General features: G+C 44.6%; 1 protein-coding gene across 2 annotated transcripts; it reads right to left on the bottom strand.

Annotated features, from left to right (window-relative positions):
- Positions 1-28,514: 28,514 nt before the first annotated feature.
- On the bottom strand, positions 28,515-132,291 carry LOC147712348 (von Willebrand factor A domain-containing protein 5A-like). 2 transcript variants are annotated; one of them, XM_086920318.1, is made up of 6 exons: positions 132,169-132,291; positions 117,075-117,115; positions 48,209-48,295; positions 43,274-43,410; positions 38,642-38,768; positions 28,515-28,748 (listed from the first exon to the last, which is right to left on the bottom strand). In XM_086920318.1, the coding sequence occupies exons 2-6, from the start codon at positions 117,100-117,102 to the stop codon at positions 28,669-28,671; spliced, it is 459 nt and encodes a 152-aa protein (XP_086776444.1). In that variant the 5' UTR covers positions 117,103-117,115; positions 132,169-132,291; the 3' UTR covers positions 28,515-28,668. The 2 variants fall into 2 exon arrangements, with proteins under 2 accessions (XP_086776444.1, XP_086776445.1); XM_086920319.1 differs by lacking the exon at positions 132,169-132,291 and adding an exon at positions 123,693-123,711.
- Positions 132,292-144,179: the final 11,888 nt, after the last annotated feature.

The following is a 144,179-nucleotide window of genomic DNA, read 5'->3' as shown; positions in this document are numbered from 1 at the left end:
GCATACGATGGAGCTAGCCGGGTCAGGTAAAACCATTTTTACGGCCAGCAGGCTACAGCTCGTTTTTCAGCCCTTTCAGGGGCGCCCCACCTGAGGAGGGGTGGGGGGAGTGGGGAGAGGACAGGCGGGATCTAAAGGGGCCTGTTCAGACTACAACAAAGGTTTGTGCACCAGGGAGTATAGCAGGTTTCGGCATGAATGCTCAGGATGTGGAGGCAGGCATGCATTGGTCAAATGTTGGGGAAGGACAGGGTCAACAACAGGGGAACCAGCAGTGGCAGGCCGGGGGGTTAGGTCAGGGAATCAGCAACAGCTACAGCTCGCGGGCGAGTGGGCAAGGGACCTGCGCCAAAGGGCTCATACAGTTGACAATTTGGTGGCAGCCCTGCAAGGATATACTAACGCAGAGGCTGCAGAACGTTTGAGGTTGGGGTTTCTGGAGGTTTTCAGACTGGGGTACGATGAACCTAGGACAAGACGGTGGGCTGACAATTTGAGGTCAGCAAGGGTTGTTTTTGTCAAGGAGTAACGCACTACCTGGTTGACTTTTTCTTTGTGGGCACCCCAGGCTCCACGGACTGCCAGAAGGCATGGGACAGGTTCAATGAGCTCATGGGGGAACTAGGTGTTCCACTGGCGCCGGAAAAAATTATGGGGCCCTGAACGGCTCTGTCTTTTTTGGGTATTGAGTTGGACTCTAATGTGATGGAGGCACACCTTCCGGAGGACAAAAAGCAGCAAATGTTGGGGCTGCTGGCAGCTATGTTGTCAAGACATAAGGTCACGGTGACGGAGATTCAGGTGCTATTGGGCCCCCTTAACTTTGCTTGTAGAGTGGCGAGAGTAGGGAGGACTTTTTGCAGGTGACTGGGCAGGGCACTAGCAGGACAGAGACCTCCGCATCACCATGTGCGACTGTCGGCCGGGGTGAGGGAAGACCTGAGAATGAGGCAGTTTATCCTACAGAACTTCAATGATATCCCCCTGATGCGGGAGGGTGACATGGTTTGGGATGTGCAGATCTTTTCTGATGCGGCAGGGAGCGAGGGTTTTGGACTTCACTGGCAGGGTAAATGGTGTGCAGAGCAGTGGCCCCCTGAGTGGGCGGGAGGGCGACGGAGCATAGCCTTTCTGGAGTTCTTACCGCTGGTGGTAGCGGTCATGCTATGGGGGATCAGCTGGCACACAAAAAGGTAACGTTCAGAGTAGACACATGGCAGTAGTGGAAATTGTGAACCGCCAGTCAGCTAGGGATGAACAAGTCTTAAAGTTGCTGAGGGTGTTTGTGTTGGGCTGCTTACGGTACGATATTGACTTTCACGCAGTGCATGTGCCTGGTGTGGACAATGACATAGCCAATGCTTTGTCTCGTTCACAGACTGGGAGATTCCGTTGGCTAGCCAAGGACACGGACAGGACCGACTAGTATGCCGCAGCATTTGTAGTACAACACAGGATCTTGCAGCTGGTTTTAGGTTCTACAAAGGTAACATAAGGGACATTATGGGGGAATTTTTTGCGCTCTGCTGCTAAGCGGCGTGAATCGCCGGAGCGCCGTCAGGAGGATGTGATCCAGTTTATTCTGGATCTGATTGAGAGGGGACTTATGAAGGTGACAATAGTGGGTAAATTGGCAAACATCGCTTTAGTTGGGAAGTTTTTGTGGGGTTATGCGCCATCCGCGGGGGAAAATAGGGACGCGCATGCTGGAAGGTTGGGCCAGTGAATGTGGCTGGGAGTCTCGGGTAAGGAATCCCTTGTCATGGGAGCTACTGGAGAGGGTGTTGTAGACTTTGCCGGGGATATGCAAGGACGGGCTGGAGGTTTGCCTTTTTTCTACTTTGATGTTGTGGATGTTTTTTGGGGCTTTTCGGGTTTCGGAGCTGTTGAGTTCAAAATGGGAAGAGGGGCTGCTATGGAGCGAGGTCTCCCTTAGTGGCGGTAGAGTCAGCTTATGGCTTAAGAAATCTAAGATGGATCAGAGGGGCGGGGTAGGATGGGTCTCTTTGCAGGCTGCAGTACCGTTGCTGACTTGCCACTACAGGTGGGGGTTGAGGTGGAAGTCCTTGGCCCCAGATACGCGTGGGTTAGTTTTCAGACATGGCGACAGGCGGGTGGTGAAGTCTTCCCAGCTCTTGGTGGTATTGCGGAAGGGGCAGTTCGGGCTGGGAATTGGCGGTAAAGGTTTTGGGACGCATTTATTTAGAATTGGGGCAGCGTCCGAAGCAAGCATTAGGGGTTGGGGTGAGGGGACATCATGAATTTGGGGAGGTGGTCCTCTGACTATTATCAGCGTTATGTGCGCAGTGCAGCTGGTTTGTTGTAGCGCAGCATGTGATTTTTCCCTGTGTTCATTCCTGTTTCTCTTTTCAGGTTCGGTGATGGGTCCCCTCGCCAGGGAGATGTCCATATGGATTGTGGATCATTCTTTTGTGAAGTGGGCTCAGGTCCAGGCCAGCGCAAACTACCTCGGGGAGAATCTTGGTTTCAATAAAGAAATATTTACTGTCTGTTGGAAGGGAAAGGGGGTATGTGCTGGAAGGAGTTGCTACAGGTCTTGAATGGGCTTTTGGTGGCGGGTAGGTGCTCCGATGTATTGGTCATTCATCTCGGTGAGAATGACAGGGTGAGGGAGACGGGCTTGGTGCTGATGAGAGCTATGAAACGCGATTTTGATTTGATCAGGCGTCTGTGGTCTAGGTGTGTGGTTTTTTGGACGGAGTTGTGCCACGTAGGGTCTGGAGGGGATCGATGAATCCTGGGACAGTGGATAAAGCCAGGAGGAAGTTAAATACAGAGATGGTGTGCTTTTATCGCCAGTTAGGGTTTGCTAGGATCCATCACAGGGACATCAAATATGATACGCCAGAATTTTTCACAGGTGACAGGGTCCATTTATCCAGGCTGGGCATGGACTTGTACTTATTAGAACTTAGGGAAGTCTTGGCAAGAGCATTGGGAGTGCACAGAGGCTGAAGGGGGTTTCAGACTTCGGGGTGGGAGGGCAGGGTTCCAGATCTAGTAGGCGGGGAGGCAGGAAAAGGAGGAGGCGGCATTTCCGCCTACCATCCCGCCTTTCCTGGGTGGCGGGGTTGTTTGAAAGCTCGCCAAGTTTGGCTGGAGTTTTTGTAGTTTCTTCTTAAGTGTGGGGAGTTTGTAAACAGGAGCAGAGAAAGGGTAACCAGGTAGGCTAAGTTTAGATTAGAGGTTCGTTAGTTAGAGTTGCATAAAGGCAGGTAGGGGTTTGGGTCATGGGAGGTTAGGATTTGTAAATGCTATATGGTGTAAGATTGTGTAGTATTATTGTTATGTAATGTTATTTATTGTATTTTGCAGGGTGGGGGTTCTCATGTGGGGATCGTAGGGGTGTGGGGGACTAGGGGTTAGATATTTTATGTATAGAGAGGTTTTAGTTTTGTAAGGCACGTGCCAGTGTTAAATAAATTGTGATATGCACCTGTTTCAATAAAGCGGCCTTTTACACTCACAAACTTGACTCGGTGAGTCTTGCCCCCCTCCCTCCCAATTTGTTTCTCCTTATAGCATGTAATGGATCATTTTTGTCTCGCATTAAGACCTACGTTCAATATGTTCCCCTGCCTATCACAGGCCACTACATGTCGCATACTGGCATCTGAGGCAGAACCACGTGTCAGTATCATCCAAATGGGGGTGAGCCAGATCGGAGGGTGGGGGGAGGGAGGGATGGGACAGTTGTGTTGCCACTTTGACATTATCTCTAGATATATTAAGCCGGCACCAATGGGAAGAACATGCAGACTGCCAAACTGTGAACTCATGTAAGATAATAACCGCCTGTCGGCTGTAACTTCTTAATATCCAACCACTCATGTAAAAATGTGTTTTCTAACCTATCTATGTACCCATTGTACTAATGATTGCACAAGGCTCGCCAAAATATAAAATCAATAAAGTGTGTTTTAAAAAAAAAAGTCTTCCTCGCTTTTCAGACTACATTTATATTGTACAGTAGACATAGAAAGGGGGCTACAAGTACTTATTAGTCCTAGTAATGATACTACACACACCCAGGGCCTGTAGATTAAATGTTTCAAGAGTACTATAGCACTCATTGTACTTCGCACTAAGGTAGCACTGTAAAAGATGTCTGAGACCTGTTATCGCAGCAAGCAGTGCAGTTTTAAACTGCCATTTCGACCTGGCAAAATAAACCTTTTGCCAGGCCTAAACTTTTCATTTTAATTACCTACAAGTCACGCTTAAATTAGGCCATAAAGGCTCATAGAGCAGGGTGCACTCTATTTATAAAGTAGGACATGCGTACCGTATATTGTACATGTCTTAACAGTGGAAAAAAATAAAAGTACATTTTCACTGCAGCAAGGCTAGCTCTCCTTTACGCTAACATTGAGTTACCTTATTCCATTTAATTAGTAATAACTTGAGTTTGGGAACAGTAATGAAATAATTCTTGCACTTGTTTGAAATGTAATTTAAAATCCTCTTTAAGGGTAAAGTCAGATTTTAAATTTCTATGCTGAATATGCCACTTTTAGAAAGTTAAACCAAAGAGGATGATGGACGGAGTGTTGAACATTGCAAGCTCTCACCCCAGTCTACTCATATGGGTTTAATCCATCATCATTCTTTAGCTCACTCCGCCACCCCAGTTCAGACATGGCCATATGCAAATCAGTCTGACCCTGTGCCTCATGGGAACATTCCAGCCCGAACTGCCAAGCCATGTCTTCCCTGGACCGGAAAAAAGCATCCTGGGACCGGTTTCTGGCTAATCAGCCGTCATCAGCCAGGCCAGCTTGAATCCAGTGGCAAAGTGAGCAGGGGACCAATGTCTGGGCATACTCTGCCAACTTAGGACAAACAAAGCAAAACCAAAGAAGATGATGGACGGAGTCAGACTGATTTGCATATGGCCATGTCTGAACTGGGGTGGCGGAGTGAGCTAAAGAATGATGATGGATTAAACCCAGATCAGTTGACTGGGGGTAAGTGCTTGCAATGTTCAACACTCCGTCCATCATCCCCTTTGGTTTTACTTTTAGCTTTTCTGCCTAAACCAAATGTACCTTTCTGCCAGTATCCAGGGTCACTCGACAGTTAATTGCACTTCTGTGGGGTGGTGTGTATTCCTTCGAGAGAGGAAACAAATGACCTTGGGTGTAGGGAGGGTATTTTTCTTGTGGACAGAATGTTCTACGGGGATGTACTCAGCCCTTTGTGAATTTCAAAGGGTACCTGGAGGGCTGTACCCACCTCCTTTCAGACTTCTGAAGATGCCTGCACTGTCTGCCAGACGCACCTGGGCATGTCTGCCATTTGTTTACCTATAAAGATTGGAGCAAACCCCAGGAAAAAGGGAGGAACTGACCAGAACCAATTTAGGGTTACACAAAGGGGGTGCCCCCACACAGACTGCCTTGCTGTCTGAAGCCTTAAGGAAGACTGGACCTGCTTGGTTTGACCTCAGGACCTAGCAGTGACTCCAAGGGTCAGTTGGCTGACCTCTTGTTTGTGCTACATGGACACAACGCGCTTCTAGAGGCCTTTACCTGCAACTGCCAAGATACTCATTATCTATAGGACCTACCCGAACCCTGTTGCTGTCCTCTGCTTGAGTGAGTCAATCAATCAATCAATCATGGCATTTGTATAGCGCGCAACTCACCCGGGAGGGTCTCAAGGCGCTGGGGGGAGGGGTCCGTCACTGCTCGAACAGCCAGGTCTTGAGCTGTTTCCGGAAGGAGAGATGGTCTTGGGTCAGCCGAAGGTGGATGGGGAGGGCGTCCCAAGTCTTGGCTGCCAGGTAGGAGAAGGATCTTCCTCCGGTTGTGGCTCTGCGGATGCATAGTACGGTGGCGAGGGCGTGGCTGGTCGATCGTAGCTGGCGGTTGGGTGTGTAGAAGGTCAGGCGGGCGTTGAGGTACTTGGGGCCCAGGTCGTGGAGAGCCTTGTGTGCGTGGGTGAGAAGCCTGAACGCGATTCTCTTGCTGACGGGGAGCCAGTGCAGGTCTCTCAGGTGGCCGGAGATGTGGCTGTGTTGGGGGATGTCCAGGATGAGTCGTGCGGAGGCGTTCTGGATGCGTTGGAGTCTTTTTTGAAGTTTGGCTGTGGTTCCGGCGTAGAGGGTGTTCCCGTAGTCCAGTCTGCTGGTGACGAGTGCCTGGGTGACGGTCTTCCTGGTTTCGGTGGGGATCCATCGGAAGATCTTGCAGAGCATGCGCAGGGTGTTGAAGCACGATGAGGAGACGGCGTTGACTTGTCTGGTCATTGAGAGGGAGGAGTCCAGGATGAAGCCCAGGTTGCGCGCGTGGTCCGTTGGCTTGGGAGTGGTGCCCAGGGCAGGGGGCCACCAGGAATCGTCCCAGGCGGAGGGCGATGATCCCAGGATGAGGACTTCCGTCTTGTCTGAGTTCAGTTTCAGGCGGCTGTTCTTCATCCTCTCGGCGACGTCTTTCATCCCTTCGTGTAGGCTGGCTCTGGCGGGTCGTTGGTGAGGGAGAGGATCAGCTGGGTATCGTCGGCGTAGGAGATGATGTTGAGGTTGTGTTGGCGTGCGATGTCTGCGAGGGAGCTCATGTAGACGTTGAAGAGGGTTGGGCTGGGTGATGATTCTTGTGGTACGCCGCAGATGACTTTGGTGGCCTCGGATCTGAACGGGGGGAGGCGGACTCTCTGGGTTCTTCCGGCGAGGAACGAGATGATCCACTCCAGTGCCTTCTCTTGGATTCCGATGTTGCTGAGGCGCTGCACTAGGGTGTGGTGGCAGACAGTGTTGAACGCTGCAGAGAGGTCCAGGAGGATGAGGGCTGCTGTTTTCCCGTTGTCGAGCAGGGATCTGATGTAATCGGTGGCTGCGATCAGTACGGTCTTGGTGCTGTGGTTGGCTCGGAAACCGGATTGCGTGGGGTCGAGGGATCCATTCGTCTCGAGGAAGGCGGCGAGCTGTCTGTTGACAGTCTTCTCTATGACTTTGGCAGGAAAAGGGAGGAGCGAGATGGGGCGGAATTTCTTGAGGTCGGTGGGGTCCGCTGTTGGTTTCTTTAGGAGGGCGCTGAGCTCGGCGTGCTTCCAGCTCTCCGGGAAGGTGGCGGTGTGGAAGGAGGTGTTGATGATGTCCCGGAGTTGGGGTATGATAATGGAGTCTGCCTTGTTGAAGACGTGGTCGGGCAGGGGTCGGTTGGCGATCCAGAGTGGATGGTGTTCATCGTGCGGGTGGTGTCTTCAGTGCTGACCGGGGTCCAGTTGCAGAGGGTAGTGGTGGCGGGCATTGGTTCGGTGCTTGGGTGCGTGGTCTGTGCGCCGAAGCTGTTGTGTATGGTGATCTTACGGTGGAAGAACGAGGCGAGTGAGTCACAGAGGGCTTGCGAGGGGGTGAAGTTGTTGTTTCCGGCGCTGGGATTGGACGATGCTGAAGAGTTCCTTGCTGTCGTGGGAGTTGTTGTCTAGTCGTTCTTTGAGTGCTGTCTTCTTGGTGGCGCCGATCAGCTGGTGGTGCTTGCGGGTGGCGTGCTTGAGGGCGGTCATGTTGTCTGTCGTCTGGTCGTGGCGCCAGGCTTTCTCGAGGGTGCGGCAGTTCTTCTTGGAGTCCTTGAGTTCGTTGGTGAACCAGGGGGTCTGCTAGGATGGTTCTTTAGTGGTGTGAGGTTGTCGGCACAGGCGGTCAGCCACTGTGTGAGGTTGCTGGCTGCTTCGTTGGGGTCCGTTGTGCTGGTGGGGGGGTTCTGGCTGAGGGAGGCAGTGAGCTGCTCGGTGGTGATCTTGCTCCAGTTCCGGCGAGGAACCTGTTGCGGGTGGTGGTGGCTCGTGGTTCTTCTGAAGCTGAAGTGGACGCAGCGGACGCAGCTGTGGTCAGTCCAGTGAAGACCGGTGGAGTGGCTGGAGGAGATTTGCTTGCTGGCATAGAAGACGGGGTCAAGCGTGTGGCTGGCGTAGTGGGTCGGGGTGTTCACCAGTTGCTTGAGTCCGAGGTTGTCCAGCAGGGTGGTGGTGTTGCTGTCATTGTTGTTCTCCAGGTGGAAGTTGAGGTCTCCTAGGAGGATGTAGTCAGCGGAGGGGAGGGCGTGCGGGCTGATGAAGTCTGCGATGTCTTCGCTGAATTGTGTCCGTGGTCCCGTGGGTCTGTAGATGAGGGTGCCTCTGAGGGTCGTCTTGGGGTCGGTGTGTATCTGGAAGTGGAGGTGTTCGGCGGCGGTGAAGGTGTCGTCGGAGTTGGTCGAGATGCGGATGGTGTTCTTGTGTACGATGGCGATGCCTCCTCCCGTCTGGTTGACGCGGTCCCTCCGGGTGATCTTGTATCCGTCCGGGATGGCTGTGGCGATGTCGGGCGCTGAGGAGGCGTTCATCCAGTTTTCTGTGAGGAAGGCAACTTCTGGTGCTGTTGTGTGGAGCAGGTTCCAGAGTCTGACGGCATGTCTATGGACGGAGCGGGTGTTGAGCAGGATGCACTTGAGGTGGTTGTTGCTGGGGGTCGGCTTGGCGGGAGCGGTGTAGGTCCAGAGGCAGGTGAACTTGCAAGTTTGGCAGGTGAAGGGTCCGTGGGGGCATTTCAGGCTGGCTCGGCAGCAGGAGGGTTTCGGCTGGCGTTGAGTGCGTTGAGGGTGGCGGCGTTGTAAGTCTGTCGTGTGGGCTGGCATCCTCGGTGGCCAGGGGTCCTGGCGCTGGGCGCGGTCCAGGCGCGGACGGGCGCAGACGGGCTTGCCTTTGGCTTGCCTTCGGCGCACAATCGGCACACCGAAGGCAAGCCTGTGCGTCCGTGCGGTCTCCATTTAAGGCGAAGTGGGAGGGAGGGGCAGCTGGAAGGCGGGAGCGGGGTGGACACAGAAAAAAAGGGGGCGGGCCGCGATGTCACGGCGGCGGGAAGCAGGATGCGGGGGCCACACCAGGGGGGGCAAAGAACCAGGAACAGAGGCAAAATACAACACAAGATACAGAATACAGCAGAGGCAGGAGCAGGAAATAACAGGGCACAGGAGGGGACAAACTGCAAGACGTAACTACGAGCAGCAGCGAGGGGGCACAGGCACAGACACTGCTGGAGGGCCGTGCGTCGCGGGGGTGTCCTGAGGACAGGTCACACTCACCTGCGCCGTGCGGTCTCCATTTAAGGCCAAGTGGGAGGGAGGGGCAGCTGGGAGGCGGGAGCGGGGTGGACACAGAAAAAAAGGGGGCAGGCCGCGATGTCACGGCGGCGGGAAGCAGGGTGCGGGGGCCACACCAGGGGGGGCAAAGAACTAGGAACATAGGCAAAATACAACACAAGATACAGAATACAGCAGAGGCAGGAGCAGGAAATAACAGGGCACAGGAAGGGACAAACTGAAAAACGGCACTACCAGTAGCAGCGAGGGGGGGGGCAATGAACCAGGAAAACAGAGGCAAAATACAGCAGAGGCAGGGGCAGGAAATAACAGGGCACAGGAGGGGACAAACTGCAAAACGGCACTACGAGCAGCAGCGAGGGGGTACAGTCACAGCTGTAGGGCCGTGCGGCCCGGGGGTGTCCTGAGGGCAGGTCACCTAGTGAATCCTAACCCCCAGCGATGCTTCCCAGGTCCTGGACCTTTAACTGGCATTAGAGTGTACTTCTTCAAACCTAAAATTGCAAGAACTGAACCCCAGGTTCTGGGCTTGTCACTTCGAAAACAGACTTCCCGGTCTCCTTGCGTATGTGAGGTGGACTTCCATTGAGGCCAACATGCGACCTGCATCTGACTGCCGACAAAACGTTCCTGGACACAGCCTCCAGGTTTTACTGCAAAGAGTTCTTTGCATCGACAACAATAGCCCCGCGTTTCTCACCAACGTAAAGTTCCGATCATCGACCAGCTCTTTGCGCAAACAACGAGCACACCATCAACGTGAGGTTCCGACCAAGGCCTTGGGGTGAGATACTGGTGAAAAAAATAATAACTACCAACTCAGCATGGGAGATAATGCCCATAGTATGTAGGCATTATCTTTTTATTTTCAAAAACAAAACTCCATTTTAAGAAATTCTTAACCATGGCGCAGACTACTCTGTCTTTTTCATTGTTAGACGCTTCTGACAGTCCGGCAGAATAAGGGCAGTCAGAGAATTGGCTATATGTCCAATCGCCCAATAAGGATGGGTGGATATATAGCGATTTTTCTTTTTTTTACTGTCCATCACCACCCCTTATTGTTAAATAGTCTATCGCTGTCAGGCAAAACCTGGGGGTGGGAGACAGTAAAAAACAAGTAAATCCCCCCTCGCCATGGGAGATAACTCCTATGGCAAGGGGCATTAACTTTATATTTTTAAAAACTAAAAAAACTCGATTTCAAGCTTTTCTTTTTGAAAATAAAAAAGGTGTTTGGTGCAATGCTCTGTCATGTTGATAGAGCATGCAGCAAACTTAAATACAGGGCCTTTCCAGACAATACTTTATAAATGACCACCTGCTTGGACATTATTTATAAATCTGGCGGCCGGAAACTCCATTTCAAGATTTTGTTTTTGAAAATAAAAATATTGTTTTGAGCAATGCTCTGTCATGTTGATGGAGCACACAGCAAACTTAAATACAGAGCCTTTCCAAACAATACTTTATAAATGACCACCTGCTAGGCTCAAAACTCTACTCTATACCTTGTAGGGCTAGGGGTTCTGTAGTGGGTGGTTGTGAGTAGCTCCATTCAGCGCGGGGACACGCCGTGATGGCGTTACTGTGCACTTTTTAAGCTCTTTATTATTATTATTATTATTATTATTTATAAATCTGGCAGCCGGGACCTCCACCAGGGCAACGGATGAATTTGCTTCCTGGCCCTGGCAGAACAACAGCCCGACCACTCAGAAGTAAATTAGGAGTAAGTTAGAAAGTAATCTTTCCACCAGGACAAACCTGGTGCCTGTAACTAACTTGTGCTCCATCGCAGTCTACTTTAACTTTTGGCTATGACACAGTCCAGTGACCCAGTTAACCGCGATTGGCCCTTGCGCTTTAAAGAGCTATTTCAACTGAAAATGTTTAAAATTCATATCGTCGGTTCTACTTATTGGATTTTTTGTTGTCTTTGTGTCACTTTATTAAAATGTTCTCTATTTTTTAAATTGGTTTGGGATTCTTCTTGTGTTGTGTTGTCACTTTCTTACTGTTTGAGGGCTATATAAATACTTTACAGGTTGCCTCTACGTTGAGCCTCACTGCTCTTTTGCCAAGCTACCAGAGGGTTTAGCACAGGTTTATTTGATGACTTTTGTGTTTCACCTTGACAAGGATTTTGTTTATTACATGAGTAGAGCACACAATGCTCTCAACAAATAATACAATTTGTACAATTTGCTGGAGAGATCTGTGTGGAGTCAGGTTCGAGCCATCAAGTTTCAATCCATGTAATATAGCACAATGAGTCATGAACCGGCATTATTGAGTTGCAAGCAAACTGCAAGAAACATAGTGTTTTTTCTCAATGATTCATTATTCAAAGGTTGTTGAAAACAGCTCCTTTGGTTAGTGATAAAGAGATAACTAGAAACAACCCCAACCACTGCATTTTTTCAGCTCCCACACAATCCTGATGTATTTCTCCAGGACCAGTGCTCCTAATATGTCATGCTTATCAGTTTGGATCATGAATGACTCCTACAACTTGTGTCACGACTTGCTCCCTGTGTTCTTGTGCCGACCAACAGGGGGCTGAACTGTGGTACTCTCCAGTGTTCTAATAAGCTTCCAGACCCTCCCCTTTATGTACATACTGACTTCCAGCCATTTAGACACTATTTGGGAATTGACATCCATTCCCAATCCATGCCGGGTTTTGTGGAAGCCATTCTGCTCCTGTCTGAAACTCCATTACCTAGAATTCCCTGCTCACTGCTTTGTCTCCTTGCCTGCAGGCCAAGGATGGTGGAGGAATTCAGCTCACCTGTGGCTGGCTGCTGCTAGCCTGCTCACATCTGATGCATGTGATTACTGTGAGCTCTTTTAAGCCCCAGTTACCTTCAGGCCAAGGTTGGTCATTGTAGCTGTACACCGCGAGACCTATCCTTGTTTCCAGTGTTTCCTGAGCCTTTGTTATCCTTGTTTCCAGTGATCCCTGAGCTATAGTTAATCCTTGATTCCTGAGCTATAGCTAATCCTTGTACCTGAATTAGCACTGTCTGCAGTGCTACCTTGTTTCTTGAGTTCCTGAGCTAAATTTATTCTTTGTTCATGTTCCTGGGCTCCAGCTATTTCTTGTTCCTGGTTTGCACTGCTTGCAGTGCTCTCTTGACTCCTCGTTTCCTGAGCTGTAGCTATTTCCTGTTTCCCTGAACTAGCATTGCCTGCAGTGCTACCTTGACTCCTAAAGCTTTACTAATTCCCTGTTCCTGAACTAGCACTGCCTACAGTGCTATCTTGACTCCTAAAGCTTTAGTAATTCCCTGTTCCTGACCAGCACTGTCTGCAGTGCTACATTGACTCCTGAGCCTTAGTTCAAGTCTTGTTCCTGCCCCAGCACAGCCTTCTATGCTAGTTTGTTTTCTTGAATCCTTAACATGCACTATTCTAGTCCCATAAAAAAATCTAAGATCTGAGGGAGCCCTGGGACCCAACGGTCTGCCAAATGCTCTATTTCGGCAGGTCCATAATTTTGGAGCGGTATTCTCACCCCGTTCTTTACACATGCTCTTGCAACTGGCTCAATTCCAGACTCATGGTGAGGAAGCATTATAAACCCCATATACAAATCAGGCCCTCGCTCCGACCCTTCCAACTACAGAATGATAGCACTAATCGATGTTGAGGCTAAGATATATGCATCAAATTTGTTGCTAGACCTAAAGGATTGGGTTGATCGAACAAACACACAAACGGGATTTGGGGCAGGAATGGGCACACTTACAAACATCTCTGCTGTAACTCTACTAGCAAATCAAGCATATGCAAAAATCCTGCACCTTGTATGCATGCTTTATCGACCTCAAAGCAGCATTCAACAACGTTCAGAGGGCAAAGTTATGGGCCAAAATGCAAAGTTGGGGGGCACCCACCAAATTATTAGAGGCCATAATCAACTTGTACTCTCACGTGTGGGTCCAAATTAAGAAACGTGACGGGCACACAATAACCAAAAAGATTCAAACATCCAATGAACTAAAACAGGGGTGCGTTCTGGCTCCCTGCCTATTTAACATCTATACTGCAGACCTTGAGAAGTACCTCCAACTCACACAAACTGACCCCCCCCCCCAAAACTGGGCAAATCATCGATACCTAGTCTCCAATACGCGGATGACATAGTCCAAAACTAGCCCAAACACCTATAGGCCTACAGCGATCGATATCTCAACTAGGTGCCTACATTACTTCCGCCCGACTTTCAATCAATCATCAAAAAACAAAGGTGCTATGCTTTTCAAAACATCATAAAAACAGGAAAAAGGAAAATTTACCTGGAAGCAAATGCGAAACCAATATTCCAGGTGGACTCGTATAAATACCTGGGGTTTCATCTTGATCATAATCTCAATTTGAAGTCACAACTGGATCAAGGAAAAACGAATGCGAAACAACTCCTCTTCGGTTGTAAAACTGTTCAGAAGAAGCTAACAGGTTGCTCAACAGGACATCTCCTTAAAGTAATCACTGCTAAATTCCTCCCCTCGATATCCTATGGGTCGGAAATCCTGAAAACAAAAGATGCCACTGTCCTAAACCTAGCACAATCCAGTCTTTCCAAGAGACTGTTTTCAATTCCCCAACACATATCTCAGGCTCAAATTCGACTGGAATACGGACTCAAAAATCAGATTCCTGCTAGACAAGGGGCAGTGGCCAAATATTACTGGCGGATGAGGGAAGCTGAACACTCTGGCCCACTTCTGTTGGGAAGAGATAAAAAAACAAGCCAGGCTACAGAATTCAATTTTTACCATCCTAAAAGAATCCCTCCTGGCCTTACAGCTTGAGGAGGCATGGCACACAATCACCACATACTGTGGGAATTCAAAACTGCAGCCAATAACACAATTAAACAGGTGTTGTTGCTAAAGGACAAAACTATCCCTGCCAGGAAAAGTCACGCATGGGGAGTGACACAATCGTTTCAGTCTCTGAAGCCCCAAGCGTACTTATCCGAACAGTTTTTACAGCACAAAAAGCACTACCTGATGCTGCTGCGGCTGGGCTCTTTCCCTACGAAAGACTTAACTTCGAAATGGAAATGTAGCTGGCCGACCAAAGAAGGCCGCCTCTGCGGACATGGAGAAGAATCACTGCTACACCTTCTATGCATTTGCACCTCATTACTAGAAATCAGAAAAACACTGCTCCGGGAGTTACTGAGGTAGGCACAAACAAGGACATGCAGAGGGGCAGTCATTCAATGTCTCGGAAGCTTGTCAATTCAACTATCTTGTAGAACTATAACTTTCTGGAAAACGGCGGCAAAAGAATTGGATAAAAAAATACAAATGTACCAACTGGAGCAGCCCAGAACTGAACGGCCTGCCTAATTTTCAAATAGCACTGCTCTCTCTTATTTTTATTGTTCATAAATTTTTATAATAATATTTTACTGTACAATCTGATAATTTTTAAATCTAATTGTCGACAACTGTTCAAGTACTTGATTGTGTCACATGCGTATTTCTTGTATTGTCAAAAATTCCTAACCTAATTTACAATGTACTATGGTGGTTTGTATACCTTTTTATGATTTTTAATTAAATCAAACAAAAGTATGACTCCTGACTATTCTAGTATACCCTTGTAGTCTCCCCTTCTGTATATCCCTTTCCAGTCCCTGTCTTTCTTCCCATTTCCTTGGTTCCAGTTCTAGTTTGCTGTCTTTCTACGCTGCTGTCTTACATCTGTTACCTTGTATGTTTGTACCTGCTTTCTGCCAAGTTTGCCCTGTGATTTCCTTCCTTTCCTGTTAAGCACTCCTCCTTGCTAGCTCCATGTCTATTGTGCTTGTATTTAGTTCTACACAGGCGCAGTGCGTCCATTGGGGAGTGGGGGCATAGCCCCCCGCCCGCAGCCGCCCGCAGCTTCCTCGGTGCGCGTTTATCTGAACTTAGTTAAACTGAGTTTACTTAAGTTCAAAGACGCGACGCAAGCCAAGGCGAGAACTCAACTGACAATCATGTCAGTCAGCATGACGTCAGAACGCCCACCCCCTTCAGAGCCTGAAGGGGGTGGGTGGTCTGGCATCATGTTGATTGACATGATAGTCATAGGGCAACAGCCAGGCAGCAACACAAGGGGACGGAGGGTGAATTTTTTACCCGTGCCCACTCATGCGCACTTGTGTTTGCGCTTTTTTGCGCATGCCCATTAGGAGCCCTTCGGTCTCCTAATGGGCGTGCTGTGGGCGAGTAGTAAGCTGTGCCCCAAGCAGGATTGGATGAGAGGGGCTGCCAGTCCAGTGCCACCATTCGTGACATGAAGGCGCCAAGGGGAGCAGAGGTGGCGCGAACCCGGACCAGCGGTGAGTGAGGTAAGTTAGTTTTGATTTTGTTTTATAATTCTCCCTCCCCGCGTGACAACCCCCCCTCAAAATCCCCCCCCCCCCGGCGATCTGTGACTGAGCACGTGTATGGCTGTTGATAGAGATTTCTCCCGTTATCAGTCTGGGGGAGGGCGAGGTTCCAAATTCACCAACCATTACGCTAGTGTCTGCCAAAAACACGTTGTCAAATCCAGACTGCTTAACTTATCTGCCAGTGCCTCTGTTTACCTGTTTGTGACCTCTGTCTTTCTCTGGTTGTCACCGATAGCTGTGTTAAAGAAAGGTGATTATGTCTGAAGTTGGTAAAGGGGACGGGGGCTTTGAAAGAAAGAAAGAGCATTACTCAGCGCACATTTTCAACAACACTCCTCCAGCGCCTTTTGTTGAGATGAAAACTTCTGTTTCCATACTCTCTTCCTCTTGATGGAGCCAGCAGAAAGCTCTTTATATTAATATTCGGGTGTGCCTCTCAGATGAATTTTAATTAAAGTGGTGGCCCATCTGTGTGCAAATCTCTCAGCATGTCTTGTTGTTGGGAAGGAGAATGAGTGAGGTTGAAATGGCCCAGCTTACAGGGTCAGAATTTGTCTACGTCATGCGGTCAGCATTTTAAGGGAAACAGGTAAAATGCCACTTGTTTCAAAGTTGTGCCCATGGATTCATAGGAAGATGATATCACACATTTTACTCCTGAGTACTATATGAACCATTAATAAATTGTTTTCTAGAAAGTGATTCCCACTGAAATTTTTGTAATAAATTACCTTTCAGCGGCATCTGTGTGCCTACGAACCATTCCTTCTCATTTTACATTTGTTCCGTACTCGTGGATTCTTTGTAATATGCAGCCTCAGTAGTCATCACACCAGATATCATTATCATACCAAATCTCTTTATTGATGTCATAACTACACTTTCACAGTTGCATCATTATCTTCCTTGCTTTCTCAGATTTGTTTGAAAGTCCATCATTTGCAGACTCCTTTTTCTAAATTTTCTCAGGCGTAGAACCCCCCCCAAAACCTCTGTATAGCAGTCGGGCTTGCTCCCTATGCTCACTCGCCACCAGCCACTTACCCAAAACTTTTACGTCCTACAACTTTCAAATGTCACCAGCCACCACTGGTTCTACACCTTTATTGTTGCTATCTTTCGTGTTCCTGTTTGATCGCCAGGATCCATGGGCACAGCTGACTACCTAGGTGGTGTTTCTTGTTCACTGTGAGTTCAGTTGACTACAAGATGGGTGTCCATTTTGTGCACCTCTGTTAGCGTCTTGGTGAGGCTATCATCCATTTTGGCCCCCTCCCTCGGAAGTTGATGAAGGGCTCCCCCTTCCTTGAGCACTAGGTACGGCATGCCATGGAATGAGAAATAGGACTGCTCCATTCCCAGCTGTGGCAGCCATCTTGGAGTGGGTTCTTCCTCATGTATTCCACACAGTGGCTCTCTTAGTTTGGCCCATCTCCGCAGAGTGGCAGATGGCAACTTCCTCTATGGGCTTTCACAAAACAGCCAGCCTGAACTCCTTACCTGCTGAAGTTGTAAACTCCAGGATTGTATGAGTACAACAGCTCCTATAGTGTACATCGAACTGACCACGCTCATTTTCCCCACCTGACACCCTCCTCCGGCTCACCCATCAGGACATGGAATCTATGAATCTTGCCAATGACCGTAGAGACGTACTCTTTTTTGGCCGATGCCCAGTGGAGCTACTGTTTTAGCCATAGAGGAGATGAGCTGCTGACTTCAACTTCAGTTGTCACCTACCCTGCCGGACATTGGGCAGACTCAACATGCTCTACATGCCAAGAACTTCGATGCTCGTCCGATTTTCCTATTATGGCTGCCCTTCGATACCCACGACACGGAGACACCATTTTGTTGTTTCTTATCCTCTCCCTCGGGCCGTTGGACTTCATCCTGTCGACCCTCAGACGTTGCTCCTCGGCTGGACTGCCTTATCTCTTTCTTCCCCCCAGGCCCCGTCTCTCCTATCACCTATCTCATTTCCCCCCCTCCCTCTCTCTACCCCCTTGGATGTCTTATTTCTCCGTTCACTCTGTAGATAAGTAATATACAATCATTTTTAGCCTAATCTTTGTGTAAATGGAATCCTGAGTAAATTTACTATTTGCATAGTTACAACTCTAACCACTAGTATATGTAGTAGTTCTTTGTACCTAATATCACTATTTTGTGATTCTGAGCTTTCCCGTTTGCATCTCTCCCCTGAGTGACTCTACAACGTATACATTTCCTTTTCTGCTATATGTATCTCTTCCTTGTGAGACTCTTCAACTCGCTGACTCCCTTCCTTTGCTCTCCCTAACCCCAGCCTTTCGTGGATTCTGTCTTTTTCTGGATCGCTAATTTGCCCTGGTATTGAATGTGTTTTCTTTCTGTAATAAATGTGATTTTTTTCTTTTGCCGTTTGTTTCCCCTCTGTTGACCTGCCAGTTCCGACCCGCCTCCTAGCCCCCTTTCCCTTGTAGCTCTTTGACTAAGCACTCCTTCTCCCGTTGTTGGGGAAAGATCCCATATTCATACTCTGGAGTCTCAGTGACCCCTCTGAGAGAGTCCACAGCATCAAGGGAGTCACGCACAGTTGAGGTATGTTATGGCGCCCCTTGCCAAAGCACTCCCTCTCCCCTTGTTGGGGAAGTATCCAGTAGGTAGGCCTTCGAGTCTCAGAGACCCCTCTGAGAGAGTCAACTGCGTAAAGGGAGCCTCACGCAGCGGAGATGTGGGAATGATACCACTTCCCCGGGATCACAGCTTACCGGACCTTGGATGCGGCTTTTACTCCTCTACCAGTTTATGCCCCCTTCACCCTCCCCCTCCTCCTTTATGCTATGTCTCTCACTCTCCCCCACCGCTTTCCCTCTTTCTTTCTTTGTCTACTTCCTCTGCTCCTATCCCTTCTCCCCTGATTCTCTCACCTTGTTTGCTATGCCGCCAAGCCCCCTGTCCCGTGTGCCCTTTGACTAAGCACTCCTTCTCCCCTTGTTGGGGAAAGATCCAATATTTATACTCTGGAGTCTCAGTGAACCCTCTGAGAGAGTCCACAGCGCCAAGGGAGCCACTTTCAGTTGTGGTATGGTATGGCACCCCTTGCCAAAGCACTCCCTCTCCCCTTTTTGGGGAAGGATTCAGTAGATATGCCTTGGAGTCTTAGAGACCCCTCTGAGAGAGTCCACCGCGTAAAGGGAGCCTAGCGCAACCGAGATGGGGGAATGATACCACTTTCCCTGTGATCACAGCTTACTGGACTGTGGACGCAGCTATTACTCGTCTACCGGTTTATGCCCCCGTCACCCTCCCCCTCCTCTTTCATGCTATGTCCCTCCCCCTCCCCCTCCTCTTTCCCTCCTTCGTCCTCTGTCGACTTCCCCTTCTCCTACCCCCTGAATCTCTCCCTTTGCCTGCTTTTTCCCTTAAGTATATGTCCTTATTGTTTGCCTCTCCCCAACATGTAACTATGTAGCTATGCTCTAAAACTTTGTAAACTTTGTAACAATGTAACCTTTAGCTATGGTCTGATACTCATGTAAAGCGCTCTGATACCCACGGGTCTAGCCACTGCTACATAAAACCTTTCAAATAAATAAACAAATGAATAAAATTGCCTTTGAGTTACAGTTATAACATCACCATAGGTATAAGCTCCACAGACCCTGCCTTTGCATACATATCCTATATGTGGGTACTTTCAGTTTCTATCTGTAATAGCAATTGTGGGTGAGGAACTTACTGCGCTTCAGTCTTACTGTGTGGAACTCATGAGTGCTTTACCCCACATTCCCTTTGTTAATGTTGTATTATATATATGTCTTGCACGTCCCTCCTGAGAGTACTTAGTCTGAATGCTAAATTGCCTTGTGAGTGCCCTTCCTTTCTCAGTCTTAGCCATCTTGTACAGGCTTCTCCTTTGGATCCCTTTTTCTCCTCTGACTCCTTGTGCGATCCTTGGCAGCTCGGTACTACTCTTTCTGTGCACGGCACGTTTTCCACCCCATTCCCTGTCCTTGCCCAAGTACCTGACTGTGTTCTTGACATAGTCCCGGACAGCCCTTGACACCTTGTAACTGCCCTGCACTTCAAGACCCCATCTATCTGGCCCGCAAACTAGAATTATTGGGGGTGGCCAATCCGTCTCGAAGTACAAGCTCACTGCTCCTGAAACCACAGCTTTTCCACAAAAAGAGATCGAGTAACAGAGCTTTCTCTGGCATTGCCCCAAAGATTAGGAACTCTATTCCACTGGACTTTGTCGAATCCCATCCACCACTTCTTTCAAAAAGGAAGTGAAAAAAATCTTAATGATTAAGTTCTTGCCCTAAGGGCCTTGGCTCTGCTGCTTCATTACTGCCATCATTTCTGTTGCTCTGTTGACTGATTACATGGTTGTACACCTAGGAATAAGTGTTAGCAGGCCATTGCACATATTTGTATTGTATATGTTGTTTGTTCTTCTCGCGTTACCTGATCAGGAAGTATTCAGTGATTATCTGTTACATGCATGGACTCAGGTGTTTAAGTTTTGTCAGGCTATGCACATATTTGTATTGTATGTTCTTCTCGCATTACCTGATCAGGAAGTATGCAGTGATTATCTGTTACATGCATGTACTCCGGTGTTTAACAGTGTTGGCAGGCTATGCACATATTGGTATTGTATATATTGATTGCTCTTTCCCCATTAATGGATCCGCCCGATCTCAAATGTTAAGCGCTCTGAATCGCGCTGGGGTCAGGTTCATGCCTTGCACTTATTTGTAATGAATGTTCTTTGCCCACTATTGTTTCCTACCTACTTTAATTGTGAATCACTCTGATACCTGCCTGGATCATGTTTGCGCTATACAAAACCTTATAAATAAATAAATAAATGTCTTATGTAACATTTTCTATATATATTGACTCACACTTGTATTATTTATTGCTACGGCATAATATTTGTGTGTTGAAAAGTCCTCTGACGCCCTACATTGGGATGAGCAGCACCATAAAAGAAAGTAAATAAAGAACAGTCAAATGAATAAATGCTACGTAAATGGTTAACAGCGTAAAAGGCATACAGACTGAAACATCTGACTTCCTTACAGTGCATGAATATGACCCACATACAGGGATTATAAAAGTGAAAAACCTGTCTCCAATCATAGTTTGTCTCTTAAGCACTGGTGGAGTGACAACAAGCTGAGGTGTCTGTTTCCCTCCATGGCATTGGGACCAAGGTGTTATGATCCAGCTAGCTCCCAGTCTGGGAAACAAAAGGAGTGCTGAAGACCCTTCAAGTGAGGCTCATTCAGTGTGAAAAGAAACCTTTCCCAGGCGCTGCAGGTTTAACTGCTCTGACCAGAATTCTTCTCCTGTTCGGAATCTGAGTCTGAAGTGAAATACTGAAGGAATGCGCAGCCACAACTCTAGACGCAGCTCTTTGCCCTCCACAAAGACTATCCGACATTAACCACTTTTTAACGTGCTTTGGATGATACACTGGACTCTGTTATCTTTACTCATTTTTCTCAAACTTCGAAAAAGTCTTGAGGTGACGAAACGTGTTGGCTGTGCTTCTGCTGAAGATACAAGTTTACTAACCATATGTCATAACAACATGTATTTGTGAACCACATTCATACATATGTTTCAAAATAAATTAGAAACTGCCTGTTGAGAAGTCTGTATTGTTTGGACATTACATTTTCTATTTTAATACTGTGGAGAATGCTTCGGTCTTATATATGACTTATGTTTCACACACTGATTTTCTGTCAGTGTCTTTCTGCACCTTTGGAAGTAGGGTGCTCCAACCAATGTAGCACCTCCAATATACTTGACTCTTCTCCCAAATGCAATTTTTTCCCAGAAATTACTTTGTTGCTTGCAAACGAGGTGCGATAATTGTTACCACTAATACTGATCTTTGAATTGTGAGCAAGCTCATCATGTAGGACTTTTGCCAAGATACAAAAGGGGATGAGAAGGATACGATGCAGCATAGACTAGCATTGGAGAGTGATTTGGTAATTGAACTCAAGGATAGATAAGATGTGGGTATATTTCTGCAAGCAAGCCAAGATTGTCTCCCCTAATCATAGAGATACTATCAGCCAGATTCATGAAGGTGCCATTCTGCGATTAGCAAATTGCGAAAAATAGCGATTCGCAATTTGAAAATCGCAGAATGGCACTCATGTAGAAATGCGATGCAAAAAAGCGATTCACAATCGATCGCAATTGCCGATTGCGATCTTGCCACAATCGCATATAAATCGCAGAATCAGAATTTTTACATGTAGAAATTGCGACCTCGCAATTAGCGAAATCGCATTTTGCGATCTCGCTAACTGCGAGATCGCAAAAACGGGAAGTCGCATTTTGAGCCCACTGATGACATCACAACCAGGAAGTAGGCTTACCACACCCACAAACAGAACACAGAGCCAGAGAGTGGTAGCAGGATACTGAAGAGCTCCAAAGCCCCAGACTGTGCAGCACCCCAGGAGGACAAAATTCACCAAGATGTCACAGGATGCAGCAGGGAGCAGTGGGCAGGAGAGAAAGCGAAAAATCAAGTTTTCAGAACTTGAACTGGAGCATCTGATTGAGGGGGTCTCCAAGGACCATGCCCGGCTCTTTGGCAAGGACTCCCGGAGGGTGTCAGAGGCAGATAAGCGCAGGATCTGTCAGCGCATCCGTGCTAAAGTCAATTCGGTTGGGGTGACCCAGCGGTCAATTGATGACCTTAAAAAGCGCTGGTACGACCTGAGAGGTCGATCCAAGGAGCGTATAGCCGAGAGGCTTGGGGAGCGACTGGCCACCGGTGGAGGGGAACCTGTAGCCACACCGAACACCCCATTGGAGGACCTGATAGAGGACACCATTGCACCAGAAGCCTGTGTGGGGGTCCTGCAGCTGGACTCGTCTCGACCCAGCCAACAATCTGAAGGTAAGTGCCATGCGACTGCGACCCTGTCCCCCAACAATGCCCATGACTCCTGAGCTAGCAATATGACATCCCCAACAATGCAGCCCATGCACACCTGAAAAGCCCCATTGCATTGTGGTAGTTGTAGTGAAATCATATACCCCCAGTTAGCAGCCAGAGCAGTAAATTCCAAGTAAATCCAAAAGCCAGTCAGGGAAAGCAAGCCTGCATGCATGTATCGACATTGCTTGTGCAAGATACATAACATTAATCATGCACCCTTTCACATTACAGGTGCAGTTGAGCAAACCAGCACAGATAGCGAGGCCCTGCACATCGCCGTCACCCAGGAGGACACTGAGGGTGAGGGCCAGTCCACCCAACAACCCGGCCCATCACAGCCACCAGCAGTTCTTCCACCACCACCACCCCGTGCGGACAGGGCCACACCTGCAGCCACTGTTGTGCAGTCAACACCCCAACAAACAGCCACAGCAGTGGTACAGGCCCCACCACCAGCGCCTAGGAGGCAGACGAGGCGCACAGCTGGAGCCAGATCACACACCAGCGCACTGAGGCGCGAGCAGTGTCAGGGCTCAGCAGGCACGGGCAGGGCACTCCTACTACCTGATCCTGGCCTGGCCATTGAACGCCACATGCTGGCGGTGCACCGTACACAGGCGCGTCACCTGGCAGCTATTCACACCCAGCTGCAGGCGACAGGCCAAAACATTGCCCAGATGACCGCTGCTGTCCGAGAGAACAGCCAGCTGCTGGTAGCCCAGCAGGACATGACCTGCCGACGCCACCGCCAACTACTGGCCCGCCTATCGGCCTACACATGATCAAACCATGTAGTTGGGAATGCAACATCACAGCTGGCACGCAGGTCACTCGCCATGCAAGGCCAGATGGTGCAGTGTTGCCACGATGTGGCCAGGTCTCTAGATCTGCTTACGGCAGCAGTGCTCGGCAGCCAGTCCACTGCCCATGGAGAAGCACAGGGGCCTGATAACGTGAGTGAGGTAGAGTCAACTAACAGCAGTGCATCCTTGCCACTGATGCCTGTACGTCGCTGCAGCAGCAGGCCAACAGAAGCAACTAGGGCCAACACCGTCCCTCAGGACACGGATAGACGACTTGGGGCGTCTCGTCGTGACCGACAGTGAGGACTCTGACACTCTCAGGGAGGCCATGCAGTACACCCCTGCAAGCCCACTACCCCCTCATGGGGAGGTATGGAGTAATACTCTCTTCATGAGACACCTGAATTATTAATGGCCAATTTATTGTGCATGAACAATAAAGATTAATGGTCTGACTTGATTCACACTCATGTCATTATTACATTTGTCATGCATGAGTGCAGTGTTTTGTGAGGGGAATGGGTGCACTAGAAACAGTTTATAGTGATGTGGTTGCGGTGCCTGTGTCCTTCAGCAGGATATTCTCCGCGTGCATGACGCACATGTGGAGGCGCGCGGTTGTACCTTTCCGACTCACTGCCAGATATCTCCACTGGTATCCTGCGCTTGGTAGCAATGTTGTGGAGTATTGCACACATGGCCACGATGCAGAAGCAGACCTCAGGTGTGTATTTGATGGCCCCACCAGTCTTGTGCAGTATGCGGAAACGGCTCTTCAAAAGGCCAAATGTCCTCTCAATGCAATTTCTTGTTCTCATGTGTGCAGCATTGTAACGCCGTTGCTGTGGTGTGGCAGGGTTGAGGTATGGGGTGAGGAGGTACTCACGTAGACCGTAGGCGCTGTCACCTGAGGGTAAGAAGCACAGGGTGAGTGCCTGTTCTGCGCAGATACATGATCACAGTGTACTACTTGGGGGCATGTGTACTTACCTAGTAGGTGTCCTTCGCCAAAGTCTCCCCTGGCCAGTCGTGTGTGAATGCCGACGTGCCGGAAGATGAAGGAGTCATGTGTGCTGCCCGGATAATATGCCACTATGTCTTTGATGTAATTCTTGGCGTTGCACACCATCTGGATATTGAGGGAGTGGTAGGACTTGCGGTTGCAGTACATGTATTCCATTTGTGCTGGTGGGCAGATGTGGATGTGGGTACAGTCAATGCATCCAATTACATGCGGGAAATGTGCAATGTTGTAGAATTTCAGCTTGGTGTCATTCAAGTTCTCTTGGGTGGTGGGGAATGATATGTAATGGTGTAGCCGGGTCAGCATTGCATCCAGGAAACTCCTTAGGCAGCGGGACATAGTGGGCTGGGATATCCCCCCTGCAATAGCAACTATCGCTTGGACGCTTCCGGAGGCCAGTAGGTGCAGGCTGCACAATACCTGTACATGGGTGGGAACAGCATTGGTCTTCCTTGTTGGATGCTGCATCAGGGGGTCTAGGTCCTGGATCAGCTTAATGGTCATTGACCATTTAGGTGGTGCTTAGCATAGATTTGCTCCCTGGTTTGGCCCAGAAGGGTAACCCGCTGATGGATTATCCGCTCCTGGATCTTACGTCTGTTCCGTGCTGCTCGCTGTAGCCTACGCCGCCTGACCACCATGTAGAGTCCTGGCATTGTGAGAGTTCTCAGGCTTTTTCTTTGCTGGTAACCACCTGGTTTGGGTTCTCCTTAAATTGCCCGTCGCAAATAGCGATTATCGTGTTTTTCGCAATCTGCGATTTTTCTTGAATGGCGATAGCGAATATTTAGCGAGTTCGCAAATGATTTCGCAGAATCCATGGTTTCTCGCTATTTCTAGATCGCAAATGGGCTTGTTCCAGGATTCTGCGATTTTATTTGCGAACTCGCAATTTTGATTTAGCGATTTCGCTATTTTGCTATTTTCTCTATCATGAATTCCTTTTACACGATTTGCGATCGCAATTGCTAATTCGCAGCTATTGCGATCGCAATTTGGCTTCATGAATCTGGCTGTATGTTACACTAAAAATATTTGTGTCATGCATAGAGTACTCCTGAAAAAACAAACTACCATAGACCTGAGCAGATCACAAAAATGCCCATGTTGCTGTGAGGACGATGCATATATCCTGCATATGGCATGCCTGTATGCGTCACTGTTGGAATATTGGAGAGAGATGTTTAGTTGCATATCAATAATAAGTGGCAAGTCTGCTGGTGGCATTATTTAGCTATGTTAATCTAACTCCTAGCTACGATAGAAGATGTATTGTCGAGGCCTTGTTGCTCGCCAAGTGAACAGTTGCTATGTGTTAGGGTAGAATGTGGTCTCTCCTGTACAATGACTAGTTCAAAGACATGGTTTTCTGCAATGAAGAATCAGAATCAGAACTTTACACAAGTCTACAACCTGTCACTTCGAGACCCAAAGATATATGGGACCTGTATAGATCATTTATGTTGCAGAAGTTGGGCATACCTGCCTAGGTTATAGTGCCTGACAGTCCTACATTAAAGAGATCTACAACCACACACAGACTCTGAGGTCACAATGACATTTCTGGGACTCTGGGAATAGGCACCCAGGAACTAGTTCAAGCTATGTTGAGTTTTTAGTCTTCCTTTCGAAGCCTCCTACAGTGTGGACACTGAAAATTACAATACCCTGGAATGTCCTTAGCCCTTGTCAGATTATGAAAAGCTTTCGTTCTGGGGTTGAAAATAGACTATCCTGGCGTTGGCTGCCCATACAACTCTACATACTTGTTATTGGAAATTGTGTTTTGGGATTCAGGGGGCGTGAACACCCTTCTGAAGCAATAACCACAATCCCTGTCAGGGTAAATCACAAAAGTCACAAAATTAACCCGTGCTAAACCTCTGGCAGCTTGGCACTAAACGCAGTTAGGCTTAATTTAGAGGTAATGTGTAAAGTATTTATGCATCACACAAACTGAAGTAAAGAGAAAACACAGCACAAAAAAAATCCCAGTAAGGGGCTGGGGGCACACTGCCTCACATCCCAGCACAGTTCGCCCTTTTGCATCCTCGTAAATGCAGTACAAAATTAGTGCTTAATTAAAATGTAGCTGTAGTTTGTCACCAAAGTTGGTGCAGATATTGCTGTATATCTCTAGACACGCGTTTCTGGGTTCAGCCCTTCTTCATTAGAGAGCAGCAGTAGTAGAAAGCAAAAGAAAAGTCATCTGGGATTGTTGGAAATGCTGCCAAATTCGTCTCAGGTCACAGTGCTACTCACAGGCACACAGGAGCATCTCCAAAGCTTGTCAGTTTGCTGGCACAGGGGAGCCTTTTTAACAGAAAGGGTGCAGGGAGCACACTGCTTCACATCCCAGCACAGTTCGCCCCTTTGCATCCTGGTAAATGCAGTACAAAATTAATCCCAAACCAATTTGAAAAATAGAGAATATGTTAATAAATAATCAGAGACAAAAACAATAAAAATCTAATCAGTAGAATCTGAGATATGCAATTTCACAGATTTAAGTAAGGATAGCACCTAAAATCACAAAGCTCGCCTCATGGTGATCTGGACATGCTAGATCAGGGGAAAAGTCACAAGTTCAGGCGGACATTGATGGAGAGTTGCCCGGATGAAGGGACCAGGTTAGTAATGCTAAAAGAGTTACCCTCTCAAAGTCCGACTCGAAGAGTGCAGTTCGCGGTGGGGAAGGCCCTGTGGACCGAGGAGAGCGCTGCTGATGGTCATGCTGATGCGCAAAGAACATGTCTGGTGTTGGTGATTATCGCTGTTGGAGCTTTGAGCTGATTGTCAACGCTGGCTGTCGTCACTGTAGCGCAAAGTGCGGATTTCGCATAGTCCTCATCTTTAAAACAATTCACCTTAGCTCCTCTCTGTCGGAGAGTTGTAACCCACACCAGGTTCTATTGGTCATGGTGTGAGGAAGGAACCCAAGCATGCCACCTTTCACATACAGCGACACTCCTCTCTCTTACAATTCATAGTCTTTGAGATTAATACTGAAAGAGAGCAGTACGTAGCTAGTCGGGTTGTGAACTACCACTACACCACCCCTTGTGTTTTATTATATCTGTAAGCCTACTGGAGCAGGAGGACAGTTTGGATTGAATCCCTCAAGTTTTAGTGAAAGTGTGGTGTTGAGCTTTATTTGAAGCCATTACAATTGGTGGAGAATTTAAAGTCCACAGAAAGGGAGTTCCAAGATTTAGCAGCAAGATGAGTGAAACAGCTGCCAGAGCCAGCTGTGATGAATGTGAGGGAAAGTCAGAAGATAAAGTGATGTGGATTATAAGGAAGCACCCTCATTTTGATGTGCTTTATAGATAAGGCGCAGAGATTTGCAGGTATTATGCATGGCAACAGGTTACCAGTGCAAGCTTTTAAAGTGGGAATCCAAGGCCCAAGATGGGCACTGAGAATGGCAAGTGCTGTGGGTTTTAGCAAATTTGAATATGTTGAATGAAATGCATTTTGATAAGAGCAAAACATGTTGCAGGTACTATCTGAGTAGCAAAGGACAACTTATGGTCGAACACAAACCCACGAATTTTAACCAGAGTAACTGGGGCGGTCGGTGTTTCTAGTTCACAGATCAACAGGTAGATTACCAGCTTTTCTGCTGTTCATTTTGAGGCACTTAATGGTCATTGACTATGTTACTGCTGGCATGCAGAAGTTAAAAGCACCATGCTTAGCAGAGGAAGTAGCTGAAACATTCAGGATAATCTGTGTATGATCCGCATACAAATTGATATTGAATACACAGGACTGGAATAGTAATGCAAGGAGGCAAATGTACTGTACTGGATAAACAACTTTATGTTTTTTTGGATTTATCCTCACAAGCTGTGAACTTTATTTTTATAGAAATGTGTGTATACATACGTATGCACACACACACATACATACACACACATATATATATATATATACACACATGCGTGTGTGTGTGTGCGTATTTACATCCAAGTGAACCCACAATTACTCTGGGATTATCCTCAGCATAAATGACGGAACAGGTTTTGTAGACTCAGCACATGTTAAATGGCCAAAAGCTACCTTCATCAAGTTGTCAGTAGGACATTCCATGTGAACAAGGGCTAAAACATAAAACAGTAAAAGACCAGCAGTGGTGAGAGTGCAGGCAATGACTTCTCCATCAATGCCTATAAAGTGATAGCAAAAAGAAGCAACTATTTCACCACACTCCTTTGATGTACGTTTCACCTGTTTATTAATTCATCAAAAATGACACATATTTTGATCTATGAATTCTTCCCATCTTTGATCTTCTGTAGGAGCTCTAGCTGTGGGTTTGGGACTCATAGCTGAAGGGTGAATGGCGAAGGGCCTACAGTCAGCCTATAGACTCACAGTTCCAACACGCTGGAATCCACAGATGTGCCGAGCAAGGTGTTTCCAGCTTCTACACACTCAAGCAGAGGCAGATCTAGAACAAAAACCAAAGACTCATCAGAGAAGAGGAGATGAAAGGGAAATGGTGGATTGGGCAGAGAGGGACGCGCACAGGTCAAGATAAATATCAAGGAAAATGAAATACAAACAGAAACACTGACTGCTCAGGCACAAGATGCAGACAGACATGATCCACATTTGGGAAAGAGACACAGACTCCAAGGTTTGGTCATAGGTGATGAGGGACAGACTCCCTGTGACAGAGATAGGAGTCAGATCCTCCAAATGAAACCCATATGGAGTCAAGAACAGTAATGCTCAGCAAAAGAGATATAGCGTAAGGGTAAGAGACACCTTGTGACCAAGAAATGGTGTAAGGGACAGACTGATATGGGATAAACCTTATGCACAGGGATACTGGTATGAGAAAATAGTCAAAGACTCCCATTGACCAAAACATAGAGTACGAGACATACACTCTGTAACAAGGTCCAGGACAATGACTAAACAATCCCTGTGACTCACATATGCGATGGGAATCATCTCACACTTTGGGGGACCTACCCGAAGAGCAGCATCGAGAACCAAAGAATGAAGACATCAGATGCATGTTGCATTCATTAGCCCCAGTTTCTGCCCAAGTTTGGGAAGATTCCTTTCATTTACCCAGTGACTGCAAACCTGCCTTCCCTGGAGCATGCAACAGAATGAGTACGTAACTAATCCACTAACTTCATGTGTTCTGGTTCTACATTGAATTAAACATAACATCGAACCCAGAAACAGATCAACTTCAATGTCAACGTAACAACATTCGCTCCACTGAAAAACAACAGGGAAGATACAGTGTGATTGATGCAAACTATTTTAAACAGGTGGAAAACAGTGGTCAGGCACAGATGTGTAATTGGTATTACTCTTTTTGTCTGCTCCATACGTTTTATGGCGCATCGGATGAGTATTGGCATGGCAATGCCAGAGGGCGCAGGTTCTTGGAAATGTGCAGCCTCAGAATGGGAGAATGATGAAGAGGGCTGCTCTACCAGCATCTTCTGGTTCTCCCATTGCAGCATGAAGGTGCGAAAACTAATCTACAGGGTTCTCCATTCTGGGACAGTACTCTCTGACCTGACGTTTCTGTAGACCGGAAGACGCTGCCTGAGGACCTGGAGATCTCTTTTTGAGTTCACGAAGACCGCGGCTGCGGCTCGTTCTTTACCAAAGGACGGCCTGAAATTGACCCGCCCGTGCATTACCGAGACGATCATGATGGGATAGGACTAACTGTATTAGCAAGGATCGGTATGCCTTTCTGAGCCCCCTTGACAACACTGAGATGAACATTACGGCATTTGACTGAAATTGACCCGAGGAGCTTGATAACTCAATTAATAAGTTGTTCTAAGTTCTCCAGTTCCCCATTGGAGCCAGAGGGCCCAACTATCCATGAATTACACGCCCCTCTTGATCTCCCTTGTCCTGATGAAGACCCCGTCTTAAGGTTTTACGTATACCTACCTTTTCGCTTTGGGGTCGAAACGACGACTGCTACAACCCCACACCAGCCGGCGCAACCAACATTTAGATTATTAACATTAGCGGTGGTAGCATGGTTTCATGTTAATTTGTAGAGCATTAGCTACTCCACCTTCATATACTGGCTCAGTGCTCTGAAGCCAGATTGATGTTATTCCATGCATGTTTTATGCTTTGATGTTGTTGCTTGCACTATGACCAATTCTGCACATCCCTCTTTTTTCACACAAACACCCCATCCCACCCTTCTCTTCCCGGGGCACTTAAATAATTGTGTTGCCAGAATGATATATGCAGCTTAAAAAGACGTTGTGATTAAATAAAAGTGTGTTAATTTATTTTCTCCTTACTTTTATTTTGCAAAAATACATATAAGAATTTTTCATGTGTACTTTTGATACCTCTTACTGGGACCCCTCTTTATATATACCATATAGCACCCAGGTCCCAGTGACTTTATTGGGTACAACCCCCCTCTTGTGTAACGTTTCTGTAACAGCAGCACCCATGTTTCATTTTGGGACAGTACATGAGGACCCGACTTTTGAAGCAGGAATTGTGGTCTGTAGTTATTTGCAACAAGTGTACTGTGCTGTAAGTAAACAACTCTGTGCAAGGCTGTGCGAATATTTAGGTCTGTGTGATAAATATGTTTTTTTGTTTAGTCACCGAAGTTGGGTTTCCACCGAAGTTTAAAACCTCATTTTTTAAAAACCTTTATTTATAAAATGTTGTAATATAAGGGAGAAAGGTGGAAATAAAAGAGGATAGTGGAGGTTCCAGGTTCGTCGCCGTGCCAGGGGAAGAAGGGGAAAGGCAATGAAGGAGACACAGTCATCACATTTGCAGTCAAAACAACATACAGTACAGCACAGCACAGCACTATTACCGAAAGGACCATCAAGCAGGTAGGTCTTTGGCACACAGAATCGTATGAGAGGAATTACATCATAGGGATTTATCTTCCTCCCCTGCGGATCTGCTATCTTATAAAGACAGACCACCCAATCGGCTTGTAGAATGTTTGGAATGATGGTGGTTGGATTCACCTCTGCTCAGTCCTTCTTACAAAAGTTTTGAAAGGCAGCCAAGTGCATTTAAATGTATACATTCTGTCCATGACTATTACGGTCAAGCGTCCCATGGAATATATGGGCCACACCTTGGAACACCATAGGGTGCGGCTAGAGGTGGGTGGGGATTCTTCCAGGTATGTGCTATTGGCAATTTTTGCAGCTAAAAGGAAAAATAGCTGAGCAATTTGGCCCTAGGGGTAGAATATGGGTAAACCGAGTCTTCTCTGACTTCTTCCAACGAAAGAACCAGAGGGTGCATCGACAGAGTCACTGAACAAATCTGGGGGTCAAGAGAAGCACCTCCACACAGGAGCATTTAACATGTGTGCAATGGCACATTTAGGCAGGTGCCCCTGAATTTACACTTCCTGCAACAGAGGTTGGGAGTCCTGATCATGGCATGCAGTTGTATAGTGGGAAAGTGCCATCTTGTAAGGAGTTTTTACAAATTAACCATTGTTGTAAGCAGCTGAAGCTCTTGGCTGTGCCTTCTCAGAGCTTCTGCCAAGTGCCGCTTGCAATAATGGTGCCTAGGTCTTGTCTGGAAGGGTTGTCGCCCTGGCTGTAACAGGCCACATAAAGTGGAACAGAGTTGGCTAATGCCTTTCTTAGTGGACCCCTGTGCAAAGAGCAGTTCGAGAGATGTTTTGGCTCTACTGCCATGGTTCTTTATTGAAGGTGTGTTTGCCCAATGGAAAATTTGGTTCCAAACCTTATTTGTAAAAATACAGTAACCTGTGCTCTTCTTTTCAAAGTGCGGAGAATGATTTTGTGTTTGCAGACTGAACTGGACTTCTAGACAGATATTACAGCCAATAAGTGACACTATGCTTTTCCTGGCTGATAAAAAAGAGAGGGAGCTGGGAAAGAATGACTGACGCTTGTCCATTAAGAATAGACGTACAAGAAAAATATTTTAGGAAAAAACACATCCAGATGTGTAGGTCTCTTCCAATCACCCACCCCCTTGTCTTCACCAGTCCCACTGCTCTAGGAGCCAACAGCGTGTTACAAGCAGAACATGAAGGTAGGCCTTGTAGAGGTGGGTGAGCCCCTGAAGGCTCAAACGTGGCTCGAGGCAGATGCTTGGTTGTGGCTCAGCGTGAGTTCCTCTTGGACCCTTGAGCCAAAAATGAGCCAAGCCTAGCTCCTCCTGGTTGAGATTATTCCATTCGGGATCTCCTCGACTCCCAGTGCGCCTTCACACTTCACATGTTAATGGTAAATAAACAAAAGGAAGGCTGCATCTACAGAGTGCCCTCATCCTGAGGAGAACACTGGCAAAACTAAAATGTTGATTCTGCCTGTCAACCAAGTACTAATCACCTTTTACAAAAATGAAGGGCAGCACACAGTATTTGGACAAAATATCGAGTTTAAATATCAAGTTACAGAAATATCTGAAAAAATGTTGAGATACAAAAATATCAAAATGCAGAAATATTGTTGTCCAGAATATCGATTTTTTTCAGGTAAGTAATATCGCTTTCAAGAATATCATTCGTTGTAAAACATTGTTTTTCTTCATGCATTTTAGTTCATATATCAATTTTCCATTATTATTGTTTGTATATTTGTTAACAATATTTTTAAATATAGCCAGTAATTTCAAGAGATTTATAATTTTTAATTTAATTTCTAATAGTAATTTATAGTGTTGTAGCGGGTTGCTAGGCTTGTAGGGGCATAGGCCAGGCAGTTAATTAAGTATACTTAATTAACAATTATTTATTGTTATTTAATTGAATATTATGTTAATTGTGTAATAATTCAATTTAAATCAAATATAAGGTGCCGCTGTTGGTTTCTAAGGGTACAGGGAGGGAAGGTAATTCAGTAATAATGAGCAATTAATGTATTATTTATTTGATTACTCATTATGAAAATAGTGTATAATTATATATTTTTAGTTATATTTGAAGTGTGGGCTGCTAGGTTTGTGGGGTTATAGTGTGGGAAGGTGAGTAATAAATAGATAAAACGTTTTTAAATTGATAATTAATTATTACATTGTTTATTAATAATGTAAATTGTTACATTGTTTTTGATTTTAAAATAAATATTTAGTTTTTGGTTCATTAATAAAGTTTGTATTAGGAGTTTTATATTTGTTGTAAATTAATAGGGTTATTCAAATATGTTATGTGTTTGAAGTGAAGTACTTTTCCTACTGTTACACAAACTGGATTGGGAATAGTAATTTTAACCCCTCTGAAGTCCAATGCTTTCCCTCCTGTTGCACAGACTGGAGTGTGAATAGTAAATTTCACCACTCAGAAGTCCAACACTTTCTCGACTGTTGCAGAGACTGTATTGGGAATAGTAAATCTTACCCGTCCAAAGTACAATGCTTTCCCTACTGTAGCACAGACTGGAGTGGGAATGGTATATCTATTATTCCCCTACTTCAATACTTTTCTTAATATTGTTTAAGTATATCCATTATTGTCATTTGTTCAAATATATATAATAGCGGACTAGCTGGGTGGCAATAAAGAACATTTTATACCGATTTAGGTCCTCGCTCGTTTTTCAAGGTTGGACTAAAAGATGTACTTCACTTTACCCTCTGTTCTCCTAAGGTTTCTGGCCAGTTTTCAAGTCCAAAGTGAGGGTGCAAACAAGGGGTTGCCATATGCTGCTAGTAGCAGAGGCTGGGGGGGTCACATTACAAAGATGGTAGGCCTTTGAAGCTTCCCCATTGAGCACTGGCCCATCCTGGAGGAGGAGGTGTGACATCTCTGCCCAGGATGTGAATTGTTTCTGATGCCAGGGAGCAGAGACGCTCTACCCAGGGGACCAGAAATATGTGTGTGTGGCAGGTTGCACAACGCCTTTTAGGGGCCACACCAGGGTTGGTAGGGTTTCAGGGGGCACTTCTAAGGTGTCCTCTAAGTACATGGTGTAATAAATCTCACACTGGGATCGGTGTGGATTTATTACAAGTAGTTGTTTGGTACCAAACACTCCTGGTTTCAGTGAAGCCATCATGGTGTTGTGGAACTCAAGTTGTTGAGTTTCCAGCTGATGTCCTCTTTATTGGGTCCCTGGCACTTACAATATTTAAGCAGATATGACCTCACCTGCTGTATAGTGTACCTGCCTTAGGGCTGTAAGGCGGGCCCTCTCAGAGACCCCCAGCACTTCAGCGAGCCTCGCCTAGCCAATCGCGGTGCAGGAGATCGGAGCGGAGTTGGCGGCTGAGGATGTGCTTCTTGAGGGGTGAGCGCAGAGCTGGATGCATGGGGTCTCCACTGTCTGCTGTCACGCACCGCGGGATGGTAGACAGTGAGCAGGGGCACAGCTATTCACCCTGGTGTTTTCCCAGATGTTCTGGTATTGATGGTGGGGGGCTCCGATGACCTGTCCCCCCCTGGCCTTGAACTCTCCGGGTCAGATGCACACTTGCTGAGCACAAGATGGCGGAGGGCTCCTCTGCAGCGCTTGCTGTTTAACGGCTTCCCTCCTCATTCATGGATTTTGGCCTGAATTCGTCACTGTTCCCAGTGGGGCAGGCAACATGTGGGACACTCTTCTATTTCGGTCTCTGTGGTCCCTACCTATTCTGAGGCTCGCTCCAGTTCTCGGCTCTCCTTGTTGCACGGGTCGTCAGCCTGATGCCCTTGTGGGGTTGTGCCTGTGCACGAAAACAGCAGATATTCTACTGTCCTCCCTTGGTGCTGTGACTGCGTCCACCCTCCGACCCCACTTAATGGAACTCTGCTCTCATGGTTTTGGGTCCTGAACAGGGTGCATCTTGCCATCTTGAGATGGTTTCCATCGATTCCCACAACCCGGGGCCGCCATTTTGTGGATTCTTGTCCTTTCCTTTGGTCCATTGGATTCCATCCTGCCAACCTTGAGTCGTTTCTCTTTTTCTGGACTGCCTTATCTCTTTCTCCCCCTCAGGTCCCCCTCTCTCCTCTCACCAAACTCAGCCTCCGACTCTTCTCCCCCACCTACCCCTCTCTACCCCTTTTTTTATTTTTTTTATTTCCCTGTTAACTCTGTAAATATGTGATATATATTTGTCCAGCCCTGAGCAAATCTACTATTTGTATATATATATGTATACAGAGATAACTCTAACCACTAGTATATGTAGTAAACCCTTGTACTCACTACCATTCCTATGTGATTCTTAGAGTTTATCCATTTGTTTCTCTTCCGTGAGTGACTTTACAACTTGTACATTTGCAATTTTCTGATTGTATCTCTTCCTTGTGTGACTTTACAACTTGTACACTTGCAATTTTTTCTGTTTGTATCTTTTATGTTACTCTTGTAATCCTAAGTCCTTATGTATCGCAACTGGTTCTTTTGTAAAGCGCTCTGACACCTTCGGGTCATGTTCGCGCTATATAAAATCGTATGAAATAAAAAAAAATTCTAGAGGGGTGAATTACCTACATCTACATGCAGTGCTGGCTGGCATGGCACCCAGACAGGGTGCCATGTTGACTTTGTTGTTTTTTCACCTCAAAGGGGCATGCCAGCTGCAAGGGCCGTGGCATGGTCCTAGTGGGGTGAGCCCAGGGAACCCTCTTCAGCTCCCAGGCCCTAGGTACCAAGGGTACCATTTACTAGGAACTAAGAGGGAGGAAAAAGTACCAATTGTGGATAAGTTTTAGGGAAGAGGCACTTGCACAGGGGACCTGGTTGGCAGGGACCCTGTGCACTACAATCAAAGCCACATCAAAACTAGGCAAAAGGTGGGGGCTGACCATGTCAAAAGAAGCGCTTTATCAAAGCCACCAAATAGTAGTGTGTGGAAAAGGTTCGAGTATTCCTGGATATTTAGATTCAATTTCAAGTCTGAAATTGAGGTTTGTAAACTATATCAATGGTCAACATTTCTATACATTTATAGATCTAATACCTTTTCACAATTCATATTTATGAAAACTACTGAAGTGGAGTTAGATTTTTGTGTCAGTTTTAGTGTACATCTGCTTAGCGGTTTTTGTTACAGTAGAGAGCAAACATCTTTCTGACCTCCAACTCTATACAGTTTTAGCATTATTCGACCAATCAGAGAAAACGTTTAAAGGGTGAAACTTAGGAGGATGGGCTAAGTTGCTGTTGAATTTCTTGAACATTTGTGAAACAGGGCCAAGGTTGCCGGTAATCAACAAATGTCAAGCCTTGCATGCAACGGCGGTCTGAGCATGTAAGCGCAGTGGGGTGGGGTGGGCAAGGGGGGTAGTTGATAGACAACGGAATAGGGAAAATTAAATATATAAATAATTCCCATGCTATCGTTTATGGACATCCCCCCGGCCCTGCCCACCGTGCTTACCTGCAAGGACCTCTGCTGCTTGCATGCAAATGTTGCAAGTCCATTCCCGGCAGAGAGTGTAGCAAGGGAAGCATGGTCTGGCCAAAGGGTAAACCATGCCCCAGTAGCCTGATGGTCATGGCCAGCAACCATGTAAAGCAGGCTCAGATGAAAGTGGTTTGAGCTTAAGGCAGTCCAAAGACAGTGGAGGAATGGTGTCACTAGAAATGTCAATGGTGATGCCAATTTGATAAAACAAAAGGGAGGGAAATGTGCATGCTCTTGTGACCCGATAACAAACCTTACACTGTCCCTCAGGAACACTTATTTCTGCTAGGCTTAAACCTCTTTATTACATCTCCCACTAAGTGGGACCTTTACTCACCTTTGACAGATGAATTACATTATTACAATGTAATAGTATACAAGGAAAGACAAACAGCACTACTATCCTCACAAAGTAGCAGTGCTTTTAAGACAATTTTAAGCTTACACAGAAAATAGGTCATAAGTAGTTAGCTTTGCACTGAAGGGCAGTGGCAATACAAAACAACAAAAAATGATAAATCGAATGGTCCAAAAGATTCTAAAAAGGAAGGCAACGCCAGCAATTAAAACATTTCAGCGTTGAAGACGGATTTTATCTGGATGCCCCCCATCTCTGAAGCCATCAGCCAGGGAGAACAGGGATTTGGAGGCAATTCTGGGTGGTCCTAAGTTATGTTCAGTGACATGTCGTTCCTTGAATGAGTCAAAACCCAATGAAACTGGGGAAGCTGACACTTTCCGGTAAAATACCTTATAGCCCCTTCATCAGGACGGACACATCTAAGAGTATAAAATAAGCAAATGGGACATGGATAGCAATTACTAAGATATGAGATATCACCAATGATGCTACCGAGAAGCCATTAAACAAAAAATTATTATCCTAGTTACATATTAAACTTTCAAGACCGCGCCTAAATTACAAGGTTGCACCAAGACAGAAATTCAAACTTCCGGCCACATGTCACTTTGATAAATATCCACTTTGACTCTACAATCCTTTAATTGCAAGTAGGTCACTGAACTACTATAAAATGGTGCTTCTTTCTAAGGCTATTCTGTCACAACATTATATGACAATTCCAGTTTCTTCACTTTTGCCAAGCTCTTAAAACCTGTCTTTTCAAAGCCTTTCCTCTAGTTAAAGTTGAAGGACAATGCACTGTTTACGGTCCAGTCTCAGGTCTTTGCGCGAGGTGCTATATGGCCTAGGTACCATACACCCACTTTCAGTATCATCAAAATCATAAAATATCAAAGATGGTACAAAGGACTAGGGAAGGGTGAGAAAAGGACAAGACCCATCGCGGCTTCAAGTTAGAACCAGAGTGAGTAAACTTATACTACGCTACATCGTGGTGGAGGTGAAGGTACTGCTAAAGGTCAGAATAGGGGCAGGTTGAGTTGCGTACAGGTAATTCTGTGAATTTCCACACAGACTGCGATAAAGGGTTTCTGGGTACAGTGTCTCCAGAACTAAGGATTTACTATAGCTCATACAAGCATGGGAATGCGAAAAGATGCAAAGAGATTTAGGGGTTTTATAAGAGATCGGGAGAGACAAAGATCAACAGATGAGGTAGTGGAAAGTGGCATATATAACTGGAGATAAAAAAAAGAGATAAGAGAGTGAGAATTGGGCAAAAGACGTGGATCTACAGTGGATACAAGTAAGAGAGAGTTACAGAATTTATGATATGGGACAGAGACACAGAGAACTGCAGATAAAGGAAAAAGGGAGACAGAGCCACATATGGACAGGGGATAAAGATGCATATATAATTTACAAATAACAAGAATATAGGAAAAGATAGAGAGAGAAAGAGTACAAGCAGATGTCACGTTTTCATTGGCCCTTGATTAAGCATTGAGAGGTGCTGAATGCAGGGCATAGGACAGGGCAAGAGAGAAGGTTAAGATAAACCCTTTCTTGCTTGCAGGTGCTCAAGATTTTCCTTCCTAGCTCAGTTCTATACTCTGGGGTCTCACCTTGTATGGTTCGTAGCCAACAGAATGCGGTTGCCTTTAGTATCTCCCAGTCATCGTAGCAATCCTGGCTGGTGGCATGTAGCCAGATTAGGGCGAGGATTGTGGCCCACACAGTTGAGTCAGTGTTCTGAGAGAGAGGAGTAAGTGAAGAGTAATTAGAGAGAGAAAAAGGTAAACAAACTGAGTTTCAAAATACACAGACATCTTGGGAAGACGAACATCATATAAAATGAGTTAAGGAGTTGAAGAGAGAGGAGGGAAGAGTTGGAGACACAAATTTGGAGAACTTGAGGTAAAGCGTGGAAGTGCTGAATAGAATGGCATGAGACAATTGGTGGGGGAGCTAAAAATGAAATATGGGCACGGTACAGTTAGGGCTGGAGACAAAGGGTACAAGTTATAGATACAGAGAGTGCTAGAGAAAGGGCTGTAGAGTTGGAGACAGAAATGGTAAATCATAGACACGGGAAGGGTAGCTGAAGACAGAGGCTGTGGCATACTGGTAAATATGCCCTAAACATGGCAGACTTCCCAATGCATGAGAACTAGCCTCCCCTGGAAGACTGGCTGTTGTCTTTGATTGACTTCCTGATCGTACTAAATCCACTCAAAATCAATCTTTGTTTCCATCCCAAAATCAGCCACTCATTTGTATATCCAAACTGCCAGTCTCACAACCTGCCAACCTCTAAATGACTCCCAAAGTGGTATTGTCTCAGGCGCCACCCACACAATTTCATCCTTTTCATCACAATCTAAAGCTAAAATCTCACACAAAAACTTTAGAGCTTCCATGCCCAGGACTCTGCAAACGTTTGCTTGGTGCAGAGGGAGATCATTGGATTGATATGTGTAGGATCATCTGGGATGCTCTTGGATAGATTGGAGACAAATTGCGCACCTACTGAATGGACAACTGAATTACTGTGATTTCTATGATTAATGGTTCCATCGACCAACTTCCTTCATTAGTTCTTTGGTACCATCCACTTCACACTTCACCCTTTGAGTGGTATGTGATATTGGTGTCTGTGCAAATGTCACTCAAAGTAGGCTTTATGGGTGGTGTCAAGAATATACCCGTTACCTGGCGGTTAGAGACAACAGGTCTCGTTTTCCAAAATAGTATAATCAGCACTTAACAGTTTACTGGCTTGCATGGGTGTAAATTTAGTATTGTAATGTAAATTTGGCAATTGCAAACCTCATCCAGTAATGTCTGGAAACCTGTATCTTTTGCCGATTTCCAGGAACAAGCTTAAAGAAATTTGTTAATTCTTTTTTTCTCAGGTGTATATATTCATGTGTTTGAGGATAGTCACAAATTCTAAAAACATTTGCCTTGCACAGTCCACTCCCCAACGATATGAGTAGATTTAATCACAGGGAGACCTATGAGTGAGTAAATACAACTCTAGGTATGAAACCAATGTTTTAAAATTACAAACGTACTGTTTTCTTATTTAAACGTGAACGACAAACTTAGACACTGAAATAAGGTGTGAATTTGGCCCAGTGTGCGTTCGGCAATGTCATCCACAGGACATACCAGAACTGTTATTCATTTCAGCCATGTATCTGCACATCTAAACTGTGCTTGATGTACAGTACGTGATCTGTTCTGTCTAATGGGTTGTGTTGAACATTCATACATGGCATCTTGCAGGCAAATGCTACTGAAAGAGATGTGATAGCTAACCGTAAGGTTAACTGTGTGTGAGCTGTTTTAACTTCAGTGTTCTGTTCTTTTAGTAACAATGCAAACTTTACTTAGGTCAATTATTGTGTTCTAGTTCAGAGAGGGCCTGGCCTTGCTGTTCAGGCTGGACGTTTTCCATTATAGCAGGGTCAGGACTGGTTGCGTATGGCTGAGCCAAAACTGAAGTGGCATGGTGTGCAAAATAACGATGGACTGAGATGCATTGCCAGTGGTTGAGATTAATTCAAGCATTACATCCTTCACTTTTTTTGCATACTTCAGTGTGATGCCCTACGTGGGGCAGGTGTACCCTCACGTGGGCGCCATACACACTCTGACACTGGACTTAAACTATACCAGATTGTTCAACTCCAATAAGAACAATACAGGTCTTGTGCTGCTTGTTTTCTGGTTGAGGAAAGATTTGGCCTAGCAGTTCTGGCTTGACTGTTCCCACTGGAGTTGGCTTAAGACAGATCTGAATATGATTGGGTGGCATGATGTGAAAAATAATGATGGACTGGGATGTGGCTTTGGGAAAACTATCACTAGCTGAGATGAATACAAGTATTCTATGCATAACTTGTTTTGCATATACTTCTGTGTGACGCCCTAAGTGGGATAGGCATGCCCAGATGGGGGTCCCATTCACACTGTAATTGTAATTGTAATTGTAAAAGCATTTATAGAGCGCGTTGCTGCCCAAGAGCGTCCAAGCGCTGAGTAGAAGCAGGAGTACCTGGAGGGGATCTAGGGGGAATCGGAGTTAACGAACAGCAGGGTCTTCAGACTTTTACGGAACGAGAGTAAGTCCGGGTTGGACCGAAGTGAGAAGGGGAGAGCATTCCAGAGCTTGGCGGTGTTCAAGGAGAACATCCTGCCCCCGGACCTGGCTCGCTTCACTCTGGGAACAACCGCGAGGAACGCGTCTGTCGACCTGAGGTTCCTGTTAGGTTGATAAGGAGTGATAAGGTCAGTATTGATGGCTGGGGCTGTTTTCCAAAAGGCGCGGTGCGCCAAGCACAGTGCCTTGAAGGTCACTCTCTGCCTCACTGGCAACCAGTGGAGAGTTTTCAGAGCAGGTCTGGCTGATTGAATGCGCGGGAGTTCCAACACGGTGCGGGCTGCGCAATTTTGGATGACCTGTAATTTCCGGAAGGTCATCTCTGGTGCCCCTGGATACAAAGCATTGTTAGAGTCCAGACGAGACTGGATAAGGCCTTGTACCGCCACCTTTTTGGCCTCCAGGGGGAGTAGCGGGAGAACCTTCCTCAGGATCCTAAGTAGGCCCAAGCAGGTGGAGGACAGTTTTTTGGCTTGAGTAGAAAAGGAGAGTTTGTTGTCAAGCCATATCCCCAAGCTTTTAACGCTGTCCTTTGGGGTGGGGGGAGTGCCCAAAACACTGGGCCACAGTGAGGTGAATGGTACGGGAGAGGTAGGACCCAGAAGCATAAGCTCCGTCTTATCACCGTTGAGTTTTAGGGAGGAGTTGGACATCCATCCCTTGACATCCACTAGGCAATTTAGGAGGTCGGCTGCGGAGTGTCTACTGTTCTTAGTGGCCAGTGAGACCACCAGCTGGGTGTCGTCGGCATATGACACAATTTTGATGTCATATGGCTCGACAACACCCGCCAGCGGCCCCATGTAAACGTTGAACAGTACAGGGCTTAGAGAGGAAGTGCATTGTGCCACTGGAACTAAACTATACTCGAATGTCGAGTTCTAATGAGGGCAAAACTGTTCGTGGGTTGCTTGGGTTTCAGTGGATGGAAGACCTGGCCACGCAGCTTGGACTGGACTGTTTTTTTTCCACTGAAAAAGAGTCAAGACTGATTTGCGTATGGCTGGGCCCGTACTGAGGAGGCATGGTCTGTCACTTAGTCACATTTGTTAAAAACATTTTTTTTAAATGTGGTCTTGTTTTGTGAAGGATCATTTTCCAATCTTCACAAGATATTTTCTTTACCAAATCCTAAGTGGCATGTGTGTTTTCCATTAATCATATACAATTCTGTTTAGTATGCAGAAAGTATTTGTGTGTTTTTTCTTTTTACATTATTAGGGTTGGAATTTTCCTGGTGCAGTATTGCATTGGTTGTTGCCAATTTGCTATGTATGGAAGGACAGATTTTGTTATCTTCATATTCTCTGTTCAGCTTCTCACACATCACACTACCCTTACTTTTCTCACACAGTCTTCTTGCTGACCCATAGCCATGCTTAGTCTAGGAGCCGGTCATGGTTGGTGGGCTAGGGGGTCCAGTGCTCAAGTATGTAATTATGATGGGAAATCTCTTATAAGGGAAATGATAATGTTCTTCTCACTCATTCTCTGGCTTTTAACTATCATGAAATATCATGTTTTCTAGCATAACCCTTGCATTTAAGACCTGGGCCTTGCTGTTTTTCACAACTCATTTGCACTTCAACCCACAGCCCTTTGAATTTTCACCAAGCACGTATTCTTCTAAACAGAGAGAGCACTTTTACAGTATGCATTACTCCACTCACTTCCCAACTGTCTAGACAAGAATGTAGGGACCTTTTATATGCAGGTCCCGCATTTTGGAACTGCCCCTCTTTTGAAACTTCAAAAAGAGTTGTCTGATTCATCCTCAAGGACAAAATAAATACTTATGTGTTCCCAAGATACAACCATGTCACTAAAATTTTCCGTTCTTTGGCCAGGTCTATGGAGGTGCCCTGAGAAACCCAATGTTGGTTTAGCTCGAAAGAAAACTTATATATTAAAGGGAACAGCATTCAATAGGGTGGTAGAAGTGGAAAGATGGTACCAGACACCAATAAGACACTGAGTCAAAACTCGAGATATAGGGTGGGAGAGCTGAGAAAAAAAGTTGGAAGCTGAGGTAAGAGTTGGAACAAGAGGATGGCAGATAAGAAGCAAATGCCAAACTAGATAACTTTACCTGGCCTGGTATGTTTGCCTTGAGCTCCTCCTCAGTGGTCTCAAGGGCAGAAGCCAAAGAAGCATTCAGTGTCCAAGAGCCATCGTCATTCTGTGCCGCCTTGAGTTTTGGGACAGGATCTTCCTGGGCTTTCTTTACTGAAACCAGAAAACAAATGGAATGTTGAGGGGAACCGGATATGAATGGGCCCCCTGCAAAATATAGCAGGGCGCCCCTGAGATTCTGGCATTCTACAACTGTACAAAAGTCATAGCTAAATGAGTACTCCTGAATGGTTTGTAGTTAATTTTGGTTGCAGGGACCTGTGTTGCGCCCGTAGGACTGCAGAGGGAACAAAAAGTAGCAGTCAAAGGTAGCTATAATTTTCTAAACTGTATCTGCCTATGGCATCTCTAACTGGGCCCAACTGCTCCTGCATTTCAGTATTGCGTTCTTGTATTCTGCACGCCGTCTCCCAGAGTGACCATTACTGAACAGCAGCCAGATCATGCATGTTGTCTAGGTGTAGAGGCACCAGTGCAGAGTAACTCCTAGGGAATCACTCATGTGGGTGGGTGGAGCATCCCCATCGTATGGATTCCTCACTAAGTATGACAAGAGTGTACAATCCTCAAACAGACAATGGGATTGAACTGTCGGGAAACATCCATGACAACGCAGTCAAAACACTGCGCTGCCATTACCACGCGTCTTTTACAACACAAGTTGTTACCATGACTTGCGCTGGAGGGCGCTCTAGACTAAGGAATAGTAGATTTACTATTCCAACACCTTCCCTACTGTACGTACACTGGTGTTGGAATAGTAAATCTAACTATTCCTAAGTCCATCACCCTACAGCGCAAGTCGTTGTAACGACATGCGTTGTAAAACCTGCATTGTGATGTACCGCGATCTAAAAGATCGCGTTGTAACATCATACAACCGAACTGTCCTTTCTTATAACTTCTTTTCTCCAATGAGCTTTGTCTGCAGCTACCGCCACTTGCACTACCAAAACTTTAGACTGTGCAGTTCACAAAAATAGCCTGCCATGCTTGGACTCTTAACAGAACTTGACTGAGCCTATGGTACACACCACTCCTCATCCAAACATGCAAAGTATTCCATGCACCTCCTTAAAGTTGGCAGACCACAGAAACAAGGAATGAGCTGTCTCCTTCATCCACTTCAGGAAAAGGAAGGGCTGCAGGTGACTAACATTGAATAACAGAACTGGACAATTCAGATGGGATGGAATCATCCGCGGAGGGCAGGTTGTTTGCTAGCTTCTGGTAGACTAATGTGGTGCAAGATTCCATAGCCAACAGGGAAGTTTAAAAGTGAAACATTAATTTATTGAAAAAGCAATAGCATTTCTACAAGAAGCCCTATACAAAGTATGTCAACAGTAAATAAAGCCATTATCTGTTCGATGTGTAGAACTGTGAGGATGACCTTAGGAGAGATGATGATTTAGAACAAAGACAAAACATTACTCACTTTTCTAGGAGAGTGATGTCAGGTGAAATTGAGGTTTGGGAGAAAGTAATGCGATTTTATTACAAGAACGGAAGCTACCATTATGCATTATTTTTTAATGGACAATCCTACAGCACCTTTAAAGAATTACTTTAGTACAACAATATAACAATGCAGAACTGGAACTTTAACAAACCATAAATACTCCCAAAGTAAGAAAACTCTCGCTAGTTTCCCCTTACTTATACATGTTAAACATAAGGTAATACTGCACATTTAAACTGTGGTAATAGCAACATCTGTGGTACATCCACAGATTTAGCACCAACCCCAACATGAGAGCCACAATCCATATCAGAGCCACTCATGAGCACACACAAACATTCAGACGATTTTAAGGGGGAAAAACATATTACAACTAAGAGGATGAGTGAGGGAAACACAAAATTCATTCTCTTCTTACATGCTCAGCACTAAATCCCCACCTTGACACGGGTGGAAAGAATTGAAGATGCATCTCCTCAAGGAACACTACGTCCACAGGTACTTACATCGATTGCACCCTGCTCACTGTGACATCCTACATCAAACTCCTTCTTCAGTCACCTTCCTCTTCTACGGTGCTCTGGTGCTTTACAGGTTGGTCCGCATTTTACATCTATGCACAATTACATACATGCATGCTACATCCACGCACTCATACAGCTCTCTAGTATGAATACAGGCAGGAAAGATTTCAAAAAGGAGGATGCAAATACAAATGCAGAAATCTACAGGTGCAGCACACGTATGCAAACACAGTATATTTTGGGGAAAAAGCACAAACATAGATTACAAACACATGCACACATGACCGACCCCCAGGCCTAACCTCCTCCCCTGCCCCCCCCCCCCACCCCCTCAAATTCAAACTGGTAAATTCAATATGTCTGGCTATGAATTTGTCTGCATTGTGGGAGGTACTTTAAACATATCAAATATTCTCTTTTTTAATTAAGTGTTTATATATGAAAGAGCAAAATGAGATGTTGCTAATTGTTTTATTTTGTGGACATACCCAGTCCATCTGCAAGCACCAATAAAACACAAATCTGAACTGAATGATCACCCTGCCAACAAAATTAATGCTTTCTACAATATGCAACATAAAAAGTTGTCTTACAATCGGTAGTTTGCCTCTTCACTTAATTTAGAGGCATTAAAAAAAATGGCAATAGAGCACACCTACTGCGGACATCTGAAGGTCAGTGGTTGCAATCCAAGCAGCAGAGTTACTGAATGACTGCAGTAAAGGCAAAACAACAACTGTAATATACAGAATATAGTAAATAGATAATCTTTGTTTTGAATCCATGTGTGAAATAAAGTACAGGATAAGATAAAGAGTGTGATGATTGCACCAGTCAACGTATACTCCCTACTGCATTGCAATAGGGGCTCTTCATAGAGTGTAATATGAATATTTATAGAAGAGTGGTATGGTACTAAAATATTGAGTCTTGTAAATGTCCAGTATTTGTAAAGCGCAAACAATTACCCGAGGGCTGTTGGGAAGATTTAAGCAAGTTATTTCCCAGAGTCACATGGTGCTGGACGATCTGCCACTGGCGCTGGGGATCGAACCGTGAGCCCCCAAGTTAGTTGCCCTGGCCGCTGCGCCAAACATCTTCCCATCTTGAGTATCATCTGACAAAAACATTGTGTCTTAAATATCATTTACAAAAATAACGCACAACTGAAGCAAATAATGAAAAATCTACGCCAAATGGAACAGTATTTTTGTAAACAATATATAGGACACAATATTTATATCACACAATATTCTGACAACCTACAAAAGCAGTGACAAGAGCTCTGAGAAACAGCTACGCTACAATGAGATGTACAAAAAACATACAGAAGAAATATTAAGGACAGACGCACATTTATCGATATATATACACTAAAATGGACACATCTATAAATACAGAGTGCAGACTTCTGGGAGATGCACGCAAAATAAACACTGAGAAATTTAATGGTGATCCACATATACTATAGCATTAACTGAAGGAGACTCACTTGCTCTCAAATAAAGAGAGTAGATTTCAGTGAGAGGCAGCCAACAAGCAGCAGCTCGCCAAATTCCTGGAACTAAACCACCTACTGTATGCCTCACAATCAGGATTCCTTGCAAACCACAGCACTGAGATCACACAGATGACATCAGAACACTCCTCTGCCGAGGAGAAACTGTGGCGCTGATCCTCCTTGACCTCTGTGCGGCATTCAACGCAGTCTCCCACAACTACCTCATCAACAGACTCTACAACAAAGCATACAGCAAGACGCCCTCAAGTGGATCGCCTCCTTCCTTACAGGACGCACAGAGAGCATCCAACTGCCTTATTTCACCTCCACATCCAAAGACTTCATATGCAGAGTACCACAAGGATCATTCCTCAGCCCACCCAGTTCAACACCTAGATGATCCCCCTCGCAGATGTCATCAGATCCCACAGACTCAATATGATCTCCTAAGCAGACGCTCACTGAGGACCCATTCAATGCCAAAACTAACTTGTGCGCCACCATGACCAAATTCGCCAAATGAATGAGAGACAACTGCCTCTAACTCTACTCTGATAAAACTGAAGTATTGATCTTCAGGAAGAACACCTCCACATGAGAACACAGCTGGTGGCCTGCAGAATTCAGACCCACACTGTCCAACCGTCTGCTTTATCCTCGACAGCCAACTGACCATAAAACGCCAAGTCAATGAAGTCGTCTCCTCATGCTTCCACACACTTCGCGTGCTCCGCAGAATCTTCAGATGGATCCCAACCAACAGCAGGAAGACAGTCACTAATGCCCCTGTGACCAGCCACCTCAACTATGGCAACATCCTTTAAGCCAGGATCTCCACCTAGCTCCTCAGAGGACTCCAGTCCATACATAACATGTCAGTTGGACTCATCCTGGACATTTCGCTACGAACCCACATTGCCCCCCACCTGAGAGACCTCCACTTGCTCCCCTTTCAGAAGAGATAAGAGATAAGAGATAACAGTTCTAGATCCTCACGCATGCCTACAAAGCCCTCGATGACCTAGGACCAGCATACCTCAACCATTGACTGAACTTCCACCAACCCTCCAGACACCTGGGCTCCTCTTTATTCGCGCACACACACCCTGCACCCGATGCAGCCATAGTGGTGGCCGCTTCTTCTCCTGCATTGCTGCCAACACCTGGAATGACCTTCCCTCTTAGCTCCATACAGCCCACTCGCTGGCAGACTTCAGAAAGAGAATCAAGACTTGGCTCTTCAATGAAGACACAGCACCCAGATACCCCCTTGGGTGACAGTGTTGCGCTTCACAAATGCGGTTTGATTTGATTTCTGAAATTTTAGTGAAACAGAAGAGCTTCTACCCATTTATCTCACACCACTAGTATGGTCTCACCACACCACAGATTCTGGTTTATTACCTGGTATAAGAATGCCAGGGGGTGCCATTGGAACGGGGTGGCGCTTTGTAAAATGGCATACTGCTATCTCCGGCTTGAATATATTCACTGCAAAACAAAAATGAAGAAAGTTACATAAGGAATTCATAAGTACAAATGCCAGGGAGAATGCTGCACACTGCTGGACATGCCAAATTAGACAACAAGTAGTAATCACAGTAATCCTGATAGGTGTACAGTAAACCCTGAAGTCAGTGCCTAATGAAGACTATGGGGCTCATTAGGATGGCGGGCGGACTTTGTCTGCCCGCCACCCTAACGGAGAATGGGACCGCCCGCCAGAAGTGCGGGGGGTCCCGTAGGGGGAATTAGGATGTGCCCGCCACAGTGGTGAGCACATACTGTATTTTCAGCTCTCTGCACCGCCCGCCACAATATTAAAATGATATGCACTATTTGCATAACCAAAGCGGCAGGCACCGTGTGGTGCCTGCCATTTTGATTATGTAAATGTGGGGGGGTACCACAGGTACCCCCGTGTGCACACCCCCCCCCCCCCATTCTCCTTCACTCTGGGGGCCCGCAGGGGGCACCCAGAGTGAAGACCTCCTGCCTTTCCGTGGCGGCATGCCAATTTGCCCATTGTAATATGGCTTGTGGTGTCTAACAGACACCTATCCAAAAAGATGGAGGGACCCCTGTTAAATCTGACAGGGAGGGGGATCTTAACACTAGAAAAGAATTTGCAAACCCTGTCTTCGTTACGGTAGGTTAGATATCCTAGAACATATCTCCAATAGAAAGTGGTATGGATTCTTTCTAACCTGATGACCAGGTAAATGAAGAAATAGTACCAAAAGCAAGGCAGGGCAAAGTAGACAAAGGAACAATACAGTTGCTTAGGATTAATAACACTAAGTGAGCAAAATTTGTCAAAGGTCAAACATAAAATTTATTACCTCCCGAACGGGTTACAATCTAAAAAATGTTAAAAACAATTAATACAAGCCACCAACAGTGGTCAATTCATACATTATTATGCAATCAAAGGTAAAACAGTCATCTATAGTCAAGAGTGAAAACAGTCGACGCGGCGTTTCGGTGCTTTGTTTATTCTTCACACCTTCTTCAGGACGTTCACAACAATTGACTTGATATCTAAGAAATCAAAATAAGAGTAATTAAACTACTTGTCTACATTTAAGAATAACTCTTGCTCCTGCTCCCCTATCAGTGTTTTAACTATATAGAACATGATATCATACCCTGTTATTCAACATATATTAGTCACCTGGACCAGAAAGCCATAGCGAATTTCAAATCTGGTAATCTGATGATGTTAAGTTTCTTTCCACTTCTGAACTCTTCTTGTATCAGTTAAATAGCCAATTGGACATAGAAAATTTAAAATCTGGCCACCAAATACTGTTAAGTTACTATACCCTTGGGACCTATTGCTATAACAGTTAAACTAGTCAACTGAACACATGGCCTCTGTTTACATAGTCATAATTGTAAAAATCTCCACTGACAGACCAACAGCACTCCATTGTTGCATTTAGCATTAATTCTCTGTCTAGGCGATAAACTCTGTACGCGAATATCTTGTTTGTACCTGAGTTGTCTTTTGGACGAATATATCAATTCTTTTCAGCTGATTTTTAATGATTTCTTAGCGGTTCTAAACTCACTGGAGCTGTATGCCGAAAAAACACAAAGACTGTTCAGTGGTCTGTTGTTCTATTTTAATAACGGCCTCAGTAGGGATTATAATACAATGGATTACCTTCAATGTAAATGCACGGATATTCAGTGTGCACCAAGGGGCCACCGAAGATGAAGGACGTAAAATCCTAGAAGGATATGGACCAACAGTTATCTTAGCACTCTAGTTAAAATTTAGATAGTCTTATCTATTTACAGACTTATCACCAAACACTTCTACTAACCTGTTTTTATTTCAGGTTCATGATAATACTCTCTCGACCCTTGATAATTGCCGATTCAGAATACTCTTCTTGAAATTTGAAGAGACAATATGTGGCTCTAGGATCAAAACGTGGACAATATTTTAGTGTTATTATTATTGCTAACTAATATCTCTATCATGTGTTTAACTTTACAATTCTCTATGGTCCAGGAACTATAGTAATGCTTATAACGAGTTGTAGACTAGTTCTCAATATCATTTTACCCGTAGAGGTTCAATACATTGCCTCCAGGGGTCGGTATGTCTAGTAAGCGCTGGAACCAAACGGCTGAAATACCCTATCCCTGAGTCATCTAATGTAATAATACAATAGCGCTCAATCTGCTGTCCAAAATGGTAGAGCCAACTGATATTTAAATTTTAATAATCCTTACTGGTTGCTAGTTTTACGCTATCTATCCCAGGACCCACGGGCAGAGTATCCGCATACCTGTTTTAGCGATTCCGGGCTCCCTTCTCCTCTGTGCTTTCGTGTATATTGATGCCTTCGTGATGGTGCGAGGTCTGAAATCGTCCATTCAAAGCGGCGTCTTTATGCTGACGCTGCTGATTTAGACCCGGAAGTCGAAGGGCGAGCTTATTGCGCTAAAATTATGATTAACGCTACTAAAACTGAAAATAAGTCTATGTATAAGGATTAATGTTGGTGAATATTATCTCCAAATCATTCAATTTGGAAATAGCGATAGATTTTAAATAGACGAGCCGTGTGACCCGGAAGTTGAAAGGAGAATTATTTGTTTTGATACATTCGGAGTGGATCCCTGATGTCAGTAATCGCGTCTTACTTGCTTTTAAATTCGCAGACGCTGTATCACGAGTCGGATATTTCATTAATGATTATTAATCCATATTTACGGTGATTTATTGCGGTAAAGTTATTTCCTGTGGCGGCCATGTTGGATTGGGATCATTACACACTATGATCCATACAACATCCTTTGTACATTTGTGGCCCAGAACACTCGATATTCTATCACAATTTTGCCCTTCAATAATATGTACACAAACCACTCGTATAACAAGGTTAAAAACCAGGTAACTGCTGATGTACATCATCGTACAGACTATCTCACCAATATAGAGAACATGTCATTGAGCCTGGCATTAATACATACTAAATTCATTGAGAAACGATCTTAATTGTTTATCATCAAACCCAGTCTATAATTACAGTATTGTGCGCATGGGTGACAAAGTTAATACATGTACAACAATAAACCAATACTATTTCAGTACAATCTATATAACAAAGAGGTTGACTTAAAAGTTGACTTAAGCAGATTGAATCAATATCTCATATATCTACAGGAATAGTGGCGAAAAATATTTAAGTCAAAAGACCCAAGCTACTATTTTAGGAACAGAGCTTTGGATTTCAAAATTATAATCCACTATCAGTTTATTATTAGATTAGAGCAGATAGGAATGGATCACTGATTGCCTACAAAATTAATCTTTCCCACTCTTCTCTGTTATTTAGTCCAGTGCGGAAGGTGTTGAATAGGGACATATAAAACTGTTCTCTTTTCTTTCTTTTATTATTCCCATTACCGCCTCTAGTGCTGTGTGTTATTGTCTCTATGACGCACCACCTCAGATCTTCTAATTTGTGGTTATGGCTTATCCAGTGTTCCACAAGAGGGGCTGATTTCTTTTGTGTCCTAATAGCAGACTTATGTTCCGTTATCCTAGTTTTAATTTCTCTAGCTGTCTCTCCAATATATGCTTTATTACATGGACATTGTATCATATAGATCAGATCTTTCGTTTTACAGTTTACGAAGTTTTTTATTTTGTGGTCTCTTCCGTTATACTGTATTGAGTTACCTTTAATCATCGATGTGCAGTTTGAGCACATATTGCAAGTAAAATTCCCCGTAGGCAAAGGGGTATTGTTGATTGTGTTCCAGGTATTACGGTTCTTCTCTTTAAAGGTATGAACCAGACAGTTTCTGATTGTTCTGTTTCGGCGGAAGCTGAACATAGGTTTAGGGATATTTATGCCTGGTCTATCATTGAGTAATGACCAATTGCGATTTATGATGTTTTTTGTTTTATTACTTGCTATACTGTAGTTTGTTACAAAAATTAGTCTGTCATTGGTTCTTTTGTTTTTGTCTTCATTATTCTTACTAAAGAGTGATTCCCTATTGTAATATTTAGCACGTTTATATGCTCTTTTGATCAAGTTGTTGGGATAGCCTCGATTCCTAAGTTTCTGAGATAAGACATCAGCATGTTTATTATAATCTTGTATATTGGTGCAATTTCTTCTGATTCGTAAAAACTGACCAAATGGTATATTATCTTTCTGGCTGTTAGGATGGTTACTTTTGTAGTGAAGCAGTGTGTTTCGATCTGTTGGTTTAGTGTATAAATCGACACCCAATACTGCATTATCTACTCTAATTTTAATATCCAAGAATTCTATTGCTACTTTGTTGCGGTTAGAGGTGAACTTGAGGTTTTGATCACCCAAGTTCAACCAAAGAATAAAATCATTTAATAATTCTAAACAACCTGTCCAAATGAAAAAAATGTCGTTGATGTATCTCGACCAACATGAAATGTTTTCACTGAATGGTGCCATGGTGTTAAAAATATGCTTTTCTTCAAAGGCCGCTACATATAAGCAAGCTAGACTAGGGGCACAGGTCGCCCCCATGCTGGTCCCTTTTATTTGTTTAAAAAAATTATTTTTAAATAAAAAAATATTATTTTTCAAAATAATTTCTGCGCATTCAAGAATGAATGTTGCATGTTGGTCTAAATCTTCAGTATCCTTTTTTAAGAGACCCTCTAACATCCTGATGGTGTCATCCTGTGGGATGTTGGTGTAGAGGGCCTCTATATCCAACGTCACTAGCCATTGTGTGTTGGTATCATAAGATAGACCCTCAATTTTATCTATCATACTAGTTGTATCTTTTATGTATGCTTTTTGTGTTACCAAACACAAGAAAAGGTCCCAGGGGTAAGTTTATAGACCCTGTCTGTTAAGCCCCCTGAACAGAATTGACACCAACCTAGAATTAACAGAGAGTCCAACATGAACAATGTACCTACATATACCTAGGTACATTGTTCATGTTGGACTCTCTGTTAATTCTAGGTTGGTGTCAATGCTTTTTGTGTTACAACAATGGGCTGAAGAAACTTGTCTATGTATTTACTGAGAGGCTCTGTGATGGAATTAATAGATGACACGATAGGCCGCATAGGCGGGTCCTGTATGTTTTTATGGACTTTAGGAAGTCCGTAAAGGGCAGGGATGGTTGGTGCCTCGTTTTAAAAAAAATTATATTCATCTAGACAGATTATCTCATCCTCATGTGCAAATCTAAGGAGAATATTTACTCTATGTATCAACGCATTCCATTCTTGTCTACTTGAGGGGCAATAATGTTCCACATTATTTAATAAAGACATCATTCTGTTATTGTAGTCTTCGGTGTTCATTAAAACTATACTACCACCCTTATCACCAGGCTTTATGGTTAGGAACTCATTATTTTCTAGATTCTTTAAAGCGGCCCTTTCTTCTGCGCTTAAGTTATTAATACCAGTCAGTGGGTGCGTTAGAAGTGAAGAGATGTTGCTTTCTACCACTTTCTCAAACAAGTCAACTTGTTTATTTACCATCCCTATGTTAGGTGTCCAGGTTGATTTTGGTTTAAGACCCGATTTGTTAGTAGGTCCTTCTTTTGATGGTTTATCTCTAAAAAATTCTTGAAGCCTAATTTTTCTAAAAAATCCCTGGAGATCTCTTTCTAAGTTATACTTGTTAACTCGAGAACTGATGGCAAAGCCTAAACCCTTTTCTAGGACTTGTTTTTCTGTTGTGTTGAGTGTGATATCTGAAAGATTTATAATGGATGCTTTCTGTTCTAATCCCATTTTTGTTGACTCCTTGTGTAATATCTCCTCTGCTGTTGAGGTTGAGGGTAAAACTCCCCTCTCCCATTCCCTCTGGGTCGGTTGTGATTGTTCCCCCGTCCCCGTTGGCCTAAAAAAGGTAATGATTCTCTATTGGGGGTTGATGTTGACTCCACTACTCTATTTGTGTCCCCTGTTTTTTCATGGTCAGAGTCATTTCTCGTGTATGATGAGTCTGAAAAGGTCACTCTTTTTTTGGGGTAAGTACGCCAAGGTTGTTGCCATTGGTTTCGGTTAGAGAAATGTTCTCTCGGGGGGTCAAAGAAATCCTTCTGTGTGTAAGGATAGACAATCTCAGTATTATAATTTGAAACGTCTTTGTTGAATTTATTGTTTTTTTTACCAAATAAATAATCCCTATATCCAGAAACGTCTCTTTGAATGTCCTCTAGTTTTTTCTTAGCATCTTCTAGAGCAGAGGTGTCTAGTTTTGCTTCTAGTTCAGCTATCTCTTTCTGATCTATATGATACAATGTCCATGTAATAAAGCATATATTGGAGAGACAGCTAGAGAAATTAAAACTAGGATAACGGAACATAAGTCTGCTATTAGGACACGAAAGAAATCAGCCCCTCTTGTGGAACACTGGATAAGCCATAACCACAAATTAGAAGATCTGAGGTGGTGCGTCATAGAGACAATAACACACAGCACTAGAGGCGGTAATGGGAATAATAAAAGAAAGAAAAGAGAACAGTTTTATATGTCCCTATTCCGCACCTTCCGCACTGGACTAAATAACAGAGAAGAGTGGGAAAGATTAATTTTGTAGGCAATCAGTGATCCATTCCTATCTGCTCTAATCTAATAATAAACTGATAGTGGATTATAATTTTGAAATCCAAAACTCTGTTCCTAAAATAGTAGCTTGGGTCTTTTGACTTAAATATTTTTCGCCACTATTCCTGTAGATATATGAGATATTGATTCAATCTGCTTAAGTCAACTTTTAAGTCAACCTCTTTGTTATATAGATTGTACTGAAATAGTATTGGTTTATTGTTGTACATGTATTAACTTTGTCACCCATGCGCACAATACTGTAATTATAGACTGGGTTTGATGATAAACAATTAAGATCGTTTCTCAATGAATTTAGCATGTATTAATGCCAGGCTCAATGACATGTTCTCTATATTGGTGAGATAGTCTGTACGATGATGTACATCAGCAGTTACCTGGTTTTTAACCTTGTTATACGAGTGGTTTGTGTACATATTATTGAAGGGCAAAATTGTGATAGAATATCGAGTGTTCTGGGCCACAAATGTACAAAGGATGTTGTATGGATCATAGTGTGTAATGATCCCAATCCAACATGGCCGCCACAGGAAATAACTTTACCGCAATAAATCACCATAAATATGGATTAATAATCATTAATGAAATATCCGACTCGTGATACAGCGTCTGCGAATTTAAAAGCAAGTAAGACGCGATTACTGACATCAGGGATCCACTCCGAATGCATCAAAACAAATAATTCTCCTTTCAACTTCCGGGTCACACGGCTCGTCTATTTAAAATCTATCGCTATTTCCAAATTGAATGATTTGGAGATAATATTCACCAACATTAATCCTTATACATAGACTTATTTTCAGTTTTAGTAGCGTTAATCATAATTTTAGCGCAATAAGCTCGCCCTTCGACTTCCGGGTCTAAATCAGCAGCGTCAGCATAAAGACGCCGCTTTGAATGGACGATTTCAGACCTCACACCATCACGAAGGCATCAATATACACGAAAGCACAGAGGAGAAGGGAGCCCAGAATCGCTAAAACAGGTATGCGGATACTCTGCCCGTGGGTCCTGGGATAGATAGCGTAAAACTAGCAACCAGTAAGGATTATTAAAATTTAAATATCAGTTGGCTCTACCATTTTGGACAGCAGATTGAGCGCTATTGTATTATTACATTAGATGACTCAGGGATAGGGTATTTCAGCCGTTTGGTTCCAGCGCTTACTAGACATACCGACCCCTGGAGGCAATGTATTGAACCTCTACGGGTAAAATGATATTGAGAACTAGTCTACAACTCGTTATAAGCATTACTATAGTTCCTGGACCATAGAGAATTGTAAAGTTAAACACATGATAGAGATATTAGTTAGCAATAATAATAACACTAAAATATTGTCCACGATTTGATCCTAGAGCCACATATTGTCTCTTCAAATTTCAAGAAGAGCATTCTGAATCGGCAATTATCAAGGGTCGAGAGAGTATTATCATGAACCTGAAATAAAAACAGGTTAGTAGAAGTGTTTGGTGATAAGTCTGTAAATGGATAAGACTATCTAAATTTTAACTAGAGTGCTAAGATAACTGTTGGTCCATATCCTTCTAGGATTTTACGTCCTTCATCTTCGGTGGCCCCTTCGTGCACACTGAATATCCGTGCATTTACATTGAAGGTAATCCATTGTATTATAATCCCTACTGAGGCTGTTATTAAAATAGAACAACAGACCACTGAACAGTCTTTGTGTTTTTTCGGCATACAGCTCCAGTGAGTTTAGAACCGCTAAGAAATCATTATAAATCAGCTGAAAAGAATTGATATATTCGTCCGAAAGACAACTCAGGTACAATCAAGATATTCGCGTACAGAGTTTATCTCCTAGACAGAGAATTAATGCTAAATGCAACAATGGAGTGCTGTTGGTCTGTCAGTGGAGATTTTTACAATTATGACTATGTAAACAGAGGCCATGTGTTCAGTTGACTAGTTTAACTGTTATAGCAATAGGTCCAAAGGGTATAGTAACTTAACAGTATTTGGTGACCAGATTTTAAATTTTCTATGTCCAATTGGCTATTTAACTGATACAAGAAGAGTTCAGAAGTGGAAAGAAACTTAACATCATCAGATTACCAGATTTGAAATTCGCTATGGATTTCTGGTCCAGGTGACTAATATATGTTGAATAACAGGTTATGATATCATGTTCTATATAGTTAAAACAATGATAGGGGAGCAGGAGCAAGAGTTATTCTTAAGTGTAGACAAGTAGTTTAATTACTCTTATTTTGATTTCTTAGATATCAAGTCAATTGTTGTGAATGTTCTGAAGAAGGTGTGAAGATTAAACAAAGCACCGAAACGCCGCGTCGACTGTTTTCACTCTTGACTATAGATGACTGTTTTACCTTTGATTGCATAATAATGTATGAATTGACCACTGTTGGTGGCTTGTATTAATTGTTTTTAACATTTTTTAGATTGTAACCCGTTCGGGAGGTAATAAATTTTATGTTTGAACTTTGACAAATTTTTCTCACTTAGTGTTATTAATCCTAAGCAACTGTATTGTTCCTTTGTCTACTTTGCCCTGCCTTGCTTTTGGTACTATTTTTTCATTTACCTGGTCATCAGGTTAGAAAGAATCCCTACCACTTTCTATTGAAGATATGTTCTAGGATATCTAACCTACCGTAACGAAGACAGGGTTTGCAAATTCTTTTCTAGTCTAACAGACACCGCCACCATATTAAAGTTTTATCCGCCCCGGCCGCAAGGCGACCGGGACGGAAAACAGGCGGGCGGTGTTTTACACCGCAGCAGTCCCCCCGCCATCCTAATATGGCGGGGGGGAATTGGGCAGTGGATGTCGGGTGGATTGCCTCCGCCAGGCCGGTGGAAGCAATCCGCCCGACATCTTAATGACCCCCTATGTCTTAAAAAATCATCAATTGGCCACTAGAACTACGCATCAAGTAAGGTATAGAAGTACTAATGCCACAAGACGTTCACTTAACCCGGTTTCCTTAACAAACGAGTACAACACATTTTAGATACGGGTTTTTTAAATTTTGTTTACCACACTTATTGCACTGAGCAGAGGCTGACGGCTCACTGGACTAATGCATTTACCGCAGAGTCCTTTTTTTTTACCCCATGACCACAAGTTCATACCCCTGTGGTTCAGCTTAGTCTTTCAGCCACCAAGGTTACTTAATTTTCCCCATATGAAACTATCAGATGTATATGGGTGCTTAGTAAGTGACAGACTCTGCCCACTTCCAGTGCACTTTTACATACAATACTGACTTGAAACGTTTAACATACGATTGAAACATGTGACAAACTGGTAATTGAGTAATGGGCCTGTCACAAAATTTGAACAAACCCTTCAAGTGGTTCAGATGCAAATCTGTCATGTGACTGATAATTTTAAGTCCTACTTTTAAAGGTGATCTTGGCATGTGAGTGAAAGTGGTAAAGGTGACAGGTGACTGACTCTGCCTTCAAGTCTGTCTGTCTTTCAAGATGATCCCAAGAGTGGGCTGCTGATCTGCTTAGCTGCCCCTGTCACGCTTGACATAATCAGCCTTCTTGCTTTTAGCCAGCAGCACTCTGCCTTCAGTGACTTGCACATTTGTATTTTCCCAGTAGTGTGCACTCTCAAGTTTCTATTGGTGAAGGGTAGTTGTGAAAAGGCCAGTTGAGCCTCTATGGAGATAGGTGACTGGCTTCTCCCCCAGGCCTATATGCTCGATGGGGGTCTCCAGAAGTGATTTTTAGGAGGGACATACACTGGGCAACAAATAAAAAAACTGGTGGGGCCTACTGGAAAGGGAAATTGTAAAGACTGGGTGCCTGCATGTGTGTGTCATACCTAATAGACAGGGCCCGGTTCCAGTCCTGTGTCATATAATTCTAATTCCCATACCAATTCCAAAGATTGTGGGTATGCCCTACGACCTGCACATCTAATAACAGTGATATTTAATTGCTTTCAGCCATGCCCTCGAAATAACAATATATTAGGGTGCTCTTGTGGTGTCACAATACCCACCCACCAGGGTATGCTTCCACTAGGACTGAAAACAGCCTAGAACAATATTTAACCAAAATACACCAAAGCACACCAAGTGGTTGTAACTGTTATCCAAAATTTCCACTAGGACTGAAAACAGACTAGAACAGTATTTACCCAAAATACACCTAAGCACACCAAGTGGGTGTAACTATTATCCAAAATTTCCACAATGTGTGGTTCAACCCGTCATCAACAAATGTCCTTTTGTTGAAATCCACAAAGAATATAGAATCTGGTCCTTTTACTTGCTTTCTTTTATTTTTTATACATGGAAAACAGCAGCAGCCAATGTACGTTTTGCCCCCCTGGGCTTTCTCAAGGCTCGGATTTGAAAACTGAGTTTATTTCCGTATTTTCAATTGCATAATCGTAGATAAATATCCGCAGTCATAATCCTTCCGAAAGGAATTTGTTTGGTGCCATATCAATCCGACTGACAGTTGTATCAACTTCTCTTTAAAATACGTACATCTCCTCTCAGAGATATGCTTGACGATGTTGCTCTATTCTAGACTCGGGACCTTGATACGTCCTCTCTTTGTTTCTCTGTGATCTAAGCTCCTCGTAAATGGCAGCAGCGAGAGAGGAAGAGAGGACGTTTCACATTGTGAACATTTTGGATAATAGTTACAACCGCTTGGTGTGCTTTGGTGTATTTTGGTTAAATATTGTTCTAGGCTGTTTTCAGTCCTAGTGGAAATTTTGGATAATAGTTACAAACACTTGGTGTGCTTTGGTCCAATTCCCATACCGTAGCGCGCTCTAACTAGAGGTTCTCTACTACAAAGCGGGAATGTTTCTGAATCTGATGAATCGAGGTAGGGCGACTTTCAGAACCACTGCAACCTATTGGGTGCGGTAGAGCTCGCTGGGCAAATTACCAGTTTTACTGGATACGTAGATGCTGGCCATGCAAAGGAGACAATGAAGAACTGTCAACAAGAAGCTGATAGTTATGAGGAGGATAACCAACTAATCATGCTTAAACTAGGGCAACTGTTAAGAACTCCTTAAGTTGGGACCATGGATACCAGGATATCTCCTGCAGTGCTGTTCTTGCTATTCCATGTATGTTTCTGCTTCCTACCCCTTTATGGAGTACTCTGTAAGTGTGACCGGGAACTGTAGCTGTGTAGTCAACCCCTGCCCCCCTAAAGTGTGAAGCTGGAAGGAGACCATGGGGCAGATGGGTGAAAGTTTAGAGCTAAGATCATGCAAGAATGTTGATGTTTCTAGTAGCACAGGAGAAGAGATGGGTAAGCACAACAACAGAAGATGCCCTTGTGAAATGAGACACATTTACAAGAACTGAGGGCAAGACAGAAGCGCTTGCTGGGTGAACTGGACATTTTAGAAAATTTGTAGATGAGTACCTGCCAGGGAGGAAACTGCACTACTAATAAAGATGTGTGATGTACCCGGATAACTGGCACACAAAAGCCAACTTGGCATGGCTGATTAAGGAAAACTGAAAAAGCTTTGTTGCTGGTTTTGGTGCGTACAGAAGCAGAGTACAAAATGTGTTAAGAAACTTGCAAGGAGGTCATGTGGGATCTCTGGTACTTCTGTAGCTCAAGGAAGACAATGGTAGAAGGATGCAATGGATACATTAGATTTTATTTATTTGAGTTTTATATAGCGCTGGCTAGACCCGGAGGTATCAGAGCACTTTACATAAGGAACAGCGAGTTACAAATTAAAAACAGTGATTGAACAATAAAAGCAGTTACAATAACTTAGCATAGAATATAGACATGTCCAAAGGGGTATGTAAGGAAGGGGGGAAAAGAAGAAAAAAAAAAGGGGAGGAAGGAGGATCGGGCCAGGAGGAGCAGGTAGGGATGGAGGTGCTCTAGGGGGGATCAAAAGACATTAAATCACGGTGACTGAAAGGGAAAGGAGGGAGACCGGGGGGGGGGCGGGCAGGACAGAGTAAAGCATGGGTACTCATAGTACGGCCCGCGTGCCGGTGGCGGCCCGGCAAGCCTTCCTTGAGTGTCTGCTGCAGCGCGACTCTGAGAGTCTCTGCTGCTCTGTGGGGGGCGGGCGATTCTCGCATAGCCAGAGTGGAGCTGCAGGGGCCTAAGATGAGGTGAAATACAACAAAGCCTCATTAGCATGCAAATGGCCTTTAATGACCTGTGAAGTGCTTGGGTGCTGTGTGTGTGTGCGCCTGGAAGCTGTCTCAGCCCAGGCTGACATACAGGCAGGGTGAGATGACAGAGGGCGACAGAGGGAGGTAGAGAGAGGGAGGGAGAGAGGGAGGGAGGGAGGGTAAGAGCGAGGGAAAGAGGGAGGGAGACGGGGAGTGAGACGGGGAGTGAGAGAGGGAGGGAGACGGGGAGGGGGAAGTGAGGGGGGTGAGAGAGAGGGAGAGTGAGAGAGGGGGGAGTGAGAGAGGGAGGGAGAAAGAAAGGGGGGAGTGAGTGAGAGAGGGAGTGAGAGAGGGGGAGGGAGTGAGAGAGAGACAGACAGAGGGAAGGAGACAGAGAGAGACAGACAGACAAAGGGAGGGAGACAGAGGGAGGGATGGAGAGAGGGAGCGAGGGAGAGAGGGAGAGAGGGAGTAAGGGAGGGGGAGAGGGAGCGAGAGAGGGAGAGGGAGCGAGAGAGGGAGGGAGAGAGAGAGTGAGAGAGGGAGGGAAAGAGGGAGAGAGCGAGGGAGAGAGGGAGGGAGGGAGAGAGGGAGTGAGTGAGAGAGGGAGGGAGGGAGGGGGAGAGAGAGAGGGAGGGAGCGAGAGAGAGGGAGTGAGAGAGTGAGAGAGGGAGTGAGAGAGTCAGAGAGAGAGAGGAGGAAGAGAGAGAGGGTGGGAGTGAGAGAGAGGGAGTGAAGAGAGAGGGAGTGAGAGGGAGTGAGAGAGAGAGAGTGAGTGAGAGAGACAGACAGAGGGAGGGAGAGGGAAGGAGCGAGGGAGGGAGAGAGGGAGCGAGGGAGGGAGAGAGGGAACAAGGGAGGAGAGAGAGAGAGGGATTGAGGGGGAGAGAAAGGGAGTGAGGGAGAGCGGGAGGGAGTGAGGGAGAGAGGGAGTGAGAGACAGAGGGAGTGAGAGAGAGCGGGAATGAGAGAGACAGACAGAGGGAGGGAGCAAGGGAGAGAGAGAGGGAGCGTGGGAGGGAGGAGAGGGAGAGAGGGAGCGAAACATGGAGCAAGAGAGGGAGGGATGGAGAGATGGAGGGAGTGATGCAGGGAGGGAGAGAGGGAGAGAGAGAGAGGGAGAGAGAGAGAGGGAGGGAGTGGGGGAGTGAGTGAGCGAGTGAGTGAGGGAGTGAGTGAGTGAGAGAGAGAGGGAGTGAGAGGAAATGAGAGAGACAGACAGAGGGAGGGAGCGAGAGAGGGTGGGAGCGAGGGAGGGAGAGAGAGAGAGAGGGAGCGAGGGAGGGAGAGAGAGGGAGAGAGGGAGCGTGACAGGGAGCGAGGGAGGGAGAGAGGGAGCGAGATAGGGAGGGAGAGAGGGAGAGAGGGAGGGAGAGAGAGAGAGCAAGAGAGGGAGTGAGTGAGGGAGGGAGGGAGATGTGTGTATGCCGGGTCTGGTGGCTCATGCATCCGCTGCAGGGACCTGTGATCAACCTCATGGTCATAGTTTTTTTTTGTTGATCAAGCCCGCACCCTCCCCCACTGACCCCGCCCCCACCGGTGTGGCCCTCGGACACAAACCACACTGTAAATTTGGCCCCTGAGAGAAAGTTTGTGAGTACCCATGGAGTAAAGGTATAGTCTGTGCCCGGCCAAAAGTGCATAGTCCGGCAGAAGGTGAGGCGGATGAATCCTACAAGATGGATGACTCGGGATACGGGCACTGAAAGCTAAGTCACAAAATGGTGATGCAGCTCAAGAGATCCACAAAATAACGAGGGCGCTGGAGCTACGGAGTGGGGGGTGTTAGTCATGGGAGCAAGAGGGGAATGGATTCGGGGATTGCCAAACATAGACAAACGAGCCAACATTTAGGGTTGCTGGGGCAGCAGAGTTGTCGAGGGTATTGAATCCAAACAGTCTGTCTGGATGCACAGGCTCTGGGTCGCGAGGGCAGCAGTGCTGTCGAGCTGCACGCCGAATGTATGGGGAAGTCCGCCTGGGTGCCGGGGACAGCGGTCTTGGAGAGAGGGAGGCAGCAAAGCAGTGCAGGAGGTCACGCCCCCCAGGCTGAGATAGCAAGGAAGAGCCGGGGGTGTCACGCCGTAGAGTTGGAATTCTCCCCGCAACTGCACCCCTGTACCTGGCAATAGGACTAGCCAGTCCCGGACGTGAAGCAGGAGGGCAGGCCAAATGGGGGTGCAGTGGTCGAGTCCGGAAGGCATTGGGCGGTGAGACCTCATCCCCGCCAACCGGAGAAACGCCACCAAGCATCTGCACTGCCAAGATTGAATTCCTTTCACGGCCTGCCATCATCGATTCATCAGTATGAAGGGGAGTAAAAGGCAACAGCAGCGAAGAAAATGCATAGAAACTATGCCAGATGTCCGGCTGGGTAGGTCACGGCCCCAGCTACAGCTCCACCGGTCATCGGCCATGTTGCTCGGGCTCCGCCGGCCATGGAAATGCTCCCAATTCTCTCCGAAGAGCTTGAATCCAGGAAAGGAGATTGGAGCGATGATGACAGCAGTCTGAGCACGACCCTGGTGAGTAAAGAGGGACTGGGATGGGGGGAGATTAGCGATTAAAGCCCAAAACAGCAATACCGGCCAGGGGGTTCGATCTTGCCACAGTCCCACTGTTATATTAAAATAATTGTGGAGTATTAAAGCAAGTGGCTGAAGTAAGTATTACTGGAGTGTCTGATACAGGACAGTCTACACAGCTCATGAAGAGTATATTTACATGTTCTCAGCCTGAACTTAAATTGTGGAAAATAGTGTGGTAAAGAAAGAGAAGAGTTATGAAGAAGAGACGCTCTATGGTTTATCATAAAGAAACCATGGCCATGTGGAATAAACAAATAAAGAGTAAAAAGAACGTACCTTTGCCTTGAGGGTATGCAGTCTGTAATAATGTGTGATCATATTACAACACTACATTCATCAAGGACACTAACCTCTTTGTGTGACTAAACTGTAACTGATCTACTATGGTATTGTGTGAAGGTGAACATTATTGGGTGAGGGAGTGGTAGAGGCAGAGGATGAGCTCAATTAAGAGGAAGGGCCCAAGTTACAGGAAAGGAACAATAGAAAATATGACAATATGTTCTACGTGAAATAGAGTGTGAGGAAAACAGGAACAGGGCACAAAGATACAGGTTTATCAAAGCTTATAACAATGAACAATATTGGAAGTTGAGTTGTGATGACGAATAGGAGATGAGGGATTTGGCCACGTGCAGTATGACAACAGAAAAGGAGACTATTACGTTGCACTTTTAAAAACAGTCTAGGAAACAAAGGTCACTGTGATGTGAGCTGCATGTCCCCTGGACGGAACAGAACAGAGGGCATGTCCTCATTGTTGAAAGACGAGAAAGGAAGAACAAGACGGAGAAGAAGAAGTGTTTCCATGGAAGTTTCATGATGGCATACCATAACAAGCTTATATTATGTGTCATTAATGTTATGTTTATATGTAAAGCGTGCTATCAACAGGAAGGGGAGGGTATCCTGTCAGTGTGTAGGTGTGAGTCTAGCCTCATCTAGGGTGGGTAGAGAGCCATTCGATGAGCCAGGTCTTTTGTTTCCTGTGGAACTCAAGAACTGAGAGGGAGGTTCAGAAGTGGAATAGCGATGTGGGCGAAAACGTGAGCACCGAATCTGGTTTCCCATATACATAGGATGTGTGCCAGTAGGAGTACAAGTGAGGGGATATGTTTAAAGGGTTTGTGAAAGCAGATGCACTTGAGGTATTGAGTGCCCAAGTTGTGGAGAACCTTGAAGGTGTGAGTCAGGTGTTTGCAGTGTGCTCGTCTGTGAATGGGAAGCCACTAAAGCATGGTGTGGGAGGTTGAGAGTGATGAAGACAGCTCGGAATGGTCTGCCTCCTGATGAGAGTGATCATGTAGTCCAGATTGCTAGTGTCAAAGGTGGGGTGATATTCTTTTGAGTGTTGTTAGCAAGCCACCTAAAAATCTTCATAAGTATCTTCAGGGTATGAAAGCATGAGGCAGTGATGAAGTCATTCATGCCGAGTTTGTAGTTGATGACTATTCCTAGGTTCTTGGCATGGAAGGCCGGCGTGGGTGTAAGGACTAGCTCGATTAGCCATCAGGTTGAGTCCCAATGAGAAAAGCATTTCCTGAACATCCCAACTTCGGTCTTGTCAGTGTTCAGCTTCAGACAGTTGGACTTTATCCAGCCAACAATTTTGGTCTTTCATGCTATGAACTTGTCCCTTGTTCCATGAGGGAGGAGGTAAATTGCATGCCATTGGCATAGGAGAGGATGTGGATGTTGTGGGAGTGGATGATGCTGACCAAGGGGATCATGTTAGCTTTGAAGAGGGTCGGGCTCAGGACGGATCCTTGTGTTGACTTTGCAGATGCGGTCACAGGCTTCTGTGTTGAAAGGTGTTAGGCTGACTGGGTCCTGCCAATTAGGTAGGAGCAAATCCAGAGAAGCGCAGGCCATTGGATTCTAATTTAGTGCAGTGGCTGAATGAGGCTAGAGTGGGAGACCAAGTCAAACACTGTAGAGAGTTCCAGAAGAATACCGCTCTTCGTTTCTCCTTTGTCAAGGATTATGTATATGTCATCTGTGGGGTGAGGAGGGCAGATTTAGTGCTGTGGTGGTGTCTTAATCTGGGTTGAGATGTTGGTTGTTTATTGAGGATTTTCTCTAACTTGGCCGGGTACTGCAGCAGGGAGATTGTTCTGTAGTTAGTGAGCATAGAGAGGTCCGTAAAGGATTTTGTCAGCAAAGGAAGGACGGTGGTATGTTACCAAATGTCTAAGAAGGTTGTTGAAGAGATGTAGGTGTTCAGGATGGGTGTGAACATCATAGGCAGAAGAGTTCTGGGGCAGGTGTGGTGGGCCCAAGGGTCTGATCAGGCCCCAGAGTGGATGATCTTTACAGTGGTGCTGTGTCTTTGGATGAGATCAGGAGTTTATTGGCGTGGTCTGTCAAATCCGGTTGTGGGGTGAGATTGCTGTAAATGGAGGTGATTTTGTTGCTAAAGTATAAGGAATGATTGTTGCAGAGGTCTTAGTAGTGGTGGCAGAGTTTGAAGAGGCTGCTGCAAGGTGACATTTTTTACGATGGCATAGATTTCCTTGCTTCTGTTGGCTTTGGCGTTGATGCGCTCCACCAAGGAAGTTAATTTGGTGGTTTTTATCTATTGGTATTAGTGTCACAGAGCAGACTTGAATGTGCTTATTTAATTGTGGTAATGTATTTTATTATACTAGTGGGAGGAACAATGCTGAAACCTACTAAGGACTTAGAGATGCTATCTGCAACATGGAGTAACAAAGGTTTACACAGCCAGAGCGTTAGAAGTGGTAGTGGTAGTTCTTTGAAAGATTTCTATTGGCATTCTAAAGGAATATATCATAAACCCTTCAGTAGGAGTCGTTGTCAGGGGTAAGATCCCAAACAAATAACACTGAAATGTTACTAGCATAGCACAAATGCTCTCCATATGACTTCACACGTGAAATGACAGCCGATATGACAAATGACCTCATGTCACGGATGACATTGCAAATTACCTCAGTGAAGTGTACTGACAGTGGCATCATAGCCTTGTTTCTATAGTATTATTTGTGAGAACCTGTAAATCTCTGCATTAGTACTGTGGCTACACAACTAAATGTAATGGTTGTTATTACTACAGTGGCATTTTTCTCTACAATCTATATGAGGATAGCTCGGCCTTATTATAGAATGGGCACACTGTCCATTGCTGAGCCGGTCTAACCCCAACTCTCCCAGTGCTCACATATTATACTCGACTTCACTCTCTCTCTATCAAATATTGCTAACCATACCCCTAAGCTCTAAAATTCTTTCTTTTTTACATTGTGCAGTATTTCCAAATAAATCTAAAATTTCTGAATGCAAGATGGTGAAAAACATTATCTGAAGTTGCTCATCAGCCAAGAGCAAGTTTCTGATCCAGGGTCCACAAATTCAACCGTCAAGATACTTTCAATTTTAGCTCTAAGAAGTCTGACTGACACCATTTGTTAACACATATCCCAGAAACTACTGAGAAGGTTTACATCAAAGGACAAAAAGGAACTATTCTGTGGAATGTTCTACATTCATGCCAAGTTGGTAAAATCCTGTTCACCATTTGTCGCAATGACTGAGAATTTAGATGGGGAATTAAAATGAATACATTTATTGCTTTGATCCCACATCTTCCATTTCACTTCCCCTTAAATGGATCTACAAAAAAAAAGGAAAACTGGTGTAACTTAACTTAATGCATTAATTTGATTCCAAATTTCCAAATTTCCTGCAGCCTCACCAAAAGTGGACATTAACCATAGCTAAAGTTACTATTGCCTATTCCATAATATGCATGAATATATACTTTCATCTACATACATATGCTCAACGGGAGTTGGTTGCATGGAAGTTTCGGCACAGGACCTGTTTGCAGGTCAAGACCTGTCGGCAACACCAATTGCACACTACGAAAGTCTACACAGAGGAAATTTGCTGCACAGCGTTTGGGCATAGGAAAGTATACAAATATTGGAGTTTAATGTAGTATATCATAAAAAATCTAATATCTCACTAAATACTTGGCTGAAATGTAATAAATTATTCCAGGGAAAATACAGTTCTAGTGAAAAGTATTGTGGGTTGAACAAATATGCACTGCACAATGCAAAACGCACCTAACATATTATAAAATATTCACAGTAATTTATTGTTAAAAAGGTTTTTATACATACAGCTAACAATAAATAAAATGCATTGCTGTAAGGGCCATGTGTCGTGTGAAGTACTTTATTGGACAAAAATAAGGTGGTGGTCTGATTTCATCTGGAGACTTTACAAATAGCCCTTAGAACAGACTATGGATTGAAAGATTTTACTATGCCTGGAGTTGATGAGTGTTACAAATATATTTGAAGATATTCTAGTTTAGGCTAGCATCTGTGAAATATTATTTGGAGAGGGGAGGCAAATATTGTAATAGCTATTCTATTGAAAATTGTGTATTTAACTCTTTCATTTGTTGTAAACATTGCACAAGAAATATCATTGGAATTTTTCCTTCATTAATCTATGAAAATTACTAGTCCTGAATAAGGCGGAGTATATAAAACACCAGTGAAACGCTGAGTTGATGAATTTTCTTTGTATCACGGTTAACACAATGCAAAATTCCAACTGGATGAATATGATGTTTAGTGTTATACACTAATATATTTGTAACATGACCTGTATTTCAGAATTTATCAGAATATATGACATTTTAGTCTTCAAGGGGGGACAATTTGGATATATTGTCTTATTTTTGATATTATATATATAAAAGAATTACTGTAATTATTATATATTAAGTTTGGTGATTTGTATACTGTGCAGAGCATATGTTCTAAATCCGCACCACTTTTCAGAAGTTCCTGGTTTGGGAACCTTAGGAGTTTTCACGTCTTCACATAGAGCAAATCTACAATAATAGCGAAATGTTTAATCTAGCCGCCTACGGTGTTTTTAGCAGAATTTTTTAGCGTGTCAAATGTCGTTTGTAGACCTATAACAGTCATTAGAACATTGGAATGTTGGGAGCTCCATTGAAAACAATGGAGTGCTCTGGGCTTCTAATGGCTGGTATAAGCCTGGAGCTCCAACATTCCAATGTTTCTTTGTTCACAGCTTTGGCTGTGAACAAAGGCTTCAGTGAGCCTGAGGGGATTCCAATCCCCTCACGCTTCCAAAAGGCTTTGTTTGTTTTGTTAGAACATTCTGTCCTGTAGTGACAGAATGTTCTAATATAGCCTTATAGCCCGCCGTAGAGGGCTATACCGGCTATTAAAGGCCCTCTCCCTTGTTAAAGGCCCTCGCCTTCGGCTCGGGGCCTTTAACGCTGGAGAGGGCCTTTAATAGCCGGTATAGCCCTCTACGGCGTGCTATAAGGCTATAATAATGGAGGTTTTTTCTGGCAGCAAGTTGAAATTTATAGTTGAAAATGTCTCTGTGATTCTTTCTCCTGAGCACAGACTTTCTCCTTTTCTACACCAAAACGCATTGCCACCAATTAACAATGCCAATGTGGGGAAGTACGATTAGTCATCAGCTGGAAAGGTAAGCCACACGGTACTCAATTGTTAAAATCTATTGAAAATCTATTCTGAGTTATTAGTGAAAACACTTTTATGTTACGCCATTTGTGGCTCCTGCAAATGTTCGCAAAATTCTCCTGAATTATATGCAGATACATGCAATAGTTATGAAGACACAAATAATTTACTTCCTCTCAATACATGCCCTAAAAACTCAATACAGAAGATTGAAACAATTCTGTCAGTACTATTCTTGCCGTCTATACAGAGATTAAATAGTGGTGATCTTTCACAGCATGGTAAACACACATTGGGGCTGATTCAGATGTCGGACAGACCTGAGTCTATTAGACATCCGTTGGGAACTGGTACCGAATGACCACCTGTCATAGGATAAAGCCCAGAATTGCATGCTCTCATTTCAAAGAGCAGATATGCAGTTCATCCCTGCACCAGCGGCAGGCACCTCAAAGTGGCTGACACTGGGTGCAGGGCTCAATAGGGGGGCACCATAGGTGCTCCTAGGCTGCCATTTGGTGGCCTTGCACCCATGGGGGCCCTGCTGGGGCCGCCAAAGGCAGATTCCCAATGCCTTTCTGTGCCAGAAATGCCGGCATGGAAAGGCAGTGGGAATCTGTGATCGTAATCCCTTGGTTGGAAAGAGCCGGCCGAGGTTTTACGGCAGGCTTTCTGAATGGCGGACTGACCGGTTGGAGGCCATTCAGAAGACCGATTCGGATTCCAGTTCAACCAACCCCATCAAAATGTTTCGGCTGGAAAAGAATCCGACCAGCCTATTACAATGGAGGCTGGAGGGCTCCAACAGATGGTCGGAGCCGTTACAGGCCACATCATAATCGGGCCCATTGTCTGTAAGCCATATCTATAAAGCCAGATATATTACATCAGTAATATTTTTGCTTTCGATATTAAATGTATATAAATATTGGCAGCTATAACCTGACAAAGGAGGTATGCTGTTTTGCATAGCTTTTTAAATGTCATATCACTAAGGCATCAACAAATTATATGTGTGTTTGAGGCATGCCAATATCTGAAAGATTCAATGCTAGAGATTAAGTGTAAAATCATGAACAACAAGCAGAATATTTTGATTCTGACAAGACTTTCCAGAATTAATCCAAGTGTAAAGTGTGCATGATTAGGTAAAGCTACAACTCTTAAAGTAAAAGGTTGACAATTTCTATTTTAAAAACAGTGGAAATCCGGCACAGTGAGAGTAAAGGCTTTTTCAAGATACACAATGTGGTGAAGTGAAAAAGGTCAGTCTATATACAGGGCCTGCTTTAGAGCGCTGCAACTGGTGTGGCCTCACTGGGCACTGACCTTGAGGGGCGGAGGGGGCAGTGAGCACTGTGCCCAGCAATAACTTATGATTTAAAAACACCTGCAGCAGAGTTCCTCATAGGTCCAGCATTCAGGCAGCAATAAAAATGTCAAGATATCTCTTGTGGTTAACCCCTTCGCTGCTCATGACGAGCTCAGCTCGTCATGAGGCACGGTTGAGCTGTGCTTATGACGAGCTGAGCTCGTCATGAACAATGGGGATTCAAAGCCTCCCAGCACAGGAGGGGAAAAGCCATAGCAGCCAAGGTGTTAATGTTCCTGCTAGAGATAGAGATGGGAGTTTTGACTGGTGGCAGTTTTGACTCAAGTCAAGTCAAGTATAACTTTATTCGGTTAGATTAAAACCATCAAAGTGCAAACAAACAATTCATAAATACATACATTATTATCCTTGTTTCGTGCTACACACAATTTTTAAAATCCAACCGATACAACATAGTCTTGTCCAGCATATTAATAAATACAAATAATAATGCTAAAATTCTTACAGTAATTCATAAATAAATTGTCCCATTTATGCAATCATCAGCCTGTTCCTGCGCCTAATGGCGCCTGTTAAATAGCTGGCAACCCCAAAACACACCAATGGCGATGCCAACATTTGTAAATAGGCTAACGCCGGCCTAACTTTCTCGAAGTTTTGACCTTTTAGGAGGGGGATAATACATTTCCTGCACAAAGAGTTATAAAACTCACAGAAAAATACCATATGAAGAAGATTTTGGTCTGAGAAGTTGTCACAAGGGCAGGGTCTTATCTGACCTTCTTTAAAAAAACCTTTCGGAAAGGCCAGTAGCCAGGAGACCATATTATGCTTAAATCTAACTAAGACAAACAGATGATAAGATCTATTTATATATGTTAGATATGGTTGAAACAGGCTATTTATGCTCAATGTGACAAAACTCCTCACTTTAGGTTTCACTAATTCCCTTTCCTCCCTACACAGCATAGTTCTATTCAAAAACTGCCGCTTCAAGTCTTTAATCACCGGTTTGGACATAAATCCTGGGTTTGAAAATAATTCAGGGCAACCCAAAAGGGCCATTTGAGACTTGATGTAGCGAATCCAAGGTATATCTAAACACTTGTCCAGCATAATGTAGTCTTGTATGATAAGCTGATTTAAGTTGGGAGCAGGTTGAGCCCAGATTCTTAGCCAGCACATTATGGAAGCAACCGCGATCTGGTCTGAGATATACCCAGCTCCAAGATCCTCATGGATATTAAAAACAGGGTCAGAGATGGGGAGCGATAGTAGGTTTCGAAAGAAGCCATTTTCTACTGCCTGGATGTCACCCATCTCTAAATAGCCCCATAAGTCGCTTCCATAAGTCGCCATTGAGACGCACTTAGCATTATAAATTTTTAAAAGAGCAGGGATAGGTTTCGAGCCAATTCTTTTGCGAATTCCGTGATGGCTCCCGAGGCTCGGGCTAAAATGTTCCTTTTGTGCATACGCTGTGTGACCCAAGAGCGTCGGTCGTCAAAAAGAACCCCCAAATAAGGGAAGGCAGACACCTTTGTTAGTTCTAAATTCTTACAGTACAACTTAACGTTTCTTGCTCTAACAGAGCCGATGAAGATAGAATGGGACTTCTTAAAATTCGTAACCAAATCCAGAGAGTTCATAAAATCAATAAAACAGTTTAAAAGAGTTTGAAGCCCTCTTGAGGTCCTTGCCAGCAGAACCGCATTGTCTGTGTAAAGCAGGGCTGGGATAAGTTTTGAGCCAGCTCTTGGGATGTCTTTGCAACTGGTAATTAAAGCGGCCCCTATATTGTTAATATAGAGGGTGAACAACAGATGCAGGTCCCCCCGCCTGGCTACCGTATACTTTCCAATAATTAAATGGAGATTAAGACATTGACCCACGGTGCCTTTGCCCTGCCTAAATCCATATTGGAGGTCTGAAAAGATATTATTTTGATCCAGCCAATCCGTTAGTCGGGCAAGGACGACTTTCCCCATAATCTTGGCTGCGGGGTCCAAGAGAGATATAGGCCTATAACAGGCCGGGTCATCTCTGACTCCCTTTTTAAAAATTGGAATGATTACAGCTTTGGCCCAAGACAGGAGAAAGCCAACCCTGGCGGCTGCATTAAAAACCTGAGATAAAAGTTTGGACCATAAAATGGGATCCACTCTGTAAAGGTCCGTTGGGACACCATCAGGGCTTGGCGCTTTCCCGCCTGCTGTTGACCTTATTGCCTCTATTACTTCGCCCTCAGTAAAATGCAAAGGGGACGAGACAAAACTACTGTCTACTATCCTACCTGGGGATCCTTGCCTAACGTCGCTATAGACACTTCCAAAGTGTTGCACACATTTTTTCTGGAGCAGTGTGACAGTCAGAGACAAGACTGGAAGATTCGTCAAAAATAGGACTGTTCACCACGCTCCAGAACCTGGAGCTGTTAGATAGGATATTAGCTTGGTTTAGCTCCTCCCAAGCCATCTCCCTTAATTGTTTCTTCCTTTTTCGTACAACTGTTTTGTATGCCCTCCTTGCCTCCTTAATCCTGTCTGTGTCTCTTGGCTTCCCCTTAAGCACATCCATAAGAGCTTTATGAGCTTTTGTGCAATTATCATCAAACCACTTTTTAATCTTTACGGGCCTGATTTTGTAGGCGATTGTCAGGTTAGCTGTCAAAAGCATGCAAGACACTTACAGGGTCAGCCTCCTGATCTGCACAGATGCCAAACTCCTCTGAGCAAGCACCGGTTAAGGTTTCAACAAAACTGTCTAGGGTGATTGAATCCCATCTTAGCCGACGTGCTCTGTCTTTTGGCACAATCTTACCATTACTTAAGTGAGCCAGGCGGGCAACTTTGCCCCTGGCACAGATATTGAGGTTCAGGGTTATTGGATTATGATCACTTAGGCAGTTGTCCGTTACCTCAAATATACCTAAGAGGTCCACCATATAACCAGAGACTAGAATATAGAATATAGTCAATGGTGCTATGATGGCCATGGCCAATATATGTGGGTATTGGGGATGATGAATGCCCCTGAGTTGGGCAAATCAAATTATGGTCAGATAAAAGGCTCTCTAGAAAAATTCCCGAGGAGGAATGCGCAAAATGCGTTATTCCTTCCGGGGAATATTCCTCATCTAATTTGACAAAACAATCAGTTGGACAGACATAAATATTAAAATCAACTAGGACTAGTATGTCATAATGCGTGTTAGCCGTGGACTCGTAATCAATAAAACAAGTAGAGAGAGACCTTAGATGCTCTAGATCATCTTCCCTCATGAAAGAATTATAAAAATTAATCACTAGCAGAGTTGGTAAATTCGTGGCTGTTAGCTCAACTGCTAAGATATTTGAAGAATATTGTAGTGTAGTTCCTATATTCCCAATAGGCTCTGCGCATTGGAATAACATAAACGATAGTTTAGACCTAGGACTGAAGTCGACTAGGTCTCTATTGAATATGTTAGACTTAATTTGTGAATGCCTGCTAGCTCAGAGGTCACTAGAAACTTTCTCGAATACACAAGAAGGGATTTGTTTCTGACAACCATATAACATGACATCTTTGTTCCCCAAGAATAAGGAATGTATCTCCAGAGTCGCGGAAACAATAGAGGGCTATTTCACTCAGTCAATCGTGCATGCTTAGTTTCACCAGAAGTGCAGAGAAATAAAGAGATGGGCAGTTTCATTAAAAGGTTATTTATTAAGCAGTCTTCTTTCTCATGCAAGAGAAGTGAATTGCTACAATCACAATACTTGTCATAAAGTAAAGTGCGTACAGTAAAAACAGTATTATGAAATAATACTGTAAAAGCATTTATATGGTTTCTAAGCCATAAGATACTTAAAATGGATAAAATACATACAATGATAAAAGATGACTAAACGTACTCAACTGGTGCTTCTAAGATACGCCTACCCCGGTGTAACTAACCTAAGCCTAGTACATGGAAAGGAGTAAGTGAGATGTAGCTTGAGTTTAATAATTTCTGCCAAGAATCTATCCAAGAATTCTCTAAGGGTCTAATCAGCTCCGTACCTTGTTTATAGAATGTAGGAGGTCTTGTATCTCTCTCTCAGGACTCGATTTCCCAGTAACCCGCAAGGGTAGCTGGGAAACACCGGAGCTGGATTTCTCGGCAAGAGAAAAGACAGCGTCTCTCTCAGTGCATCAGCTGGATGGTCGGCTTCCTTCGGCACTCGCTACAGCAGTGCGTCGGGCAAATAGTCAGTCGATCTGCTCCAAACCACCATGTGTTTTGCTAGGGCAGATGCTGGTATATTTATACTTGGAAGGTGCTGAGTTTGACGTAAGGTTGGACATAATACGTCAGCAAGAACTCGCAGTTCTTTTAGGACTCCCGGAGTTCTAGGACAAATCAATACAGAAGCAGGGGAAAGTCCCGGACTGCTGGAGGTTTGGTCTCTCCAAGAACTCGTTGTGATATCTAGGGATCTGTGGAAGTAGCCATGCCGTATTTGGACTACATTGGCTGTGTCTAAATATGGTTATGATTCTGATGCCTACATAAGGATATGATGAGTTATACCTATATAAGGGCATGAATCGGGAAAATTACACTAGAGCCCTAGATTCGTCTACAACACCCACTCCACGTAGAATGTCGATCTTTACTAAGTACTAAAGCAAGTATAACATATCTAAGCATGTGTTTACAATCCCACCCAAAAATACACAAAATGCATTTGAAATGATTTGTACGCGAAAAATGAGTACTGTACGTTTACTAAGCAGTGGTATCATTCAAACAATGCATATAGTTTACATTTGAAATGCTGATTGAATGAATCACGAAAAGTTACATTCATGAAATGGCTCTTAATACAGAAGAGAAGGTCGAGACCATTTCATCACATATTTATACAAAACTGTACATGTGCTAGAGGCTGAGTTCAAATATTGTCTCTAGATTTTTTCCTTAAAAATAGAAATCTTGTTCTCTAAGAATAGTTCTACTTTAAGCAGATTACTCTGTGACAAAAAAAAGGTAAATATTTTGAGAATGAGAAAAAATAATTTTGTTTGAGGAAAAAAAAGTTCCAAAGTTTTAGAAGTTCTGTTTATCAAAACTGAAGGCCAAATTCAAAGTTCAGGGAACGCTGTGTGCTCTTGTTTTCAAAAGGTATTCTCGTTGTTAGGGGAGCACATTAACTCAGATAGGCTGGCAAATAATTTGTCTACAACAGAAGGTGTGGAGAAGTGTGGCTCAATGGTTAGAGCGGCAGAGCCTGATGCAGAGGTCCAGCCCGGGACCAGGGTTCAATTCCCCGCCTCGGCGGGTCTTGGGCTCAAAATTCCACGGACCTGATAATTCTCGCCTCGGTGCCTATTCCAATCATAGAGTCCCAACTCTGGGCAATAGCTTGCCTAATCTCCACAACGGCCCCCACAACGCTAAGGATGCCTGGCCTTCACCCTGGGGGTACCCAGGAATGGACGCCTCACAGGGAAAGCCAGGACGGGTTCCAGAGCAGTATTCATACAAGCACCTTGAGACCCTTGCGGGTGAGTAGTGCGCTATACAAGTATCAATTTTACATTTACAGTAGGTGAAAGTTGGACCATGTACGAAAAAGTAGAAATCCATATGTCCATATGTGAGATGCATTGCCATCATCGTTGTCTAGATCAGCAATGGTCATGGAATGTTGTGCCTCTGTGCCGCATTCATCTCGTACCTCACTGCCAGCATCTTGCTGTGAGGTCTCAACGAATGTCATCATCAGAATTGGTAGCCGCTGGGGACAACACGTTGCATGAGCCGTTAGTCAAGTCAAAGTCAAGTCAAGTCAAAGAATTTATATAGCGCACTACATACCCAGAGGGTTTCAAGGCGCTTAGGAAGGGGAGGAGGATTACTTGTCAAATATCCATGTTTTAAGTTGCTTTCTGAATGCTAGGTGGTTTTGGGTAAGGCGAAGGTAAGCGGGGAGTGAGTTCCATGTTTTAGCAGCCAGGTATGAGAAGGATCTGCCTCCCATGGTGGTCTTGTTGATGCGAGGTACAGTGGCGAGGGCTTGGCTGGAGGAACGTAGTTGGCGGGAGGGGGTGTAGAAGGACAGACGTGAGTTGAGGCATTCTGGTCCGATGTCGTAGAGTGATTTGTGAGCGTGGGTAAGCAGTCGGAAAGTGATCCTCTTATTGACGGGTAGCCAGTGGAGGTCTTTAAGGTGACCAGAGATGTGTTCGTTGCGTGGGATGTCTAATATGATCCTGGCTGAGGCGTTTTGGATTCGTTGGAGTTTCTTCTGGAGTTTAGCGGTAGTGCCTGCGTAGAGGGTGTTTCCGTAGTCCAGTCGGCTCGTGACCAGAGCGTGGGTGACTGTTTTCCTTGTTTCGGAGGGGATCCAGCGAAATGTTTTTCTGAGCATGCGAAGAATGTTGAAGCAGGAAGAGGATACGGCGCTGACTTGTCTGTTCATTGAGAGTGAAGAATCCAGGATGACGCCTAGGTTCCGTGCGTGGTCTGTCGGGATGGGTGCTTTTCCGAGGGCTTCCGGCCACCAGGAGTCGTCCCATGCAGAGGGGGATGTACCTAAGATGAGGACTTCTGTTTTGTCTGAGTTCAGTTTCAGACGGCTTTGTTTCATCCATTCGGCAACTTCTTTCATACCTTCGTGTAGGTTAGTTTTGGCGGTGCTGGGGTCATTGGTGAGAGAAAGGATTAGTTGAGTGTCATCCGCGTAGGAGATGATGTTGAGGTTGTGTTGGCGGGCGATGGCCGCGAGGGGGCTCATGTATACGTTGAAGAGGGTGGGGCTGAGTGAGGATCCTTGTGGTACGCCACAGATGACTTCGGTGGCCTCGGACTTGAATGGTGGGAGGCAGACTCTCTGGGTTCTTCTGGTGAGGAAAGAGGTGATCCAATCAAGTTACCGAACCTAGCAAAGTATCGACATCCATAGGTACTGCTGATGGGAGTGTGAGACAGACGTCTAACACGCATTCTTCTCTGCAGAGCAGGCATCATAGAACAGGTAGGATGCAATCTAGCCAGATTGGTCTGAATGAAAGAAACCATGTGGTATTCAGATCTCTTAGCCGAGCCAAGCCGAGGACTTTGGTAATCCTATCTCTGTACCGCATTGCCAGGATCGTTTGTTCGATGGTAACCTGGGTATTGCTTGTGACTGGACTTGCCATATCGGAGCAGAAGGAACAAAAATAACATTTCTGCTACGAGTCCCAAGATGAGAGGCAGGCCGCCAAACACAGAGTGCACAGAATTCGGGAATATGCTCTAGACTGCTTTAAAGGGTGATAATAGTCCCGAAAAAATTGTCTTAAATACATGTGCGATGCCTCTGGTATCAGACATGCTTAAGATTTGACTTAACATTTCTATGAAATGCATGGGACAATTTGTTGATAATAATGCATGTATCTTTGCTGACGTCCTTGCGACTTGCCGATCATACGTCTCTCTGGACGAGGTCAAAGGCACAGTTTTGGCTTTCATTCTGCTTAAAGTTTGAATTCGAATAGAAGAGATATTCAATGAAGGCCATATCATTGCCTCCTTGTCTGGTTTGCTGTTTGGATACAATACTTGCATACAGCAAGTGGCTCTGGATGTCCCCCTAACGAGATAGGCCGTTCCTGGCAACATGCCACAACAGCTGTGGTCACTTAACATAACGTAACTGCCGTTGGAAAGTTGTCTGAAAAAAGGCTCCATTTGTGTGGCTGGGGTGCCGTGCAGGTGGCAAGAAAGGTCATTTGATGAACCCTCGCAGGCTCCATGCAAGTTAATTCATTGTCACAGAAGTGTACCACTTAGTGAGTTTTTACAATTGTTACCACTAAGAAATACCTCTTGTTTCCCCCCACTCCAACATCTATGTGTGTAAGGTAAATTCCAGGTTGACTTGATTTACCCTTTACCCAACTTTTCATACAGGCCCGCTGGTATGTGCTTTAGGCAATATTGAAACTGAAATGTCATTATTGGTATTGTAATGGTGCCATGTATTATCCATTCAATGACAGGCTTTTTGGAAACTGTCAATGGTAATCTTTCTAGTTTTTCAATGCTCAGCACCGTATAGACTGCTCCTCTTTGTGCCAAAGAGATTTGTTTATCTGTAAGGTTAAAGATAAAAAATAATCTCTGCTGCACACGGTTTTCTCGAAAGATTCATCCCCCTTACAATGTTTTCTCTCATCTAGTGTGTGGTACAACAAATATCTTAAGTATAAGGGTAAATCTTTTTATTTCAAGTATTGGAAAGAAAAGGATATTATATTTGTATATCAATTTTTCTCTGATTCCTCCATTATTTCATTTTCTGTAATGCAAACCATGTTTGATTTACCTGTCCATTTTCGCAAAGAATATGACATTATTACTTCCGCCATTTTATCTCATTTATCTACCCTTCCTACTTTTGATTTCCTTCCTTCCCTTACTCCCTCCACTCCTCTATATCCTTTGTTTACCCAACAAATCCCCAAAGCCGCTCTAATTTATAAACTGTTATTAGATAATGTTGGTCATAGACCTAAAACTATTACTGAAACTGTTTGGGAAACTGATTTATCTTTCTCGTTATCTGTTGATGTTTGGGATCACTTATGGTGTAAATTGTTTAAGACTTCGATCTCAGCTCGAATTACTCAATCACTTTTTTTTATATACCATAGAGCTCTTATTACCCCTGTTAGCATTACAAAATTCTCCTCCTCTTCCTCCCCCCTTTGTTGGTCCTGTACCTCTCACCCCGGCACACTCAAACACCTCTTGTTTGATTGCCCCTCTGTTCTTGCTTTTTGGAGCTCAGTTTGGGATTATTGCATGCGTATTTTTCATCTTTCTGAACCATTCTCATCGCTGCACATTTTTTTAGGTTCCCTATCTGATGTTTTAGACTTACATTCATATAATGCAAAATTATTTGATCTTTTCATTGCAACTGCTTTCAAAGTAATTTTGTCATGTTGGAAGGATAATTCCAAACTGTCTGTGCATACATGGTGGAATTTCATATGTGATGAGCATAGAATTGCAATTGCTTCTTCTTCTTCTGTCACTTTAAAAATTAAATCCGATCTTATCTGGCTGCCTTTCTCTACCTTCTTATCTTCTCATTCCCCTCCCTAACCTTCCCTTCTTCTCTCTCTCTCCCCCTCTTTTTTCTTTTCTTTTCTTCTCTTACTTTCTTTCTTCCATTTTCTTTCGTTTCATACTCTATCTGAACCATTTTTCCTCTCCATTTCTTTCTCATTGTCCTTTCATATTGGTTCTGATTTTTTATATACTGTTATATTATGCTGTACTTTTTTCTTAAACAAAATAAAACTTTACTAAACTGAAAAGATAGAAAATAATAATGTTGTGTTGATTAGACGCCAGGGCACGTAGCCTGAACAGAGATTTTGTAATGTCCAGCCTAACTGTACAATAGAACGTAATTGGGACTGGCTATGTTGTAACATTATCATATCCTGTTCTATGATATCAATAGCAGATGATACAATGCTGTCCAAAGAATGAATTCTGGAGCACAGAGTCGTTAACCCATTGTCCACTACAGTGTTTTTTCCAAATTAATACGATCAATTTCTCGTATTTTTTCAGCAGTTTCAATTTGTGTTACTTTCCAAGCTGCGTTGTAAGCAGCATATATACCGGCGTATATGAAACGTTTTTGACGCTGTTTGCGAGGTCCCAATAAGAAATCTCGCAAGTAAACGCCTTCTTTAAGGAGGGTCAAGTGTTGCTTAATTTCAGGTTTTGCGGATTTCTGTAGCCATTCGAGGCATAGTTTCCCTACACTTTATGTTTGGTGTTATCCCTGGATGTTGTCTCTGGGAATATCTTGGGTCTGGCCTGTTCTGTGTGAATCCCTGTGTTTTGTTCAGGAATATATCTTGACAGTTATTAGTGTCTGTGGGCCAGATCAACCATTTTCTCCAGTCAGGATTAGTTCTGTTTTGGTGTAAAATATGGGATACGTCTATCTCCACATCTGTAGTGTTATTACTATCAGGTATGGACTTTGGTAAAGACGGCTTGTTTAAATCCTTTATCTTGGCTAGGCCAAGACAGGTTGTTTGTTGAATGGTGTCATTCAGGAAGATTATTTGTTCTGGGATCATGCAGGCTCTGAATAATGATTATAAACCTTGTACCTGCCAGTGTTTTGTACCCCAGATAGTTTTTGTCTCAATGTTGTCTTTCCAAAATTCAAAACCAAATGTAGACAATTGTGCATAAAATTTTGCAGAATAAATTAGTTTAGTATATGTCAACATGTTTTTCATTCCTGTCTTATTCATAATTTTGAAATAAAACGTTTCTGGATCTGTGTTCTTAAGCCCTGAGAAGTATGGGAATTTCTCATAAAATGCTTTTAAGCTGCCTTTTGGTGGTGTTGGACAATGTTCCCATTGATTAAAAGGAAAAACATTTCTAGGATTCGCAGATTTATGCAACTAGTGGTGCCCATAATGATTAAAGCAATACATTTCTTCATAATCTAATGAACCTTCTAAATAATCATGTTCTGTAAGTTTTGCTGACATTTCTAAATCTGACATCATGTTATTAATAGTTTCAAAGTCCCAATCATCAGAAAAAATGCTCGGTGAGACAAAGTCACCTAAAGAAACCTTGAACTGGTGTGGATATTTCAAGAGTTCAACTGGGCCATAGATGTCATAATCAGTAGCGTCCCATGCTACACCACCAGGTATAGGAATGGCTGTGATGTTTACTGATGATAGTTCTCTTTTTTCAATGTGAGAAGATTTCTGAGGCTTTAGAACCAAGTTGATTTTCTGACTTGCTGTGCCCATTGTACTGAATTTTCCATCTATCACTCTTCCCAAAATTAAAACCAAAATGAATAAAGAACAGTAAGGGTATGGCTTAAATGCAGCAGGGCCGAGCCACTATCAGAATAAACAAAGTAATTGCCAATGCAGCACAATTATTTCAGTTTTGAAAAGAGCAATAACCAAAACAATTGCCCTAGTAGAAACCACTTGTTCCGTTTCGTTTGCAAATCTAGAATTTTTTATTTTTTTGTTTTTGTTTACAAAAAAGTTTTGAATTAAATTTAATGCTCTAAGAAACAAACAATTTTTTTATATAAGATCTCATTTTTTTGTTTTTTGAAGGGAGCTCCTTCTATTGAAAAACACACTCTCTCTCTAAAATCTCTAAATTGCACATTTACTCAAACTCACAGTGACAGACTCATACCTCTATAATCCCTAGTTCCACAACCAGCCATACATTCAATCTCACCCTATTCGTACAGTGCCTACCCTGGGTATTCAAGTTCGAAACCACTTCACATTTGAGGGAAGGCAACTATGTTTTAAATTTTAAATTTTACAATTCCAGAATAAACAATACATCTGAAACCAAAACATCGGCCATCTGGCGAAATTATTACATTTAGAAATTTTGTACATTTTTAACTAAACAGATTGGCCTAGCCAGAACTATGGTCTTCGCATTTCGAATCACCCCTAATGTGGGGATTCTCTTCAGGACCAATGGTATCTCTGAAAGACAAGAGATGGAAAAGTGTCTTACTACACACAAATTCAAATAACATCCCCCAGTCAATCGACTCTGCACCCACATTCGTCTTACCTTCTATTGTATCAAAGAACACACTCTCTGTGAGTCTGAAAATGACAAATGTATGTGTGGAATTATTGTACGTACTGTTAAAAAAAGCCAGGTAATGTGACTATAACGGCTGCAATTGATCTTACTTGTGTTAAGATCAGGGGCTGCTAGCGACTGCAGCAAGGTCGGATTTGTTAATATTTTCTTTCTGAAATGCAATCAAATGCAATTTTGTAATACAATCTTGCGCTTTAATATTTGTCCAGTCCTAAGAACCAGAAGCCTCTATTTTTAAGTGTACCTTATATCCACCCTGTCTGTCCTTTACGTTTTTCCATTGTGTCTTTAAGTCAGGATTGGATTTCTGGTTTATTTCTTCTGTAGATGAGGAGGGCAACAAAAGCAGTGCTCGTAGAAACAGCAACATTAGTCATATCAAGCTGGTTTCTAACTCTGTTACTGGCGTCCTTGGTGTAGTTTTATTACGCGTTGGAAATACACAGGTTCATGCAAAAGTCGGCTGGAGACTCTCATTAGAACTGTCTCTTGGTCACAGGGCTTTCCGTATGCGCCTCTGTATTTAACTTCATTAACATGGACGGATGCTGCGTGACGTTTTTTTCTTTTTTGATATTACTGGCACCGATGTTAGAATTAAGGATGCCATTGTTTGAAGAGGTTGCTTATAGCAGAGGTGTGGCTATGCCTGGATTCTGGATGGTTTTTATAAGAAACAAGGGAACCCACTAGGTAACCAAGGACCTGGGGTATCAGTTAAACTAAGAACAAATGGTCCTTGACAAGAGGAAATATAACTTTGTAATAATTATAGGCCACAATGAACTCTATAACAAAGAAAAAGTCCAGCCGGACTTTGAATTTTATTCAATGTATTGTAAATATGCTTAATCAGACGAACAAACAGTAAAGCAGTGGGACACAGTCCTGCATCCTCGATGCTACACACACAATCAAAACATACAATTACTGGGGTATTTCAGGCATTTAAAAGGCATGAGCAAAGAGAGTATTTAGAATGCATTTGCTTCACATATGTGGGAAACATACACTTTTTGGCACATAATAGTACACTTATTGTTTAACCCACATATTGTGTCGACTGCGTTTCGATCCAATTGTTAATAATGGATCATCATCAGGACTTCCAATGTTAGCCTGAATGTAGAAAGCCTGTATTGACAGGGAGGAAGGGAACAAGTAACAATATGTTTAACCAGCTGTAATACTCAACAGTTTCAAGGCAAACTCATGCCAGCTTAAGGTGCTACAGATCATTCAGGTGAAGGTGTCTCACAACCAGTGCCACACAAGTACGACGCGGTGGTGAGCAATTCATGCAATGGTCACTTCCAGTTGGAGGCCAAGTTGTGTGCAGTGGCATGCCGACCGCTAGGATAGTAGAAGCCTATCGATTGAGTGTGCAAGGCGCATTCCGATAATATCACGATATGGACCTAACGTGGTGCTGCGGGAGTGAACCAGCATGCAGCACATGCATGTCAAGTAGTGCCAAAGGAACCTGGGAAGCGTTATATTTAAGACAGCCCCAAGCGCAACCAATGAATGGAGGGTCCAATTACCTCAAGGGGTGGGTGTCAGGGCAGTACTGATAGTTGGACGGAAGATTCCGGGGGTTATCTGGAACCAAGGGGTTAAAGATATTAGAACCCCAACAGGCTATGGACAGGAACACTAACGTCAGTTCAATTTACCATCCCTTTACCTGGAAGTTGTTGCTCCCACTGGAGATTGAGGTTGGGAGGATAATTGCGGGCAGTTGGTAACGGTTGCTATACTCGTCTAGAACCAAGGAAATGCGTGAGTGTTAAGGGCCCCTGCTGGGGGGCATTAGAATTATTGAGGGCCGGACTTAATCGGCTTACAGCGTAAGCACGAGTGCACACACAAAATGGGCTGCTTACCTATGATTAGGTCTTAGACCAGGATGCCTATTGATAGGTCGGAAAATAAAGGCGGACAGTTATCCGGTGTCAAGAGAATCCGGTAAGGGTTGCTCTGCTTGCCTAAAAGCCAGGGGAAAAAAAGTGAGTGTTAGTGACCCCAACTACGGGGCACTAGAGGTTTTTCAGGACATGACGTGATCGGCTTACAGCGTCCGTGTTGTAAGCGCGAGTGCAAACACCCAGTGGGCTGCTTACCTATGATTAGGTCTTGGCCGGGATGCCGATTAATAGGGCTCCTACGAAGGAAGTATTACAAGCCAGGTTAGGTACAAGGTAAAGGGCGCTTAATTTCTAACAAGGGGAGGGGTGTCCCGGGATGGTGCTAGGAGCTTACCTTTAGTTCACGATGGAACTGAGTTCAAACGTCCCGGTGCACAGTCGCGCCGTAGAACATGTGGGGCAGGGCAAGCCGAGTAAAAATAGCATGCGTGGCGGCCATGTTGTGTTGGGAGATGGCATGCAAGGGCGGCCATTGGTGATGGGGCAGCCACGGAGCCGGCTGACATACCAAATTGGTGAATTATCGGGGATTATACAAACAGTGAACGTGTGTGCATGCATTGTGACTCATCAATTCTACAATATTAAATTATTAAAACCAATAAATCAATTGCATAGGAATAACATTATATGGCTCATATTCATAGCGATTGGTCCTTTTTAAATGTAAGCAGACAAGGGTTCTTGCTTTGTTTAGGAAGGCACGGCAAGTGACATGACAATTGCAATATTTAGGAAGCGCAATTCAATATGCTCAGCGTATAAGGGATAGCATTGCAAGCTACCATATTCACAGGAAGGACATTGGCATTTATACAGAATATTGGTCACGCCATTATTTTCGAAAATAAGCAATAAATGTTCATGAATCCAATCCAAATATACTTCACAGTAGCGAGGTCCAGTCCTCATTTCAATTCAGGCCACTGCGGATACTATCCAAGAGTAGGATCATTTTGAGTTCTTCTCTATTCAATAGAAGTCCTATATCCCCTACACGTGGTGGTAGCTTTACAGACTTAAGAACAGTCCACTTTAGATCATTGTCTGTGTGTCCTTTCTCAATAAAGTGGTCCACCAATGGGGCGTTGGGTGTCTTGCAGCGGACCCGACTGCGGTGTTGGCAGATCCTTGTCTTAACTTTTTGTCGTGTTTGTCCGACGTATATCAATTTACACGGGCATTGGATCAAGTAAATAACATCATTACTATTGCAGTTAGTAAAACTTTTACATTGGATGGTGATTTTATCAAATACAAAAGATTTACCTTCTATGGTGAACTCACAAACCTTATAGGCACCACACTTGACTTGTCCCACTAATGGTGTTTGCATCCAAAGGGAATTGATTGTGCTTAAAGTGGGGGGGTTTGGAAGGGCCGCTCGGACCAGATGATCTTTTAGGTTGGAACTTTTTTTGAACGCGAACAGTGGGCGATCAAAATGTAAACTACCAGCACTAAGAGTAGGCCAATGCTTAAGTATGCTTTTTTTCAGTTCATTAGACACAGGGGAGAATGTTGTTACACACGCAAGTCTGGTGTTGGATTCTTTAACTTTGGGGAAAAGGAGTGCCTCCCTTGGACAATACCAGGCACGTTTGGCCGCTGTTCTTACTAGCCTATTGGGATAGCCTCTGTATTTCAGTTTTTCTGACAATATGTTAGCCTCCTTAAAGTAGTCCTCCTTAGCGTAGCAATTCCGTCTAATGTGGAGGAACTGCGAATAGGGCAGGGATTCCCTCAGTGCTCTAGGGTGGTTATTATTGTAGGCTAACAATGTGTTTCTTTCTGTAGGTTTGCGATGAAGCCTAGTATGTAGATGGCCATCTAGATGGTATATGTTTAGGTCCAGAAATGAAATGGATTCAGTATCAATGGAGCTAGTAAACGTGAGTCCACAACAATTATTATTCAACCAATGGATGAATAGATTCAGGTTCCCTTCGTCATTATTCCAAATTAAAAAAATATCATCAATGTATCGTTTCCAACTGATGATACCTGATGAGAAGGGGTTGGACGGTGTTAGAATTGAGTGTGTCTCTATTTGGTCCATGAACAGTATTGCCAAGTTGGGGGCAAAAACAGCCCCCATAGAAGTCCCTTTAACTTGCTGGAAATATTGCTGGTCAAATGAAAAAAGGTTTTTGGTTAGGCAAATTTCCAACAGTTGGAGTATGAAGAATGTTGGGACGCGGTGTGGTCTTGGTCTAGTGTCAAGGATATCACGTATGACCAGTAATGGAGCAGTTTGTGGAATATTTGTGTATAAGGACTCAACGTCCATTGTACACAATAGCTGACTACCTGTGTTGAAGGGTGTTTCTTCAATAAAGTTAACCATGGCCATACTGTCTCTGACGTAACATTGGGTGTCTGGTACAAAATCCTTAATAAAAAAGTTCACATATTTCCCCAGGGGTTCAAGAATTGAACCACAACCGGATACAATTGGACGTCCGGGTGGCACAGTGGTGCTCTTATGTATTTTAGGCAAGGTGTAAATCACTGGCATGCGTGGTGATTTTATGTTAAGAAATTGGTGCTCTTTTTGGCTAATGATTCCAAGTTCAAGAGCCTCTGTAGTAGTTTTGAGAATTATCAATTGTAATTCCTTGGTTGGATTGGTAGGGAGTCTCATATAGTGGTCTGTGTTGGAAAGTTGTCTCAGGATTTCTGCAGTATACTGATCTCTATTTTGTAGGACAATCCCACCTCCCTTGTCTGCACTTTTAATGACAAGGGTTTCTAGATTTTCGAGTGAGTTAATGGCTTTCTTTTCAACTAGGGGTAGATTGTAGGGAATTAATCTTTTCTTTTCTTTCAGTGTGTTGAGATCCTTGGTCACCAATTTCTCAAAGGTAATGACCTCTGATGGTACCATACCTGCAGTTGGCAAGAAGGTTGAGGGAGGTTTAAATGGGGTATAGGATGTAGTTATTGGCCCAGGATTCATTTGAAAAAATGCATCCAGACGAACCTTCCGATAAAATCTAAGAAGTTCGGTTCGGAGCTCCAGGAAATCAGGGCGAGTGGTAGGCACAAAAGAGAGGCCTTTGCTCAAGAGTGACGATTCAACAATAGATAAATTATGCGTAGACAGATTAAAAATAGGGATGGTTTGAGATACAGTCATATTAGGATCTACCATTTGTAAAATTTCTGTCTCATTTGGCGTTCGCCTGGAGGGTTGTGCCACCGTGGGACCCTCTTCCCTCTCCCTCTGGTTGGTGTGTTGGATTGTCCTCTGTCTAAAAAATTATTCCTGTTTGGAGCGGGGTTTCTATTGGAGGGACCTGAGTTATCACTAGAGTCTGAGTTCTCAGATTGGTCTACTGAAGAGTCAGAAAAGCCAACCAATGTTTGGTGTTGATTGAAACGACCCCAGGGTCTTGTATTACGAGGGTTGGAGTAAGACCGATATTGATTGAAATCCTTCTGAAGGTATGGATATACTGATTCAATGTGAAAAGACTTAATGTTTTTTTTTACTTTATTGTTTTTTTTGTTCTGCTCAATTCCTTGAAATTCATCGACTGTTTTCTGAACCTGGTCTAGAAGTGTTTTGGAATCAGGGACTAAATTGTCGTCCTTAATCTTTCTTTCAATTTCTTCAATTTCTGCTAGAAGGGTGCTGAGTGTCTCAATGGCTATTTCTATACCCAAAACTAGCCAGTGCCTTGAGCAGGTGGTACCAATATGGCTAAACCCTTTGATATATTTAGGGTTGTCAGTAAATATACCTGGAATATTTCTCACTATTAATCCTAATGGAATGATTTCTGCTTTAAGATACTTTCTTAACATAAGAGTCATCAAATCCAAGCGGAAATATTTTTTCTTCAGTTTCTCCAATTGGTCAGGTAGAGCTGATGGAGTGGTAGAAGGGGTATTGTCAGTGGTGTCTGAAAATAAAGAAGGGCCTTCACAAATCTTCTGTATGTATTCTAGTGAGTATACAGGTGGAGGGGCAGACATAATAAGAACAATAACAACGTGGGAATTCACACTACAAGCAAGGGGGGTACAGAAAGGGCCCACTTCAGAGGAAGTAGATTGGATTATTAATCCCTTGCAATCCAGCGATTGCGCAACATACTTTTATATGAAACAAGGGTTCCCACTAGGTAACCAAGGACCTGGGGTAGCAGTTAAACTAAGAACAAATGGTCCTTGACAAGAGGAAATATAACTTTGTAATAATTATAGGCCACAATGAACTCTATAACAAAGAAAAAGTCCAGCCGGACTTTGAATTTTATTCAATGTATTGTAAATATGCTTAATCAGACGAACAAACAGTAAAGCAGTGGGACACAGTCCTGCATCCTCGATGCTACACATACAATCAAAACATACAATTACTGGGGTATTTCAGGCATTTAAAAGGCATGAGCAAAGAGAGTATTTAGAATGCATTTGCTTCACATATGTGGGAAACATACACTTTTTGGCACATAATAGTACACTTATTGTTTAACCCACATATTGTGTCGACGGCGTTTCGATCCAATTGTTAATAATGGATCATCATCAGGACTTCCAATGTTAGCCTGAATGTAGAAAGCCTGAATAGACAGGGAGGAAGGGAACAAGTAACAATATGTTTAACCAGCTGTAATACTCAACAGTTTCAAGGCAACCTCATGCCCGCTTAAGGTGCTACAGATCATTCAGGTGAAGGTGTCTCACAACCAGTGCCACACAAGTACGACGCGGTGGCGAACAATTCATGCCATGGTCACTTCCAGTTGGAGGCCAAGTTGTGTGCAGTGGCATGCCGACCGCTAGGCTAGTAGAAGCCTATCGATTGAGTGTGCAAGGCGCATTCCGATAATATCACGATATAGACCTAACGTGGTGCTGCGGGAGTGAACCAGCATGCAGCACATGCATGTCAAGTAGTGCCAAAGGAACCCGGGAGGCGTTATATTTAAGACAGCCCCAAGCGCAACCAATGAATGGAGGGTCCAATTACCTCAAGGGGTGGGTGTCAGGGCAGTACTGATAGTTGGACGGAAGATTCCGGGGGTTATCTGGAACCAAGGGGTTAAAGATATTAGAACCCCACCAGGCTATGGACAGGAACACTAACGTCAGTTCAATGTACCATCCCTTTACCTGGAAGTTGTTGCTCCCACTGGAGATTGAGGTTGGGAGGATAATTGCGGGCAGTTGGTAACGGTTGCTATACTCGTCTAGAACCAAGGAAATGCGTGAGTGTTAATGGCCCCTGCTGGGGGGCATTAGAATTATTGAGGGCCGGACTTAATCGGCTTACAGCGTAAGCACGAGTGCACACACAAAATGGGCTGCTTACCTATGATTAGGTCTTAGACCAGGATGCCTATTATAGGTCGGAAAATAAAGGCGGACAGTTATCCGGTGTCAAGAGAATCCGGTAAGGGTTGCTCTGCTTGCCTAAAGCCAGGGGAAAAAAAGTGAGTGTTAGTGACCCCAACTACGGGGCACTAGAGGTTTTTCACCACATGACGTGGTCGGCTTACAGCGTCCGTGTTGTAAGCGCGAGTGCAAACACCCAGTGGGCTGCTTACCTATGATTAGGTCTTGGCCGGGATGCCGATTAATAGGGCTCCTACGAAGGAAGTATTACAAGCCAGGTTAGGTACAAAGTAAAGGGCGCTTAATTTCTAACAAGAGGAGGGGTGTCCCGGGATGGTGCTAGGAGCTTACCTTTAGTTCACGATGGAACTGAGTTCAAACGTCCCGGTGCACAGTCGCGCCGTGGAACATGTGGGGCAGGGCAAGCCGAGTAAAAATAGCATGCGCGGCGGTCATGTTGTGTTGGGAGATGGCATGCAAGGGCGGCCATTGGTGATGGGGCAGCCACGGAGCCGGCTGACATACCAAATTGGTGAATTATTGGGGATTATACAAACAGTGAACGTGTGTGCATGCATTGTGACTCATCAATTCTACAATATTAAATTATTAAAACCAATAAATCAATTGCATAGGAATAACATTATATGGCTCATATTCATAGCGATTGGTCCTTTTTAAATGTAAGCAGACAAGGGTCCTTCCTTTGTTTAGGAAGGCACGGCAAGTGACATGACAATTGCAATATTTAGGAAGCGCAATTCAATATGCTCAGCGTATAAGGGATAGCATTGCAAGCTACCATATTCACAAGAAGGACATTGGCATTTATACAGAATATTGGTCAGGCCATTATTTTCGAAAATAAGCAATAAATGTTTATGAATCCAATCCAAATATACTTCACAGTAGCGAGGTCCAGTCCTCATTTCGATTCAGGCCACTGCGGATACTATCCAAGAGTAGGATCATTTTGAGTTCTTCTCTATTCAATAGAAGTCCTATATCACCTCCACGTGGTGGTAGCTTTACAGACTTAAGAACAGTCCACTTTAGATCATTGTCTGTGTGTCCTTTCTCAATAAAGTGGTCATAACATAATGTCCTAACATATTTTATGCAGTTTGCATGCAGATCTTTGATGACAGTACTTAAGAGTTACTGTTCTACATACTGGCATATTAACCCTCTGCACTACTCTATGACTCTATTGTTTTCTCACCTGCTGTCTCACCCTGGGATATTTGCTGCTGCCCTGCCCCGCTAACGATCGGGGTGTTGACCCCGAGAGGAACCAATGCTTGGGCTCCGCCATTGCCATCCACCACGCCGGAACTCCGCAAGGGGACTACATCCCCCAGAACCCTCTAGTGTCATGAGGTGCCGCATCGTCAATCAGCGCCAGGAGGCGCTTAAATTCAGCTGAGCCATCCCGCAGCACGGGACACGCGCGGGCGTGTCCCCGGGCGCTGCTCGGGCCAAGGGCGGGCCCGACAACGCCCGTCGTAGCCCGGAGTAGGCTGGGCTGGGCCAGCTCCCTTTCATCCGCACAGGACGTTCTGCAAAGGACTTGGTCAGTGACATTTATTAGACTTTATCTTTATTTCAATAGGGTTTTGTTCATATGTGCAATGGCCACCAAACGTAAAATAACTGGACAGAGGTTTGGGGGTGGTGTGGCAGGCAGCCTAGATGCCTTTTTAAATAGGGCAGAATCTGTATTGCAACATGAGATACTCTTAACTGAGAGAAGACTGTCCCTGGGGCCATTTATGGGGGAAAAAAGATCATCCCTGGGGGGCCATTAGCAAAGCAAAATCTCCAGTGGCAGTTCCTCAACCTTTAACTTGCCCCAGTACAGATACCGTCGGCTTGGCTGAGCCTACAGTCGCTGTTCTGAACCCTGATGTGGATGTAGCAGAAGTGCTATCCCCGAGGAATTCTAGTGATTTGGCTATAGCTCTGAAGCTGCCTACTTCAGTAGCTGAAGGTGTAATGTATGCTCTTCTCCCTGGTGTAACCACTCAGACAGCCTCAGTGGGGCCATCCCAGGTTCCTGATTCTGATTCCCCTGTTGGTTTGACCACCCAGCTACCACCCCCATTAAAATCTCCAAGGGTAGATAGAGGTGATCGAGTCACCAGATCAAAAAGAATGACCCGTGATAATGAAGCCACAGGAGGTGCTTCCACCCTAGGGATAGATAGAACCAAAGAGGGGGGGACCGGGCAACCGTCTGCCATGCGTGCAAGGGTTGGGATTGCTTTGAGGCCTAGAGCCAGTGCCAAAATCAAAACTAAATCTCAAGTTTCGGGGGCTAGTGGCAAGTTGGCTTTGAGACATGCGAATGGTGTCCCTGTTATTCATAACGCGGACACTTCATTAGCAGGGGAACAAGAAAGTAACCCAGATTACTGGAAGCATATGAAGTCCTTGATCATGGGGCTTTTAGCGCCTTTTCTGAATAGACTGGGGGCAATTGAGGAAAAATTATCTCTGCTGACACAAGTCACTGACCTGACAGTAAATCCAGAAAGGGTTGGGACCAAAAATTGTCATGCAGGGGAGGGGGGGTGAGCACTGAAGCACGCTCTATGTCAAGGTCTGGGGGACGAAGTAGGGAATGGGCCCACGATGTGACAGAAACCTCTGTTCCTCAAGTTCGTACTGACAGCACACAGGTCCAGCAGCATCTATCTGGCACTGCTGGACTTTCTTCGCATTTGAGAACAAACTCACAATGGATTAGGGCATCTGTGAAAGGGGTGCAACCAGATTCCCAAACCCTGCCCCACCCGGAGCCCACCCATCGTGAAGTCATGGCCACTCAAACATCACATAGGGATGGCCTCAGATCGTTACCCCATGTGCCAGTCAAGCCTGCTCGGGACGCTTTGGATCTCTCCCCGGCGGCTTGTCCTTTGGTCATGATCTTGGCCGGTGTTCCCGCGCTAAGACTCAATCAAACTGAATCCCAGGGACAGCTGAAAAACAAAACAGTTGATTGGCTGACTAAACATAAAGGATTTAGGGCACCCATGTTCAATGACATTATTATAGTCCGCAGAGTAGGTTGGGTGGGCCAGTCTCCTAAGTCTATAGCGGGGGATTGCGTGGTTGTCAATTTTCGGACCCCATTGGTTGCTCAAATGATTTTAAAGGCCGAGGATCTTCGTCCTTTATCTTCTACTTCCATTTGGGCTCTGCCACTTGGTTATTTTTATAAACCTCCCAAGAGAAATCTAAATAAGATACCCCGTTTTAGATGTGATACAAATAGGTTCGAGGCTCTTTCAGGGCTTGATAATCAAGACTGTCTAAATGTCATCAATATTGCACCTGCAATCACACCAAATGATAGGGCAATGGTAGAGGTTCAACCCCTGTCTGTTGTCCCTGACATCCCACTTATGCCCCCCTACTCGGTGGGAATAATAAACCCCAATTTACATTCTGATCCCAATACTAACATGGCTGGATGTGTTTTCTGGGAGGATACTTTAAAAATCTTATCCTGGAACATCGCCGGTCTTAAGTCCAAAAGGGGAGATAGTAATTGGGAGCAATTTCTTGCTGGTGCGGATATAGTAGCCCTCCAGGAAACGTGAGAAGCGCAAGATTCTTACTTTTTGGATGGTTTTTCAACATTCTGTAAATATGCTGTACCGTCCAGTATGGGGCAAGCTAGTGGGGGGCTTTTGCTTTTAGTGAATTTAAAATTAACATATAAAGTCAAGTTAATGGTCTCATATTGTTGTAGACGAATCTAGGGCTCTAGTGTAATTTTCCCGATGCATGCCCTTATATAGGTATAACTCATCATATCCTTATATAGGCATCAGAATCATAACCATATTTAGACACAGCGAATGTAGTCGAAATACGGCATGGCTACTTCCACAGATTCCTAGAAATCACAACGAGTTCTTGGAGAGACCAAACCCCCAGCCGTCCGGGACTTTCCCCTGCTTCTGTATTGATTTGTCCTAGAACTCCTGGAGTCCTAAAAGAACTGTGAGCTCTTAGTGACGTATTATGTCCAACCTTACGTCAAACTCGACACCTCCCAGGTATAAGTATACCAGCATCTGCCCTAGCACAACACACGGTGGTTTGGAGCAGATTGACTGACTACTTGCCCGACGCCCTGCTATAGCGAATGCCGAAGGAAGCCGACCCTCCAGCTGACGCACTGAGAGAGACGCTGTCTTTTCTCTTGCCGAGAAATCCAGCTCCGGTGTTTCCCGGCTACCCTTGCGGGTTACTGGGAGATTGAGTCCTGAGAGAGAGATACAAGACCTCCTACATTCTATAAACAAGGTACGGAGCTGATTAGACCCTTAGAGAATTCTTGGATAGATTCTTGGCAGAAACTATTTAACTCAAGCTACATCTCACTTACTCCTTCCCATGAACTAGGCTTAGGTTAGGTACACCGGGTTAGGCGTATCTTAGAAGCACCAGTTGAGTACGTTTAGTCATCTTTTATCATTGTATGTATTTTATCCATTTTAAGTATCTAATGGCTTAGAAACCATATAAATGCTTTTACAGTATTATTTCATAATACTCTTTTTACTGTACGCACTTTACTTTATGACAAGTATTGCGATTGTAGCAATTCACTTCTCTTGCATGAGAAAGAAGACTGCTCAATAAATAACCTTTTTATTGAAAACACCCGTCTCTCTATTTCTCTGCACTTCTGGTGAAACTAAGCATTCACGATTGACTGAGTGAAATAGCCATCTATTGTTTCTGCGAATCTGGAGATACATTCCTTATTCTTGGGGAACAAAGTTGTCATGTTATATGGTTGTCAGAAACTAATCCCTCCTTGTGTATTCGAGAAAGTTTCTAGTGACCTCTGAGCTTGCTGGCATTCACAAATTAAGTCTAACATATTCAATAGAGACCTAGTCGACTTCAGTCCTACGTCTAAACTATCGTTTATGTTATTCCAATGCGCAGAGCGTATTGGGAATATAGGAACTACACTACTTGGCGCCCAACGTTTGGTAAGGCGATAATTTAACGCTAGATACTAGAGTAACTCAGTCGTGCTTTTCACACAGACCCCTTTCCCGTAAAAACTCCAATAGACGTCTAGAGTGGGTGAAAGGTTAATATCCGCCAAAACTTAGTAGGAAGAGAATCCTATGTATTAGTTTTTGGTTTGCTCAACGTTGAAGGATACAGTGTTCCAAAATATTGTGCACCTAATCTTTGTTTCCTTGAAACTTGCTCTGCAAACTTTCAGTCAGCAAAATGACGGGAAGTGAAGACGAAAGAGATGCTTAGGCAACTCAACTTTTAGCGGAGGACGCAAGTCTCCAACAAAACAATCCGCATGCAGTAATCATCCCGATAAATGTAAGAAAAAGTGTAACTTACAAACTTATAAATAACGGAGTATCATCGAGAGGTGGTACAGTTATATTTGTGATAGAGGCACATGAATATCGGCAGACAGAGGTATTCTATTCATGGATATCTTTTCCAGCCGCAAATGCTGTGACACACGAGTTTCACTACTACAAAACAGAGGAACCTCCAATGGAATACGCTCCTTACGAGGACGTTGAAATTCCACTAACTTACCAGGAGCATCAGCTCTGGTTTAATGGCTCCCTAAAACATCAAAATCACACTACCAGGCTTGGTCCACTAGGTAGACCAGGAGCTACATGGCCGGGTCTAGCCAGCTGTACACCACATCCTGACATTGAAAAAATGTCAGACAGAGAACTGTTAGCTCAACTAAAACAATTAATTTAAATACATAGACAACTGGTCCAATATGTCATGCGGACTTTAACAGTCCAATCTACTATAAAAATTCCACAGCACACCCCTCACCAGGGGAATACAAACAAAATTACACCACAGAGTATACAATCAGTCATTGGTAAATTACCCGCAAAACGGGAACAAATTCCATTCTGGTTGGCTCAAAAAATTACTCAAATAGAGGCAGTATTCCCTGATAGTACACCTCATGAAAACACAGAATTCTGACAATCTGTTTACAAATGGGGATCCCACCACATGTGGAAGACTGTGACACTTGGGGAACAGTCTTTGCTTCAATCTACACAAAAACACATGGTGTTCCGTCTATGGCGGTTATACCAGACGTACGAAGACAGATTCAAAATGAATACGGTCCAGAGCCTGCTTTAAATCTAGGTATGAAATTACTGAAAGACTTTAAGCAAGTCTCGGCTATACTACTAGCCAACATAAAAGGAGAAGCAGCATTTGTGGCGATCCGCCAAAAATTAAAAGAAACAGAAATAACAGACCAGCCTTTTGAACTTGCCAGAATAATTGAAAAGTGCTATGAAGAATTAGCTGAAGATAGTTTGGGTGGGAAACCACTAAAACCACAACTAACAGAAAATCCTGAAAAAACTTTTATTAAGAATAATCTCGCTACTCCAAAAAAGAAGTGGGAGATTAATAAACAAACTCTTCCTAGAGCAAATATTCTCAACCCAGAGGAAGATCTCCTCAACAGAGAGACAAGTCTCCCCGAAGGGAGCCCTCTGAAAAGAGATAAAACCTCAGAAATGGGGATAATTTGAGAAAACCTGACAGATATCAAGATAATGATACAAGTCCCTCTCGATCTTTTCAGACTTCCTCACAGAAATCGGAAAGAAGAAGACGGTCAGAACATAAACAAGCATTGGAAATACAATAGGTCTCGCATTAGAAAAGTTGGAGCTATTGGTCTTGTAAATGACACATATTTTATTTATGAGTTGGTTTTTAAAATAGCTAAATTGATAGCTTTGTCATTTACAATGCCAATAGTTATAACTTTTGCAAATGTGACACCTATAGCATTTGTAATGCAATATGTTTTATTTACGTGACTTAGATGTATTCATATTACAAATAGCAATGGACTTTATTTTTTTTCTAATTAATAATTAAATAAAAAGTTATTGTAATGTATAATGGCAATAGCTTAAACTTTTGTAAATAACTTTTGTGAAGATTATGTTCAGTGTATTTTATTGTGACGAAAATCCAAGAACAGAAGTGAAATATTAACATCTTTTTGTGACATTTGTAATAAACCTTGAAACATTGGGAGAACATATTTGAACCAGTTGTTGTTGAATGGTTGCACAGACTGATGCTCTGGTGGCGCTGAGTGATGGTGTGGTGGCGACGGGTGGTGCTCTGGCGTTCAGTGATGCTGTGGTAGTGCATAGTGATGTTGTGGTGCCCCTGAGTGATGCTGTGGTGGTGTTGAGTGATGCTGTGGTGGTGCTGAGTGATGCTGTGGTCATGCGATAGACAGATAGATAGAGTGAGTGTGATAGATAGAGTGAGGGTGATTGATAGAGAGAGGGAGAGCAATAGATACAGGGAGGGCGAAAGATAGAGGGAGGGCAATAGATAGAGTAAGGGCAATATATACATAGATAGAGTGAGGGTGATAGATAAATAGATAGATAGATATATAGATTAAGTGAGGGCGATAGAGGTGTAGAGAGAGGGGTATGTAGAGAGAGAGGGGTATGTAGAGAGAGAGAGGTGTAGAGAGAGAGAGGGGTGTAGCGAGAGCGGTGTAGAGAGGGGTGTAGAGAGAGGGGTGTAGAGAGAGGGGTGTAGAGAGGGATGTAGAGAGCGGGGTGTAAGCATGGTGTAGAGAGAGAGGGGTGTAGTGAGAGAGGGGTGTAGAGAGAGAGGGGTGTAGAGAGAGAGAGAGGGGTGTAGAGAGAGAGGGGTGGAGAGAGAGGGGTGTAGAGTGAGAGGGATGTAGAGAGAGGGTTGTAGAGAGAGAGAGGGGGGGTGTAGAGAGAGAGGGGGGTGTAGAGAGAGAGAGGGGTGTAGAGTGAGAGGGATGTAGAGAGAGGGTTGTAGAGAGAGAGGGTAATGTAGAGAGAGATGGGGTGTAGAGAGAGAGAGGGGTGTAGAGTGAGAGGGGTGTAGAGTGAGAGAGGGGTAGAGTGAGAGAGGGGTGTAGAGTGAGAGGGGTGTAGAAAGAGAGAGGGGTGTAGAGAGAGAGAGGGGTGTAGAGAGAGAGAGAGGGGTGTAGAGATAGGGGTGTAGAGATAGGGGTGTAGAGAGAGGGGTGTAGAGAGAGAGAGGGGTGTAGAGAGAGTGGGGGGTGTAGCGAGAGAGAGGGGTGTAGAGAGAGAGGGGTGTAGAGAGAGTGGGGGGTGTAGCGAGAGAGGGGGTGTAGCGAGAGAGTGGGGTGTAGAGTGAGTGGGGGTGTATCGAGAGAGAGGGGTGTAGAGAGAGTGGGGTGTGTAGCGAGAGAGAGGGGTGTAGAGAGAGGGGTGTAGAGAGGGGTTGGCGCCACATCCTGTCCTTGAGTTGAGAGATTTTGAATTCTGAGACTTTTGAGCATCCACACAGCAGCCCGGCAGGCCCAGTGATCGGACAAGGGGATTACCCAAACTCAGACCCTTGTTCTCCTAAGAGAATAGACCCAATGTGGTGCAGAATTGTTCTACTGTCTTTATTAATTAGGGGTTGGAGGTAAACCAGACTGCACGAGGTAAACAGTGAAGCTTTTACCACCATGGAAGCCCGTCCCCTCCCTCTTGTTCCGGCCTATAGACATTTGGGGTGCCTGGAGTGCTTTTATTTTGTTGTTAACACTCACCTGACAGGCCCTCCTGCAAAGCCCACAAATCTGTCAAGACAGTCAAGTGGGAGCCCTTCTCTGAGATGCGACCCGGATACAGGCCAGAGCCTAGCAATTAGAATCATACCACGGGTACTTTCCCATTTGTGGGTGAAATAGCATAAATCATGGGTCATAATTCGCCTCGTGGTAATCTAATTACCGCTGTGGGTATTACCGCTGCCAGCCTGCCGCTCTCATGAGGCCTTTCAAAGTAAAAAGCAAAAACTCCTGGAGTGTCTTACTGTGCACAAAGAAAAATGCTATTGATGCTGACTGACCAAAGTTTACTGTTCAAACCCAAATGCTTTAACTCATTTTATTGGTACCGATTTAACATGGGAAAATGTATACACGTAGCATACAAACGTATGAAAAGAAAAACTAGGGCTGAGTGTACATGCACGGAAATCAAACGTACTTCCACCACAATTACATAGGCTTTTACATTTCCAGTACTTAAGAACTGAGATGCACGGGCGGCTGCATAGAGGAGCCGTGTCCGACAAGGCACTGCATGAGGTAACCAAACTAAGAGTGACTGATGCCCATAAACACAGTCCCGCCCACCTTTGGCAGGAGGAGGCAGGACAAGGTTACATAACGGATGATGGCTTTTCACCGTACACGTGGCCAGAAGCCCTGAACGTCCCGAGGGCTATGACTCGAATGTGTTGGTCAGCTGCTCTGTGTGCAAGCAGGGGCGCTCTGGTAACAGAGATGTCAGGCTGCGGGCGACAGCCATCTTACAATCAGGGCAATGCATGTATGAATGAAAGTCTTTTATATAGCGCGCGGATGCTCCAAGTGTCCCGGCGCTCGCATAGAGGTACAGGTGAGGGGCAGAGTCCCCAAATGTGTCCTAGAACATGCAAAGCTTAAAAAATGCGTCTTCTGGGCCTTATGAAGAGAGTTTCCTCGGGAATGAAATACAGCACGCAATGAACACGGGTAGAAAGCAGACGGATCTACTGCCCGTGTGCCAAAGAATACTTCGTGTGGTACAGGTCGGTGTTTTCTTCCAATGTTGCCGTGGATACACGGTTTTATTTTGGGCTCAGCGATTTCCGTTTTCATTGTTGCATGTTAAACCAGAGGGATGGTTAAGAGGAATGGAGAATAAAGGCAAACCGCTCTTGCCTCTGATAGGCTAAAATCTGCCACAAAGTATTGGTGATAGTCAAGGAGCGCTGGCACTTGTTCATAGAATACACTTGGAAGTGCAACAATAACTATGTCAACGTGAAACAAGATAATACATCAAATACAAAACAAGACGGAGGGCATTGCTGTGGGGAGGGGGGAGGAGAATGCGACACGGCCGCAGCAGGGGGCGGAGTGGGGAGAGCGGTGATGAGGGTGTAAAGCAGCAGGGGCCTTTGAAGTGCAGCTAAGCTTCACTTCAAAGGTGAGGGAGGAGTGCTGCTAAGGCAGAGCGCACGCTGGGGGAAGCTTGTGGGGCGGAGCGGGAAGAGCTGCTGGGGAACAGATGGCTGGCATTTGGTGCTGTGCCCAAGCGCATTGACCTAAAAGCGCACGGGCACAGCACCAAATCGCCAGTTGGGTAAAGTCTGTTTAAGTGCCTATAGTCTCGCTCTTCTCAATGCGCATGCGCATTGAGAGGCGAGACCTAAAAAGAGCGCATCAAGTCAAAAGACAAGGAACCGGCTCATCAAAGTAAAAAATCACAATTTTCTAAAAAGAAGGTAGCTAGCATAAAGATAAAACATGCCGAGGATCCTGAGGACACAACTCAAGAACGGAGAATGGGCCCAGACAATGATAGACGGTGCAGCAGAAGTGACCATAGCTCGCAATATCTGATAATTCTTCTGGAGATAGTGGACAAGAATGAGTACATTCAGGTGGAAACTGCAGACACCAGAGTTAGTGTACCCCATAAATTATATGAAATAACATTACGTATAGAAGGGGACAAAATTAGGAAAATAGGAGGTCTCTTTTGGGAGAAGCTATCTAAAGGCTATGATATCCTTCTAGCTGAGAAAGACTGGCCACCAGAATTTGTAAAGGAGTGCCCACTTGTTGAAGAAATGATTATGCCTGCCTTCTCAAATCACATTCCAATTCATAAAAAATACACATATGCTAAAAAATGGGCACTGGCCCAAGCCCCTGCATTATATAAAAATCATGTACGATGGGATGAGGAATCCCCTCACCATAAAATCCAGTTAAAAAATCATCCTACTGCACAAAGACAGTATCCTGTTAAGCAAGAAGCTAAAAAACAAGTCAGGGAGATCTTAGATCAACTTGAATACCAGGGGGTGATTGAAACATGCACCTCACAAATGAACAATCCTTTGTTTCCTGTCTCCAAACCAGACAATTCATATTGTCTAGTATTGGACTGCAGACACTTAAACACTTGTTGCAAAACATTTGCAATACAAAAATCACACAGTGCAGCACTAAGGAATAACATTGTGCGCAAACAATATGAAACGACATTAGATATTTCAGATGGTTTCTTCTGTCAAAACATTGCAGCAGAAAGCAGGTATTTGACCGCTTTCTCCAGTATGGGGGCCCAGAGGCAATTTTGCCGTCTCCCTCAGGGATTCAAGAATAGCCCAGGATTATTTTCAGCGAGAGTAACCGAGTTACTACAAATGTATGATGATGAGGCATTATCTTATGTCAATGACATCTATCTAATAGACGATGATTTGGACAGGCACATGGAAAGAGTGAACACCATTGTACTTGGGTTCGCATCAAAAGGGTACAAATTCAACTTTAAAAAATCGTGGATTGCCCACCTCACTGTCCTATTTCTAGGATATGAGTTATCAAGTGAAGGCAAAAGCCTGGCAGACAATTTCTTAGAGAAATGTGCGCTGCTCCAAGCTCCAAAAACACTTAAAAACGTACAATCAATTCTAGGTTTCTTGAATTTTGGAAGAACTTACGTTCTGAATTACGCAGAGAGGGTTAAACCTCTCTACGAATTAATTAAACATGATTTCAAACCAACTAAATGGACACAGAAACACACAGAAGTTTTACGTTCAATACAAACAGACATCTTAGCTAAAACAAAGCTGCAAACACGCGTAAACGTAAGCAACCTTGTAATCCGAGCCATCCCAGGAAGATGCTGATTCACGTACCTTACCTATAATGAAGGGGAAACGGTGCCAATAGCTTACAAATCACACTTGTACACACAAGCTGAAATAAAATTCACTTCTACTGAGAAAATTCTGACAGCGGTTCAAACTGCTGTAGCAAAAAAAAAAAGAGCCCTCGCACAAGGTAAACATATAATAATCATTACACCTGTACCTGCCCTAGAAGCAGTTACAAGAGCAAGCATTTCAAAGGCTACAGCTTTACATCCGAGATGGATACAATGGGTTAATTCTCTTGCTGCATCAGACGTAATTTACGAATTCGATCCTAACTTGAAAACCCAAGAATTTCTCCAATATGAGTATGAATGTCCTCTGCCGACCGAAATTCTGCCTCTCAAACATTACGGCTGTATAATATACACAGGCAGATCAGCACAGCCCGCAGTTGGGGGTGAACAAGCCTATAGTGCTGCGTGCGCAATTGTTAAAGGTTGCTGGCACGAAGGTAAATTCAGACCTATGGTCACTAAAACTCAATCACTAAAAGACTGTATAGCTCAGTGAGCTGAACTACAGGCTTTCAAGATGGCGCTTGAGAATACCGATCGCGAATTCCCCACACTAATAGTGTGCGATTCGCATTACTGCGTCCAATCTTACAATGAGTATCTGCAGAACTGGGTTCAAAATGGATTCAACGACGCTAAAGGTGGCACAATTAAGCATAAAATGCTTTGGGAACATGTAGTTCTTTTGAGGAAAGAACTACAGAAGACTCACGTGATACATACACTGAGTCATCACCGTTATGGCGTTCACGTAGCAGGGAATTCATTGGCTGATGAAGCAGCGAAGGCAGCTATGCAAACGGCTTGCGTAGCTGCTATCACACGGTCAAAAACAAGGTCCAAGGAGGAACCAGACTGCAACACTCGTGAGTAAAATAGAACCGCTACAGCCACGAATTGGGTAAGCCACTACTTTTTCTCCCTACAGGTTGGACATATTGTGACCAAGTTACTATTCTTACAGGGTCTCTTTCTCTGCCAGGCGATCCATGAAGCTTTTTACAAGACAAAACTGAGTGAGGACTATACTTACCTGTACCTCACCTTGTAAATACGCTCTCTAGCCCACCACCACCACTATCGGTTTCATTTTAAAAACCCTCACCAACTTCATGCCCATGGCATGAACCCACAGTAGCCGATTATAGGTCACACACCACCTTATAAGCCGGCACATGATGTGGTATATCAAATACCATTCTAATATGACTCTACCATGTACGTCTTGTCTTTGTCCTATGTGTTATATGTAGTCAAGCTTGAGGGAATCCCCCTCTAACAGTTATAGCGCCTTAGTGTGCGCTTCACTTAGCCTAAAGATAACACAACCACTATAATTTAACTTTTTTTTTTTTTTTATTATTTAATCTGCACGTTTTGCACATATTAAAACGGTCCTGAGGAAAGCCAGTATAAAATCTATAAGGCACTGGCTGAAACATGTAGACCACACTAGACGCTGGAGGTCATAATTAGCACTCCAATTAACGTCTACTTGCCTTTTATCCGCTAACAGAGGCCCAGTTCATTAAAACATTTTACCCTCGGGTACTGGGACCAGCTGTATAGCTTTTTAAACTTCACCCTTCTCACCCAACTCACTGCACACTCAGCAACATACCAGCTCCGCAGTCACCTGGCGTTGAAGCACACCTGGGGCACATTCGGTGCCACTGCGGTGGGCCCGATGAAGAAGCATGCCACCGACTAGGTCGGTGGGTGAGGGCTTTATAAGGAAAACAACGTTTCTCCGTTTTTGACGTACTGCTCTGAGTCTCCTACTTCTCTTAACCTTACCTAGTCCTTATTGATGCATACATATAACCCAGGGGATACCGTCTAGCCTATCTAGTCCTCTCTCTCATTGATTAAAGCGTCAAAAACAAAAATAGACAGCAAAATAATGCAAGCTGTCACTGCTTCAGTAAAAAACAGTGGTAAGACACTCCTGAAAGGCTTTCCTGTAAAGTACTCATACAAAAATGATGCAAATAATGTTCCTTTTGCCGTAATCCCTGGAGTGGGGGATGGGGCAATTCCAAACATGGAACATAGGTTAGGACTAATCTTAGCGGCACATGAAGGGCTCGCCTCTGCACATGCGGGTGTTTCCGCAACAGTATCGTTACTAAAACAGAGATATTGGTGGCCGCGCATGAGGAAACAGACTAGAAACTATGTTCTAGACTGTGAAATATGCCAAAAAATTAAGGTATCAACAGTGAAACGACCTGCGCAGACACCCCTTCTAATCTCAGATAAACAATTAGCATGTGTTTACCTGGACCACTGTGGTCCCTTACAAAGGGATGGCAACTATGAATATATCATGGTCGCAGTGGATTCCTGCACGAGATTCATTTGTGATTTGTAAGCTATTGGTACTGTTTCCCCTTCATTATAGGTAAGGTACGTGAATCAGCATCTTCCTGGGATGGCCCGGATTACAAGGTTGCGTACGTTTACGCGTGTTTGCAGCGTTGTTTTAGCTAACATGTCTGTTTGTATTGAACGTAAAACTTCTGTCTGTTCCTGTGTCCAATTAGTTGGTTTGAAATCAGGTTTAATTAATTCGTAGAGAGGTTTAACCCTCTCTGCGTAATTCAGAACGTAAGTTCTTCCAAAATTCCAGAAACCTAGAATTGATTGTACGTTTTTAAGTGTTTTTGGAGCTTGGAGCAGCGCACATTTCTCTTTTTTTGCCTTCACTTGATAACTCATATCCTAGAAATAGGACAGTGAGGTGGGCAATCCGCGATTTTTTAAAGTTGAATTTGTACCCTTTTGATGCAAACCCAAGTACAATGGTGTTCACTCTTTCCAAATGCCTGTCCAAATCATCGTCTATTAGATAGATGTCATCGACATAAGATAATGCCTCATCATCATACATTTGTAGTAACTCGGTTACTCTCGCTGAAAATAACCCTGGGCTATTCTTGAATCCCTGAGGGAGACGGCAAAATTGCCTCTGGTCCCCCATACTGGAGAAAGCGGTCAAATACCTGCTTTCTGGTGCAATGTTTTGACAGAAGAAACAATTTGAAATATCTAATGTTGTTTTATATTTTTTGCGCACGATGTTATTCCTTAGTGCTGCACTGTGTGATTTTTGTACTGCAAATGTTTTGCAACAAGTGTTTAAGTGTCTGCAGTCCAATACTAGACGATATGAATTGTCTGGTTTGGAGACAGGAAACAAAAGATTGTTCATTTGTGAGGTGCATGTTTCAATCACCCCCTGGTATTCAAGTTGATCTAAGATCTCCCTGACTTGTTTTTTAGCTTCTTGCTTAACAGGATACTGCCTTTGTGCAGTAGGTTGATTTTTTAACTGGATTTTATGGTGAGGGGATTCCTCATCCCATCCTACATGATTTTTATATAATGAAGGGGCTTGGGCCAGAGCCCATTTTTTAGCATATGTGTATTTTTTATGAATTGGAATGTGATTTGAGAAGGCAGGCATGATCATTTCTTCAACATGTGGGCACTCCCTAACAAATTCTGGTGGCCAGTCTTTCTCAGCTAGAAGGATATCATAGCCTTTAGATAGCTTCTCCCAAAAGAGACCTCCTATTTTCCTAATTTTGTCCCCTTCTATACGTAATGTTATTTTATATAATTTATGGGGTACACTAACTCTGGTGTCCGCAGATTCCACCTGAATGTACTCATTCGTGTCCACTATCTCCAGAAGAATTATCAGGATATTGCGAGCTATGGTCACTTCTGCTGCACTGTCTATCATTGTCTGGGCCCATTCTCCGTTCTTGAGTTGTGTCCTCAGGTTTCTCAGCATGTTTTATCTTTATGCTAGCTACCTTCTTTTTGGAAAATTGTGATTTTTTACTTTGATGAGCGGGTTCCTTGTCTTTTGACTTGATGCGCTCTTTTTAGGTCTCGCCTCTCAATGCGCATGCGCATTGAGCAGAGCGAGACTATAGGCACTTAAACAGACTTTACCCAACTGGCGATTTGGTGCTGTGCCCGTGCGCTTTTAGGTCAATGCGCAAGCGCATTGACCTAAAATGCGCGTGCACAGCATCAAATGCCAGCCATTAGTTCCCCAGCAGCTCTTCCCGCTCCGCCCCACAAGCTTCCCCCAGCGTGCGCTCTGCCTTAGGAGCACTCCTCCCACACCTTTGAAGTGAAGCTTAGCTTCACTTTAAAAGGCCCCTGCTGCTTCACACCCTCATCGACGCTCTCCCTGCTCCGCCCCCTGCTGCAGCCGTGTCGCCTTCTCCTCCCCCCTCCCCACAGCAATGCCCTCCGTCTTGTTTTGTATTTGATGTATTATCTTGTTTCACGTTGACATAGTTATTGTTGCACTTCCAAGTGTATTCTATGAACAAGTGCCAGCGCTCCTTGACTGTCACCAATACTTTGTGGCAGATTTTAGCCTATCAGAGGCAAGAGCGGTTTGCCTTTATTCTCCATTCCTCTTAACCATCCCTCTGGTTTAACATGCAACAATGAAAACGGAAATCGCTGAGCCCAAAATAAAACCGCGTATCCACGGCAACATTGGAAAAAAACACCGACCTGTACCACACAAAGAATTCTTTAGCACACACGCAGTAGATCCGTCTGCTTTCTTCCCGTGTTCATTGCGTGCTGTATTTCATTCCCGAGGAAACTCTCTTCATAAGGCCCAGAAGACGAATTTTTTAAGCTTTGCGGACTCTGGGACACATTTGGGGACTCTGCCCCTCACCTGTACCTTTTTGCCGAGCGCCGGGACACTCGGAGAATCCGCGCGCTATATAAAAGACATTCATTCATACATGCATCGCCCTGATTGTAAGATCGCTGTCGCCCGTAGCCTGACATCTCTGTTACCGGAGCGCCCCTGCTTGCACACAGAGCAGCTGACAAACACAATCAAGTCATAGCCCTCGGGACGTTCAGGGCTTCCGGCCACGTGTACGGTGAAAAGCCATTATCCGTTATGTAACCTTGGCCTGCCTCCTCCTGCCAAAGGTGGGCGGGACTGTGTTTATGGGCATCAGTCACTCTTAGTTTGTTTACCTCATGCAGTGCCTTGTCGGACACGGCTCCCCTTTGCAGCCGCCGTGCATCTCAGTTCTAAAGGACTGGAAATGTAAAAGCCTATGTAATTGTGGTGGAAGTACGTTTGATTTCCGTGCATGTACACTCAGCCCTAGTTTTTCTTTTCCATACGTTTGTATGCTACGTGTATACATTTTTCCATGTTAAATCGGTACCAATAAAATGAGTTGTAGCAGTTGGGTTTGAACAGTAAACTTTGGTCAGTCAGCATCAAAAGCATTTTTCTTTGTGCACAGTAAGACACTCCAGATGTTTTTGCTTTTTACTTTGAAAGGCCTCATGAGAGCGCCCGGCTGGCAGCGGTAATACCCACGGCGGTAATTAGATTACCATGAGGCAAATTATGACCCATGATTTATGCTATTTCACCCACAAATGGGAAAGTACCTGTGGTATGATTCTAATTGCTAGGCTCTGGCCTGTATCCGGGTCGCAGCTCAGAGAAGGGCTCCCACTTGACTGTCTTGACAGATTTGTGGGCTTTGCAGGAGGGCCTGTCAGGTGAGTGTTAACAACAAAATAAAAGCACTCCAGGCACCCCAAATGTTTATAGGCCGGAACAAGAGGGAGGGGACGGGCTTCCATGGTGGTAAAAGCTTCACTGTTTACCTTGTGCAGTCTGGTTTACCTCCAACCCCTAATTAATAAAGACAGAAGAAGAATTCTGCACCACATTGGGTCTAATCTCTTAGGAGAACAAGGGTCTGAGTTTGGGTAATCCCCTTGTCCGATCACTGGGCCTGCTGGGCTGCTGTGAAAATGCTCAAAAGTCTCAGAATTCAAAATCTCTCAACTCAAGGAGAGGATGTGGCGCCGACCCCTCTCTACACCCTCTCTCTACACCCCTCTCTCTCGCTACACCCCCCACTCTCTCTACACCCCTCTCTCTTGATACACCCCCCACTCTCTCTACACCCCCCTCTCTCGCTACACCCCCTCTCTCGCTACACCCCCCACTCTCTCTACACCCCTCTCTCTCTCTACACCCCTCTCTCTTGCTACACCCCCCACTCTCTCTACACCCCTCTCTCTCTCTACACCCCTCTCTCTACACCCCTATCTCTACACCCTTATCTCTACACCCTTCTCTCTCTCTCTCTATACCCCTCTCTCTCTCTACACTCCTCTCTCTTTCTACACCCCTCTCACTCTACACCCCTCTCACTCTACCCCCTCACTCTACACGCCTCTCACTCTACACCCCTCTCTCTCTCTACACCCCCTCTCTCTCTACAACCCTCTCTCTCTCTACAACCCTCTCTCTACATCCTTCTCTCTCTACACCCCTCTCTCTCTATACACCCCCCTCTCTCTCTCTACAACCCTCTCTCTACATCCCTCTCACTCTACACCCCTCTCTCTACACCCCTCTCTCTCTACACCCCTCTCTCTCTACACCCCTCTCTCTCTCTCTACACCCCTCTCTCTCTACACCACGCTGACACCCCTCTCTCTACACCCATCTCTACACCCCTCTCTCTATACCCCTCTCTCTACACCCCTCTCTCTACACTACTCTTACACCCCTCTCTCTACACCCCTCTCTACACCACTCTCTCTACACCCCTCTCTCTCTCTACACCTCTCTCTCTCTACACCTCTCTCTCTCTACATACCCCTCTCTCTCTACATACCCCTCTCTCTACCTCTCTCTTTACCTCTATCGTCCTCACTCAATCTATCGATCTATCTAATATCTATCACCCTCACTCTATCTATCTATCTATTGCCCTTACTCTATCTATCGCCCTCCCTCTATCTTTCGCCTTCCCTCTGTCTATCACTCTCCCTCTCTCTATCAATCACCCTCACTCTATCTATCACACTCACTCTATCTATCTGTCTATCGCATGACCACAGCATCACTCAGCACCACCACAGCATCACTCAGCACCACCACAGCATCACTCAGGGGCACCACAACATCACCATGCACTACCACAGCATCACTGAACGCCAGAGCATCACTCGTCGCCACCACACCATCACTCAGCGCCACCAGAGCATCAGTCTGTGCAACCATTGAACAACAACTGGTTCAAATATGTTCTCTCAATGTTTCAAGGTTTATTACAAATGTCACAAAAAGATGTTAATATTTCACTTCTGTTCTTGGATTTTCGTCACAATAAAATACACTGAACATAATCTTCTCAAAAATTATTTACAAAAGTTTAAGCTATTGCCATTATAAATTACAATAACTTTTTATTTAAGTATTAATTATAAAAAAAATAAAGGCCATTGTTATTTGTAATATGAATAAATCTAAGTCACGTAAATAAAACATATTGCATTACAAATGCTATAGGTGTCACATTTGCAAAAGTTATAACTATTGGCATTGTAAATGACAAAGCTATCAATTTAGTTATTTTAAAAACCAACACATAAATAAAATATGTGTCATTTACAAGACCAATAGCTCCAACTTTTCTAATGCGAGACCTATTGTATTTCCAATGCTTGTTTATGTTCTGACCATCTTCTTGTTTATGATTTCTGTGAGGAAGTCTGAAAAGATCGAGAGGTACTTGTATCATTATCTTGATATCTGTCAGATTTTCTCAAATTATCCCTATTTCTGAGGTTATATCTCTTTTCAGAGGGCTCCCTTCGGGGAGACTTGTCTCTCTGTTGAGGAGAGTTTTTTATTACTCTCCCACTTCTTTTTTGGAGTAGTGAGATTATTCTTAATAAAAGTTTTTTCAGGATTTTCTGTTAGTTGTGGTTTTAGTGGTTTCCCACCCAAACTATCTTCACCTAATTCTTCATAGCACTTTTCAATTATTCTGGCAAGTTCAAAAGGCTGGTCTGTTATTTCTGTTTCTTTTAATTTTTGGCAGATCGCCACAGATGCTGCTTCTCCTTTTATGTTGGCTAGTAGTATAGCCGAGACTTGCTTAAAGTTTTTCAGTAATTTCATACCTAGATTTAAAGCAGGCTCTGGACCGTATTCATTTTGAATCTGTCTTAGTACGTCTGGTATAACAGCCATAGACGGAACACCATGTGTTTTTGTGTAGATTGAAGCAAAGACTGTTCCCCAAGTGTCACAGTCTTCCACATGTGGTGCGATCCCCATTGGTAAACAGATTGTTAGAATTCTGTGTTTTTCATGAGGTGTACTATCAGGGAATACTGCCTCTATTTGAGTAATTTTTTGAGCCAACCAGAATGGAATTTGTTCCCGTTTTGCGGGTAATTTACCAATGACTGATTGTATAGTCTGTGGTGTAATTTTGTTTGTATTCCCCTGGTGAGGGGTGTGCTGTGGAATTTTTATAGTAGGTTGGACTTTTAAAGTCCGCATGAAATATTGGACTAGTTGTCTATGTATTTAAATTAATTGTTTTAGTTGAGCTAACAGTTCTCTGTCTGACATTTCTTCAATGTCAGGATGTGGTGTATAGCTGGCTAGAACCGGCCATATAGCTCCTGGTCTACCTAGTGGACCAAACCGTATTCCGTTGGAGGTTCCTCTGTTTTGTAGTAGTGGAACTCGTGTGTCACAGCATTTGCGGCTGGAAAAGATATCCATGAATAGAATACCTCTGTCTGCCGATATTCATGTGCCTCTATCACAAATATAACTGTACCACCTCTCGATGATACTCCGTTATTTATAAGTTTGTAAGTTACACCTTTTCTTACATTTATCGGGATGATTACTGCATCCAAATTGTTTTGTTGGAGACTTGCGTCCTCCGCTAAAAGTTGAGTTGCCTAAGCATCTCTTTTGTTTTCACTTCCCGTCATTTTACTGACTGAAAGTTTGCAGAGCAAGTTTCAAGGAAACAAAGATTAGGTGCACAATATTTCGGAACACTGTATCCTTCAATGTTGAGCAAACCAAAAACTAATACATAGGATTCTCTTCCTACTAAGTTTTGGCGGATATTAACCTTTCACCCACTCTAGACGTCTATTGGAGTTTTTACGGGAAAGGGGTCTGTGTGAAAAGCACGACTGAGCTACTCTAGTATCTAGCGTTAAATTATTGCCTTACCAAACGTTGGGCGCCATGTAGTGTAGTTCCTATATTCCCAATAGGCTCTGCGCATTGGAATAACATAAACAATAGTTTAGACGTAGGACTGAAGTCGACTAGGTCTCTATTGAATATGTTAGACTTAATTTGTGAATGCCAGCTAGCTCAGAGGTCACTAGAAACTTTCTCGAATACACAAGAAGGGATTAGTTTCTGACAACCATATAACATGACAACTTTGTTCCCGAAGAATAAGGAATGTATCTCCAGAGTCGCGGAAACAATAGATGGCTATTTCACTCAGTCAATCGTGCATGCTTAGTTTCACCAGAAGTGCAGAGAAATAGAGAGACAGGCGTTTTCAATAAAAAGGTTATTTATTGAGCAGTCGTCTTTCTCATGCAAGATAAGCTAATTGCTACAATCACAATACTTGTCATAAAGTAAAGTGCGTACAGTAAAAAGAGTATTATGAAATAATACTGTAAAAGCATTTATATGGTTTCTAAGCCATTAGATACTTAAAATGGATAAAATACATACAATGATAAAAGATGACTAAACGTACTCAACTGGTGCTTCTAAGATACGCCTGACCCGGTGTACCTAACCTAAGCCTAGTTCATGGGAAGGAGTAAGTGAGATGTAGCTTGAGTTACATAGTTTCTGCCAAGAATTCTCTAAGGGTCTAATCAGCTCCGTACCTTGTTTATAGAATGTAGGAGGTCTTGTATCTCTCTCTCAGGACTCGATCTCCCAGTAACCCGAGAGTGTAGCCGGGATACACCGGAGCTCGATTTCTCGGCAAGGGAAAAGACAGCGTCTCTCTCAGTACGTCAGCTGGAGGGTCGGCTTCCTTCGGCACTCGCTACAGCAGGGCGTCGGGCAAGTAGTCAGTCGATCTGCTCCAAACCACTGTGTGTTTTGCTAGGGCAGATGCTGGTATATTTATACCTGGGAGGTGTTGAGTTTGACGTAAGGTTGGACATAATACGTCACTAAGAGCTCGCAGTTCTTTTAGGACTCCAGGAGTTCTAGGACAAATCAATACAGAAGCAGGGGAAAGTCCCGGACGGCTGGAGGTTTGGTCTCTCCAAGAACTCGTTGTGATTTCTAGGAATCTGTGGAAGTAGCCATGCCGTACTTGGACTACATTCCCTGTGTCTAAATATGGTTATGATTCTGATGCCTATATTAGGATATGATGAGTTATACCTATATAAGGGCATGAATCGGGAAAATTACACTAGAGCCCTAGATTCATCAACAACAATATGAGACCATTAACTTGACCTTATATGTTAATTTTAAATTTACTAAAAGCAAAAGCCCCCCACTAGCTCGCCCCATACTGGACGGTACAGCATATTTACAGAATGTTGAAAAACCATCCAAAAAGTAAGAATCTTGCGCTTCCCACGTTTCCTGGAGGGCTACTATATCCGCACCAGCAAGAAATTGCTCCCAATTACTATCTCCCCTTTTGGACTTAAGACCGGTGATGTTCCAGGATAAGATTTTTAAAGTATCCTCCCTGATAACACATCCAGCCATGTTAGTATTGGGATCAGAATGTAAATTGGGGTTTATTATTCCCACCCAGTAGGGGGGCATAAGTGGGATGTCAGGGACAACAGACAGGGGTTGAACCTCTACCATTGCCCTATCATTTGGTGTGATCACAGGTGCAATATTGATGACATTTAGTCAGTCTTGATTATCAAGCCCTGAAAGAGCCTTGAACCTATTTGTATCACATCTAAAGCGGGGTATCTTATTTAGATTTCTCTTGGGAGGTTTATAAAAATAACCAAGTGGCAGAGCCCAAATGGACGTAGAAGATAAAGGACGAAGATCCTCGGCCTTTAAAATCATTTGAGCAACCAATGGGGTCCGAAAATTGACAACCACGCAATCCCCCGCTATAGACTTAGGAGACTGGCCCACCCAACCTACTCTGCGGACCATAATAATGTCATTGAACATGGGTGCCCTAAATCCTTTGTGTTTAGTCAGCCAATCAACTGTTTTGTTCCTCAGCTGTCCCCGGGATTCAGTTTGATCGGATCTTAGCGCGGGAACACCGGCCAAGACCATGACCAAAGGACAAGCCACCGGGGGGCGATCCAAAGTGTCCTGAGCAGGCTTGATGGGCACATGGGGTAACGATCTGAGGCCATCCCTATGTGATGTTTGAGTGGCCATGACTTCACGACGGGTGGGCTCCGGGTGGGGCAGGGTTTGGGAATCTGGTTGCACCCCTTTCACAGACGCCCTAATCCATTGTTTGTTCTCAAATGCGAAGAAAGTCCAGCAGTGCCAGATAGATGCTGCTGGACCTGTGTGCAGTCAGTACAAACTTGAGGAACACAGGTTTCTGTCACATCGTGGGCCCGTTACCTACTTCGTCCCCCAGACCTTGACATAGAGCGTGCTTCAGTGCTCACACGCCCCCCCCCCCCCCCGCCCCCCTCTGCATGACAATTTTTGGTCCCAACCCTTTCTGGATTTACTGTCAGGTCAGTGACTTGTGTCAGCAGAGATAATTTTTCCTCAATTGCCCCCAGTCTATTCAGAAAAGGCGCTAAAAGCCCCATGATCAAGGACTTCATATGCTTCCAGTAATCTGGGTTACTTTCTGGTTCCCCTGCTAATGAAGTGTCCGCGTTATGAATAACAGGGACACCATTCGCATGTCTCAAATCCAACTTGCCACTAGCCCCGAAGCTTGAGATTTAGTTTTGATTTTGGCACTGGCTCTAGGCCTCAAAGCAATCCCAACCCTTGCACGCATGGCAGACGGTTCCCCGGTCCCCCCCTCTTTGGTTCTATCTATCCTTAGGGTGGAAGCATCTCCTGTGGCTTCATTATCACGGGTCATTCTTTTGGATCTGGTGACTCGATCACCTCTATCTACCCTTGGAGATTTTAATGGGGGTGGTAGCTGGGTGGTCAAAGCAACAGGGGAATCAGAATAAGGAACCTGGGATGGCCCCAGCGAGGCCGTCTGAGTGGTTACACCAGGGAGAAGAGCATACATTACACCTTCAGCTACTGAAGTAGGCAGCTTCAGAGCTATAGCCAAATCACTGAAATTCCTCGGGGATAGCACTTCTGCTACATCCACATCAGGGTTCAGAACAGCGACTGTAGGCTCAGCCAAGCCGACGGTATCTGTACTGGGGCAAGTTAAAGGTTGAGGAACTGCCGCTGGAGATTTTGCTTTGCTAATAGCCCCCAGGGATGAACTTTTTTCCCCAATAAACGGCCCCAGGGATAGTCTTCTCTCAGTTAAGAGTATCAGATTCTGCCCTATTTAAAAAGGCATCTAGGGTGCCTGCCACACCACCCCCAAACCTCTGTCCAGTTATTTTACGTTTGGTGGCCATTGCACATATGAACAAAACCCTACTGAAATAAAGATAAAGTCTAATAAATGTCACTGACCAAGTCCTTTACTGTGCGGATGAAAGGGAGCTGGCCCAGCCGAGCCTACTCCGGGCTACGATGGGCGTCGACGGGCCCGCCCTTGGCCCGAGCAGCGCCCGGGGACACGCCCGCGCGTGTCCCGTGCTGCGGGATGGCTCAGTTGAATTTAAGCGCCTCCTGGCGCTGATTGACGATGCAGCACCCCATGACACTAGAGGGTTCTGGGGGATGTAGTCCCCTTGCGGAGTTCCGGCGTGGTGGATGGCAATGGCGGAGCCCAAGCATTGGTTCCTCTCGGGGTCAACACCCCGATCGTTAGCGGGGCAGGGCAGCAGCAAATATCCCAGGGTGAGACAGCAGGTGAGAAAACAATAGAGTCATAGAGTAGTGCAGAGGGTTAATATGCCAGTATGTAGAACAGTAACTCTTAAGTACTGTCATCAAAGATCTGCATGCAAACTGCATAAAATATGTTAGGACATATGTTATTTTTCCCTGTCCTTTATTATCTATGCATGTATTGCTAAAAAGGATCTGTTTTGGTAGATTTTACAAATTCTTATTAGTAAAGCCAGCCTTTACCAGTGCTTTAAAACAAATGAAATGTATGTGATGGAGGGACTATAGAGAGATGAGGGGCAATTTTCCTTGTTGGTAGTGATGGAATCCGAGCTGGGTAGTCATGGATGGGGGGCACCAAAAAATGTTGTTGCACCCGGTGCCACCAGTGCTAAAGAGGCATTTGTCTACATATATATAACCTGCCTCCTTCACATGGCCTTACATGGGATGAAAAAAGCGAGGGGACCTCTAACGGACGTGTGACCTATGTAATTTGGGGGTGTGACTTAAACATGTAAACAGAATTTAGGAGATTCCCAAGGTCCCCAACCAGTATTTGGAACCTCTTTTGAGCTTTCTATTCTTGCATCCAGATATATAACACAACAACTTACATACACCTAAAACCAGTGAGGACTAATGGCTTAGACATATATGCACAGTGGTGTAACGAAACTTGAAGGGGCCCCACTGCAAGGTACATGGACTCCACACTCAATTAGAAGCTCTCAGGCCAGGGTTCTCTGCTGAGGGAGCCCCCTGGAGCTCGGGGTCACACAGTGCTGAGTCGGCCTACGTTACGCCACTGTGTAGGCCCTTTCTCTCCACATCTATTCCATTTCCATATCTTGCACCTTCTCTCCTCTGCAGTACCTTCTTTTCACTTCCTCCTGAATGCACTTCATTCCACCTCCTTCACTTCATGACCCTTAAAGACACAATACACCCGCTCACCTGTAAGCACTGCATTTTTTTTTACTTTCGCCTGGTCAATGTTTTGAGAACTATGCTCCTCCTTCACACACATTAGCACAGAATCATAACAGCATCTGGAATATGTGACAATTGCTCTCTGGAGGAGGCCAAGGATTGGATGACCAGCTATCTTGAACACATTTTTGACACACTGGCAGACACTGTGAGAAACTTGCACTGCCATACTTCCTCAGTTCCTTAGCTCTCAATCATGGCCCGTATTAAACACTTGGAGGCGACACCGCTAAATGTACGCACTAGGCAAGAGTAATATGCTACAATAAAAAATACAAAAACACATTATCCTGGAAATACCTAGCAATCACAGGGAATGCAAGATGAAATTAGACATGTGAAATAAAAATTGCAACTAAATCGCTGACATACATTATTTTAATACTTGTTAAATTCATTGTTCTGAATTTGATCCATGTTTTTAACAGTAAAGTCATGTATATAAATATAGGGTACAATAGGGACCATGTTCAGTGTCTGTTTTTAATTACTACCAGGATGAGAACCGGAGGGACCCGGCCCCCCTAAAGCCCTGCTCCTTAATGGGAAGCATAATTTAGGTTTATTTACAGAAATAAATTCCAAACTCAACTGATATGTTGAAGTGAATGTGCTTCCTCTGCCACTGATATTGACAAGACCTTTCACGAGAAACTAAGGTAAGAAAAAGAGCGGTGGCCCATTCAGAATCCAGGCATAGCCACAACTCTGCTATAAGCAACCTCTTGCATGAGGCTGCTGCCATAGTCTGATGTCTCGCAGGATCAAAGCTCTCTCCTACAGAGCTCCCCTGCATAAGCAGAACTGGAGCTCAGCAGGATTCTGTCAGAATGAGTCTGGAATAGACTTAGAGACATCATCATTGACTCTTGCTACAATCTAGACTCTGGGATGGTAGGAGAGCTGGCCCACTCAAAGCCTAATAATCAGATGGATGATGCAATGCGAACATTGGCACAATATAAGCTTATTGCATGACCTCAAATGGGACACGTGGATTTGTTTACAGAAAAGGTAGATTTATGTGGCAGCACTTTCAGCAGTCCCAGAGACAAACAAAGCTAGCATTGGCAAAACCAAATGGGCAGGCATTGGCTAACAGCCTTTTAGTTTTGTCATTGTTTGTTTTATTATGTCATGATTTTGTAAAAGGTTATTGTGAGAGATGCCTGGCCATCACAAATATAATATGAAACCCAAAGGTTAAAAGCAAAAGTATTTGTTGATCTCAAAAAGCCCACATTGTCGTAGTAATTCTGGTACTGAAGGAAACACCTATGTGTGTAGATGTGCTCCTTGAGCAACAGCAGAATGCCTTTCCTCTCAGTGAAGTTAGCCAAAGGCTGGTGTGGACTAGCCCACTACCTCATGCTGTAAGATGTAGAGGGTGGAATAACACAAGTGAACGACACAAGAACAGACAAAACGATGCAATTAGTAAGAATTGTGTCAACATGCAGTGCATGCTTCCCAAAAAGGTTGTGACAATAAGTAATGGCAATGACTTTCCTATGCTGCAACAAGAAATCTGTTTCTCAAAGTTAGAGGTGGGTGAGCCAGAAAATTAACAGGGAGAGCCAAGCCAAGGGTCTGTCTTGGATCTTAGAGCTCAAGCACGAGCCGGGTGACTGTATGAAAAGGGATCCCTACCTCTATCTATATGTCTGGCTATGTATATCCATATACCTACAAAAACACACCCTCACACATATACATATTCTTTTAGTAACATTATGATGTCTTAGATAACACTTGCACTAAAGAACTGAGGATTGCCTTATCAGACTTATGAGTCCTAGCTACATAGTTGTAAATTGGCCTTTCATTCCAGTGAGTGAGAGGAAAGAAACAGCATCCACCCTTTCGAAAGCAGCTGTGAACCTTAATATTCACTTAAATGGCTAACGAGTTGGTTATGGTAGAGGATAGGCAGGATTTTTGATCTGGTGTTGAGACATTAAGACATAATAGAAACGATTCAGGCCTATGAGTCTGCACATTGTTACTTTGTCTGTGTCCTACCTGGGCACTCGCCAGCATCTGGATTCATGGCAGCCAGAGATCTGTGATGAAAGACAGAAATGTTAGTTTCATGTAGATTGTTTAAGGACTTCATAGATCAGTCTTGGCCCAAAACTGAAGCGGAGTTCTGCAGTGAAAGAAAGCTCACTTGGCACACCCAGGGAGAGTTGAAAATTAGCGGAGGAGTTTAAAGGAAGATTACATTCTGTTTCTGCAGCTAATATTTTCAAAGTATTAATTTGTTGCTGTGCTGATCCAGGAAAGAATTATGTTTTACACAAACACCCTTTCCTATATCTTCAGTACAACTTCACAGATGGGCAATGATAGGGAAAACGCTGAAGATGTATAGTTCATAATCCTCTCTAAACATCTCAGTCCATGCTGACCTCTCACCCCCAACTCACCCTTAAAATCACAATCCCTGCTCATGCCACCTCTGTCTCCCATCCCCATATCCTCCTACAGCTCACACAACTTCTCTTTTCCAAAATCCTTTCCAGCTCACTCACAAATGATCTATCCCTTACCTTCAACACCCATATCCCAGGTTCCTCACATCAGTCTCACTCTTTATCCATCCAACTCCTTTTTAAAGCTTTTTACTCCAGAGCTTTCTCCTCTGCTAGATCACATTACAAGAGCAGGAGTCTTTAGTGGATTTCATTACACCAGCTGGACTAATGCACCAGAGAACAAGGCTAAGTATCTGTAAAAGCCCAGGACATGAAGCCTAGTGTTGTCCTGACGTTGAGAAAGGTAAGGCACTCTAACTTTCCCAGCTTGTGTTCATGTCTCAGCTCTTCCCAGCTTGCATTTCCTCACAGCAACCCTCCTTTCTCCAAACAACATTCCAGATCTTCCCTTTCCACACTTCCCACTTTGCTCTCATCACTTCCAGGTTCCACTAGCATGCTCAGATCCTCCTCCATCAATGCCCGTACTTTCTTCGAGCTTCCCATCTGCTTTCATTAACCCCACACATATTTGTATAAATGTATGCCCTGGCAGTGATTATAAATGTGAACCAACACAACTGTCCTAAAACGCACATTGACACTTATTACTGACTCACAAATCTAATCTAATAATTATTACATCATCAATCACTTTATTTCGGATATAGAAACCCATGAATCCACAATAAACATCATACATGTGCCATAATGCTAAAACAGCAAACAAGATTAAAAGTACAGTGCATAGAGCATGGGTACTCACAAACTTTCTCTAAGGGGCCAAATTTACAGTGTAGTTTGTGGCCGAGGGCCGCACCAGTGGGGGCGTGGTCAGTGAGAGAGGGGGCGGGGCTAGAGACAAAAAAAAACCTGTGACCATGAGGTTGAACACAGGCCCTGGCAGCGGATGTCTTTGTCCACCAGACCGAGCATACACGCATATCTCTCTCTCTGTCTCCCTCCCTCTCTCTCTTTCTCTTCCTCCCTCCCTCTCTCTATTTCTCTACCTCCCTCTCTCTCTCTCCGTCCCTCCCTCTCTCTGTCTCCCTCACTCTCTCTGTCTCCTTCACTCTCTCTGTCTCCCTCCCTCCCTCTCTGTCTCCCTCCTTCTCTCTGTCTCCTTCCCTCTCTCTGTCTTCCTCCCTCTCTGTCTCCCTCCCTCCCTCCCTCTGTCTCCCTCCCTCTGTCTCCCTCCCTCCCTATCTCTGTCTCCTCTTCTCCCTCTCTGTCTTCCTCCCTCTCTTTCTCTACCTCCCCTCTCTGTCTCCTTCCCTCTCTTTCTCTCCATCCCTCTTTTTCTCCATCCCTCTCTTTTTCTCTCCCTCTCTCTCTGTCTCCCTCACTCCCTCCCACTTCCTCCCTCCCTCCCTCCCTTCCTCTGTCTCTCCCTCCCTCGCCCTCCCCTGACTCTCACTCTCCCTGCCCTGGCTCTCCCTCCCTCCCTCCCTCTCCCCTGACTCTCCCTCTCTCTCCCTCCCTCCCCTCACTCTCCCTCCCTCCCCTCACACTCCCTCCCTCTGTCTCTCCCTCCCTCGCCCTCCCCTGACTCTCACTCTCCCTCTCCCTCACCCTGCCCTGGCTCTCCCTCCCTCCCTCCCTCTCCCCTGACTCTCCCTCTCTCTCCCTCCCCTGACTCTCCCTCTCTCTACCTCCCACACCCCCTCTGGCTCTCCCTCTGTCTCCCTTCCCTGACTCTCCCTCTCTCGCCCTCACTCTCCCTTCCTCAACCTCCCCTGTCTCTCCCTCCCTCTGTCTCTCCCTCCCTCTGTCTCACCCTCCCCTGACTCTCTCCTTCCCTCTCTCACTCCCTCCCTCGCCCTCCCCTGACTCTCTCACTCCCCCAACCTCCCCTGACTCTCCCTCCCTCTCTCTCCCTCCCTCGCCCTCTCTCTCCATCTGTCTCCCCATCTCTGTCTAGGCAAGGTGTATTAATTCTATTAGAAATATCACGAAAAGCAAGAGCTATTTGCTGCACACATCGAACCACCTTCCCCAGCCTTCCCAAAATCTGCAGAACATTATTAGTGACACCCTAATGTAGAGGGTGCACGAGAGCTGGCTGGACCGCTGCAGCAGAGATCAGGTGTAATCCGGAGGGCAGAGATTCCAAATAAGGCTGGGCTGATTCAGACTTTCATCCCTTCAGTGTCGATAAAACAAATGCTAGTCGAGGCTGCGCAGAGTGATCTCCAAGTTCATGCTCGGCTCGGTTCAATCAGTCACGGGGTTTGTCCTGTTCACTGTAATTGTCCAACAATCCCCCCCCCCCCCTCCTCTGTGGCAGCCCGGGATGAGTCAGCTTGCCTTGCACGCACACAGCCGGAGCACTTCACAGGTCTTTAAAAGACCATTAAATCGTTAATGAGGCTTTGTTCTGTTTCACCTCTTCTGAGGCCCCTGCAGCTCCACTCTATGGCTGGAATTTCCCGGCCCCCCCTAGAGCAGAGCCTCTCCGAGTCAGGCTGCATCAACCGCCGGTGTTTACTAAAACTCTTAATTTTTTTTTTTAAACTGGTACATGTCTGCAAGGTCCGGCGGGCCACCAAGGAAGGCTTGCCGGGCCGCCACCGGCCCGCGGGCCGTACTATGAGTACCCCTGGCATAGAGGATAGGTACACTTAAGTGCCATCAAGCACAGTGCAAGTGATGTTATCATGCACATAAGGGATCGGCACAAACATAGTTGTGTAAAGCATTCCAGAGCAGTAAAGAAGCATTAGACATGCTGGAAATGCAGAAGCTCCCGAGTGTCAATTAAAAATCATATTAAAACTACATTAAATGGAAACAATCTGATAAGTAGAATAAAGTAAAGTGCAGGCGCTGAATTGAATGAGAAACATAAATCAGTATTTCAGCAGGTGGCAGTACCAAGGCTGATCAGAAGAAAAATCTCAGCTTAAGAGGACTTCTTAGGGGTGGCTACCTACGTCCACTGAGGGAATCATGTTGCATGTTCGACTCACAAACAATGTGAATACGAATAAGCCAGGTTGCAAGCACATAGTTTGCCACCGCAACAACAACCACCTTTATAGGATCAGAAAGCAAAACTCTTACAGCAGTTGCATAGTGACTAAACCCTAGAAGCTTACATACAGTGGACGAGCATAGGGAGGCACCCCAGGACAACTTCAAGGAACGACTCATAGGCAGGAGCAATCTTAAGGTATAAGAACGAGTCTGTCAGACTGCCTGCCTTAACATCCTTCAGTTCTCGCAACCACAAATAATCTCTCATTTGCTCTTTAACTAGGGCGTAAGAAACTGATTTAGCTGCTTCCAGAGTGTCCCTCTAGGAGGGTAAACCAATCTCATATAACATAAATTTGAAGTACGTGAACGAAGGAATCCTCTCGCAGCCAGCAGATCTTAGGAGCACCTTTATGGTTAGTCTTTCTGATTCCAACTCCTCAGTGGATCATAGCCTGTACCAATACAAGATAATACTTATTTTACACAGGGAAACGATTCTCCTAATTTTATAATTGATTAAATATATTTAGTTAAAACAAGTACACATCGCATACAGCTGCATAAAAAACAGGGACCAGATGTGCAGATAATAATATACTATTTCTTACTATTGGCAAAGGGGGGCATCATGACTCACTCAAATCTTCTCCTCTTGTAAATCAAGCTTCCTCCCCACACTCAGCAATGGTAATAACAGCACATTAAACTCTGCACATCTGCACAATACTATATATGTTTTTATTATTACTCATATGACTCTTTAGCAGTAATGTGTATAGGCCTTTTTGAGTAGAGTTGGGCGAGCCACCGAAAGCCCATAACGAGCCAAGCTTTTATGTGGCTTCTGCCTGCCACCCTTGCTCTACCCAGTATGTGACACTATGGTCTAAGCTGTTGACTGGGAAACCAGGTTTGAGTCTCGGCATTGGCTTTGAATAGTTGTGTACTTCGACTTCTCTGAATAAAGTGTGGTCCCAACTAGAACATACCCTGCTAGGTGTAGCGTCCTCCCCAGCCTGGGAACTCATACATTAATATGCCACACACGAAGCTTCGTATTATGTCTTTAGTCCTCTGCGTGTAACTGCTAGCCCAACGTTATAAACATGAACTCTATTCACCACACCCATACATTTACATCACAGCTCTACATAGTTCTACAGAGTCCATCAGGAACCAAAAGGGTCCTGTCATTGCTCACAACTCACGAGACACTGCATCTTTCCCCATGTTAAATAAAAAAGTTTCTTTACAGAGATATATACATTACAAGCCCTCAATAAATCAGCGTGGATATCTGCCCAGATTGTGCCCTCTGGGGCTGTGAAGAGAGAAGAGAAGCATTGATAACTAGCACTGATGACATAGGGTCAGATGCAGTCATGGGGCTCTCTATAATCTCAATCAAACCAATCTCCTCTCTGCCTTCAAGAACCGGTGAATGATGAGGCAAATACTTGAAGTGTGAAGAATTCTGTGCAATGGACACTCCAAGATGGTGAACAGTTACAATGTGCCCTTACTAATCACAACCTTGAAGGGATCAGCATCAAAGGGAGCATCAGATTTGTGTTTTTTCTGTTGTCGCACCAATACGTGATCTCCTTTATTGAAAGTAATATTCTTGGCACATCAACGCTTGTCAGCATATACTTTCATCATTTGCTTGTAGGACAAGTCTGTTTGACGAAGTTCATCATCTATTGTAGATCTTTTGTTAGTTCATTGTGGTAACTTGGTCATCATGGCTCTCCTGAACATCAGGGTGGCAAGACTTTCACCTGAGGAGTTGCCCGGTAAGCTCGAAGAGCAGCATGGAGAGCTGAATTTAGATGAAGCTTTTCCCATGAAGCACTCTGTACAGTCTTTTCATTTGTGCTTATAAAGCGTTCGACAACACCATTCATTTGTGCTCAAGAGGTGTGCTTTTCTAATGCTTCACATTGAGATGATTAAGAAAGTCTCTAAATGATCGACTGTTGAAAGGTGAGCTATTGTTAGACTTTAGAATTAAAGGAACACCCCATGTTGCAAAAATGCCATCTAGCTTCTCAATTAATCTTTCTTGAGTAAACCATTAGAGAATTCTACTTATGGAAAACAGGAGTATATTGTTGGAGGTACTTTGTTAGTTCTTAAGCCTCATTGGCACAAACAAAAAGAGGTAGGTGGATGGTCTGTAGTTGGTTGATAATTTATTTTGGAATTGGTTTTTGAAAAAAATAACTGATTTTGGAATGGGTTTTTTCAAACTGTTTTGCTTTTAAAAGAAAACTGTGTTTTCTTTAACTCGTTCCCTGCTTGCACAACCGTTGGCCCACGCAGCCCCGCCCACTCTTTAGAGCTCCCTTACAGCAGTGAAATTCGGGCTGCTGTTAAGGAGTTAAAAGAAGGTTTCTTTATTCAGGCAAACTAGGGAGCACAATTTTGTTGATGTGTTTGGTGTATGGTTTTTGCAGAGAGAGGAACTATTATAGCGTAATTGGGTTATATGTTTTATGTGTGTCATCTAGCATAAGGGATACAAATATGTTGAGAAGACGATACTGGTGAACACATGTCACCTTGTTGCTTGTTTTCATCATTGCAGTTTCCCCTGAGGAAGGGCTGTTTGTAGCCCGAAATGCATTTGGTAATAGTGAATGAGGCTGCCTGGGGCTACGCAATCCCACAAGCAAGTGCCTAGCATCAGAAAAAAATGGGATTCACGAAATCTCAAGATGAAACATAAAGATATGATGCATTTTTTTAATACATAATGGATGAACAAAATGAATGTAAACATCGACCATTGGATGAATCAGGATTCAGGTGTGAGATGTCTGTTTTCCATCACAGTCTCTGCCCTTTGACCCTGGACTCCTTTAAGGAACTGGGCTCCGAGGATAAAATCTCTTGCTCTTCTTTGGACTCCTACACACCACATGTCCACAAATTAACATTATATCAATACTCCGTTGCCCCTTTAAAAACCTCAATGATAAACTCAGTTCTCTCATCAACTGTAAAACAAACAGCGTTCTTTCGGCTGATAGAAACCCATAATTTGGACCCATAAATTCTGTGAATTTTTCAGCTTTTCTAAAAAATGTCAACTGCTTGATTCATTAAAGGCTAGCGGTCCCAAGGAAGGGAACCGAGTCAGTGTTACTGGCAGTGGATGAAATGAAGTAGAGTCACTTACTAGCTATAACTGTGCACAGTTTCTAAAATATACAGGTCCAAAAGGGCTCTTCTGCCCTTGCAGTGCACAAACTCCACTCTCAATCTCTTCCTGTAGAGACAAGAAAAACATCTAACCACACCTACAAAAACGTTCACACTACTTGTGTGTGTGTGTGTTTATACCTCTTATAAAGATCAAAGTAAGTAAAATAGGGAGAGAAATCAGCCGTATATGCTTCTAACGGCAAGATAGATGTCTAAGCATTGTTGGCTTCTTTATCTGTTCGGTTGAGAATGTGCAAGGGGTGACTTTTTTCATCGAATTACTTTGCGCTTGCTGATCTTTCTTCCAACACGCATTTCTTTTTGAAACTGCGAATTTCCACCTCATTTCCATTTTTGTTTTTTCATGCATGCCATCTGGGTAAGAGAAAAAGTATTCCTTAAATCTTTGTTTCTGGTGGGTTTGGCATGATGAGTCATTCAGGGACGTCACTTAGGAAGAGGCTTGAGAGGTCTGATTGCTTGTTTTGGTTGTTCATTTAGGGGTGGCACAGGAATGTTGGTCTTGGTTCAGATCAGACACTCTACCTCGGAAGGACTGTGTGCCTATGGGCTCTGAAGACTAGCAGATCTGGAGGGGATTATGAGAGCCAGTAGACCCAAGAGAGAAAAGGAGGTCCCCATACCGAGGATAAGTGTTGAGGAACTCTTATGTCTTGGATCAGGAGTCCTGGAGAGGTAAAGTCTGTGCCAGTGAAAGGTGCGCCACCCTTTGAGTGAAAGAGGCCCTGTGCCCCTTACCCAGTGAAGGGATACTTCAAAAGTTGAACACAGAAAGTGCAGGTATTAGCTGCAGAGAGTCTAAAGCCTCACTTCATCTAAAGGGAGGTGTGCATTTAATGTATGATTTGACCATCAGCGCTAGTGTGTTCTCAACATGTATCTAAGGATTTATTTATCCAGTGTTTACTGTCTTTCTGGGGGATAGGTATGATTTTGTTAATTTAGACTTCTGGCAAGTGATGTGTATCATGACATGAATGATGGTGAACACTAGTTACTACTTCATGCCAACAGAACATCGGAGAATAGATACTTCGAATGTTAGCATTACATTGTAAAAATACATTATTGACATAACTAAATTAACATGTATTGCCTAAGTGTGATTTTACACAGGGCTACACTTCAATCCATACTAATATAATAAAGAGAGAGGCCAAACCTTTGAGGCGGGTAAGCTCAGGAACCACAGCGCGAATCAGAACACCCAATACAGCATTGGAAAGGACAGGTTCAGCAGATGGACATAGGCTATACAGCAGCCCACCATATCCATTAGAAGGGGAAAGAACGTTAGGGGCAAAGTAGTCCATTGTGGGCGTGTGTGTTGTGCTGGGGACGTGTGCATACAGCGATGGGCGTGTGCATTCGGCAAAAGCCTGCGGTATTATACAGCTTGCGATAAGCATTCTGTGTGAGACTGCCGTTCTAACACGAGTGGGCGTGCCCTGCGGCATTGTTGTGGGTGTGTGCCGTCGGAGACGCCGGAAGCATTCAGAAGCAGGAGTTGTGGCGTTTGCCGATTACGCGATGTGGGGCGTCTAAATGCACTGCGCCGTGTTTGGGGAGTGCGTGCATTTTGCGGCGATCGGGGTATCGGCTGGAGCGGACACACACATTTGCATATTGAGGCAAGGACAACAAACAGAAGAGCACACGCTCACCTTCAGCGGTACCGAATGAGGGCTTCTGAGCGGACGCAAAGGCAAGTTTTGAAATAAATTTGCCTTGCCTATTCCGACCATTGCAGACATTCTATTTCATCACCAGACACTGTCGGGACGGGTCGCTAGTCTCTAATAAATTCCTAATTTCCCCCATTTTGCACGTTTCCCACCTTGAAAAGTCAATCTTTAACTTTCTCCGAAGAAACAGAATAACTAAGACAATTAGAAAGAGAGAAAAACACTGATGTCATTTTTAGGTATTTACAAAGCCTTCTTGTCCATCATTACAACCAATATGAGCCGTCACTTTGCACGAAGACCATTTCCACGTTTTGTCCATAGCTTCTCCCCAAGGCAGTCTTGACTTTTCAGCCATCAACACTTAAGAAACTATGTACCCTTAACTAATGGGATGAGCCTAATTTACAAGTGTAAAGGTACTGTAGCCAAAAACTAATGCAAGTACACCCAGCACTGCACATAGGCCACCACTGAAACTGCAAAAGCCTACAGAAAATAATGAAGGCAGGGAATTAAAACATAGCCCATAGGAAATAATGTTAAATAAAATGAAATTATTTCAAATATAAATTTAATGTGAAAAAAGTATCTAAAAGAAGAAAAAAAAATTATTTGTTTATATTTTAAAAACATTTTTGAATGTACAAATTATTGTAAAATTAATTTTATTTAAAAAAAATACAATATCATTTTATTAATTCGATTCATAATAATTATTAAAACATAATAAAGATTATTTTTTACTTTGTCTGGGAATTTTATTTTAATTTAAACTCCAGAAAAATATTTTAATTTATTTAAACTAAGTGAAAATGTAATTCTAAAAAGTCCTGCAAGAAGCTGATGATTGACCTTTTGTATAAACACCTTTGAGACTACACACCTGCCCAAGAGCCTGGACACCCTCTCAGGCGTTTATTGTGCTATACAAATCAGCATAACATAAGATATCAGAAATTGCCAGGCGGTAGTATTGCCAATTGATTGACACTCACTAACCTCAGATGGAAAGAAAGATGCAGTAAGAATCAAATATGTAACTTGCCAGTCACACATCCTAAAATCAGGTGTATTGACCCACTAAGATTAATTTTCTGAAATATGTACCTGTGTGCGACCACAAACAAGTATATGTTGAAAGGTCCGATGAGCAGACTGAAATTGTACTTTTGGTGAAAAATCACATTGGAGCTTCCCTCTAAATATGAAATTTAAAATATTTTGTGAGCTTACTGTCATTTTACAGAAGGAATTGGAAAAAGGGTTGTCTTCTTGAAATTGCTTTGCACAAAACTGGTTCTAAAGTGCTTTAAATTGAAGCCTGTTGAATAGGCTTCTCCGATGAGTAGCTTGGTAGCTACTGGCAGCTCTCCAGCTGCCTATAGGTAGCTCTCCCGTGTGCAGCCATGCCTGATACGTTAGAAGCCTTTGATTGGTTAATTTAAGATATGCGTACCAAAATTGAAAAGCGTGCATTGATAAAGCCATATTTTCATTAATGCTGGCAACCATGCCTGATGAACACAGGCGATCACTGCTTGTAACTTTGCATTTGATGGCCAGTAATGTAATCTTATCTGATGTGGTCACTATGCAACACTAATATTAGTAGCTTGGGATGATTTTTATTGAACGAAAAGTAGCTCTTATTTTACAAAAGGTTAGAGAGCCGTGCTGTAGAAAATGCCTTTTAATTTGATTTCGTTCGAAGCACATCTCGCTTTTCCAAAGCTAAATAGTTAAAAGTGCCTAAGAGACTAAGAAGACAGTTGGCTGAGATTTTAAATGGCATATTTACTTAATTTGTTCCATGCGATGTGTGAGTAGTTATTACTTTTCCTGTTGCATTTTGGTACATCTAGTTTTGATTTTTTTATTGAGGGCTAAGGAAAAAAAACAGGACTGCAGATCTCAGCACTGCATCACTTTCTGCCTTGCGGAAAAGCCTCACTCAGAACATAACACATGAGGCATTCAAACCTCACACATGAGAACATTGCAAACATGGGAAATATCACACATATCCACATTACTGTCAACAGTGAGTGCTAGTTGCTTTTCAAGACATTTTATATTCTTGAAAAGTGGGAGACACCCACCAAGTCAGGGTGAGTTGAGCAAAATGTAAGGTATGCCAGTGACTGCCCATACATGCACTGCATAGTTCAAGACTCTACTCATGCAGCGGCATTATATTAAAAATACGATGAAGTGATGGATGGAATGCGTGAATAAATCTCAACCACTGGTATTTACTCAGGAATGTATCCCAGTCCATTGTTATTTTGCACACAATGCCACCTCACTTTGGACTCAGCCTTTTGCAAACAAGCATTAACCCTGCTCCAAAGAGAACAGTCTAGCCTTACAGGCTGGCCAAGTCCTCCCTGAACCAGAAAACATGCACTCCAGAACGGGTTTTGCCCTTAAATGGATCATTAGCTGGGTAAAACTTGGTTGCAGAGGCACTGTACGCACAGGACCCACGTCTGGGTATACCTGTCCCACTTAGGGCGTCTTTTGGACTTGGCCCTTTTGCAGGTTCATCCCTAAACGTTTTGCCTTTCTCCCCGCCTTATTTTCTGACATGGTGTTGGTGGTGTTAGGCCTTTGGGAACTTTAGCACTGTGGTCCAGTGTAAGGTGCGTGCACTCTCTGTGTTTCATTGCTGAGATTGGCCTGCCCTCCTAAAGGAATGCATTTGGGATTCCCTGATCAGAGTGTGTCCGTGGTAATTCATAATATGAGAGCAGCAGTGTGGTCAAGTCTGGTATGGTTGGAATTGTAATAATAAATGCTGCACAATGGTTTGCGCAGATTTATTATGACAATGTGAGAGATGCCACTTTTCGAAGTTGGCATTTCTGTGTGCTATGTGTCTGCCTGACTGATGTGAATTGCATGTCTGACTTGTGAGTGACAGGGGCTGGGAGGTGTGTGTGGCTCCAGGAGGGTCAGGATGAGTCAGCACTAGGCTGAATGGGACATCTGTGCTGGGAGAAGTGGGAGGAGTAATCCTCTGACTCTGAATAGGACTGTGCCCAGCCTGTACAATGTTGGCTCCGCCCTCTGTGGTGTGTCTGATCACCTAGCCCCCACCCGACAAAGGGGAAGACCAGCTTGGAAGTGCTACAAATCCCCCTGAACCAGTTGCAACTGGTTCCCCAAGCCCTGCTCTGCAGACAAAGGATTGGGTGGTATAAGTATAGGGGCTGTGACCCCATGAAGTTTTTCCCTTCCATGATGCTGGAGTACTGTTCCTGAATCCTGCAGGGGCATGCTGCTGGGGCCCAGGAGGGACTGCCATGAGGGCTTGCCTCCCTGGGTCCTGCATTGCCCCCTTGACCTCCAGGACCTTCAAAGGCTTGTGGCTGCATCTAGCGCATGGGCAGCGCTATATCTTGATTATCCCCAGAAGGAGGCGAGTGTGGGCTGCGCAGCGCTGAGCTGCAGCCCCTTCTGGAAGGAATCTCGGCATAGAGCTTCACCCGGTGATGCCTTGGGAGTGGGTGCCCACCCCGCTTTATGTTTGTTTTGGCCGCGTCAGGCCAGGAGGAGCGGGTGCCAACCCCACGTTCTGAGTTATTGGCAGGAGCCCACACAGCTGAGGAGCTTATTTTTGATGAGGTGTGCACTCCGCATTGTCTGCCTTAGCGGGAGCCCACGCCGCATTCTAGTTTCGAGAAATCACTGCCACAATCCTGGGAAGAGGAGCTCCAAACCGGCTGCCTGATGTTGGGTGGAGCTTCAGCCGCCAGGAAGAGGAGGAAGTCCTGTGAAGCAGGGCTCCCGTGTGCGAGGGAGAGCCCCGCGGTGGGGTGATTGCGGTGACGGGGCAAGAGGCACATTGTCGGTGCCTGACCCTGCAGCATTGAAGGAGAGAGAGAGAGTCCCCGAGGAGTGGGGGATCTCCTGTGTCTGCTGCCTGGATCGGAGGAGTCCTACCCAGAAGCCTGGTGAGAGGGGCCGATCAGGAAGCAGAATTTTGGTTTTTAAGAACCCTTGTCGGCTCCAGGGGCACTTCGTGAGTGCCTGAGCGGTCCAGACGTTGCAGGCCGCTCCAACAGAGGAGGCCTTGTCTGTCAGATGGCACACGGAGGAGTCCGGTGATAGGGGCTCCCCCATTCCCCAAAAGTGCCAGTGCCTCTTCTGCTCACAGCTGCACCGCCATAGCGGGCAGCTGCAACGTGGGCAAATTCTTTCCCAAGCCACAGTGGGGGCCGAGGGCGCCGAAGCGCCAGTGCTTGATGATTGATTTCCAGCTGTCCCACCTGAGAGAGGGCAGCTGCAACTATGGGCACCATTATTTCAAAGAGCCCCGGTGGAGGCACAGAGGAGGCACCAGGGTGCCAGGGCTAATTTATTTTCCCAGCTGCACCGCACCAGAGCTGGGCATGTGTTTGAGAAGTCCCTGAGTGGGACAAGAGAGGGCACACTGGTGCCAGGGCCTTTATTTGATTTCCAGCTGTACAGCCCTTAGTGACAGCTGCATCGTTTAGGTCTGCGCAATTTTGCAGTTTGAGACTCTGCTGCATTGGCAGCCGCCCTGACATTGTGGACATAGAGCATTTGAGCCCTCCAAGAAGGCCAGTTGGCCAGGGGGACTGTGAGGTTAATAGGGCGCCAGGCCCTAATGTGATTTATTTGGTGCGCAGGAAATATGATTCATGTCCTGTAATTTAAGCACCGTGATTTATGCATAATGTGTTTATGTGTGAGGTTATTGTCTATTGCATTTAGACTTATGAGGGTACTGCATAATGTGTTTATGCTTATGAGGTAGGTGCAGAATGTATTTCATGCCTAATGTGATGCTGCTTGCATAATATGATTTATGTTGCAGGAGGTGATCCTGAGTACAGTATTTTGCCAGTAGTTACTGGTTGTGTTCTATATTTATTATTAGTTCTACATTTACTATTGGTGCTTGTGATGGTTCTGACAGTGGCCCAATTGGCCCTGTCAGGTTTATATAATCTCCTGTAAATATTGCCAGTCCCAGGTGGCACAATGTATATTATAGGAATACTATTCTCTTATGAGAAAACAAAGGCCATTTTTGATATAACCTTGCGTGGAGTTCCTTTTGTGGTGTGCCTAGTATATTGTTGCTGGAGTGTGTTGCGCAAACGCTTTACACATTGCCTCCGGGATAAGCCTGACTGCTCGTGCCAAGCTACCAAGGGAGTGAGCAGGGGTTATCTTTGGCATGTAACTCCCTTGCCCTGACTAGAGTGGTGGTATCTGCCTAGCTTTAGCGCAAGCCTTAGCCAACCAGAAAATCCCATTTCTAACAGCATCACAGCGAAAGTATACTGAGAAGTGATAGTAGGAAGCTTGAATTGATCTCAGCCACTAGTAATTATCCTCAGTTTGGACACAGCCATATGCAAAACATGCATGACCCTGCTCTAAACAGTCCCGCTCAAACTACCAGGCCAGGTCCTCCCTGAACAGTAACACGTGCAACCCAGAACTGGTTTCACCCTTATTAAGATTTATCAACTTGGTATAGTGTGGTCCTGATTTAAACCTGGCTTTCTGATCACATACATTTTGCTGTTGCTGATGTAAGATATACACAGAAAATGGTGAATGTTTTCGATAAAGTGGTGAGCCTCTGAAAGTCGAGGCAGATGCCTGGCTCTGGTTCAGCTCAAAGTTCTCTTGGAACATTAAGCCCAATACGAGCAGAGTTTTCACATAAGGTTAAGTGACCTAGGGCCAGATGTATCAAAGGGTTTTACCCATTCTGTGTCTATGGGGAAATGTGTTGATACATATGGCCCTAGTGTCTACAGCTGCCGACCAATCAACATAGTTAACCAGGTTGAAGCCGAGGCCTCTGCTCTGTGAATCCTGGCAAATCTGTGTGTGTTCGGAAAAAATCTTAATCTGCTGCTGTTGTGAAACACTCTTATGTACTAGGGAAAGTTGCGCTGTTGTGTAAAACTGTAAAATAGAATGTGAGTTCTGCTTAATACCTATCTATGCTCTGACCTCATAGACCAAAAATCAATGACACTGCATTAACTTTATATGTGGGAAAGAGATGCTCAGCTAGTGGCAGATTTGCACTGTGCGTCACTCGAAAATCTGGGATAAATTCCGGCTTTCCTGCTTGACCAAATTGTGTAATCCCAAGAGAATCATTTATTTCACCGAAGCCTCCCTTTTCTTCATTATCACATCTGAGAGTACTGACAAATATGTACGTTCAGGTGTAAGCTGCCCAAAAATAATTTGTAATGTTTTAATTAAGTGCCCACAATGCTGCGCCACCTCCAATAGGAACCTAGGCTACATTTAGGGTATACATGACAACTAACTTGCCTCTAGGTTACTTGAAGGCATTGTCCTCGATTCAGTATTGGTGAAGACATTTTCAAAATTCATGTTTAAAAACTATAACTTTCAATAACTACTCCTCAATGCGCATTTTTAATCTGATGAAAAAAGGTGTTAAATACATTTTTTTATGTTGAAGAGGATTTAGCATTTTTTTAGATGCTTTTTTTTGCAAGATGTACATGCAAATATGTTCACGTCGTGCACAGGCTTTTAGAGCCAAAGCAGATCCTTAGCTCGGCTGTGAATCGGGTCTCCCTTTTAATTTCCTGGCTCGTCTACATCTAGTTTTATATTCCAGATACTGTTACCGAGGCTCCTATCACGAACTGAGGGCAACAAAACATAAACACATTAAAAAAAAATCAAGAAAGCCACCGCCTCACCCCTTACCGGACACTTCACTGAAGAAAGATTGGCACAATGGTGAAACGTGTGCCCACAGCGACGCTGCAACCTTCGGCTGTTGTGAGTGAAAAATGTCGTCCTGTTTAAATGTATTTTATATATTTTCAGACATAGAGAAAAAGGTCCGGGGCTGGGCTCCTGCTGATTGGTGGTAGTATTGACCCAGCCCCAAAGCACCCTGGGATGGTGTAGGTTTTCAAGGAATGAATTGTTCTCTTTACTGCTGCGCTGTGAAAGGCGTGGGGAGGGGTGGTGTGGTGCCCGAGGCAGATTCTTAGATCTTAGCCAGACAAGCCTGGAGCACGCACAACCAGACAGACGAAGATAGAGTGACGCATACATGCCGATGCACTTTCAGACAAAAACACAAACCTGCACACTCGGCTAAAAGTGAATTCACACTCAAAGGCGGCCAAAGAGATCACAGATTCCGCCCACGGGCCATTTAGAGATCCTGGCAATAGGAAAATCGATCGATAATGATGATGATGTTTTCACTAGATGTAAACGCAGGTACTTAGCTTCAGAGATGGGCTGTATGGGTCGGGACACCCCTTTATAACTTGTCAGTCCTGTGGTGCTGCAGCGTATATGCCAACTTATTGGAAGAGGAAAGTGGAAGATTTTTTAAATCAGTCGGGACAAGGTATTTCTTCCATTGACTTTTATAGCAGCCGAGAATCAGTCCGGGGCGCGACATCAAGTGTGCCAGGCTGCCCCAGGTCACTGCAGGGGGCCCTAAGAGGGCGGCCATCCTTAGTGCCACACGATGGCACAGACACCAGTCAGCATTTTAGTCTTGGGGACCTGGGTGGGTCCCCGCGTGATGTCACCTCTGGAGAGTGAGGGGCCAGCTGAGGTATTTGTATCTGGGCCATCCTACAAGCACCCTCTTTGGTTTGTGGTCACCGACGAGGAAGGACAGTCCCCCTCCTTCTGTCTAGCCGGAGCTGCCCGAACGCTGTTTTCCCTCCCTACCGCGAACCTGGTGGTCGAGCAGCAGGAGGGGGACTGCATCTAATATCACTAATTGCTTTGTGTTGCAAGCGGAGTTACAGGGCGATCCAAAGGCTATAAGGGTACCCTCTACAGGAGCACAGTAAGGGTGCGAAAGCCAATTATCCCCAGGGAGGTCCTCCCGTGGGGATCCTGGAGGAGCGACGGTGCCTGTTAGTCCCACGGGCGGTTTTGGACCTGAGCAACCAGGGGTTGCCTGCAACTCTCCGCCCCCCCCACCCCGAAATGGGGAGGGGCGTGAATAAGGGGTGGACTGGAGGTCCGCCGGTGGGAGGGGCTAGCCCTTCCCCCAATTTGACAATACCCCACGGGTAATACCACTGGGGTTTATGGCTCATCAGGTGGGCAGGTGGCGAGGGGCTGCCTGCCCCTGGATCGCCCGTAAGATAACCCAACATGTTGGCATATTGTTATACAAATAAAACTGCAACAACTTTCTCGACCAAACAATTGTGTTGTGTCTGTTATTCAGTAATTGTTGTGGGAGGGCTGGGGGTCTAGGCCAATGTTGGCACTAAGCCTCGAGCTGTGAGGAGTCGGGCCAGTGGCTGTGCAGCGGGGATCCCTGGGCTGAGTCCCGTGACCCGGATTTGCGCTGCGAGGGACTGGGCGCCCGCTTTAGGACCAACATCAGCAATTGCCCGGCTGAGAAGAGCTCGGCTCTTAGAGGGAGGTGAGCTGAGGAGTGTGATTCTGCTGGTGAGGCTCCCAACCGGAGCTGTGTCGAGGACTGGTGGCTACCTGCGCTCCCTGGGGGGAGTCGAATGACGTGGGAAGACGGCGCTGGCCGTAAGTGTGGGCCCCTGATCTGGGAGGGCCCGCTGGGCCATGTGAGGCACCCTGGTTGGGCAGGATTACAGGAGCCTGTGGCTTCACCGGTGATCTCGGCGCCTGGAATGGGACACATACAGCGGTGCTCCCCGCAACGTTTCTCATTAATTAATCTCTTTTGACTGTCTGGCTCCTTTCCCCTTCTTGTTCTCCCTGCGTTGATTTGGCTCCCTGGTTTGCTTTGGACTTGGCACTCATAACTTTTGGACTGGAACTTGTGTGCACCCCGCCATTTTGGGACCGTCTCATGTTGTCGCTCTTGTCCTTGGTCCGCCATCTTGCGGAACAGCAGACATTCTACTGCCCTCCCTTGGTGCTGTGACTGCGTGCCCCCTCGACCCCACTTAAAGGAACTCTGCTCTCATGGTTTTTGGATCCTGACCTGAGTGCATCTTGCCATTTTGAGATGGTTTCCATCGATGCCCACGACCCGGGTCTACCATTTTGTTGATTCTGGTGCTTTCCTTTGGTCCACTGGATTCCATCCTTCCGACCTTCAGTCATTTCTCTTTTGCTGGACTGCCTTATCTCTTTCTACCCCTCAGGTCCCCCTCTCTCCTCTCACCAATCTCAGCCTCCGACTCTTCTCCCCCCTACCGCTTTCTAGCCCATTTTCTTTTTTTCTTTTTATTTCTCTTTATTTCTCTTTTCACACTGCAAATATGTGATATACACTTGTCCAAGCATAATCGCTGGTAAAATGTAATCCAGAGCAAATCTATTTGTATATATATGTACATAGAGATAACTCTAACCACTAGTATATGCAGTAGACCCTTGTTCTCACTACCATTCCTATGTTATTCTTAGGGTTTATCCATTTGTATTTCTTCCTTGAGTGACTTTACAACTTGTACATTTTCAATTTTTCTGTTTGTATCTCTTCCTTGTGTGACTTTACAACTCGTACATTTGCAATTTTTTCTGTTTGTATCTTTTATGTAACTCATCAGCGGCGGTTCTTCTATGGGGGCGTTAGGGCGCCGCCCCCCCTGTTTTCTCGCCGTGCGAGAAGAAGGCAGAAACAAATGGTAGTTATTTATTTATAACTACCATTTGTTTCTGCCTGCCCTTCTCGCACGGCGAGAAAGCAGTCAGCACTGCAGAACTTCCTGATTACGAGTCGAGCCTCAGGGCAGGGGGGAGTGGCTTGGGGGAGTGGCTTGCCCACTGTTGTGAATACGGACTGTTTGGACAACCTGAGAGGCTGTCCAAACAGACAGTATTAGCAACAGTGGGCAAGCCGCTCCCCCAAGCCTCCTCCCACTCTCCGTTCTGCAGGATGCAGACTAGGAAGAATGACGAGGTTAGGGCAGCCGGCCGAACCAATCAGCGCCGGCTGCCATGGAGGGGAGGGAGGCTGCCTGCAGCCTTCCTGCTGACGAGCAGCACCCTGGGAATTCGTCGAAAGCAGGATGGCGGCAATCAGGAGTCTGTCTGCTGGGAACTTAAAGGCGGGAAGCAGGTAAGTTTGATTATTATTATTTATAATTATCCCGCCTCCCCCCATCCCCTCCGCAGCGAGACCCCCCACTCTCTCGGGTGTGTCCAGACCTTCCATGAGGCAGGGGGTATCTGTTGTTCGGGCTTGACAATCAGGCATGGCCTGTACTAAAACAACATGCATCTGCGTCACGGGAGAGAGTCTAGCAGAACGGCGTGTCCTCGTTACTTCTAGATCCTCCTTCGTTGTAAGTTCCTTCCGGACATCTGTACCGCTCAGTTCCAGCCAGGCCTCCTTAAATATTTGGCCGCTTTAAAGTTCCGATTCTGGGGCCGGCAAAGCGCCCTCGGAGTCTGAATAGAGGTCTGTGTCTCGAGGACTGTGATTTATTTCATTTTCTGACTTGTGTCTGGGTACAAAAAGAAAAATAAGAGATGCAAATATTCCCATAAAACATTTTTTTTAAAATCTTTCTCCGTGTATTCCTGTCAGTACAGTTACGTGCCTGAATGTTGATGTGTTCTGTCCCCCTGCATTTTCTTTCCACTTGTGATGTGGACATGTGCTTGCCAGAATTCTGAGTTTGAGGCCATAGAAAGCAGTTCAGGCCTTGGTGACTGAAATGGCTTGTGGAGAAGCAGCAGCTGGATTAGATAACACCGCTCTCAATGTTGATGGAGCAGAGCAAGCACATCATTGATGTCGATTGAATCCAGCGAAGAAGAGATGTATTGTGGCCAAATTTTCCATAGGGATCTCGGCAGGGACTGGTTCTTCTGACTAAACCGACATCCGGTGCATTTAAGCTTTGAAAAACAGGTTATCTTTGATGACTATTGTGTAGACTGAGAAATGCTTAGTGAAAGTATTGGTTTTGGAGGCCGTCTGTAGCTCATCTCTCTCTCTCGTTTTACTGTTTGTGTTAACATGTAGTTGTCACATCTTGTCTGCTGTGACCTCGCTACCCTTGGTGGCGTGAAATAAATTGTTATTGCTTTGATGAAAAACTTGAACTAGGAAAACAATCTAGCCGGCAGTGTTATAAAACGGTTTCTTAACAAAAATAATGAACGGCACAAAATAATGTTTCTATAAAGTGAAGTGAAACATGAAGATAAGAGTATTTTGATTTGTTCCTCCCTGTCTCCGATGCTGGGATGTACTTTTTGAAATAACCCCTTATGTATTATTCGCAGTACAAAAATCTTCTGTTTGTGTAAACCACATTTCACTAGACTCCCTCTTTTGCACTTGAACCACCCTATGCAACCATTCTGTCTGATCCCCAGTTCTAGACAATCACATCAGCACACACTGCCCATTCAGCATGGCAGCATGACTCCAATATGTGCACCTAAGCATAGGACTAACTGCCTCCAGCAAAGTGACGCACGCCTACACTGCCATAAAGTAAGTAAACATGTGTGAGTTGTGACTGGGTCACTTCTCTCACCCCAGTGTAATTTACAACTTCGTTTTTGAAGTCATCTCACACAGGTTATTGGATTTTTCCAATGTACAGTATATAGGCTCTACAGTCTGGTTGAAATGCAGCTTGTTTGCCAAAATATTTACAACGTGACATGATTCCAAACCAGTACCACTACATCAAAGACAGGACTATTCCAGCCCCCCCCCCCCCCCACCCTCCTTTTGCAGTTCGGGCTTGCACGCTCGCTTATTACATTGCGGTACAACATTTTCGCCCACCACTTTTAAAATCCACCAGCCGCCACTGTAACTCATGTAATCCTAAATCCTTATGTATCGCAACTGGTTCTTATGTAAAGCGCTCTGACACCTTTGGGTAATGTTCGCGCTATATAAAATCTCATTAAATAAAAAATAAAATAAATAAAGGGGCGCAACTAGAGCCAAATACTTCCAGGAAGCTGTCCCAGCCTGACACACACGATGTTGGGCGTGTGGGGGCGGGTGGGTGGACAGAAGCAGCTAAAGCCCTTTGAGCCCTATGGGTGTTTTTATTTCATTTTATATATGTATTTAATGCAATTTTATATAGCGCAGACTTTACCCAAAGGTGTCAGAGCGCTTCACAATAGAACCAAGACCGTTACATGAGGAAATTTCAATACTTACACATTACAAATACAAACGAGATAGATGAAAAAGTAAAATAAAACAATAGACGGCAGTCACACAAAAATCATAAACACAGTAGGATTCGGATCGTACAGGCATAGATTACATATTTACAACATTGTAAGAACTTCCTTGAGGGGCGTGAAAAGGGATGCATTCATTCTGGAAGTGTCTTTGGAAGATAAGAGATTTGAGGTCAGCTTTGAAAGTCTGGGTTGAGGTGGTGGTACGGAGTAGTGGAGGAAGCGAGTTCCAGATTCTGACCGCATTGCCTGCGAAGGTTTGAGTATTGATCTTTCCCTTTTGAAGGTGGGGGGCTCAAGCAGTAATTTTTCTGCATTACGCGAAGGTCTAGAGCCTCTAGAGATTTTACGTTTATTTACCAGGTATCGAGGGGAGGAAGTGTGGAGGGCATAGTGGGTGATACAGGCAAGCTTCTAGACTGATCTTGCTTCAATGGGAAGTCATCAAAGAGAAACAAGTATTGGCATAGCCAATAGGTCTCGCCTTTGGGACCTTATAAGTGTTTAGCTATGCAACAGTTGATGTTGTTGCACCTAGGATATTGTACTGCATAACTAAATACTTATAACGTCTCAAATGCGAGACCTATTGGCTATGCCAATGCTGGTTATGATTTTTCAGGCCTTCTGGAAAGCCATATGGATGAGGACATCTGAATCAGGACATAGAGGTTTAACATGCATTAGAACTATTGCCCATCAAAACTGAAGTGACCAGAAGTTCACATAGAGTTATATCATTCAAGTCCTGCCTTTGACAATGAGGGGAAAATGGAATGCAATACCTGCAGGTTGGACAAGTGTGGCAGACCAGGACCCTCAAAGATATACAATTTTGAGAAGGATTTGCATCAAACTATTACATATTCTTAATGTATGATTGGATTGCTGCATGCTTCACATTGAATAACCTAACTTTTTAGCAGCTAAAGGAACGGATGGCCTGTGGACATACAGTGCACTGCCCAGGATCACATTACTTGTTCAAGGAAAAGGCATTATGGAAACCTACGCCAGAAGAGTGCAGTGTGGTCACTAGACCACAACTCCTTTTCCTGCTGCTTGTTTCATGCTCAAGAACTCAAGAGAAGGTGTGTTTCATTTTTGTAGCACTGTCACGTTACACCAGATGAAAGGAATGGGGGACAGCAGTGAGCTACTGTGCAACAGAATTCCTTTGCAGATGGTGTGTGCTCAGTCACCTCATGTGCCCAGAAACTCACAGCCCAGGCGCTCACTGGAGGCCCTCAGCGAAGGACCAGACAGGAGCTAAAGTACAACTCCAAGAGGCTAGGAGAGGTACAGGCAGACGGAGTTGGGTCGAACAGCACAAGAAAGAAAGAAAAATCTGACTAAGAAGCTGAGAGACCAACTGTGAACAAAATGGGGACCAAGTGCTTAGACAAATGGCGACTGTTCCCACAAATTAGAGTCGGCGCTTTTCAGAGTGGCAAGGACTTTCAGTGCTTCAGTGCTAGGTTCAACGCTCCTTCTGCGTGCGCCAGGGAGAACCTATATGTACTCGAAATCTGTTATCTGGCTGCTGAGGCTTAAATTGCGCTTAAGATTGTTAGGTGCAGCCTAGACGTAAAGGTCACGGGGTGGTATGTCAGGTGAGAAGAGAACTGAAGAGATAGCGGCTTGATGGACCAGTTGAGGGCGTGGGACAGTACTTAGACTTTTAGAAATGAAGCAAAGGGGAACTTAAAAATATTTCAGTGACAGGAAGATGTAACACTGCACGAAAAGAGGGAAAAGAAACATTCATACAGAGAAAACAGATTATGTAGGGGGTAAAATATAGCGAAAATTAGAAGAACTAGAATATCAACAGACTACAGCGAGAATGACAACCGGAACATCACAAGACAGACCAGCTGTAAGGAGTAAGGTGCACTAAGTAAAGAGTACCATGTATATGAACAGGTTTAACGCCCAACTCCCCCCAAGATATCACCATGAATGCTCTTTCTCCCAGGATACTTTATTTTACAGCTCTGAAGATAAATTTTTAAGTCAACTACACAATTGCAACATATTGCACACCCCTCGTAGACAATGTGTTCTCACCCTCCCCGATTTTCTCCAGCTTCTCATATTTCTACATCTCTGTTGTTCCAGCTGGGTGTTTCTCACTGCGCACGTGCCAATATCACATACCCACTTCTGTAGCCGCCTCTTGGTGATGACACCATTTGGGCGCGTCAAACCATAGAGTATTGTGAACTAGCTGGACCGAAATAGCGTTATCTCAAGCCAGAGCAGAACACTAAACTGGATTACGGGGTCCGGGGAGTGTTTATTGACGTAAGCACAGGGCAGCATGGTGCCCATTCATTGAGATCGGGGTAAAAGGACTGTTGGTGTTTCAAAAAAAGATACCCAAGTCAAGGGTACAAGGAGTTGATACACTTGGCAAATGAACGGGACAGTTTTCCCTGCGCGTAGTGACTGGAAGGTAAAGTGCAGGGAGTTTGACTCGGTTGTGCTTGGGCTGATGGGATAAAGCTAATTGATCATATACGTCTCGGGTTTTATATTTTTACGCAGTGGGCATTTGAGACATTGCAGTAATTGAAAGAGAACATGTGGTGTCTATGGTCGGCTTCTTAGAAGTAACTGCAGTTTTGAAACCTTAGAAGAATTGTCGAAAAGCAAAAGTGATCGAGATCAAGTAAAAGTGAATGCGATCGCGGGGTCGCGCTCTGTGGTGGGGGAGGGACGGAGCGAGGCGCTTGGAAAGGGTGTCCGGAGGAATGCGCGCAACAGCAAACGAAGGCTGGCGAGTGGTGTGCGATGTGCGCGCGCCATGACAAGAGAGGAAAGCCATATGGCGCCTCTGCTCATCATGGTGAGTGAACCGCACACTCGATGCCAGCCAGAAAGCTGTGGAAGCACTTTTCAAAGCCCACACACCAAATGTTTTGCAGAGCGGCGCATGCGCTGGCTCAGCGAGACCTAAAAAGTCTGGGTGTGATGTGGTCACTTCTTTAGGCCCCAATGACAAAATGAGCCACTGAATGGAATACGGATTTGATAGCGGAAAGGTGAGATTTGGGGAGGCCAGCAAGCAGAGAATTGCAATAGTCCAGTCTAGAGAGAACCATAGACTAGACCAAAGTGTTTAGGTCTTGCCCCGGAAGGAAACATCGAATCCCCCAGGGAAGACACAGTTGGTAAGGTGCATTCTTTGCAATGGAATTGATGTGTGAGTGTATATTGAGCTTTTTGTCAAGAATGACACCAAGGGATTTAGCACTATTGACAATGATATGTTTGTTGTTCAGTAAGTTCAGGTTATTCATCCAAGATTGAACAGGAAGAGGGGAGAGTGAGGTAGAGAGGAGCAGGGATTCAGTTTTGGAAGGATTCAGAATGAGTTGATGAGCTAACATCCAGTTTTTAATAGAGTTGAAAGTAGAGTTGAGGATTGAGATGTTGTGTGAGGAAGACACCTTAAGGTAGATTTGGGTGTCATCAGCATAGAGGTGATAAAGTATCCCAGATTTCCTTAAGAGATTACCCAATGGTTCCAAGTAAAGATTGAAAAGAGTGGGTGTGAGTATAGATCCTTGAAGGATGCCTTGACCTACCCCCATTGAAAGCCAAAGGCTGTTCGCTATTTTAATCACTTGAGATCTGCCCGAGAGGAATGAAGCAAACCATTTCAGCACTGTGCCTTCCAAGCCCATTCTCTGTTTTAAAGTGTGTAGGAGAGTTTAGTGATTAACAGTGTCAAAGGCTGCAGAAAAGTCAAGAAGACTCAGAAGGCAAGATTCCCCCGAATCCAGTGCACGCAGGGCATCGTCGATCACGTGCAGCAGGGCTGTTTCAGTGCTGCAGTCTTGCATGAAACCAGATTGGAATTCGTCAAGAAGGTGGTTGTCCTTAATATGTAGGGAAAGTTGTTTCACTACACATTTTTCTGTGATTTTTGCAAGAAAAGGGAGGTTGGTGATGGGGCGGAAGTTGTTGAGGTTGTTCGCATCAGCGGAGGTTTTTTTTTTAGAAGTGGGGTAACCTGCCCTATTTTAAAGGCAACAGGAAGGGAGCCTTAGCTGAGGAAGAGGTTAATCAGACTGATCCAATAAGAAAGAGTATGGGTTTAGAAGTCAATGGTGATGTCACTCTGGATGCGATCGGAAGAATGATTAGAGGGTTTTGTTTCAAGAATGTATTCGAGGAGGGCATCTTCAGAGATGACGTCAAAATGCTGCCACGTGACTAAGGATTTGCACTCCTCTAGGGGGATAGGATGAATGACCTGATCCGTCAATCGCAGGCATCTAAGCCGGACAAAGGGGCAATTCTATTAGCTAGTTCAAGATCAGAAGTTCTGCCTATGGGCATGTGGGGTATACTTTGGCCTCCCCCCTAAGCAAGGAAAAATGACTGGGTTTATAAAAAAAACCCTAGAGGTAGGAGGGGGATTTCCCCACAATGGTACCCTTGCTTCCTGCTTCCTAGATGCTCTAGTAAGAGTCTGACAACATGCTCATTATTGAAATTGGCAATTACACAATCACCCCCACCCCCCCATCCTTCGTGGAGTGTCCAACCCATGAAGCACGTCTTGCCATTATCATTTGGTTGCAAATGTCCCAGCCCCGAGCCCCGGCTACCTTCAGTTGTATTGTAAGCCAATGCATTGTTTTGGCCATTAGCTGATCAGTAGTTTCTAACTGCCCAGCATGTAGGGTAGGTACATTCCTCAAGACCACTACCAGAGGAGCCGCAGCCGGTGGGAGGTGAACTGCCCTATAACTATTTTCAACTGATCTATGGACCAGACAATTTTGCACGTCTGAGGAATCTTGGCCAGACTGCCCACGAACCAAAGTTGATTGATTTCCTGCGCCATAGTTAGAACAATTTGGTATAATATTACTTGCAGGTCTAGCCCGAGGTCTGTTTCACTCCTCCCTTGGGGTACTCAGTATTAACTGAGCAAATTCACTAGAGATGTTCCCTTCCTCACCCACATAGCCACCCCAAGCTACCAATCCCACAACAGGTTCTATGCCTACCCCACCGATTCTGCTAGAAGATGAAGGCCTAGAGTTGGATATTGAGGGAATAGAGGGAGGCGATTTTGATATTACAGAAATACGCTGTACATTCATTGGAATTTCAGTCAGCCGACCAATTTTTGTCAAAGAATCTTCAATGATACGAAGATTGGGCACAACAAACAATTCAAAGTTAATCAATCTTTCTTCAATTCGTGATAGCCTATCGAGGATAGGGGAAAGAGTTGACACAATTAAAGCTCCCATTGTGACCCATAAAACCTCAGAGACTTCAGGGGGAACACCCAGTGGGTCAGAGTTCAAAGTACCAGGGATAGATGTAGCAAGGTGGGACTCTGTTAACAATGGGGATGTCATAGTCACTGTCCCGCCATTCTTATTTGTCTTCTGCAAGTTTGCACTTTTCTGCCTTAGCGGTCCCCCTCCCCTCTTCCTTTTTATTGGTGGCTCAGGAATTGGAACCATAGTTTCCCTAATTTGAGTTTTAGATTTGGGCACAGACCTAGTAACAATACATGGTAAAGTGCCTCCAGGTGTCCCTTCTTGGATCAGATCATCAGGAGGGGGGCTATTTGGAACCTCCGCTATTGCAGAGAAATCCAGCGGGACGTGCGTGGTCTAACTAGCACCTCCAGCTAGACCATAAGAATCGATACCTGCGGCCAAACAACGTTCAGGTGTAAGAGCAGATGTCAGACCCCCCAAGGATGATCGTTTAGTTTGCAAAATATCCAAGGATAGGCAGCGCTCAGACAATGCGATTTCATGGGTCAAGACAGAGCTGGCCCTAATTAAAAATTGGCCCAAAGTCCCTGCCACGCTTCACCCAGATGGTGCAGTTCTGTTCTTTCCCTCGCGGGTATTCATTTCAAGCTGGGTACGGTGTCAACAGGAAACCCAAGTTTATAGTATCCCAAGGAAACAGCAAAAGGCAAAATCAGACTAACCTGGGGAACCGCTATGTTCAGAGGTGGGCCCAGCCCAGCCTCATCTGGTCTCTAACGGGCTCAAATTGGCCCGCCCTTGGCCCGGGATTTGCACGGGCACAGCCCGCGCGGGTACCGTCCCGCGGGAGCCCTAGTGTTGATTTATGCGCCAGGAGGTGCTGAAGGCTCCTGCCGCGATATCGCAGGGCCCCTTGGGACTTGAAGTTCTTGTGATGGTCCCGCAATCGCTGTGGCTGCAGCGGGAAGAGAGACTGAGTGGCGTGACCGGTAGCAGGCAGCAGGCAAGTAATCGGGCGTCCCCTTGTATATTCAGTGTGCTGTGCATTACCTTGATCTCCCTACCCACTACAGGCAGTGCTACAGTGTACTATTGTGGTGCTTCCATATCACTGCTGAGTGCATGAACTGATTCAGAGTATGCTTGAACTACCTTCAATTTTCATACTTGCTGCATGCAGTTTCACATGATCCTGCACCACCCTAGCCCTCTGCATGCCCCACAGCAATATATAATGACACTGACTCTCTTAACTGTCCCTTACGGCAGTGTACCCAAAAACGGACAAGCTGCGGTGGTCCATTGCAGCATTATGTTCTGAAC

The sequence above is a fragment of the Lissotriton vulgaris genome, chromosome 5 (genome assembly GCF_964263255.1).
Source record: "Lissotriton vulgaris chromosome 5, aLisVul1.2, whole genome shotgun sequence".
Lineage (NCBI taxonomy): Eukaryota > Metazoa > Chordata > Amphibia > Caudata > Salamandridae > Lissotriton > Lissotriton vulgaris.
Note: the sequence above shows the minus strand (reverse complement) of the source record. Positions and strands in the feature narration are given on the sequence as shown.

Coding starts and splice junctions, on each gene's coding strand:
- LOC147712348 (XM_086920318.1), bottom strand. CDS start 117,102: ATGAATCCAGATGCTGGCGAGTGCCCAG. Junction 43,411..48,208: donor CCCTGGCATTCTTATACCAG/GTAATAAACCAG, acceptor TTCTGGTTTCAG/TAAAGAAAGCCCAGGAAGAT. Junction 38,769..43,273: donor AGGCAAACATACCAGGCCAG/GTAAAGTTATCT, acceptor CCTCTCTCTCAG/AACACTGACTCAACTGTGTG.